The sequence below is a fragment of the Tamandua tetradactyla genome, chromosome 4 (genome assembly GCF_023851605.1).
Source record: "Tamandua tetradactyla isolate mTamTet1 chromosome 4, mTamTet1.pri, whole genome shotgun sequence".
Lineage (NCBI taxonomy): Eukaryota > Metazoa > Chordata > Mammalia > Pilosa > Myrmecophagidae > Tamandua > Tamandua tetradactyla.
This window is the reverse complement of record NC_135330.1, coordinates 55886461-56030639: the sequence shown is the minus strand read 5'-3', so window position 1 is coordinate 56030639 and position 144179 is coordinate 55886461. Positions and strand designations below refer to the sequence as shown.

The following is a 144179-nucleotide window of genomic DNA, read 5'->3' as shown; positions in this document are numbered from 1 at the left end:
TGGCCTATCTTTGCTGATTAATTCCATTTTCCCAGGCCAGAATAAGTCTAAGCCCACTGTTTCTGCCTAACTGAAGGGTAGTCTCTCCAACTAGTCCCACTGAGCCTGTGGAATCGGCTAAATTATCTTGGGTTAAAAGGTTAAAGCATAGGAAAGAAATAAAAGTACATGTGTGTGCGGATATTGTGAATACAAATTTTGATTGGACTACACTATGCTTGGTGTATCTTTATTTCATTCATTTAGGTATTCCAAGGGCTTATCAGACTGCCTGCTTAATGGCAATTTAATAAATATTTGTTGAAGAAATGAATTGGTCAAGGTAAAGTATGCCCACTGAATCTAATTTTCCAGGAATGGAAACTTAGTAAGGTATTTAAATAAGTCTGTTCTGAAGCCAGTAACAGCCAATAAGTCTGTTAGAGAGCCAAGGGCTCTCTTTCTCTTTGGCTGCTTCCTTACTGCCTGGACTCTCTTATGTGCCTGGAATAATTAGAAGGGCCACATCAGTGCTTTCTCCTCAGAGCTGCCTGAATTTAGAAGGCCTGAGACAAACAGCTGTAAGCACTGGCTCACCACTTCTCTCTGATGGTTTTACTCTCTCCTATTTCTTTTCTCTGCAGATGTATTCTGCAGTGTTTTTTTTCTTTGTTTTGTCAGTAGAAGACCCAAGTCTTGGACATAATCTTATTGGGGATAGTACTTTTCATACTTTGACTTTAGATTTGAGGCTGCCTCTAGTCTAGGAGAAGTTGTTCTTATCTAGGTCAGTCTCGATCACTAAGGTATTGCATTAGTGTTTGAAGCCTCTTAAAAATAAATATCATTGTTTGGTTGGTCATTGCCTCCATGTGTGCATTTTTTTTTTCTGGTGACCTTATGGGAATTGGAAGTGTGCTCCTGGGTTATGTGATTAAATGGTATACTAACCTCACCCATTTTATTTCCCAAGTAAACACTTGGAAAATATACTTGTACTCCGACTGTTCCATTTTGAATATCTTTCCTTGATTGCTCTTAAAAATAACCTTTCCATCCCTTCTAGTTTTCAGCCAAATGTCCTTGGAGCTCTCCTTCTTCTACTTCTACTAGAAGTGTTTTCTCCTTTCGTTGAGTCCTTTGGTCCTTCCCTTTCAATACATGCCCTATGACTTGAGGGATACTTACTGCTGTACATGTGTTTTTTTTGTTTTTTTTTTTAATTCCAAGTACTTTGTTAGCTTAATTAACTTTGCATCCCCCACAGTGCATTATACAAAGCCTGGTAGATCATAGATTTTTAAAGATGCTTATTGAATGTGTGAATTAAGGTTGGAAAATAATAGAATTTATAACATATTTCTATTAGAGACTCTGCAGCTTTCTATGACAACTATTATGTCACTGAAAAGTTATTCCAGCCTAGATTCTTTTCTCTGTGCTCCATTTATCATTGATATCTTTTGGGCTAACACTTAATGGTGTATGCTTTACTGCAGTTCATAAGGAACTTCATGTTTGTAGATACTGTTTCTCCATTCCATTATAAATTCATAGAGCAGGGCCTTTTAGATATTTCTTTTATAGTCCTCATAGCACTTAGCACAATACTGGACCCATTAAAATTGTTATTGAATACAGGTAGGTTAGTTGATTGAACATTTCGTGTAAGATTCCCAGTAAGTTGATGTTATTTTCTTAGATTTTTTTTAAGAAAAAAAATTTTCTTAAATTTTTTTTTAAATTTTAAATTTAAAAGTCTTAAATTTAATTTAGACTATATAGAGAACTAAAACTGTAAGTAGTATATGAAATTTATTTATCTAATCATACATGTTTATGTTAAGCTTGGTCTCCATGGAACTTATGCATCTGAATGAAAATTGGACTACTTTACTTTTTCAAGATAAAATCATCCATTTAAAAAGTATTAGGTGTTACTTCAGCTGTCCTTCCACTACTCAAAGAATGTGTATTTAAGATCATGAGATACTCATTTTCAAATCTTTGAATTGTTGGCTTTTATTTAAGCAGTCTGAAGTTAGAGACCTTAAAATAAGTACAAAGGAATATTTTTAGTTCAGATTTTTTATGCCAAGAATAATAATGCACTAACGAAAACCAGGGAAATCTCTTGTTTTTACTATAAACAATTCGTATGTTTTTAGCGAGGAAAATGTAAATGATGGTGTAAACTAACAAATCACAATGGATCCATGGCGAAAAAACATGCTTTGTGTTTCCTAAATTACTAGCTAAAGAAAAAGCATTCATGGATTTCACAATAATCCATTATGTATTTAAATTAACTTTTAGCTTGAAAGAAATTTGAAATAACTTACCTAATACCTCTTTGCATATAAATTCCCTGATCCATTATTTGTTTTTTCAAGAATGGTTAGATCAGTTGGTTGTATAAGTAGTCTAGTATTTATTTTATTCCAATAAAACTAACAAGTAAAACTTACATTTGTAACCTGAAGCCTTTAATCCCACTCAGGAATTTCTGGGTGTTATTATGTGAATGACTGAAAATTTGTCACCCATTTAAAAATGTAGAAATTTTGAAAACAGGAGAGTTAAAAGAACTAAAGAAAACTTGTGAGATAAAAAGGAATACATATTCTATGTCCATTAGTATTTATATAGTATCACTGAGAATTCATACTCCAGAGAAAAATGACTGCATAGATTTAAATATTGGCCTTGACCTTGCTTAAAATTGTGCTCTTCGATGAGTTAATGCACTTCTGTATTCCTCAGTTTCCTCAGTGTTAATGAAAATCATGTCATATCTGTGACGGTTTAAAGCTTTATTTACCCCCAAAAGACATGTTCTTGAATTTAATCCATTCCTGTGGGTGTGGACTCATTGTAAGTAGAATCTTTTGTGGAGGCTACTTCAGTTCAGGTATGATTCATCCTCATTCGGGATGGGCCTTAATCCTATTACTGGAGTCCTACATAAATGGAATGAAGAGAGAGAGAGAGAGAGAGAGAGAGAGAGAAAGAGAGAGAGAAGCCATGGAAGCAAAAAGCTGAAAGCAGTGGAGTCTGGGACAGAAGGAAGAGCTGATAAAATGGTGCCATGTGCTTCGCCATGTGACAGAGGAGCCAAGGATCTCTGGTTGCTGGGCTTCAGGAGGGAAACATCACCTCAAAGAATCCTTGATTTGAACATTTTCTGGCCTCAATCATGAGTGAATAAATTCCCATTTTTTTAACCTTCGACCCATTTCCTGGTATTTGCTTTAAAAAGCCTAGAAAATTAAAACAGTACCGACCTCATAGGATTATCCTAAATATTACTAAATTCATAGATGTAAAGTGTTAAACTTTACTGCACACTTAACTTTTATTCCTGTAAATGATATGTACACATTTTAAATTCTATCAGTTTTAAGTGCTATAAGTAAACTTAGATTTACCATCTATTATCTTTCACATACATTATCACACACAACTCGTTCACATGCAATTGTTTCACATACTTTATCACACTAGCAACTCATGTAAACCCCATGAGGTTTTCAGGAAAGTTGTCACCAAATTTATCGGCTTGTTTGTTTATTTATTTTCAAATGGAGATTTACTAAATTGCCTTAATCTATGAAGCTACAAATTGGAAGATCTAAGACTAAATTCTTGGTGTTTTTGATCCATCATTCCTTATTCTTTCTGCTATATTATGTATGTACTACTTTTGATGACAGATACTCTAAATCATTGAAGTTAAATTATTATATTTATTCTAGAGTATTTAGTGAAAATTAATATGATAGCTAAACATCCTTATTTAAATACTGAAAACACAATTGGATTTGTTTGAATACCTTATTCACAGAATAATATTTGAGTGTTCAAACAAAGAAAGAAAATAAAGTATATCTTAGCTATCATGTAACTGATTTGTATTTTGATTTTAAGCAAATCATTTCAACTTTCACCTGGGCTAGACAAAATTTGAAAACAGTCTTATTTCACCTGATAATTTCTCCACTGGCTTATGGTAATATCCAATACATTTGCATTTTAGATTTTCAAATAGGGAAAACTTTTTAGAAATGGGTGTTTTATCAAGATTTTCCTACATAACTAGTATATTAATTAATTTACAAGAAATGTAACTTTCTACTTCTTTCCATTTTCAGATGGATATTTTGGCAGGAGTTATCAAACTAAAATAACACAGAAAGCATTGACAGAAGTTATTGCAGTAGTTAAATGTGGTCATGTTTGCAATATCTGATAAAGATTTCCATAGCATCCACATCTACATCCCATTTATTCTTCTCTTCAAAACATCTCTCATATTTTACTCTTTTGATATCTGCTGTTTAGCCTGTTGAAATTGGCAGACAAGTGGAGTGAGAAGAGAGAGGGAAGAAGAAGAAAAATGTTGAATAAGGGGTTTATTTAATATTAGCATTTAAGCATCCAGTACCGTGTTTCTACTAGGAAGCTAGTATATAGGACTAGAGTCAGAGCTTCTAGGAAATTCTTAAAATAGGAATTGTGCAAAAGAAATACATGCAAAGGATAGATCTGCTCCAGAAAACCATAGCTCCATAGGGGATTTATTGATGTCTTCAAACACTAATAGTTTTAGGTGAATTTCCTGGAAACACAAGTATATGTTGTCAAAGGGTTTTAACTTCATTTTGGGAAAACGAAAAATCTTCACAAATAAGAACTGCTTCTGTTCTCATGCAATCTTTTTTAAAAATTACAAGATTTGCTTTCATTTAGTAGGTGTTCAGAGTGTCAGCAAAGGAGAAAAAAATATAGTAAGTGACAGTTGATTCAGTTTACTGACCTTCATCTAAAGAAGCCATATTTAATTTTGTGGTCAACCTTAAGAGATCACAGAAATTTTTAAGTATTCATCAATCTTTTGTTGCTTCATCATGATTCATCTGACTTTGTCAAGGGTGCATGGGAAGGGACCATTTTTCCTATGCTTTTAATCTTAGAACATAGAGTAGGGAAAAGACCTAAATCAAAGGAGTGACATCCCTTTCTTGCGGAGGGGGCTCGACGTCCCCTGACAAAGACAAAGCATTCAGAGTTAAGAAGTTGTGAGGTGGGCTTATTTTGCTAACCGACATGGTAGGTGGTCAGCAAATGTAGCTGGGAGGATATTCTGCCCAGAACATCACTCCCCACCTGGTTGAATAAGGTTGAAATTTCTGTAATAGGGGAAGAAAATGTTTAATTACACAAACTCAGATAAGGCTAAAATGGTTTCTATGAGAGAGAATGCAAGGTTTGAATTTAACAAGGTTTAAATACCTTGGACTAGACTATACCATTAATCACTATCAGATATTTACTGACCACCTACTATGTGCTACATGCTTGATGAGCTATGGTAAAATTGAAGCTCAAGGGTCATATGAATGATCTCTGATGTCGTACTTGAATTTTCCAAGTTGAATTGTTTGTTCTTTTCTTTGAGGTATTGTGTGGTATCCCACACTTCTGTAACTCATAAAAATGTTGCTTTGGTCCCTAATGGATTGTATGTTCCATTAGGTTTTACTCATCTAGGTTTTAGGGCTTACTAGGTTTTACTCATCTGGGTTACACCAGAGTCTATGAGATCCTTGGCACATAACTGACATTCAATTCATATTTATCGAATGAATTAAGAGTGAATGAGATATTGGTGCTACCCTTATTGTGGCTTACAGCTAGAACGAGAAATAAGACATGAACACAGAGCAGATGTATTAGGAGCTTAATTGCTCTAACTGGGAAATGTTTTATCATGTACAGTGGTAAGTTAGAGAAAAGACTCAGAAAAAAATGATATAAAGAAGTCTCCCCACCTAAATTTTTCTTTTTCACCCAACTTTGCTGTGCCTGTCCTATGTTCAAACTTGAAAACAGCTTGAAGTCCATTACTGTGTTTTCAGATGTTTTTTAGCAATTATTATATACGACTCATTAATTTATTAGAAGTTGATGAGTTTATCTGACTTATTTGAGGCCCCCAATGCAGAGATATGCATCAAAAATTTCTGCTTATTTTTCTATAGGCTTATCTTGCACATAACTTTGAAAATAGAAAAAAACAAGTTGCACTGAAAATTTCTGTTTCCTCTGGAAAATATAATTATTGACTCAAATTTCAAAAGTCAGTGTGGATCAAAGATTAAGAAATCAGTTGAATATGGGCCCTGCAATTTAATAAGCTTGAGGTGTTGGACCATGGAGTTAATCTCTCTGAGTCTCTATTATACCATCTATAAAGTGGAGATGGTAATCCATACCTTGCCTATCTCTTACAGTTGTTATGTATAAGAAAATACCTAGAAAGCTATAAGGTGTTACATAAATGCAAGAGACTTTCACTATTATTATGACTGTGATTTTCCAGGTAATCATGATAGCACAACTAAACACAAATCTGAAGGGCACATCCACATAATTAAAGTGTCTTGCCTCAGGAATGGCTTTAGACATTCCCATCTGTGACCCACCTATCTGATAAATCCTTAAACTCATGAGACAAAGTATACATTGATGGTCCCTGAAGAATTACTGGCACATTAATTTGCTTGCCTGGAAACATCTGGATTCTCTAAAATTAGATTCCTGATGAAAGAGCCCTGAAATGTTGCCAGATTTCCATGTTGATATTTTATTCGGTTCAACAGACATGCATTGAATGCTTATTTTGGCCAGACACTCTTCAAGGCAATGGAGACTCAAAAATAGGTAAACATGGTTCCTGTCTTCAGAGAAGTCACACTTTATGGACAGAGTCAGATACGTAATTAGCTGTTCACAGAGTTTATTATGTGATTATGTACAATTATTACATAAATCAGAGTCATACTAAAAGAGGTGGGCTAAAAGTAGGATCAGAGATTTACTGATGAAAGGAATGACTGAGTTGAATGAAAAAATAAGTAGAAATTATATAGGCAAAGTGGGTGGATGGGTTGGGGCTGTGAAGAATTTCAAGCAGAGGCATAAGCAAAGAAGCTGAAACTAGGAAATAAACATGACCATACTTCCATCCCGTTGGAGCAGAAACTTTAATGAAAGATGTAGAAGGAAGTAAGACTGGATAAGGCTGGAGAAGAATTGAGGAACCAGTCCTTGGGAGTTCTTGAGTCATGTCCTTGATTGTGCAGTAAATAGAAACTACTGAAGGACTTGACTAGGGAAGTGACGTGGTGAGATATGGATTTTATATAGAATGCTCTGGGTATTGTATTCATTGAAGAACAATAAGACTGGAAGTAAGAAGGTTGTATCAGGAAGTTCGCACAGCAATTCAGAAAGATGAACTAAGGACATAGTACTTACGTTTGAGAGGCAATGGCTGTTGTGAGAAATATTCAGATAAATACACAGGATTTGACAACTGCTTTAATGTGGCATTGAAATATGTAAAGGCAGACTATCCAGGTATAATAATGGAGTAATAGAAAAGAATCTCAGTCTAAGAAATTAAGTGCACAAATACATAATTTTATTTTTATAAACCAATTTCTGACTACATTTTAAGTTAACTAGACTGTAGGAAAGAAAAACAACCACAAGGACAAATACCACAACTCCAATCCTTGTGTAGGTCCTCCAGCTCAGGGTTGTGCTGTAGTGCTGAGGTCTTACTTGGTGCTAAGGAGTTGGGATCACCCATTTGACTCTTAGTCATCAGCCCATACAGGTAACTGCTGAGACTTCTGTCATCCTAGCCTATCTGACTCCTACAGGTCCTTCAGTTCTCCCTTTTATTTGAGCCCCAGCTGCAGTTCATGGCAAAACCTTTGTAAGATGGGCAATGTTTTCCCTTGCCTGGAAGCAAGAAGAAGCTGTTTTCTCTCCCCAGGAAGTGGAGAACAGGAGTCTTCCGCCATTGAACAGAACTCAGATCTCTTATCATTTCCTTCTCTTAATCTGAGGGGAGATAATTCTCCTCTGAGGAAAATTCTTTTCTTTTCAAAGTCTCTCTGTCTTTGAGTGTTTGTTTGTTAACGTCCTTGCTTTTATTTCCCTCATAGAGGGTTAGGATTTTGTACAAAAAATAATCAAGGAAATGTGCTACCTGATATTTAAATTTTATTATGTATTTATTTAGTTTTCAAAAAAATGTCTGCCTTCCCCTTTCCCACTTCCAATGAAGTGTGACTTTGTCTCTTTATAATTTTATGTTTAGCACTCAGTACCTTGAAGTCCTGGCAAATAGTGAGACTGTTAAAATAATTTATTGATTGGTTAAATGGATATATGGGATAAGGTTAGCTATACTAAGTGACACAACTCTTCTAGCATATTTGGGTGGGAGGTGTGCTGTCATTTTATAATTCTCTCAATACTTACAGATATGGAAATGAGTACATGAGTGAACTAATTAAAAAATGTATGAAGCTATGGCTGGCTATTTTTACTTTCTGTTCTCTGCCACATTTATTCCCTAGGTCTTGAGTACAGAGCTAACAACATGCTGAAATGGGAAAAAAAGGAAAGGAAAGAAAAAATTCAGGGAGAAAAAACACTTAAAAATTCAGCAAGACCACTTATAGTCATTTAATGCAAATCAAAATGCTACTCACTAACTATTGAATTAGAGTATTTCTAATACTGTATGATGACTTTAAAGGCATATGAAGGATGGAATTGGGGAACTGGGAAAGGCAGGGAGAATTTTTTAAAGAGTGGCAAATACATCAATCATAAACAGACTATGCAGAGAAAATATATAATTTATTTTATCTCTGACCATTCAGATCTTCCTGTTGCTGGGTTTTGGGGACAAGGGAGGGACCACCAACCTGGGGCAGATGAAATGCAAAAACCAAACAAACAAAATAAATTACCAGCATTACCTTTTCAGGTCTTAGAGATAGTAGGAGAATCAAGAGCGTATGGGTGTTACCGGACAAAGATGGTGAATTCTTTTGCCCAGTGTGCTCAAATGACCAATTCCCAACAAACTGGGATTTCAAAGAGAGAAAAGTTTATTACTAGGCACATAGCAGGAGATCAGATGGCTTAGTGGCTCAAAATCTGTCTCCCCAAGCTACAGTAGTTCTGATAGTTTTGTTAGAGAAAAAGATGGGTAGGATTTAAGATAATGAGCACAGTGGCCCCAGATGATGTGATTAGAGATGAAGTAATTATTGTGCATGTGCAAACTGATTACATGCTTAATCACAGGTAAGAAAATGGTGGTCTTAATACGATGATGGGCACGATTTTTAGTATTTTAATGAAGTAGAGGTGACTTATAAGTTAGAGTCTAAGCTACTACGCGTGTCAGGCAGGCCCACTTTAGTTAGATCCATCTTATCCAAATAATGCCATGTACTAGCTTGTTGGCAAGCTGTGTTGGACAAACTTTTCTTGTTTCTAGCTCTCCAGTTTCTCATTTGACCAAGAGGAGATAACACAATAAATTAGGGTGTCTATGAAGTATAATAACACACTGTAAACAGCCTAGCAGAAACCATGACAGAAGACAAGTACTTAATAAGTGTAATTACCTTGTCCATCTCATCAGATTTTAACAATTTACAAAGTGTGCTTTATGTTCTCTATGGACTACTAGGTTATTTGATAAACGTATGGGTTTTGGTACCAATGTTCTGATATAAATGAAGTTAAAGTAGAAGAAATAAATTAATATGTGAGTTTTCTTTCTTTCTCTCATTTCCCTAAGAAGTTGGCTGAACATTTCTAGACTATGGAAATAAAACAAAAATTTTTCATATTGAAATCACCACTTGAATACACACCTGGTCTAGGATTCCATACCTTTGTTTTATTAGCAGTAATCCATATATCTTTTCTCAAGTAGCTGAGAGCTCTGAGATGATGGTACAGAGTTCAATCAGAAGCCACCCTCTGAGTTAAGTAACTGACCTCACAGCCCAGGGCAGTGAGCCAGGAACCCTGGGCCAAGAATGTCACTTTCCATCTGCTGTACTAACCAAAGATAAATGACCCTCAGGCCCCAAGGGAGTCATTGAGATTCAGGAAGGAGTCCTCACCTTTCACAAGAACAGACACACTTGAGAGATGCTTTGCATAAGACTGAAGAAGAAAAAAAATCTGAGATCTAGTTAACGAAATGCATTGAGGTCATTTCCACCATACATTGATGGAGTTCAGAAACAGAATGTGTCAGGAGGGCTATAATTAGGAGATAGAGTTAAAAATTTAACAGCCCTCCAGATTTCAACTACACCTATCGTTTTTTTTTAACCAGCCATAAATTTCTTCCCCTTTGCACTTTATGGGGTCTATAGTCATCCCTTCTTCTTTCAATTACTTGAGAAAGATAGGTGAAGCAAAACAAAGAAAAGGAAAAGTGATATTTTGAGGAGATGTTTGGAAGAAGCCAGATAGTTCCAGGGGAAGCAGGGATAGTTCTGTTGCCATCTATCTTTCTTTTACTGTAAATCATTCTAGACCTTTCTGAGAAATATGAGACTTTCTGGTTCTTATGTGTTTGGTCCTTAGGGCATGCACTGATAGTTGCCACCTATTTCTTGTGTGAGCCTATAAATGGCAGGCAGACTTGGTGTAACCTTTGCCCAGAAAGTTTAATTCATAGTGATGCACGATAATTTCCCTGAAGAGTTCATGAATAAAATTACACCCCACCCCTATGTTTTTGCCTGTGACAAACTGAAAAAAAAAAAATTCCATGCTCACCTTCATGTTTAAGACAACTGTCCAAAAGCCATGGGAACTAACTTATTTGAAATACTGCCTTTTTCAATTACATGAGTTCAATGAAAAGTGTTTGGAATAGTGCCTGCCTCCTAATGAATGGTATATTAATCATTATTACTAATATATTAATTTTTACTAATTATGAAAACATACTTAGAGGTAGTATTATTTTTACAAAAGAGTGAGGGTACTTTTTTGTTGATATTTTGGTGTATATATATATGAATTTCATGATAATAAGTAACTCTGGCAAGGTCTTGGGGATTAAATCAATGGTTTGGTTCTCAGCCAGGGTTGATTTTGCCCACCACGGATGCTGGAACATTTGGCAATGTCGAGACATTGTTGATGGTCATGACTGCGGGACAGGGATGTGGGGGGAGGGGCGTGGAGGGGTTGTTTCTACTGATACTAGTGGGTATAGGCCGAGATGCCCATGCACATGACAGCCCCCTAGGACAAAGAATGAGTAGATGCCAAATGTCAATATTTCCAAGACTGCAAAATCCTGAATAAAGTAAAATCAAACAGATTTTCTTAATATAGCTCTTTTCAAAGCCACTAATATGCTATTGGCTTTTGGGAAGGTCAAGAGCAGATTTTACTGTGAAATATTTTCCACATATATCTGTATGACAGTATTTGAGTTCTAAGTGTTCCTTTCTGTCTACGCTGCTCTGGAAGTACCAGACCTAATATATCTAACCATAATTTATTTTGTCAAACATTTTTCTTCTAATCATTGAAAATTTAGACTAATATGTATTATATTTTAATTTTCCCTGGTATTAATTATTTGCAAAGCATCTAAACTATTTTCCATGGGGACAAAAAAACAACAATTTGCTTTGAAAGAGAAACATTTGCTTAGCAAAGATGGATTATCTAAAAACAACAGTGCTAAAAACAGGATTATGCTTTAAATGACACAATTAGACAAGACATAATTAGGGATAACTATTTCCTTCCTTTAGCACTTTGGCACAGAGGTGAAAAGGGATGATTTCATCACTTTTATGTGGATTTTTTTTCCTCAATGTGTCCATTAAGTTGTACTTACATAAAATGGTATCGTGAATAGACAAACCAAACCTCCTTATAGTATGTAAATCCAGTTTGCCCAGTAGTTGTTTCATGACCAAAGATGTTAGCAAGTATTAAATTATTGTTGTGGAAGTCCCTATTTCTTCTTGGAAAATAGTGTTTGATTTTAGGTCCATAAAGAATGGAAAGAAAGTATTTTTAAATGGATTTCAGACAAGATTCAAGAGTAGTAAATTTCCCCATGCCCGATTGAATAGTTAATAATGTTATATTTTAGATTCTGTTTAGTAATTTATGAGCATTGCACTGCACTATGCTAGGTGCTATAAAGAATACAGAACACTAGTATCTGGCTTCTTCCTTCAGGAATCTAACAAATTAATGCAAGGGGCATACACAATTAGTTGTTAGAGTATTTGCATAAACAAAGGGCTAAGTATGAGGAGAAGAATGAGTGATTCCTTTGTAATGTGGGAAAGGATCTCAGAGAAAGCACCATCTGAATTGGCCCTTGATTGTGAGTGGAACTTGGGAGAGACCTGAGAGCAAGGGACAGGTGAGAACATACCATGAGCAAAGGCCTGTGGCTGTGAAACTCTTTGGAATGTCTCCATACTGGGAGTGCCTGTGAAGAGCAGGGCTCACCCTGAAAACAAAACAAAGGTTGAGACCCAACATGGTAGGCCCTTAGTGTCATGCCGAGATAGAGAATGTGTTTTATCTCAAGGATCTTGGTTACATTATAGATACAATTCCTTTCTTGATTCCTTGATTTGGGTAGCTAGCATCATGATCATTGCTACTATTATGACAAAAGAAGGTGACCTTGGGAGAAGTTGATGGCTCAGTCACATAGCTAATTATAAAGCAGTTTGACTCCCTGACTTGGTTTCATCTTTCCTCTTCACCTGTCTTGTTCTGTTTCTTCAATGATTTAGTGATAACTGGAATCAACATTTATACTCCGCTTTTGTAATTGATTTCTGACTTGATTGGTTTACAAGATTTGTAATTATACAAACATAAATTGCTCTTGTTAAAAAAAAGTAATAACTGCAAATCAGGTAGCCCTTAATGTCAGGGAAATGTTTCCATTTTCCTAATGAACTCAATGAATAGCTTTAAATAACTTCGAGTAATCTCTGAAACATAGATGTTTGGGCATAATGACCAGCTTTGTTTTTATAATTCTCTAATAGGAAACATAATGTGATATCTAGTATTGAAAATGGATTGTATGGCCAAATGGAGAGAAATTACAAATTGAAAATAGCATATTAAAAAAGGAATCTTGTTTCACAATTTATTATTAATAATAAATAGTTTTGTTTTGATTAATAGCAAGGAAAAATTGGGTTCACTATGTTGACCTGTTTCTGTCACAGTAACATCCTGCATTGTCTGGGTCTAAGCAGCAGTCTGTGCATCAGAGCATCTTAAACTTTCTAATCAGAGGATATAATGCTTTCTCAGTTACTGTGTTTTGTTTTGTTTTTTGGCATGGGCAGACACCAGGAATTGAACCCAGGTCTCCAGCATGGTAGGTGAAAACTCTGCCTGCTGAGCCACTGTGGTCCACCCTTGTTTTTTTTTTTTTTTCAGTATGAACCATTTATGCAACTATCCACCTGCTTTCTTTTTCTGATTCATTTTAATTTAGTAGGAAGAAAGATGGAGGAGGCACATACCACCAAGTCTATAATTCATTCTTAGTAATTTAATAAACCACAAGTGTTTTATTATTTTAAAAATGAATTCCTTTAAATCAATTAATAATGTATATTTTACAAATCAATTTGCAAGTCATATTAATTTAATAATTTGAAGAATGTATTTATGAATAGGTCTGAATACTTACGTTACACTGTTTTAAAAAATGTCAATGTTCTTTTTCTGAACAAGCAGTTGGAACATACATCGTGTGTTGTGCGGAAATAGACATCGATTTAGTAACTGGCTCTGGGCTCATAAATTATATGTACACATCTCATAACTTTACCATATGTATTAATTGTAACCACCACAAGGAGAAGAGATAAGAGCCAAGAGAGATACTTCTTTGCTCTTGAATTGGCTGTAAACACTGCTTTTGGACAAAGAAAAGCAGGCATTAAATTTCTAAAACCATCAAATAAATGCTCATTATAAATTGCTCACTTATTATGTCTGAAAAATGGTTTGGAATTTTCTTTTATATTTAAAAATGAGAAATATACAATCAGGTCACAAACAACTGTGTGAAGGTTCACAATAGAGAAATACTTTGAACTAATTCCCAAAACAATAAGCAATAGTTAACAGAATTAATGTACAAAAGTCATGATTTCTTTTTTCTCTAATAACGGTTTTAAAATTACAAAAGTGCACAAATTTTCAAAGTCTAATCCCATCATCCTCAGGGTTGTCTTCTGCTAACATTTAACTCCCAAGTTTGCCATATTTTCTTCATATTTTAACATGACGAGAAATTACAAAAGTTTGTAACATTTTGAATGGAGAATAATATTGAGAACTACTTTAACTTTTATATGAGGATATTTCCAGAAAATGATTTTAACTGAATTTTAAAATTATTCATTCCAAATTGACAGAAGAATCATTGTGATATATTGTGCAAGGAAAAAGAACACTTTCATTTACTCTAAATAGTTCATTTTTAAAGTTAATATGATTTCTAATATTCTCAAATGTTAGTCATAGTTTAAATAATTGACCAAAGGAAAGAATCCTTGGTCTTTGAAAATATGATGGCAGAAAATCTCACACCACATCAACTTCAGAATGTTATCATATAAAATATTTCATAATATATATAAATTATTTTCTTCAAAGGCTTTTTATTGGCTAGTTAAAAGCCTTAAATTACATTTGCTGTATTATTAATGTACAATGCAGACTTCTGAGGTTAGGAAAATAGTCTATGGAAAAAAAGTTTCACCTTCTTTGACCTGCTTGAGTGAGAGCATTGAGCATGAACAGGCTTTGGGAAAGGGAGGAAAACTATTACTTTTTTTCTCTTCAGCTTTTCCAGGGGCAAAGAAAGAGACAGGCAAAATACAGAGGGTCATGCATGACAGGCAACTGCAACCCACTGTGAAAGGGAGTCTTTGGTATCTGAGATGATGGAATTAGATAAAGACAAACGGATGCGGGGGTGTGGGGCTCAGAGGACGGAAGGCTTCTTTCAGTGAGACAGTCCCTCCCTTTCATGTCTGAAGTAAATGTTCCTGTGAGAATGAGGGGAAAATCAATATTTTTATGTTCAATATTCAGTTCAGGGTCAGAAAAAGCCTCTTATTGCTGGACTATTAGTCACAGATGTTAGAATTATTTTTGTTACTCCCACAAAGCCTTCCAGAGAAATTTTGTGCATGTATCATTTATAATTTTGTGGCTACAACATTTTACTAACGGGTCTTGTAAGGTCTTGGAGGTTGTGCTAGTGTACAATTGTTCTTATTCTACCTTACCTTATTTCAATAATTTGTCATCCTTTTCCTCTAAAGCAATGATCAAATATGAGCTCTACAATTTCATACTGGAGAAACAGATACACTTTGAACAACTGTTAGCATTAAGTAAATGAAAATGACTACAGTTGGCATGAATACCTCTGTGATGTATTTCTCACAATCTCTTTAAGATATTTCATGAAGAAAAAGCCTCTTCGGGAAGTGATCCATCTCAGAAGCAGGTGACCGGTAGAAAAATGTAGCTGGACAACTAAACATGTGGCTAGGACATTTTGAAAATTTCAACTGAAAATTCAACATTATCAGGACTTCAAGGATTCATAAAAGAAAAGGAATGCAGCCGGGTGGCAAAAGGGCAAATACATAATTCATGAAGAAGCCCTTTCTGACATACCCTGCTGCTTTTGGCTCCTAAAAATAGATCGGTTAAGAGCAACATGTAATGATTTCCTTCAGAATGCAGGTAAAGACATATTTTATTTGAAAATGCTCTAAATTCTTGAAGTATAAGCAATAGAGGAAACTTCAGCCTATTTTGGAGAAAGACAGGGGTATTAGGTAGGCTATATTTGAAATAATTTTCCCCCTTTCCCTTATTAGCATCTTGCAGAAAGGCGTTGCATTCTTCGCTTCACTGAGTTCTATGCAAATTATCGGGGATGAAAGTGCTTTTACTAATAGATTTAAAATACACTGTAGAGTGATGCATTTCCTTGAAGACAGCATATTAGACATGGAATCTTCAATTGGGGGCAAAGACATTTACCATGAATTTGAAATTCAGAGATTGTTTAATCTATTGACACATCAAGTAGTTTAAGAAGTCAGTTCAGAATAATAAAAGACTTAAAAACTTGGCCTGCATAAGTACATCCGTTGTCACTCTAAAATTCTAGACTTCTTTACATTTTCAAATGTGTTGAATTTTTAAAGAACAATGACACAGAAGTATTAAATCTACATAAACTTATTTAAAAAACCAAAACATTATGTTTATATTTGCTTAACACTTTTTTGCATTATTTAGATAGTGCTTTTATTGCATGAATTTTTTAAATATAATGTAGCATTTGAAATGTCATCATCATTTTGGGACTGAGAGTTAAAAAATATTTCATCACAATTATATTTCCATCCGCAAATAATTCCATTTATGTAACTGAATTTGTAAGTTTTCTGATTTTGAAAAATATGAAATGCGTATACAATTAGAATGGTTAAATATTATATGACTTTTTAAACTTACCGAATAAATGTTCTTCAATGGTGTTACTTATTCAATTAAAAGTTTTAATTTGTGCTGTAAGTTTGCATGATTCATTTAATTTTCATCTCTCTACCAAGAAATGCCATCTTTACAAAAATATTCAAACCAAATATCTATAGCCTAAAGACTTCTAGTAGTCTACCTGTCAGTTCTGATTATTTTCAGTAACCCAGTTATTTCACTGACCTACTTTTTCAATGACTAGTAACCTTTCTAGGCAAAAATCAAAGCTTTTTTTTCTTGAGGTTAGTCTTTCCTTTGCCTATGGTTATTAATAATTTAATACAAAATTTATAAAGCTAACTTTTATTTCTGGAATTATTTTTGTATGTTCATAATAAAATAATTGTCCATATAGCTGTATCATCAAGAAACTTTCTCAATTAATTGCACAAGGTATCCTATCTAATATACATTTGATAAGTTATTTCCATCCAACATATATACCTGAAAAGAATAAAAATAAGAGCAAGTATATAAACCTAAATATCTCCAATGTATAAAGAAAACTTGAGCTAATTTAAGGTATTATTGGGATTTTCTAAGGAATGATAATTAAAATAAAATTGGCTCCCAAGGATATAATTTTAAATTCCAAGAATTATAAGATTTTACTTCTAATCTTTTTTTTCCTTTTTTTTTTTAAGGGGGTTGTACATGGGCTGGGAAAGGAATGTTTCCAATCCTTTTTGATATCTGCTGTCTTCATTGGACTTATTCATACAAAATGCATTTAATATATTTTTCCTTGTATATCACACAAACACACACACACACACACACACACACACACACGCAACTATTTGTACCTAATTGAAATGTCAAAGATATGACACTTTGGATTGATGTGGTTTCCTTACCATTAATGCTCCTAAACTGGAACCTGCCAGTGGTAAGTAAATTCAAATTACTTTGAAATATTTATAATATTTTTGGAACCTTATTCAGTTAACCCTTGAGGAAAAAAAATAAAAAGTAGAGCCTCCTTCATCTTGTAAGAACTTAGCTATTTAATATTAATTACACTATTAATGGATTTTGAACACCTGCTGAATTGCTGACTAGTCCTTCAATTATACCATAGCACCATTGAAATGATTATGGATTAATTCAGACCTTTAATCTCTTTTGTTGTACCTGTGTTCTTAATTCTCATGTTTTGGTAAGTTCTGTTGGAAACACCCAATCTACTGTCTATTTCATATTAATATGGACTTTACTGTCATGAGGGTTATCTGCTATCCTTTATGGATGCCCACAATGCACACTGTTAAAATGAGATCGCTATAATTGGTAAATAGGTCAATAAGAGCACAGTTCAGAAGACAGCTGTATCGTGCTGCCTTTTCTTCTCATCCTTCCTATAATGAGGATGTTTGCATTCCAGGTTAAAAGCTGCTTTTGTGAAAGGCAACATCTGAATCATACACAAAGCTGTTGGACCAGGATGACAGGGTTCTTAACAAGAAAGGATAGAGCAAGGACTGTCCAACCCCAATGTGTCTATTATAATAAAATTCAAAGGAAAGTACTAATCTGAGCCATGGATATAAAATAGAAAGCATATACATCTGTGAGGGAAATTTGCGAGGAATGATCACAACATGATTCCCAAGATAGAGGGAAATTAACTTTCAGTTTCCCAGGGAACATCAAAGAATTAACTCTTAATATTTGCTTTTTCGGATCCTCCTCATTTACAAAGTTCCATCTGCAAGTCTTCTGCAAATAGTAGATGTAATATATAGAGAAAAATACTTATACATTAATAGTTTTTCTTTCTTTCTTTCTTTTTTTTTTGTACGGGCAGGCACCAAGAATTGAACTCAGGTCTCCAGTATGGAAGGCAAGAATTCTGCCACTGAGCCACCGTTGCACCACCCTACATTAATTGTTTTTTAGAGGGAATGTATGAAAAAAGAAATTGCTAGGTACTGCAAAACTGATTTACTATTATTTAGTGTGTCCTTAGGTAATATTTAGTTAGATTAATTAAATACAACTAGACTCAGCTCACCTGACCTAGACTTAAAGCAAACTTCTGCAACCAAATTTGTATAGGAAAAAATAAAGTCTGATACAAGTCAAGAAGGAACCTAACCACAATAATAACATTCAATTTGGGGACTTAAAGGGTTATTATCACCTCTTCCCCTCCTAATCATGGATATTTGTTATGTTGATTTAGAAGGTAGGATTTTCCTTTAACGAGAAAACTGCCAAAAGTAAAACAAGCAAACAAAAATAGACTTGCATTTACTTGTGTTACAAAGCAAACTTTGTTCATATTGCTGCTGAATATTCTAGGGCAGAGCTTTTTCACTCTGGAAAAGAGTCTAAGCATTATCTTCCATCCTAAAGAAGACCCTTCATGATGTCAGGAAAGATCTATCATTTCCTCTATTACCTTTTTATTTTTCAAATGTCTTCCCCTCTATGGCTATGAACTACTATGATTTCATAGAATTAAAAATTTATGCCACCTCCAGTCTGGCAAATAAGATGTGTAAATGCAAAACAAGCTCATTTTAAAATTAACATTTTCAATTTTGAATTATTCTCCAGTCTCTTGAATTAAAATGATTTCCTGTGCATCTAAGAAAATTTTTGTTTAATAATAATTCATGGATATTAATTTTTTAAAAATCTAATGAAGCAGAATGTTCTCTAGGTTATTTAGCTTCATATGTAACAGTTTTAACCTAAGTCCAAAGTTTATCTGTCCAGAAAGATCACCATAGCTGTATAATAAAATCCTAGTAGAGTATTCGATATGTAAAAATTCATACTTACTTTTTAAAGTAAATAAAAACTCTATTTTTAAATCACTTATCATCCACAAAATGAAATATATACAATATTGATCTGAAATTAAACATTACTTTTAAATTTGTTAATAAAGTTAAAGGTTGCTTTCCTCTAAATTGTGAGAAAATTCTGCATCCAGGACTAGCTATGGATTCTGATAACAAATGTCTCTGGCTTAAGTAAGCCTGTAAAAAAGCTGTGTAATAGAAAGATAGAGAGTAAAATAAATGCACTATATCTGAGGTTTTAACACCTCCATTGCATGATAATATATAGAGTTCTGAGAAATGTTTCTATGTCACTAGTTTAACTTCATTCTAGCTGCCAAATTAAATCTACATAATCTTTAAATTGTTTTAGTTTAATCAAAGTAAGTCATGCATTTAATTTAAAAGAGGCAAACCATGTTTAACATCTCATAATAAAAGTAATTGCCCCTAATCATCTGAACCCCAATTATTCCAATCCCCAGACACTAACACACATTCTTTTAGCTCTTTTTTCCTATTATCACCTCCATAGATAGAAATAATAAGATTTATTACTTTAAATATGTTAATTTCTGTCATTATCTCAGCTTCTGAAACAAATACCACACAATGGGTTGAATTAACAAAAGGAATTTGTTGGCTCCGGGTTTCAGAAGCTAGAAAACTTGATCCCTTTCAGGTGGGTATCTTCTGACTGCCTGACATACTTTGAAGTTCCTTGCATTTTCTGTGCATTGCAATTCACATGTCAGCATCCTCTCCCTTCTCTTTCTAGTTCCATTGGCTTTCAGCTCCTTGCAGCACTCTGTGACTTCTCTTTTTATATCCAATTTCCTTTGCTTATAAGCTTTAGCCATATTGGTTTAAGGTCTCCTCTCATTCACCTTGGGCATACGGTAACATAACATCTGCACAGATCCTGTTTACAAATGAATTCCTACCCACAGGATCAAAGGTTGGGAATGAACGTGCCTTTTATGGGGGACCTGATTCAATTCCCAATAGGCTGCCATCTGGAACCCCGTCTGAGTTTGCTAAGGTTGCTGGAAGGCAGTATACTAGAGAGAGACTTTTATAAAGGGGATTTAATTAGTTTACGAGTTTACAGTCCTAAGGCCTTAAGTGTGTCCAAACTAAGGCAACCAGACAAAGATACCTTGACTCTAAAGAAAGGCCGAATAGTGTCCAGGATTTGTCAGCTGGGAAGGCATGTGGCTGGTGCATCTGAAGTCCTTGCTCTTGGTACATAGAAAGGCCGATGTCTCTCACATGGGAAAGTACTGGTTGTCTGCTGATCCTCATTCTTGGTTCCATTGCTTCCAGCTTCTGATTCCATTAACTTTCTCTCCAAACATCTATGGGCCCTCACTTAGCTTTTCTGTAGTGTATCTCTCCAAGTTCTGGTTTGCTTATCATCTCATACAAAAACACATGGTGACATCTGCTGGACTCTTGTTTCTAACTGCTCTCCAAGTGTCTTTGTCAGTACTCCAAGCATCTCCCCAAACGTTTCCATCTGACCTTCTTCCAAAATATTTCCCATTTTAAAGGACTCCAGTAAATCATTTAAGAGCCATCTGGAATGGGCAGAACCACACTTCCATGGGAATAATCTAAACCACAGCCTATACCCACGTTTGGGTGTGTCACATCTCCATGGAAATAACCTGATCAAAAGTTTCCACCTTAAACAATAAATAGATATGTCCCCCACAACGTTGGATTAGGATTAAAAGACATGGCTTTTCTTGGATACATAACAACCTCAAACCAGTGCAACCCCCAAAAGAGATGTTCTTCCCATGTGCAAAATGCATTCGTTCCATCACAACAGCCTAAAAGCCTTACCTTTTTCATTAGCAGTATTAGGTACAAAGTCTCATCAAAATCAGGTATAGCTGTGATCCTTCTTGGGGCAAAACTCCTCTGCCTGTGATCTGTGAAACCTAGAAAAAAGTTATCTACTTTCAATATACAATTGTGGGACAGGCATAGAATAAACATTCCAATTTCAGAAAGAAGAAATTGGAAGGGAAATAGAGGTGGTATTTTCCAAGCACATACAAAAACTAGCAGAGCAAACGCCATTAAGTTTCAATGGAGTTTGAGAGTCATCTGTGCAATGATGTTGTGTTCTCTGGGCCTGATGGAGCAACGTTCCCACCCTTTCTAAGTGCATGCTCTGCGGCCATGCTCTCCCCCAAACACCGGGATATGGGTCACTCCTTCTCTGAGCATCAGGATGGAGGTCAGGTGATCCACCCATGGTGGGGCACAGGTCTGAACATTTCTGAGCACTGGGGTGGCAGTGTTCACCCTTTCTCTGTTCCATCTGTTAACTTCCCAGAATAATTTTTTTTTTGGGCAAACTCTTGCCTCAGCCTTGACTTGTTTTGGTGGAACCAAGTTAAAACATTTAGAAAAGGATTATTTTAGGTATTTTCTCACTTCAGAGACTCTGAAACAAACTGCTTTCTGCATTTATGCAAGATACTTTTGTCTTATTTTAGATAGACCATGTTGTTTATGTTACCTGGTCACCAAACACAGACAATATGAGTATATGTGTGTTTGAATATATGTGTATATACTCACATGTCAGAAAAGATAATGCATTTGTTATCCTGGCATTGAAGACCCTTTATATTCCAGTCCCACTTATTTAGCCAACTCTATCACCCACTTGGCAACTCACAGATGTCAAGATCTGTAGGCACCTTTTCTGGGCTATTCATTCGCAGCAGGGATTTCTCCACCCTTCTTCTTTGGGACTATAAGTCTGGCTACTGAAATTCATGAAGCTGGTCTGGGAAAGTCAGCTCATGGTCTAACTGTTGTTGAATGGCTTGAGTTTTAAATTGCTGCTTTCCCTTATTGTTTTCCCAATTGTTAGGGACCATCTTTTTCCATTCTGTCCACTTTTTATCTTCCTGCATCATTGGCTTTGGGCTTAAGATACCATTTATTTTTCCCCTGTTCTATTTTGGGACTAAGTCTACTATAAACATAACATTTCACTTCTAATTCTCAATGGTGACATGATGCCAAAACTTAATATACTGGTCATTTTTTATAGCTTTTCCTCCCAAGTTCAAAATTCGACAATTACTTTCCAGCCAACTGATGATTGTTATTTGTACGCTATCCAAGAGTTCCTTTGTTTGTTCATTTGTTTATTTAGTTCATAATTTTTTTTAATATTATTGATTGTAATTATTAATGTAAACACAGTTACCCAGGGTCAAGTTGTCAATGAAATCATGAGTCAGAAAAATGCTGTAAGGAACAAGATGGGCAAAAAAAAAAAAAATGACAAGAAGATCTGCTCATTGTTAGAGCTTCTCTAATGGATTATTTATGGATGCTTTTATTGACTCATTGTTGATCAAGTATGTTCTTGAATTATTTTTCCAGGAATGACTACATTCACATCCTACTCAGTAAATTTCAGATCAAGTAATGCCACAATCACAAAGATTTTCTAGAATTTACTAGCTCATACTCATCTCTTTCTCTGATTCCTACAGAAGTTATGGAGTGGATAACATAATAAAGTATGTTGTTAAGTACTGCTTGTACTTTAATTGCATGTGTTTTGGTTGTTCAATTAATTTTTAAAATCTTTAAACCCAACTTCACCATTTTCCTTGGGAACAAATGGAATGTAATGTTAAACAGTATTAATTTCCTGATGCCCATTCTTGAATTGTGGTTTGCATGGGACAAAATGGAGACTTCATATACAAAATCCAAACTGAGTTTGGAGGCTGAAGAAAGTAGGATATAAAGGAAAGCTGTGAAATATTATACCTTGAAACACTCTTAAGAGGCGGAAAATATGCATTTCCAATTAATACTGAATGAAGAAAATAGACTTTTGAGGATAAATTTTCAAGACATTCAGTCAAATACATATTTTTTCTGCTGTATCTATTAAAATATAAATTTATATTTGTGGACTTCCGGAGAAGATGGCGGCTTAGTAAGACGCGCGGATCTTAGTTCCTCCTCCAGAACAGCTACTAGGGGAGTAGAAAAGATACAGAACAGCTCCCAGAGCCACGACAGAGATAAAAAAGACAGCGTACCCCATCCTGGAACAGCTGACTGGCTGAGAGAACCTGCTCCGGTGAGATCGCCAAGGGGCGCGGGCTTCACCGGGCGGGGCGGCAAGCGGCCGGAGTCCCTTCCTTCCCGCTTCCCGGGACGGCTGGGAGAATTGGACAGGTGGTCCCCTCAAGCCGTGGCAGTTGGTGCCCACACTGCGCGCGGCCCCCCGGACCAACTGAGAGAATTGGATCGGAAATCCCCAGGCTGCGGAGAATGGTGACGGGGGGGTGCCCTTCCAAACACGTGACTCCCCGGGAACGGTGCACTCTCCCGGGCGGGCCGTGGTGACTGGCGCCCTCCCGCCACGCTTGGTGCTCCGGGCCAACTAGGAAATTCGGACGGGCACTCCCCCGGGCTGCGGTGGCCGGCAACCCTCCCCGCGTTCGGACCCCGGGCCAGCTGGCACTCTTCCAAGCCACTTCGGCTGGAGAACGTCTCCGACGGCGACAGTTTTCTAAAGTTAAAGGACCCACAGCACCTTTTACTGGTGGGACCCGCAGACAAACGTGTGCCACGAGCGCCACTTACTGGGCAGGATAAGAAAAACAGAACCCAGAGATTCCACAGAAAAATCCTCCAAACTGTTGGGTCCAACACCCAGGGAAATCTGACTAAATGCCCAGACACCAGCAGAAGATAACGGATCACGCTCAAAAAATTGAAAATATGGCCCAGTCAAAGGAACAAACCAATAGTTCAAATGAGATACAGGAGCTAAGACAACTAATGTTGAATATATGAACAGAAATGGAAAACCTCTTCAAAAACAAAATCAATAAATTGAGGGAGGACATGAAGAAGACATGGGCTGAACAAAAAGAAGAAATAGAAAAACTGAAAAAACAAATCACAGAACTTATGGAAGTGAAGGATAAAGTAGAAAAGATGGAAAAAACAATGGATACCTACAATGATATATTTAAAGAGACAGAAGATAGAATTAGTGATTTGGAGGATGGAACATCTGAATTCCAAAAAGAAACAGAAACTATCGGGAAAAGAATGGAAAAATTTGAACAGGGTATCAGGGATCTCAAGGACAATATGAACTGCACAAATATACGTGTTGTGGGTGTCCCAGAAGGAGAAGAGAAGGGAAAAGGAGGAGAAAAACTAATGGAAGAAATTATCACTGAAAATTTCCCAACTCTTATGAAAGACCTAAAATTACAGATCCAAGAAGTGCAGCGCACCCCAAAGAGATTAGACCCAAATAGGCATTCTCCAAGACACTTACTAGTTAGAATGTCAGAGGTCAAGGAGAAAGAGAGGATCTTGAAAGCAGCAAGAGAAAAACAATCCATCACATACAAGGGAAACCCAATAAGACTATGTGTAGATTTCTCAGCAGAAACCATGGGGGCACGAAGACAGTGGGATGATATATATAAATTGCTAAAAGAGAAAAACTGCCAACCAAGACTCCTATATTCAGCAAAATTGTCCTTCAAAAATGAGGGAGAAATTAAAACATTCTCAGACAAAAAGTCACTGAGAGAATTTGTGACCAAGAGACCAGCTCTGCAAGAAATACTAAAGGGAGCACTAGAGTCAGATACGAAAAGACAGAAGAGAGAGGTATGGAGAAGAGTGTAGAAAGAAGGAAAGTCAGATATGATATATATAATACAAAAGGCAAAATGGTAGAGGAAAATATTATACAAACAGTAATAACACTAAATGTTAATGGACTGAATTCCCCAATCAAAAGACATAGACTGGCAGAATGGATTAAAAAACAGGATCCTTCTATATGCTGTCTACAGGAAACACATCTTAGACCCAAAGATAAACATAGGTTGAAAGTGAAAGGTTGGGAAAAGATATTTCATGCAAATAACAACCAGAAAATAGCAGGAGTGGCTATACTAATATCCAACAAGTTAGACTTCAAATGTAAAACAGTTAAAAGAGACAAAGAAGGACACTATATACTAATAAAAGGAACAATTAAACAAGAAGACATAACAATCATAAATATTTACGCACCTGAATCAGAATGCCCCAAAATACTGAGGAATACACTGCAAACACTGAAAAGGGAAATAGACACATATACCATAATAGTTGGAGACTTCAATTCACCACTCTCATCAATGGACAGAATATCTAGACAGAGGATCAATAAAGAAATAGAGAATCTGAATATTACTATAAATGAGCTAGACTTAACAGACATTTATAGGACATTACATCCCACAACAGCAGGATACACCTTTTTCTCAAGTGCTCATGGATCATTCTCAAAGATAGACCATATGCTGGGTCACAAAGCAAGTTTTAACAAATTTAAAAAGATTGAAATCATACACAACACTTTCTCGGATCATAAAGGTGAAGTTGGAAATCAATAATGGGCAGAGTGCCAGAAAATTCACAAATACGTGGAGGCTCAACAACACACTCTTAAACAACGAGTGGGTCAAAGAAGAAATTGCAAGAGAAATTAGTAAATACCTCGAGGCAAATGAAAATGAAAACACAACATACCAAAACTTATGGGACTCAGCAAAGGCAGTGCTAAGAGGGAAATTTATTGCCCTAAATGCCTATATCAGAAAAGAAGAAAAGGCAAAAATGCAGAAATTAACTGTCCACTTGGAAGAACTGGAGAAAGAACTGCAAACTAATACCAAAGCAAGCAAAAGAAAAGAAATAACAAAGATCAGAGCAGAAATAAATGAAATTGAAAACAATAGAGAAAATCAATAAGACCAGAAGTTGGTTCTATGAGAAAATCAATAAGACTGATGGGCCCTTATCAAGATTGACAAAAAGAAGAAGAGAGAGGATACAAATAAATAAGATCAGAAATGGAAGAGGAGACATAACTACTGACCTCACAGAAATAAAGGAGGTAATAACAGGATACTATGAACAACTTTACGCTAATAAATACAACGGATTCCTGGAAAGACATGAACAACCAACTTTGACTCAAGAAGAAATAGATGACCTCAACAAACCAATCACAAGTAAAGAAATTGAATTAGTCATTCAAAGCTTCCTAAAAAGAAAAGTCCAGGACCAGACGGCTTCACATGTGAATTCTACCAAACATTCCAGAAAGAATTAGTACCAACTCTCCTCAAACTCTTCAAAAAAATCGAAGTGGAGGGAAAACTACCTAATTCATTCTATGAAGCCAACATCACCCTCATACCAAAACCAGGCAAAGATATTACAAAAAAAGAAAACTACAGACCAATCTCTCTAATGAATATAGATGCAAAAATCCTCAATAAAATTTTAGCAAATCGTATCCAACAACACATTAAAAGAATTATACATCATGACCAAGTAGGATTCATCCCAGGTATGCAAGAATGATTCAACATAAGAAAATCAATTAATGTAATACACCATATCAACAAATCAAAGCAGAAAAATCACATGATCATCTCAATTGATGCAGAGAAGGCATTTGACAAGATTTAACATCCTTTCCTATTGAAAACACTTCAAAAGATAGGAATACAAGGGAACTTCCTTAAAATGATAGAGGGAATATATGAAAAACCCACAGCTAATATCATCCTCAATGGGGAAAAATTGAAAACTTTCCCCCTAAGATCAGGAACAAGACAAGGATGTCCATTATCACCACTGTTATTCAACATCATGTTGGAGGTTCTAGCCAGAGCAATTAGACAAGAAAAAGAAATACAAGGCATCAAAATTGGAAAGGAAGAAGTAAAACTATCACTGTTTGCAGACGATATGATACTATACGTCGAAAACCTGGAAAAATCCACAACAAAACTACTAGAGCTAATAAATGAGTACAGCAAAGTAGCAGGTTACAAGATCAACATTCAAAAATCTGTAGCATTTCTATACACTAGTAATGAACAAGCTGAGGGGGAAATCAAGACATGAATTCCATTTACAATTGCAACTAAAAGAATAAAATACCTAGGAATAAATTTAACTAAAGAGACAAAAAACCTACATAAAGGAAGCTACAAAAAACTGTTAAAAGAAATCACAGAAGACCTAAATAGATGGAAGGGCATACCGTGTTCATGGATTGGAAGACTAAATATAGTTAAGATGTCAATCCTACCTAAATTGATTTACAGATTCAATGCAATACCAATCAAAATCCCAACAACTTATTTTTCAGAAATAGAAAAACCAATAAGCAAATTTATCTGGAAGGGCAGGGTGCCCCGAATTGCTAAAAACATCTTGAGGAAAAAAAACGAAGCTGGAGGTCTCGCGCTGCCTGACTTTAAGGCATATTATGAAGCCACAGTGGTCAAAACAGCATGGTATTGGCATAAAGATAGATATATCGACCAATGGAATCGAACAGAGTGCTCAGATATAGACCCTCTCATCTATGAACATTTGATCTTTGATAAGGCAGTCAAGCCAACTCACCTGGGACAGAACAGTCTCTTCAATAAATGGTGCCTAGAGAACTGGATATCCATATGCAAAAGAATGAAAGAAGACCCATATCTCACACCCTATACAAAAGTTAACTCAAAATGGATCAAAGATCTAAACATTAGGTCTAAGACCATAAAACAGAGGAAAATGTTGGGAGATATCTTATGAAACTTACAATTGGAGGTGGTTTTATGGACCGTAAACCTAAAGCAAGAGCACTGAAGAAGGAAAGAAATAAATGGGAGCTCCTCAAAATTAAACACTTTTGTGCATCAAAGAACTTCATCAAGAAAGTAGAAAGACAGCCTACACAATGGGAGACAATATTTGGAAATGACATATCAGATAAAGGTCTAGTATCCAGAATTTATAAAGAGATTGTTCAACTCAACAACAAAAAGACAGCCAACCCAATTACAAAATGGGAAAAAGACTTGAACAAACACCTATCAGAAGAGGAAATCAAATGGCCAAAAAGCACATGAAGAGATGTTCAATGTCCCTGGCCATTAGAGAAATGCAAATCAAAGCCACAATGAGATATCATCTCACACCCACCAGAATGGCCATTATCAACAAAACAGAAAATGACAAGTGATGGAGAGGATGTGGAGAAAGAGGCACACTTATCCACTGTTGGTGGGAATGTCAAATGGTGCAACCACTGTGGAAGGCAGTTTGGCGGTTCCTCAAAAAGCTGAATATAGAATTGCCATACGACCCAGCAATACCATTGCTGGGAATCTACTCAAAGGACTTAAGGGCAAAGACACAAACGGACATTTGCACACCAATGTTTATAGCAGCGTTATTTACAATTGCAAAGAGATGGAAACAGCCAAAATGTCCATCAACAGACGAGTGGCTAAACAAACTGTGGTATATACTTATGATGGAATATTATGCAGCTTTAAGACAGGATAAACTTATGAAGCATGTAATAACATGGATGAACCTAGAGAACATTATGCTGAGTGAGACTAGCCAAAAACTAAAGGACAAATACTGTATGGTTCCACTGATGTGAACCGACATTCGAGAATAACTTGTAATATGTCATTGGTAACAGAGTTCAGCAGGAGTTAGAAACAGCGTAAGATAATGGGTAATTGGAGCTGATGGGATACAGACTGTGTATAACAGGACTAGATACAAAAACTCAAAAATGGACAGCACAATAATGCCTAATTGTAAAGTAATCATGTTAAAACACTGAATGAAGCTGCATCTGAGCTATAGGTTTTTTTTGTTTGTTTGTTTGTTCATTTTTTTTTTTTGGTCTGGTTATTTGTTTGCCTTTTTTTTCCTCTATATTAACATTCTATATCTTTTTCTGTTGTGTTGCTAGTTCTTCTAAACCGATGCAAATGTACTAAGAAACGATGATCATGCATCTATGTGATGATGTTAAGAATTACTGATTGCATATGTAGAATGGTATGATTTCTAAATGTTGGGTTAATTTCTTTTTTTCTTTTTTTTTTCGTTAATTAATAAAAATAAATTTTAAAAAATTTATATTTGTATAAAACATTCTACTTTGTCTAGACTGAGGTAAACAAATAATCTTTTCCTTAAGTGATCTGCTTAATTACCTAGATAGGGTCAGGATTAAGGGAAAGAAGGCGTCCTTACAGTGGACGCCTGTACGGGTAGTCTTTCTAACAGATACGTGCAGTCATGTCAGCTAAGTGCTCATACTTGTGCAAAGGCTTCCATATTGCTCAGATGAAAATATCTACAATCATTCTTGTGGAATGAATGTAAGGGCCTTCAAGTGCATCTTTGTCTTCCTCTATGCCAGTGCTTTTAACCCTCAGTGGGTGACATCAATAAAATGGATCACGAAAGCATTTTTGAATCTATGAAATAGAAGTGAAGAGAAAGCATCAGTGTTCATCTCTCTATATAAATCTGAGTCCTTTTGTGTGCACACTGGTTAAGGTAGACATGCATTTGGTTTGCCCAGGAGAAGCCTTATTTATACCTGTTTTCCCAGTCTAATTATCTCTGGTGGCCCTTTACACATTCAACAAAGTCCCAAGTTGGATGATAAAATACATCTACGCTATGAGTGGGTTGAAACATATAATATGCTTCTTAGTGTGGGTCACAGTAAAGAATGTTGAGTGACTGCCCAACCCTCTCTTGAATTTTTATTCTTTAAACATATTAAAACAATAGAAATTCTCTGGAACATGGCTTCCTGCTTCTTTCCTTCCATGACCTTGTACAAGCATTTTCTTCTGCCTAAAATGAGTTTGCCTCCTCTTTACCTCTTTTTGCCTTTCAGGCAAATTCTTACTTATTTGTGAAGGCTTTTTCTTATTTGAGAAATATTAATATGCAATACACAATAAGTATTAAACATTTGTATACAGTTAGGTGTTAGAAAACCAGGTAAGACAGGATATAGTGAAGATATGGGGATGGAAATATTGAGAATCATAAAATATTTTGGATTTTGGGAGGAGAGTAAGGAAAAAAGTTTGAATTTAATTTACTAGCTGTATTAAAGGAAAATGGGCAATAGAATTAGCTAGATAAATGAGACTGGAATATAAAGGGTCATTAATGCCAGGATAGCTAATGCATTATTTTTTTTCTGACATAAATACATACACATACCTTCAGACACACATATACTCATTGTCTGTGTTTGGTGGGCAAGAAATATAAACAAGATAGTTGACCTAAAATAAAACAAAAGTATCTAGTATAAAGGCAGAGAGTAGTTTGTTTCAGTGTCTCTGAAATATGAAAAAGCTTTGAAAAATCCTTTTCTAAATGTTTTAGTTTGGTTCTGCCAAACAAGTAGAGGCTGAGGCAAGAGTTTTCATGCAGATAATTTATTTTGGGAAATGAGCAGACGGAACAGGGAAGGGCTGAGATCAATACAAGAGTGTGCACACCACTGGACAATAGGAGTCTAAACCCACTGGAGAAACTCTGAGCAGCTAAGAAGATGCTTATGAATTCCCCATGCAACAGAATGGAACAGGGGAGTGTTTTCAGACCTTTGGTAAAGTGTTGTTCCTGGGATATTTATCCCCTCTCATTTCCAGATTTACTCTGCAGTCAGAACGACTGAGGTGCTGTCAGGTAACCCGTGTGTGCAGCTGGTTGCCTCAGCATCTGTTGAAGTAAAAAATCTGTGCCAAGGGCAGTGCAATGGTGGCTCAGTGGCAGAATTCTCACCTGCCATGCTGGAGACCTAGGTTTGATTCCTGGTGCCTTCCCATGAATAAAAAAACTATGCCAAGAGGATGTGAGTGGGGACAGAGAGCTGCCTGATACACTATGTTTACAGATCAAATGATTAAAAAAAAAATTCCTAAAGCATTTTTCCATTTATCATGATTGTTTTGCCTATTTAAAATGCTGGTCTCCAAGCTCAGGTCAGGTTTTGATGACTTTTGTAAAGTTTTCATTGATCATTGACGTAGTAGCTAATTTCTGAGCATGGACTCCATTGAAAAAAGGAAAAGACAAGGAATTTATGGTATACTCAATGTACACCACAATAGGGGTAGCATTTAAATAAATTTAGATGGATCTGCTTGGGCAAGGTAAAAAGAACAAGGTAAAAAGAACAGTTCAAGGTAAAATGAACATTAAAAGTCATTTTAAAGGGACTGTTTGTAAAGGGGCTATCTTCTTCTATCTCTTACATGCAAAGATTGTGTCTTATTTAACCTAGTATATATATTGTTATTAGCATAGTTCCACATATATGGTAGATAACGAAATTCCTGAAAACAAATTGGCAACTGCAAGTTGAAAATTCTATTTTTGTGTGTTTTAACATCTGCACCATGATCATTTCTAAAATCATGGTTGCAAAGTAAGTGTATTCGAATGCTTAGCAAAATGCACTCCTCAGAAAAATGCTGGGTAATGCTGCTCTTGATATTTTGATGTTGTCACTCGAGGAATGAATTGTCATTTTGGAAACAGAATTAAAAGGAGTGGCACGTTTATAAAACTGGAATCAGCCTATCTCCTATATCTTGTGCTTATGAAATGGCTAATTGTCAAAATATATACAATGGTGAATGGATCAAGATAGGGAATGCTTTCTATAATAGACAGACTGCCTAAAAAACATAGTTGCGATATCCACATTCTTTAAGATTTTTGGACCTATTGATAAACGTGAGAAAAAACAATTCCTATGATTAAAAGTTTCAAGAGAGGGAGAACATTATGCTGAGTGAGTCTAGCCAAAAACTAAAAGACAAATACTGTATGGTCCCAATGATGTGAATCGACATTCAAGGATAAACTTGGAATATGTCATTGGTAACAGAGTTCAACAGGAGTTAGAAACAGGGTAAGATAATGGGTAATTGGAGCTGATGGGATACAGACTGTGCAACAGGACTAGATACAAAAACTCAAAAATGGACAGCACAATAAAACCTAATTGTAAAGTAATCATGTTAAAACACTGAATGAAGCTGCATCCGAGCTATAGGTTTTTGTTTTGTTTTTACTATTATTACTTTTATTTTTTTCTCTATATTAACATTCTATATCTTTTTCTGTTGTGTTGCTAGTTCTTCTAAACCGATGCAAATGTACTAAGAAACGATGATCATGCATCTATGTGATGATGTTAAGAATTACTGATTGCATATGTAGAATGGTATGATTTCTAAATGTTGGGTTAATTTCTTCTTTTCCGTTAATTAATAAAAAAAAAAGTTTCAAGAGAGGTTAAAGGAATTCTACAGGATATCTATTGAATTGGTAACAACTACTTTGAAATGTCATACAGAATTTTTTTATAGGCACGCACCGCGAAACGAACCTGGGTCTCCCACATAGCAGGTGAGAACTCTGCCTGCTGAGCCACCGTGGCCTGCCCCATGCAGATTTTTTAATCCCAAGAAAATGTGGAATAATTTTCATTAAGTAACTGAAAAAAATTTACCAGCTCATAAATTGCATCTCCTTTCTAATTTTAAAAATAAAGTAAAAACTCTTATAAACACATTGTGAGACAAATATGGACTGTGAGTGGTCAGTAATTGGACATTATAAAGAGCATAATAATTTATTCATTGGCATTTATAGTCAGAAGACCATACCACTACTACCAGAATTAAGATTTTCAGAATGCAGCAAGTAATCTAAAAACAGAATCAAACAAACAAAGCACATCTATTTACATTCTTGGTTTTGACTCATTATTTTGTTAATACAAATAATTAACAGCTTAAAGAATAATTTTTAATTTCAAATTTAGAAAATATCTCATTTATTAATTAACATTTTCACTTAACAACAAAAATATTACAACTTGCAATTTACAATGTTTCACTGATTAAAAATTTTAATTGCAAATAAAACTCTGGTATTACACACAATTACAGGATTGAATTCCTTTAAGTTGTGTCTTTGGTCTTACCATCATTTCAAATCTACTACTTAGACAGAGGGATATGTGGTGCCAAAGGGGCTGGAGGCATGATCTCAGCCTGGTGCAAACTTGAACTAATTCTGAAATCAAATGAATTTACTCCTGAAATGGACACACGCAGCTGACTCTGCATGTTGAGGGCTGATTGTATAATTAGGGGTTTTATAAACTAATTTCCCTGTAGAATACAATGTCTACTAAAGGCTATGTAACTAAAATTGCTAATCTTAAGTGTCCATACATGTTATTAAAACTCAACGTAGCCATGCAGGACACAGGGCCTTGATTCCTGACCCATGCACCAAAACAAAACAAAACAAAAAACTCAAGGCAATCATAGTGATGGTTGAGAATTTAGAAAGATAAAAAGGTGTTTTTGGTTTGGTTTTGTTATCTGTGGGGAGAAGAGTATTTTATCACAAGCATTAATTAGAATTGAGAGGACGTGGGGTTAACAAAAAGCAGAACAAATTTAGCCCACTGGTAAATTGTTTTTGAGTTCTCTACAGATAATGCACACCCTTATCTCCTGCAGTCAAGGTAGATCATGCCATTCTGATTTTTGAAAGCCACTGGAGCTGGTGCTTTTTAAAATTTTAAAATTGGGGAGGATGTCTAAGAAACTTTTGTCTCTTCCCAAATCAAAATCTTCTCCTATGATTGCTTCCAGAGCTTTATAGTTTTTACTTTTTAGAGTTAGATCTAATATCCATTTTTAAACTAATTTTTCATATGGTAAAAGTAAGTGTCAATGCTCTGTTTTTTTACACTTGGATAGTCAATGTTCCAACACCATTTGTTGAAAAAAAAAACTCATATTTTTAGGATTGAATACATTGGAACTCTGTTGAAAATTAATTGATGATACATGTGTAGGTCTATTGATCAATACTTTTCTTATTTACTTATGTGATTTATTCTATATTTTGTGACTGTGGTGAATTACATTGGCTTCAAGTATGGAACCAATCTGCTATTACTGGATAAATTCACTTGGTTATTATGTACTATCATTTTTTATATGGCTGGATTTATTTTGCTAATTTATTTTGTCAAGAATTTTGGCAATTTTTATGGATACTAGTCTCCAATTTTCTTTACTCATAATGCCTTTCTCCTATTTTGTTGTCAGGATTATGCCGCCTTCTTACATTCATTGGGGAACTTTTCTTCTCTCTCTATTTTCTGAAAGAATTTGTGTACGTCTGGTATTCTTTCTTTCGTAAATGTTGATAGAAATACATTTAGGCCTGGAGTTACTCTTGTGGGAAACTTTTAATACTGAGCTCTCTTTCTTTTTAGATATAGAACTAGTCACATTTTTTTTTTTACTTACTGCTGGTAAATTGTGTTTTCTCAAGGAACTTCCAAACAGACTTTTTGGGTCCTTCCTCTGTACATCTCCCTCACCTTTGAGGCCTGCTTCAAGATTCCCTCCACTTCAGCATCCTTAATCTCTGAATTGGCTGAACCACTGTACTGTGCTTAAACTACAACTTGCGCTGCTATAGTTAAAAAAAATATCCCCTGGTAGAAAGGCATGCAATCCTGAGACATGAGTTTCTCTTCTCACAGAGATCTCTGTCTCACTCTGCGGGCTCTCTACTGCATGAAACACGCTGCTTCCTTTATTACTTTTCCAGTTCTATCGTTAACAATTATGAGAGGGCTAGTCTTGTCTGAATCCTCCATCATAGCCTAAAGAAGTGTCCTGTCTTTTTATTTCCATTGTCACCCTCCTAGTTCAGGCCCTGATTTCCCAATATTATAAATATTTCCATCACTTTCTTACTGTTAGTCTAGACATCAATCTTCCTTAAATGTTGCCTTCATCATTTCACATCCATTTCAAAAGTTCTTTATTGTGCATAGGTTAAACTGCAGATTCCCTATGCCGTCTTGAAGGATCTCTGGAGTCTGTTCTCAACTTACCTCTCCATGCATATGAATCTCTAATATTTTCCACACATTATGAGCTCAGGTGACCTGAGCTATTTCTGGCCTTCTGAAACTACACCCTTTCACATTAGGTGCCTTGCTCAGCACCTTAAAATGCCACTCCTTTAGTCCTTTCTCAATATGTAAACCCCACCAATTTTTTAAGACCCAATTAATATCCTATCTCCTAAAGAAACTGCCAACCATACAGTATTATTTCTCCAAACAGCATGTAGCCGGGTCATTACATAAATATAATTTCATGTCCCTTAGTTAGTTAGGTTGTCATATAATCATGTTTATCTTCCCAGAATATATTAAAAGCTCATTGAGAACAGATGTTACATAATTAGCTTTCCTCACCCTAGAACACATTACCTTTTCTGTTAGTTAAGGAAATTGGGTCTTATATAAAAGCTATATCCTCGAATCTCAGACATTTCACATATTACAAGTTTATTTCTCACTTACAAATATCGAAACAACTATTCTTCAAATGGCAATCCAGGGGTCTATTCAACTTTCATTTGTGACTCTTCCATCTTCAACATCTACCTTCCAAGATCACTGGGTCAGAAAAAACAAAAAGCATCAAGCTGGATGGGGTTTTACTCTAAATCGTTGTTCACCTTCTGTTGGCTAGACTTACTCACACGGGCACACCTCACTGCAAGGGAAGCCACGACCTGGAATCTAGCTCTGTGCTGTGTCAAAGGGAAGCACATCCACTCGCTATTCCGGGCACATTTCACATAGTATGACTGTTCCTCTTGTCTTCAGTCTCATCTTCTTTTGAAAGTTTAATTTGTTGCTTCAAATCTCAGAGCTGAGGAAAGAGCTGTGGCTTTTCTATATGCATAGATTTATTACAATCTGTCCTCTCAGGGTAGGTCAACAGAGGGATTGAGGAACCCAGCTAACAGAGTCTTAACTTCTGGGCACATCATGACAACAAAAGGCTAGGAAGAGTAATGTCCCAGAGTTCTCCTCTAAAGGTTAGACTCCATGTATGAGAGACACAACCCCAATCTTCAGGTTAAATATAGTTTTTAGAAAAGAATGGCAGGAAACAAGCAATGCCCTTGGAAATCTTATGAATCGGTCCCCTGCCTACTTAATTGAAGGAACTGCAACTTTGAGAACTACCACCACAGTCCTACTGATTCTCTGAAGCGTAGGGAACCAAACCTAACAATGTAGAGGGTATCCGATCCTCCTTCCTAATAATTTAGAGTTTTGCATTGTCTTACATCTGTCTGCTCTAGTCTATTCTCCTCTTTCTCGTTTTCTCCCAACCAGTGCTCACATGTCCAATAAGTTCTCTTTCAGTTCCATTAATCTTTATTAAAAGCCAGGACTTGGCACTGGGGCCATGAATATGAACACAGCAATATTTGTGAAGTTTACACAAACTCACCCAAATACATATACACTTCTACCCCACATACCACCCAATTTATCTAGTTTTTGCTAATAAATATCCCTCCTAGCTCACTTTTTGTCATGACCTTAATAGACAGCATTGTCTATTAAGCCAGCCTGCCTCTTTGGTTCCCAACCCTGCCCAAACTTACCTGTTTGGTAAGACTCACCTTCCTGTTTCTCAGTCTAAATTAAGTGACAATACATGTATAATGTCCAATGTAGTACTTACTTCAGAGAACAACTCAATAAGCATTAATTGTCTTTCCTCTTATGCTATCCACTGGCAATTTGTTTTGAGGGTCCAGCATGCCTTACCGATAGGATATCTCAGTAAAAAATGTTTGTGAAAACGGGATTCAATAGAAATAAAAGCAAAAGTCCATGTATTGTACGTAAATATATCTCAATAAAACTGCTTAAAACTATCAGAAGAAAAGTCTATGTATAGGAAATGAGATGCAATATGAGGGTTAGGCACTCAGGCTCAACAATTTATAATCCAGGAGCAAAACAGGGAGGAGGGTTAGATGCTAAGAAAACAGAATTTAAGTACCTTCTGCCATTAGTCAAACCCGATCTGTGAACAGATATAGGGGGAGCCTGCTGGTGGAAGGAACAGTAAGCCAGCGAGCAATGAGAGGTTGGTAAGGAGACATCCCTTCCACCTATTAAGCCAGCCTGCCTGAACATTTCTCATGTTACTTCTCAAAGGCAATCTATGTGCAGCCAACACTGTACAGTTTTGGATCTGCACATGGACCATGATTTCCAATTTTGTGTACTGTAATTCTGCTCTCTCCCTCTTAAATGATCTTTTCTTTCTTCTGCAATGTATCCACGCATTGTTTTTAAAAATGTCTCCAAATTCTTTGGCATTTCTGCCATAAGAGGTGGAGTCTAATCCCCTTCCCTGTGAATAGGGGCCATCCTCTGTGTAGGACATCATGGACACCTGTTAAGCATCCAGTGTCCAGATTTTACCTACCCTGCCTCCTTTTCTGGGGAAGACACACACAAAATGGCCATTCTCTCTTGGCCTTCTGCTATCTCTATTTCCTTTTCTATTGTGTGCCATTCCACAACCTGGAGGAGATGTGAAGTCTAATGAAAATGCCCAGACAGATCTTCTTCTTTTTTAAGATGGGCAGGCACCGGGAATCGAACCCAGGTCTCCTGCATGGCAGGCAAGGACTCTGCCTGCTGAACCACTGTGGCCCGCCCCAGACAGATCTTAAACTCAGACACCTTAAAGAGATGTCTGGGCTGTTTGTGCTACATAAGCAACAAAGAGATTATTTGCTCTTCTGGACTCCTTATGCTGTGTTTTTAGGTTTGCTACAACTTCCAGAATGCAAAATATACCAGAAATGGGTTAACTTTTATAATGTGGATTTATTACTTTACAAATTTATAGTTTGAAGGCCATGTAAATGTCTCAATTGAGGCATCAACAGGATGCACCTTCTCTGAAGAAAGGCCAATGGCATCTGGGGTTCTTTTGTCAGATAGCAGGGCACATGGTGGCATCTGCTGGTCCTTCACTCCCAGAGCTCATTGCTTGCAGCTTCTGATTCTGGTGGCTTCCTCTCTGAGCTGTGAATCCTCTCTTAGCACCTCCAGGGCCTTTCTTCAAGCTCCCTGGGTGTTTCTCTCTTTTATCTTCAAAAAGGACTCCAGTAAAGGATTAAAACCTGCCTTGAATTGGGTGGGTCACATCTCAATGAAAACAACTTAATCAAAAGGTCCTACCCACAATAGGTCTTCCCCCACGAGAGTAGGTTAAAAGAGCATGGCTTTTTCTCTGGTCCATAACAACTTCAAACCAACACCCTCCACAAGAAATAAATAATATGCTGAAGATTTTCTGTCTTGCCCTGAACCTGTGTTTCCATGATGCACTGCTGTAGCAACTCAATCCACACTCCATGACTCACTTACTCACCTCTAATAAATAGAATGTGGTAGAAATGATGCTGTGTGAACCCCAAATTTAGGTTAGAAAACAGGATACAGACTTTTCTCTCTCCTCTATCTCTCTCTCTCTGTCTCTGTCTCTGCCTCTCTCTGTATAACTGTTTTGCAAACCCTAAGCCAATAAGTAAAAAAATCCTGCTACTCTGAAATGCTGTATTTTGGTACTTATTTGAGAGTCCACATAGACAGAAAGGGAGATGCCTGAGACACCCAGTTACTGTAGCAGTTTGAGTCTTCCCAGGTCACCTGGCAGATATGGGAACAAGCCTTCAGGTGATCCCACATCTGGTCTTTGACAGCCCCAACTGAAGCTTGGTGGAGCATAACTGAGCCTTTCTCACTGGGCCTTCCCTGACATACTTACCCACAGAAACCAGGAACGTAATATAGGGTTGTTTTATGCTACTAAGGTTTGTGGCAATTTGTTCTACAGTCATAATAACTGGCATAGCTTTTTGTACAAAGTGGACGAGCGATGCTGCCATGATAAGATATGAAACGTGACTTCAGGACCAAGAGGTGTGTGAAACCCTCTGCTAGCACTTCCTTGAGGGCCACCAAACTTTTACCAGTGATCTCCTCATTAAACTTTCTTTAATACTTTCTTCAAAGTCCTTTTAGCTTCCACTTGCCTCCCGTGAGTGTGTTTGTATGTGTGTTTAAACTCTGCAGTGTCCAGTACAGTGTAGCAGAAATGAGAAGTGCTGAAATAAATTGTTCCTTTTCAAACAGCATTACCTACCATGCCATTCATTAATCAAATCATATAGACCACTGATATTTATATTACAACTATTAAGGAATTAAGGAGCGGGGGCAGAGAGGAAGGCATAAATCAATGAATGGCCACAGTAAGCTACTGTTTTTCTTCGATTATCATCCAAGTGCAAACTAATGTGAAGACCCTAGAAAAATGGTCAAATGCCCATTTAATAGGCTCTTGCACTGGCTTCTGAGAGTTGATTCAATGTTTAAGAAAATACAGAATTCTCTCCTACACATAAATACTGTCCTGGATCAACCTCTCACCATAATATTTGCCTAAAATATTATGAGATCCCCAAACTCATCTTTGTATCAGTATATATTAGCCTCAGCAAGGTAAATCCCTCCTGATTTGAAGAAGTCCTCTTTTTTCCTTTTTTGTCTCTTTACTCTCTATGCTCCCTTTATGTTACTGTATAGGCGGAACCCAGGATTCTAAATCTGATATCCTGACCACTTATCTGGGCAGTTGGTTTCTGTGTGTGTGTGTATGTGTGTGCAGGGGCAGGGGTCTTCCTAAGAGAAACAGAGTGCAGAGTCAATTATAAGGATTATGCAAATTAAAAACCAGAAACCCTTTAGGTACTTGAAACCTGAAGGGTTCTCACCATTGGCGTGAGCTCCCACAATACATGATTTCAGCATAAAAAGTTTGGCAGAACCCCAGTTGCATGTCATTTTAGTCAGGCAGCAAGAATATTTAAAACTGTGTGAACCAACTAATAAATATTTTTGGTTCACAAGCTAACAAAGTAAATGTTTGATAATATGAAACTTGTTGAAAGAAGTATAGAAGTATACATTGCCACCTGCTATTTTTTATGTACAGTGAAATACACTGGTGTCTAATGAAGAAGTTTAGATATGAAACATGCCTTAACATGAAGTGGTCATTTCCTTATTTTTCTTAACTTTTGAATAGCAGGGAAAAGTGTCTTAACTCAATATTTTCTCGGACTGCTCTAATAAATATGACAAAGTCTAAGTGATATGATAATTGGTGAAAGCTTTTGTTCACCAGTGAATCTCACAATGTTGCTGGATAATTTACCTGTTTTCAATTTGTATTATCTTCAAGAATGTCTTTTGATGTAAGATGTGTACAAGTTTTACAGAAGATTTATAATTTGCTGTCTAGTTACCATGATTATTTTTCCACGACAACCATATTACAGAAGATAAATCACGAGGATAAAACACACAGGGGGATCTCCTGTATATTTATACTGCCTTATGCAGGAGAAGAGTTAAAAAGAGCTTATAAGAAGCAAAGACTGAGAAACTTGCCATATGTAACAGCTAAAAGGATTTAATTAGGGAAGAATATTAATCAGAACATTTTGTTCCATTGTGCAGGGAGGGGCACCTCTAAATGTCTAAACTTTATAATTACTATAACTTAGATCTAAATTCTAAACTACTGCATGCCAGTGTTGTACAGAATTAAATAAAAATATGGCATCTGTTGAAAAGAAACAAATCTCAGTTAATATATAACGCAATTAATATTATGCTTTTAAATCAGTTACCTCTTGATTAAGTCTGATGCACATTTATCATGACGTGCTACAATATTTTGGAAACCAGATTTGGCTGAAACCACCTCTTGCTCTGTCATGACTGAGGCCATGGCATTCTATACAAAAATATGGTAGAAAGCTTATATGGTTTATTTCTCTGAAGGTTCAAACTTGAATGAGTCCAAAGGGTTAGCTTCAAAGTTAGAGCTGTGAAATCAGTAAACCTCTTTCTGGCGCTCCTCCCCTTTAACTCTGTCTTGGTCAGCACTTCCTCTTCTGAAGCTCACTGCCCAGTGCTTCCTGTCTCCTTATTAAATCATGCCCTTGAAAGTGTCACTCTGACAGAGTAAACTTTCCAAGACTAAAGTTGGAGCATTCTTTCTTCTCCCTGATCATGATGTTAATATGAACAAAACATTCACAGTAACTAGAGTAAATTTAACTCCAGTGGTAGCATTTTACACATCACTTGGCTCAGTCATAATTGATTATTTGTATGTATAGTTTTTCCCGTGGCCGTGAATACGCATTTTAAAGGAATTCAGGCATGCTTTTGCAGATGAGGCATCTTAACATTCTTGTCACAATCAGGAGAGAGTTATTTGTAATCTTTTTCCCCCTTTTTGTAATCTGCCTTTTTCTGGCATATATTCTTACCAGTAGATTGCAGAGGCTTAGCAATACCTCACTCTGACCACTCAGGAGTGATTAACTATTTGATACAATCATCAAGACTCAAGATTTCTAGTGGCAGATTACTACTGGTAAAAACTAAGTTCTTAATTGGCTATCACAATGAATCAGAGTGAGGCTCTTTTTTTCTCTTTAATTGGCCAGAAGTGGGTGGGCATGGGACATTAGGTTGGGGTTGGGAGAAAATGAATGCTTTTCATGTAGAATAGGCATTTGACAATTTTAAATCCTAAAGTCTTGTGTATTTATTCACTGAAAAATTTTACAATGACAGGTGCCAGGGATAAAACAGAAATCAAAACAGGCAAGTTCTGGGCCCTCATGGTACAGAAAGGATCAGATACAATGCTTGTCCCCGAACAAGGGCATTTTTATTTTTTTTTAATTCTTCCTTATGTTGTTCTGAAATCGTTAAAGCTCCCATTTCTTAATACAGACTCTGCAACCACATAGAAAAATCTTCAGCATGGGGTGAACTTGCAAATTTAAAAAGATAGCTATCATATATCTCCTGACTTCTCTTCATCTGGTTACACACCCTCTGGGTTCATTAACTCCTCGCAGTACAGGGTATCGGGTTTCTTCCCCTTTTGCAGTATTCTTCTTAGGGATACAGGGCAATTTGTCAATGTCATCCTTCAACTGTGGTGTCAGATCATTCACTAAAACTCCAGACATGGCCCAACTAGCACAAAATAAAAAGGCAAAAAAGTGTAGCTTCCTTTTTTTGGTTAAATCTACCAAAACCTGTGGTTACACAAAATCGTATAATTTTATTTTTGGCAGTTTTGTTTTTTGTATTTTTGAGAGGAAGATAGTGGCTCATATTTACTAAATATTATCTTTCCTACATGGCTTCAGGATAAACCCTATCTTCTCTCTTCTTCTCATTTGTGGATAATTGGGGGGGGGGTGCTTATTACAGTATTCAAAATCTATCCCTCTTATATTTCCTAGTGCTTGTTTGGCTCATTGTTCCCTTTTGTCAAGACCACTTTGATTTCGTAGCTGTTGCCCCACATCTCTCCCAGCTAAATTCTAGCAATTGGTTGGATGACAGGCGTCTACATTTCTGTCCAACTATTGATAAAATGACCATACTGACTCAAACAGGAAATTCATAGTAGTTATCATTAAGAATAAAATATACATCAATAGAAGTAAAAGAAACGTTTGAAGAAAACCTAATCATCCCCTGATAGATGCATTTGCATTAAAAGGAGGTGGTGTACCATGACTGAGTTTATTCCAATGTATCAGTGATGCGGAAGCATCAAAGGGGTGATTATTTCAACTGCAATGTTCTGGGACCTATCTCTAGAAACTAATTCAGGGAATTTGAGCTTCTGCCTAAGAATATGAAATTTAACAAAACCTCCAGCAATTGTTCAAGTTGGATGTGTCTCTTTCGTTGGGAAACATGGATATATTGAGAAAGGCACCAGCTTCAAAGATAAATGAACTGGTTTCATATCCTAGCCCCACCATTTTAAAATAAGATATTGGGCAAGTTAATTAGCAACCCCAAGCAAGAGTTTCGTCGTTTGAAAAATTAGCATTTTAATACCTACCTAAAAGTTTTAAATTAAGATTCAGTTGAGATAGAGTAAAGCACGGGATACGTAATAGGCACTAATGAAAGATTTTTCTTATCTTCCCTTGAGGGTCATAAACTAAACCTGCAGGTCTGTGATTAGGTTGGTAGTCCAGTCACTTGAAGAAAACATTTCGGTTGCAAATTACAAACCATGTGGATGTATCGATAAAGCTGACTATAGGAGTTAAAAATGTCATTCAGCTCAGAGTGAAAGATAGCTTATCATTATCATTATTTACCTCAAGAGATTTGGAGTCTTGTAGATAGTAAATTTAAGAACCACTGAAGTCTGTAATCCTGACATTACACTGCCAAATTAGTATGGTGTTAAATTTCAGCTCCAATAACATCTGCAATGCAGGACTTACTAGGTCCTACTATCTTTGTTTTGTCTCGATAAAATAAAAGTAACAATTTATTGAAAAAGTATTGATCACTTATCTACCACTCTTACTTCTAAGCAGAGTTGTAAGTTGCGCTTGTCTCCGTAATTCTCAAATTCTTAGAGGTAATAGATACTATATTTCAGTGAATTATCTGGCTTTAATACTGCCACCCTCTGAGAAGAAAATATATCAAACCACATCCTCCAAATGATTCAATTGAGCAGATTTGTGTGCCTGGAATTTAATGAATTCTCATAAAACTTTCTATTTTGTTTTCAATAGCTTAAATTTCTATAAATCACTAAAAGGAGAAAAGGAAAAAAAACACATTGTGTTAAAAAAAGAGATGATATCACTGAAGAAATACAACTCAGATAATGTGTCAGTTATAGCAATTCTCATATCAATATTTGGGGAAAGACAGATGGTGAAAACTTCAGTTCTACCCTTAGTCTGCTCCCAAGTCAATATAATACTTTGAGTAAATCATGAATACGCCTGTGTCTAGACCAAGTAAATGAGATTAATCATCCTTCCTCTATTTATGTCACAGGGAAATTGCAAAGAAAAATATCAAACAATTTAGAACAAGTATTCGTATTATTTTTAAGAAGATGTGAACTTTCTTTCAAATGTAAAACCAACACAATTCTTGCTTTTACTTTAACAGTTTATCTTTTTGATTATAGATCAATATATGCTCAATGCAAAGAATTCAGAAAATACAAAATCATAGATGATATATAGAGATAGCTATCATAACCTTACCCTCTCCCAGAAATTGACTTTAATACTTGAGAGCATATCTATCCAGAATGCTTTCCATCTTCTATTGTTTCAAGAAGAAAGCATTGTTTTTTTTTTAAAATACTGCCTAGAGTTTTAACTAGTTAATATAGGAGGATGGATGAATATTGTTAAGGAAAGAAGTTGGTTTATCTGCCATAGCAAATTATCACAAATTTGGTGGCTTAAAATGAAAGAAATCTGTTCTCTCCACAGCACTAAAGTTCAGAAATCTAAGTCAAGGTGTTGGCATGGCTGTTTCCTTCTCCTAGTCTCTGAGAGAGCATCTGTGCCAAGCCACTCTCTTTGCTCCTTGAGGTGCTGGCATTCCTTGCTTACAGCTGCATCTTTCCAATCTCTGCTCCATCGTCACATGAACTTCTTCCTTGCATGTGTTTCTGTGTGTCCTCTTCTCTTCTTACAAGGACACTCACCAGTCATGGTTTTTAGGACCTATCCCAATCAGTATGACATCATCTTAACTGTTTACATCTGCAAAGATCCTATTTCCAAACAGTCATGTTTTGAGGTTCTGAGTAGAAATGAATTTGGGGGGGACACAACTCAACCCACTATACTCCTTGATGGACTTTTTGATTGTCATTATATGTTTGAAATCCCCCATATCTCTAAAATAATATTTGGTATATAATAATTTCTTGCTTATATAAACATAGCATGGGAACCTAGAATTTCCTTTTCCTCATTTCTTGATCGTTTATAGTCAAATGTACTCAGCCATTAACTGAAAAAGTCAGAATGGTTTATAATTAAACCTTAAATTCCGCTACAAATTAAAGATGGGAATGGACATGTGCAATTTATCAGTTTTGAAAGTAACTCTGAGTTTCCAAGCCAAACCAGAACAATGTGAGTTTCTGGCCCTGGAGTGGCAATTCAAATTCTTAAATATAAAAAAAGAAAGTAAGAAAAGTTAAAAAAAAAAAAAAGTCTAAATTGTACTTTCAACCTTGACAGTCAAACTAAAAGACTGAAACTTTTATTTTCCTAGAGTTTTCCATGTGACCCAAGGCTGCACTGGCATATTGTGACTCAGAACATAGCTGATTAAAAGTATTTGTTATATGCTAAATAATCTGAGTTTGAACTTGTATGATTTCTGGAAATGTCATTTACAGATCAATAACTAGAAGAATTGATTGCCTTATAAATTGTCAATTTGAATTTGTTAAATAGGCATTTTAGTAATCAAGACAAAACAGTCAGATGAGCTATTCAAACCGATATTGATGACTAAGTACTTAGCAGTGATGTTCAAAATTATTGCTTTAACTACAAATTGATCAAATCCATGTAACAAATGGACAATACGATACTATTTGTAAGCACAGTTTGACGAAATCCAGTCTAGCCACTGCAGTTATCTGCTTGAAAATCAGGATAAGAAGAAATACGAATGAGTGTTTAACAAATACCTTTGATAATAACTGAAAAAAGACCTCTCAATCAATGACCGGATTTTACATGGTTTCTGCTTAATTTGTACTCTCCAAATGTGTGACTGAGTCCACATTCCTAGAGTATAAAAGGTTTGGAAAGTTATTGATTTAATCTACCCTGATGTAACCAGTAATGGAGTAGGTGCCATAAGTAGTCAAAAATTTGAAAAATGAATAACAAACCATGAATGAACAAAAATATTTCACGGAATGCAAATGCAATTCTCATCATTTAGCTATTTAAGGAGGAAAGCAAAGTCCCAGTTTTTACTTCAGATTTCTCTTTAGTATTAGAATAATGACTGCAGTTCTCTTCTTCATGGAGCATATTAGGGTATCCATCTGTGCCAACTCAGAAAGAATGGAATTATTTACTATAGAAGGCAGAGCAACGGTTTAATGATTGCAGTATCAATACAGTTTTAGTGCAGTTACCACTGATTCCAATCTGAAAGTCAGAGCAGGGCCCATTGACTTCAGGTCTTCAGCAATGCAGTGCAGATGGTCCCACCTAGGATGGGGTGGGTGAGTCTGCACCCAGCCTTACGGGATGGCCTTCAGAATGGTGCATGTATGGAATAATGATCTAAGTCGGGATCAGCAGGGTTCAGCAGGGTCTGACAGGAAGTGGGTCATTGAGAATAGTGCTAACCGAGTGTATTATGTTACTGGACTGCAATTCTTCAGTCTACCTACGCATAAGCTTAGCTACGTGTGTAGGGCTTTTCTTTCTCCATGTCCAGGAAGGTGGGAAGTTAGAAATTCTAACATATCAAATAGGAATTTGGGCTCATTATCATTATTACACAAGGTATTTTTTTGCTTTAATTACCAAATTATAAACAATTTAAAACTTGAATATATATTTCATTTAGTTTTTTTTTAGTCAAAACAATAAAATACCTGACTCCTAGTTACTTCCCAGTGATCCCATTGAAAAACATAGAAATTAAATGGCACACTCTTGGGGATTGTATAACCCTCGCAGCACTAATGATTTCCAAAGCTCTAACTTCAACCCAAATCTTTCCTGAGTCTTAAGCTCATCTACCTAACTGCATATTGGACATTTTCACTTCGATGGTGCACAAGTATTCCAAACACCACTTAATGAAGTCGAGTTTATATCTTTCCTCAAATTCCTTTATCTTCCTTTTTGTGTCTTATATCTGCACTATCATCCACCCAATGGCTTGGTTTGTAAATATAGGAATTGTCCTAAGTGTCAGAATTTACACTTCTCTTGTTTCTAATTTTATCAATTTTTCCTCTGCAATCCTCCTCACTAGTGTATCACCTGACCCTTTCTCTGCTTTCCTATCTTAAATTCAGGCCAGGTCATTGTATTTCCTTATCCTTGCACTGGACATGGGAACTTAAACCTACGTGTATCACAATACATTATTCTCTCTTTCTCTTTCTTTTTAAAAATTCCCTCCATTTGCTCCAGATATTTTGCTTAACTCATTCACATTCCTCCATCAAAAAAAACAGCAATAGCTATTATGCTGTGATGTAGGCTTTTTTTTTTTCTTTACTTTTTTAAAGAACTACCTTTGGTCTACTTGGAGTATTTTAAGTGAAATCACCTCATTTTGAACTATACAGATGATTATTTTAATACCTACTATCATATTTTTAAAAAAAAATTTAAAAACAAGCATATCATTTACCATTTAAATGGAAAATTTAAATAGAAAACAACAGAAATATTCTCACAGTTTTCATTTGGCTTAACAGTATGTTATGTCAGATTCCCTTGTTTCTTACCAAGTTACTATGGGATGCTCGAATAACCATCATTTTGGCACATTTGTTTGTATCTTAACGGAATCACTAAATCAAGGAAAAGTTTGGGTATGCATTTGATAGAAACTTTCCAAACTGAATTTCACCTTTCTTGGGAGCACTACTTTCTTTTATGGAAAATTTTATGGTTGAAAAGAGGCTAGATGATTTTTTAGGGACAGGACTACAGGGATATTCAAGCATCAAGAGAGGGCTGGATCATATAGAGACTAGAATCACTTCCAAACCAAAGGACCTGTGAGTATATTATTTATGTTTTTTTCTTCCTTTCAATTTTCCAAAAATGGTTGCTTTAATGTCATTTAAAGTTATTTATTTATTTATTTATTATATTTGTAGTATATTTCATTATAAATTATTTAAACAATACAGTAGTATATAAAGTAAAAAGAGGTAAAATTTTTCATTGTTAAAGTTTTATTATTGTTCTTTCATATTATTAAATAAATCTAAACATAATTGTTTAATATTTAGATGCTTGATATTATACATAGATTATCTATGCATATAAACATTATATAATCATTTTTGTGCAAAGTGCATGGTATTAATAGGAACTTTTTGTTTGTTTGATTTCTCTTTACTCTAATAGTATCTTTCCATGTCAGAATAAACAATATATACACACTGCTTTATTCTTTACACTGTTATAAAGTATTTCTTTATACAAATGTACCATAATTTACATAGCCAGTCCCTTGTCTATAGACATTCATTATTTAAAATTTCTAAATCACTTATTTGTACTATGTAGTTGACATTCAATCCTACTTGATAAATATTATTGTTATTCTTATATATGTAAGCTTTGGTCTAAAATTTTTAAATAACATTCTGAAAGTTGTGAAGCTAGTGAGCAAAAGAGCTAAGAATATAAATACAAGTTTATATAACACCAGGGTCCATAATTTAAACCTCTTTATTTAGATTTTCCCCCAGTTTTGCTACAATAAACAATTCTGCAATGAATATTCTAATGTATAATCAAATATTTTGAATTTTAGTATATCTTATAAAAGATAAATCCCTTGAAATAGAATTTCCAGGTAGATATCGATGCACAGTTTAGTTACAGATAGGTATTGCCAAATTGTTCCTATCTTCATGACCAACAACAGCATATGAGTGTCAGTTTCCTTGCATATATAGCATAATATGCTATTAGTCTTTTTATATTCACCAGTCTCATGGGTAGGATAATATTTTCTTTCACTTTTTGTCTTTTTATTCATAAATTTAAGCATATTATCATATATTCATTTTTATTTCTTCTTTAAATAATTCTTCCATTTGCTTTGTTCATTGCCCTTTGGTTTGTATGCCACATCTTATTGGTTAACAGGATAATTTATATGCTGTTGACATTAACTCTTTGGTATATATATATATACATATTGGATCTTCTCATTTTTTTCCTTTAAATTTATTATGGTGTCTAAAACCCTAATGTTTTAAAACATGTAGTTTAAGAATACAAGTTTTCTATTCATGGTATTTGACTTCTAACATACTTAGTAAAACCTTATGTAACACATTATTAAACATCGTTTTATGTATGTTATAATTGTATTATATATGTAAGTGTTCAATGTATTTGTAATTGCTTTACAACTCTATAAAGATTAGAACTTTACATAGTATTTATTTGTGTATGCCATAATGTATGGATTCAACTTTATTTTGTTTTCAAATCAGTAGTTAATTTGCCCTTTACTAGTGTTCTCCAGAAAAATGGAAGCAACAGGGTGTCTATGTGTATAAATATTCTGAGATTTATTAAGGAATTGGCTTACATAAGGGTGGGAATTGACAAAACTGAATTCTCTAGGACAGATTAAAAGTTGGGGACTCCAATGGAGGTGTTAATGAATGTCCCAGGAGAAGCAGATTGGCTGAAGTAGAGGTACACATTCGTTCTGAGCTGAAGTCCAGAGTTCTCCATTTGAGACATTTAACTGATTGAATGAGAATTCTCTCATTTATTCATTATAGATGTAATCAGCCATAGATGTAGTCAATTGATTAGTGATTTGAACCATGAAAAACTCTCACAGTAACATTCAGGCCAGTACTTGCTAGACCAAACAGCGGAACACTATAACCTACAAATGTGTTGCATAAACTTAACCAGGCCTCAACACGTCACTGAACGGGATAAATTGTTTAATAAATAACATTGAGTTTATCCAAAATTATCTCGAATGTGATTTTTTTCTATTTTCAAAGTTGCAGTTATTTGACAGCATAGAGACTTTCTAGATTATTTATAAGTAAATTATCCAAATACAATTATTTATGCAGTTTTTCTCATTTCATATTTACATAATTTGTGATACAATATTATGCATCATATCTTTGTAATTATTATTTTGTGGATTAAATTATCTCTTCAAGTGCAAAACACGCATTAGAAGGGAGAAAAACCAGTAAAGCAAATCACAAAACCTCTTTTTAAAAAATGTTATGATGGTTCTTTGAATTCATCCAATTAGGGAGGTTTCATTTTCCAGAAAGAATTGAGTGAAAAGGGAACAAACGGGGGCCAGAACAAACCTCAAAACTCAAGAACTCTTTGTATCTTCAGGAAGTGCCCTCTATTTTCCATCTTATATTTTTATGTGCAGAGTTTATAATTTCCAAAGTCAAGCCATAACTTAATGAAACAGGTTTACCAAGAAATTTTTTAAGATATATAAATAATTTGCAGTCTGGCTTGATATTTAAGTTAAATTTTATATTAACTATAAGTGTTATACTTTTAAGAACTCTTAGAAATGTTCAGTTATGAAAGCACACCTTTTATTCTGTCCTTCCATAAGATTAATTTTGTGACAACTCCTCTGAAATTTCAGTTCCATGAAGTAGCGATGTTTGTCAACACTTAATCCATTCTGAAGTAAATAGCAATTAAGAAGCTGCTGAAGTTTAGAAGTATTTTGCGACTTTTTTTTTAATCCTTGACTTTGATTTATTGTTTCAGGCATGGCATCAAATATGTTCTAAGACTCTAAGACTATTAGTTCTATATACTAAGAAATAATGTCAAATTCATAGCACCACTCACCACTAGCTTGGGAAATGATGATGTGAGACATTTATTGCACTTACGTTTCACTGACTCAAGACTAAAACCAGAAAATCTCCTTTACAAGTATTACAACTTGACTGAGTTGCATTAAGGATATGCCTGCATTCACAGGCTCAAGTAAAAGACCAACCTGGTACTTTCATCCTATAGGAGATTAAAAAAAATAATAATAACGGCAAAGGAGTTAATACCTTTGTAAGTATTTTGGTTTGGAAGTCAGTGACACATATAGATTCTAAAGTAAGAATTGGGTGTGTGGTTCATTTGATGATGGTGATTTTAGAGCCACTTCTGGGGTGAAAGGCACTTCAGGGGATGCCATTTTGACAATGAGCCTTTGGAAAGTTTGGAACAGTTTTAATTTTATGGAATCAATAAGGGAATATTTAACAGCAGAATTATTCCAGGAAATTTAAGATATGTAGAGTTTCATAACAAAAATTTTCCAAAATGACGAAGAATCAACATACTTTGTCTTGGAAAAATAAACAAATTATATTACGAATACATATTTCCAAGAGATAATTGAAGAGTTTTTAACTTATAAAAAAATTACAAAGCATACACTATTTATTTAAATAGAAAATCCCCTCAATAATTCTATATATATGTCTTGATTGGCTATATATAATGGGCACAGGCTCATAAACCCTGAATCTTCAATATTTGAGAGTACATGCATGGCTCTTTGCAAATTTTCCCTGAGGATACTAAGGACATCTATTTTCATTTGTTACTAGGCATGTTTGCAAGTAATGATGTCCTGAAGTCATATTTTCTGAAACCCCCATTTGACTATTTAATTGTGGAGAACCTCTGTGTTCATATCAATGAAATGTAGCTAGGATACCAGTGAGCTGTGCTTAACTGAATACTTTCTTTAAATTCAATTGAATAGAGTGAATAAGACAAAATATTGTACTTATATTCATCGATACTGAACACCTACAGCCTTTAAGATCTTTCAAAACAAGACATTTTAAAAAATCACAGTTCTTTCTTTTATCACTGGTTATGGCACGAGTGTAAAACTCATTTGTAGAAAATAAACCATACAATTCCAGGGTTTGAAGAGAGATCGTGAGATCAAACAGTCAAAGTTCCCATTATTTGATTCTACAAAGTAGTCATCGATATTGATTTAGTGCATTTTTTAAAAATACGATTTTATTGAGGTGTATTAACAAACCATCTGAATTCTACCATCACTGGCTCACAGTATCATCACATAGTTGCGCATGCATCCCTATGAGAGTGCATTTTTAAAATTCATATGAAGAAAGAAACTCAATATTTCCCCTATCTGTCCATTTTATAATTGTGCTGTTCTGCCTATAAGAAAAATTTTCCATATATTAAACTGAAACCAATCTCATTGAAAGCTTTCAGTGGATGCTGTGATGTCATCTTCTCTGCAGGGCTGAGGAAATCTTTCTTCAGTTGCACAGATTGTTGTCGGCTTATAGCTCACCATGAGTCTCTCCCCATAAATTAACCACAGCTAAAGGTTTTAACTTGCTCAAGATTATCCTCTTACCAGGGGCTGCCATATCCAATGACTGGTAAATTATGGTGGGGAGGAATAACCCCCCAGCCCTTCACCTTATTTCTATATAGTTCTGAAAGGTCATTTCAACTCTGAGATCCCTAGGCTTCTATTGCAACCTCTTTGTGGTTCAACTTCTTTTTCTGTCCATTCCTGCTTTCCTCAATTCCTTACAGGTGAATTCCCTATATATACTCCTCAGCAAATTTCCTGCATACAAATATCCATCTCAGAGTCTGTTTTCAGGGACTCCTACCCAATGAAATCTCTAGTATTTCCCTTAGATGTACACCTTGGATTCTTACTGAACAGCTCCAATCCCTTAACCATATAAATGCCCTTCATTTGCCCCTGGACATTAATCCAGGGCAAATTTTTCAGCCTCACTTGTATTTCCTAAACATTTAGGGCAATCAAAGCTTATTTCTTCATTTCCATACACATATTTATTTAAAATATAGCTCAATATTTACAGTTATCTTAAGCAGTATCCCATTGACTCAATAAACTAAGGACTCTGTAGTGGATTATACAAATAGCCACCGATGCTTCCCATCTCTGTACGTATGCCGCCATGCCACTTTGCAATGTACCTCTGCAGCTTCTTCCCTCAGGTAGTAGGTTTGACCATGTTACTTGATTACTAATTGGGATATTAACAGATATGATGAAATCAGAGATTTGGAAAATGCTTGCACTTTGGTGTCTGCCCTTTCTTGCAGCTCTTTTGAAAGCTGAAACACATATGAGAATCTCAGGCTACCTTACTTGGATAAAAAGGAACACATGTGGCAGAGACAAGCCATCCGTACCAACCAGCCCAAAAAACACCAGATAAGAATTTGCGGCCTATAAAGACCATCCAGTCCCAGCTGATTTGGGACAGTCTAGAAGAACTGCCTAGATAACCCACAAATCAGAGCAAATATTTGTGGTTTTAACCACTAAATTTTGTTTAAATTTGCAAAAAATAAATGATGGAGACTCCCTGTATATTATACAGATATTAGAACTTCTGACTCTGCTTGCCATTAGATGTTTTAATAATTATTCAAGCATGTATCTTTGAAGAGTTAAATGAGTTGTAATAGCTATGTTATATTTTAATACTAATCAATATGTCAGATTTATTTGTGTCAGAGTCAGTTAATGATTTAGGAAATATGAAACGAGGGAATATATGCATTCTTATATATTTGGTTAGGTTCCAAAAGTCAGAAGCTGGGCCTTCAGAAGCATTTCCCAAAATATATTCTATAGAATACTAGTTCAAAAGGGTATTAATTATTGTTGTTTAAGTAATTTGTTCCATGGCCAAATTAAATGGGAAATATGAGTTGAAACGATTTCGCTATTGCAGAACTCCTTGGAGGTTAATATACTTATATGTACTGATAACTTCTGAAAAAAATGTATTATAAAATATTCATAAAATATGCTCAACTACATGTCTTGGACCCCTATTGATATCACCATTAATCAATTTTAGTAATAACGCTCTGATCTTTATCTGGGAAAACACTTCATTCTTCATTCACGTGGTTTTGGTGATGGTCATTCTACCAAGAATTTCAGGGTGAAGCATGTGATACAGGCTTAGAGTCATTTAGCTATAGAAATTTCCCCAGTCAAAGTGTTTAATTCAGAGATGGACATATGCAACAATCAGAGATAATAAGATACAAATATATTTTTATTGGGACTTATGGAAAAGAAGTTGTCTCTTCTTTGTTGGAAGTAGGGCTGAGAGGATGGGAAGACTTTCTACTGCCTGGAGCCCAAGAAGCCACCAAAGATGAAACTATCATCATAATGATACTGTTTGAGCTCTGAATCAAGATCCCCAAAACCAAACTGACTGCCAGCCAAACCCAAAATTTTTCATCTTCTTGAAAACAATTAAATTTCCCTTTGTTTAAAAATGATTGGATAAATTTTTCCCTGTCACTTAAAACTTAAAAAATCATGAGTAATAAGCCATAAACTATTCTCTTCATAATAATTTTGGAAATATTCTCTTCACAATAATTTTGGAAAATAAATCTTTCCTGAAACACTTTGGAGGAATCTAAACATAGTATACTGGAGTAATTAAATGCACAAACTGGGGTGCCTAGGTCCAGATTCCATCTTTACCACAAATTACCGTGGTGACCTCTGGCTTGATATTCAATTTATCTGTGCCTCATTGTCATTGTACAATGTAAATTTTTGTATAAAAGTTCCAATAGAACTTGCCTAATCAGGACATTGTGAGGCTATAGTGACTTAATGCACAGAAAACATTCAGAAAAGTGTTTGGCCCATAATGAACTCTCAAAAAGTTTTGTTAGAACAAACAGAGTAGCAATTTTTGAAAGCATGGATTTTTAGGATTTGAAAGAGAAAAAAGTACTTGACAATTTTCTAATTCAATATTCCTCATGTTACAGAAGAAATTGAGAACCACAAAGGTGATTGCTCAAGGTCAAGAAGAAGCAATTGGATTAAGAAACACTTGTTGCTATTCGTAGTGATTTAACAGGGTCCTGGGATTTTTCAAAATAAGGCATGGCTTTTGCTGAGAATCTTTGAGGATTCTGTTTTGCCAGTGGCTTAGTTTTCAATTTCCACCTGAATAAGATCATCTACCTTGAGGTAAATGGCCACCTCTTCCAGGAGTCAAAAACCAAGGAATCAGGTCAAAGAACCAGGGATTATACCCACAATATCTGTGACCTTAATAGCTCAGCTATTTTAGTTAACATTTTAATATTAATTATATAATGGGCCCTTAAGTGTTTGTAATGTCCCCAACAAATGTGTAATCTTGAAAAACAAACTTTTTTTTTTAATCAACGGTTTTCTTTGGTTATTTGTTTTCAGTGACTTTTTTTAGTTTAGTGATTGATTTTTTACATATAAAGAACGCTGTAGATTTTTTTCTACTTTTCCAATTAATTACAGAAGCACACAGAATGTACTACATTCAAGATATCTGAAAGATGGTTTCAAGTGACTAACCCAATTGCTACACTGAAACATTTTCATCCATTAGAAAGTATTGATTATAAGAAAACTGCCAGTGAATTAAAGGAAAGGTAAGCAGGTGTCTATATCTCTAGTGAAGAGAGAGGAAAGTAAATAACTTTTTTTTTGTATGCTGTATGGTAGGGCCACATGTCATTATTTTCCATGTAAGTATCCCATTATCGCAGCATCATTTGTTGAATTTTTGTTTGTTTTTGCTTATTTGTTTGTTTTTTAGGGGAAGTGCATGGACTGGGAATCGAACTCCCGCATGGTAGGCAAGAATTCTACCAATGAGCTACCATTGCAACGCCCAGTAAATAACTTTTTATATCCTATAATAGAATGTGAAAAACTGTCTTTCTCGCCTTTCTTGCTTTGTCCACAGCAGTTTTGGTTAAATGATTTCCATGGCCAAAGAGTCTAAATTACCTACTGTCATTGGAGAGTGCTTGCAAGGTATTAGCTGAGAGTGAGTCTCCTCTGGCCATTTAGGAGTATTGTGTCTAAAGGGGTTTTGTTCATTTCCAAACAAGATTTGAGCCACTTTCCCAAAGCCACTTTGGGCATGACATGAAAAATAAGTCTAATTCTGACTAGTAAAAGTAAAAGGAACTTAGAAAAAAGCAGAGCCAGACAAAAAATGTAGTTTTTTTTTTAATTTACTTGAAAAAATTATAGAAGCTTCTGACCTGACTGTTAACATTTTAATGGACAAAAATAATCTCCTTATGGCAGATCTTAAGTACTAATATATATTGAACTAAATCAATCATAAAATTATGCTCCAGTTGGTCTGGTATTTAATTGTACTGTTAAAAAAGAAAAGGAAAAAGAACTAGTTAGAGGTGTTTGGAGTTGACAGTGGGTTTCATTTTGCAGGATTGAGGAGGAAGACAAGGGACAATGTTCCGGTTCAAGCTGGCCACACTTGTTCTGGCTCTTTCTTATGGAAACTTTGGCCATGATTTGCCATGATTAATCTGATTAATAGTATTTTTTTTTTTTCTTTTTTTTTTTTTTTTTTAAAGAGAGAGGGAGGAAAGGAAGGAAAGACAGAGAAGGAAGGAAGGATGGAAGGAAGGAAGGGAGGAAGAAAGGGAAACATCTTTAAACATTTTCTTGTTTTATTATATTTTGTTTGTTTGTTTGTTTTTTACATGGGCTGGGGCCGGGAATCGAACCGGGGTCCTCCGGCATAGCAGGCAAGCACTCTTGCCCGCTGAGCCACCGCGGCCCGCCAGATTAATAGTATTTTTAACCTGAAATCAATATGGAGGTTTGAAAATATCTTTTAAAAACACTCCAAAAGGAGAATTAACAGCACAAATATTTTCTCTGTGGATGTCAATTTTCAGCCACCACTGTATACCTTTCCACGTGTTAGTTTCACATAAGAATCTGGACTTCTGTTAATTGTTAAAAAGAAATTACTTAATGGATTAAAATTGTAGCAGCTCAAGCTATTATATGGGCACTGCAGAGCGATGGTACTCTTCAACTAATTCTCAAGAGTTACACTTTCTAATTATATTTTCCAATTTGAATTTATGTACAAATTGAAAACATTGACATGCTGCTATATCAATTTTGATTAAAATAGCTGTCGAGTAGTTCCAGATTTCCCCCCAAAAGGCTGGTGGAAGTATCCCACTAGGATGCCCTTAGATTTTATTAGCTTCTGTATTGAGAGACAGAGCAGGCAACTCGGAGAAAAAAATAACATAGCTCCATTCTAGTATCTTAAGATTGAAACCATCACACAAAATTTTAGCAGTGTTGCCATTAAAAACACAGCTCTACAAAATCTAGCCACCAATTAGCCTGCAGATCCATGCCTCTCCCTTTAATCTCCTCCACTTAACCCATAATTTAATCCCTTTTCATTAGTATTAGCAACATTTTTTGTTCCTCTTCTGTATGAAAAACAGATGGTTTATTTAAACAAAGTAAAAACCTATATATATATATATATATATATATATATATACATGCATATGTAATAAATCTGTGTGAAAATTCCATATCTATTATTTAAAGAGAACCTTGAGAATTTTTAGTGAATTAGGAAGAGTGCATTTCTGTTTTCTTGAGAACACATTTGTGAAAGTTTATGCAATATTATTTAGACTTGAAAGACCGGTTCTTATGAATGTCAGCTTGAATTAGTGACAGACAGTAAAGATTTGTTGCTTGATGAGAAGCATCTGAACATTACTGCTAGGAACAGGACAAAGACCAAATCCTTTAGAATAAGCTGTGAAGTTCATGCTTCTTTACATGCAATGTAAAGGAATATGACATCTATTTTGGTCTTAGTATATGCAAGAAACTACCAGATACCTTATTCAAGGATTTTATATATATATATTATATATATATATATATATATATATATATATATATATAATATATATATATTATATATAATAATAATATAAATTTATATAATAATAATATATATTTATAGTTAGGCACACTTGCATTTGAATTCTATTTCTGCCCTTGAGCTACTTGGACTGATTATTTCACCTCTTTCTATTTCTGTACGTGCATTTGAATATATGACAAATGTAGTTAATGGATGGGTCAAATGAAACTTGATTACAGTCTTTAGGGAAGAAAAGGAAAATAATGAACAGTATTTTCAAATTAGTAGTTTTACAATAAGTCGTTAATATTTATTTACTATAGCAGTTAAATAGCATGCACCCTAGAGAGTAATAGAATTCAAACTTGGTCTTCTGTCATTTCATTTTATAATTTGTGAAATGATCATTTTTGTGAAATAGATAAGGTCACTTAAGAAGGATAATGAACTCAATCTGGCTAACCTCTCTTACTCAGAGGAAGTTTTGCTGATCTGGGCTCCAGAAAGGATTGTCCTGGTATAACTCTGGTGTGTCCTGTGGTTCCAAAGGTGTCAGCTGCTGAAAGGACATAAGCAGTACCTGTCAGGCAGTGCTATAGGCATTTTCAGGACTCTTAAAGGGCAGGATGTACTGGCCTCCATAATACATACTCTCTCTGTGATATTTGCGGTGGGAGGAAATATCCTGCTACTCTGGGGATAATCACCTCTTTGAAAAACTTCACTACTAGTTGCTCAGTTAATTCCTTATATTACAGTAAAGCTGCCACAATGGTAGCAACGGTTGTGGAGATGACAGTTTCACTCTACAGAAACAGCTGGAGGACACCTTGACCTGGTAACTATGGAACGATGGGGTCAGGTCACTGGGTTTATCACTGAGCAATAAAAACAAAACAATAACAACCACCTATGGGTGGCACTCTTGTTGGTAAAACAGAAACTTTGAGACCCCATCCATTTTGAAAGTTTCAAAACTTCATGCAAGAATAATGCAAGAATAATGCAATACTGCTTAAAATACATTCAAAATCTTTGTTGAGAAGATAAGTACCTAAGACCATCGCATAAGGAAAGCGATAGAATTATCAAGAGACTAAGTAATTTACCCACAAATATTGCTCAGTAATTCTATTTAAAAACATCTAGGAGTAGAAATGAAAAATTCTAACTTCTCTGGAATCTGACAGGGTCAGATCCATATCCTGGTGCTGCCACTTTTCAAGTCATCTGAACTCAGAAAAGTTCTTTAACATCTTCAACCTTAAGTTTCCTTGCGTGCAAAATGAGGTCAATAGTAATTCTGACCTCGCATGGTTGTGGTGGTGGCAGAATAAGTGAGTGCATGCTTTTCACACATAGTAATTGTACAATACATGGTGAACTATTATTTCTATTTTCCTTTTCTTCTTCTTCCCAAAATTATTCACATATTTGCCATACTTTCAAGTAATGGAGACACAGCAATCAATTTGATCAATCCATTTATGCAAAGTGAAGGAGTGTTTTTCATCCCCAATATGCCATTTGGAGCATCTAAATACATGTAAGATCTGTAATAGCTCAGATAGTCCGTGGTTTTCTGGACTTTGTGATCTTTCTTCATGTGGGGAAAGAAAGACTAAAAATCAAACTCGAACTCTTCTTGTATTTCTTAATCATGACATTTTTTCAATAAATTATCTTTTCATATATTGCTCAACTGACAGAAATATCACTGAAATTTTTAGGCATCAGAAATGTTGCTATACTGAAAGTCCTCATTCAACCAAGAAGTGGAAGTGAAAGGCTTATGCTTTCCACTTCATTCCTTTCACTGATAATTACCTCAAAATCCCAAGATATGCCAAATTTCACAGTCTTAACATTATTTGCCATACAACTAACAAATTCTTTAAAGGCATTTTATTCAATTTTACCTCAAATTTATTTATTTAGACCCTATTTACTTTCAAAAGAATGTGAAGCAGGTGATGGAAATATATAAAGGTATCAATAAAACAAAATGAAATTAGAGCAAATAAGATGCCAGAGTCACTGATGCTGTAATAGAAGATTGCCATATCTTATGTGGTTATTCCATTTTTCATTTTTAAATCTGGAAGAAACAATAAATATTATACCCAGCATCAATTGGATATTTAACTCTATGTGTGAAGAGCACTTGGCTAAGAACTTGATATGCCTTGTCATATATATTCCTTGTAATTGTTTATTTATATATACTATTATCTCCATTTTTCTAATACAAATACTGAGAGAGAATATATAGTTACTCTATGATCCAGAATCTGTAAGTGGCATAATTTAAGTCCAGATCTATCTGATACCAAAACTTATGATTTTATTCTTGCTGTATATTGCTCCTCCTCAAAAGTTAGCACTTACAGATGATAATCTGTTTGTTGGACACTTCCATGTGCTTACCACTGCATTAAGCACACAACAGGAATGGAGAAGTCTAACACAGAGTACGTGGACTGAAGGATTTACCATCTAACTAGAAAGAGAGAGCAGGCATATATGACAAAGTGAAGGAACATTTGTGCTAGTGTGTGTAGTAATTACTATAAAAAATAATGCAGAGAAGGACAGTCAATGTTGCAGATCTCTCATCAACTGATTTAATACTTAGTAAAACAGTTTGTAAGAGCATGATGAGGTCCCGGGCAGATTTCACATTTCATTGGTGGATCTATGACAAGTCTTTTACTTTATTCATTTGCAGTTACATTTTTCTCCTCTCATTTGGGGAATGGCACAACATTCTTCAGAAAAATATGGAATCCCCAATTTAACAGCAACATCATCGTCCATTAATATATATATATACGTCCATATATATAGAAAATATAGAGTATCTCATTCATACTCAATTTAAAAAATTAAAGCTCAGAAAATAGAAGCTACTTTGTCAAAATCATCTAAGAAGTGGGAGAAGCTAGGCAATAAACGGCATCTTCTGATCCCATTCCTGCTAACTTTATTCCACACTATGTTGTCTTTTGATGAATCGAATCAACCTCCTCTGTTCAGATCAGTAATTGATTGCTTTTTTTAAGGCTGTCTTTTCATCTGAAGAGTAGCCCTACCTTGCAAGGTTACATGAGAATGGTAGATTAAATTATGTAACTCAGTTTAGACATGTACTTAATTTAAATCAGAATTTCTGTAAGTGTGAACCCATTGTAAATAGAATCTCTTGAAGCCACTGTTTTTAGTTAAAGTGTGGCTCAACTGAATGAAGGTGGGCTTTACTCAGAATTACTGGAGTAATTTATAAACAGAAAAAATTCAGACACGATCAGCAAAAACCACAGGGAGGAGCCCAAAGATGGAAGTCAATGGAACCAGGATGAGAAAGGAGAGGACAATGTCATGAAACATAAGACAGGGATAAAAACCAAAGAGTCCCAAAGCCACTGATAGCCAGCATCAGAATGTTCCAAATTTGTGGGAGAAAGTACTGCCTTGCCAATGGGTTGATTTTGGGCTTTTCCTAGCCTCACAACTGTGAAGCAATAAATTCCCATTGCTGAAGGCAAACCACCAGGTGGTATCTGTATCAGAAAAACTAAGACAATGATATTTAAATGAGATAATGTATACACTGCACTTAGTACCTTGCCTGACACCAGAGCTTATAAAAGCACAAAATAGTTTTTATTTTTCTTCATTTCTGTGTGACTTTAAGTTATTTAACTTTACTGACTCTGCAACTTTTTAAACCCAATGAGGTAATTATTGCACAAGCAATAATTTATTAATACATTAAACTCCGTCACATATAATCATAAGCCTTATTCTTTTTCACTATTTCCCCCTTTAAACAAGCTATCAAAGTTTTGTTCCCTTCCCCATAGGAAATCCTGGACAAATTGCATGGGCAATCTCTCAACAGGTCTAAAGGCTTTTTTTTTTCCCTCTACGAATTACTGCCAGCCTCAAATTGGTGAGGTATGGAGAAGCTGTGATCAACTTCTTTACCTTCCTGCTATCAAAGTCTTCTCCTCCTTCACTTGCAGTTAGGGTAGAGAGAAGTCACTTGGTGGGTGTAGCAATAATCTGCTTTTTTGTGTATTTTCTGTATGTTGTATGCCAAATTGCTGGCCCCTTCTCTTGTTGAGTTTTTTTTTTTTTGATAACCTGGGAAACATAGTATCTAAAGTTTCTTGGTAAGGGTGAAGGTGTTGTCTTTTGCTGGTTGACCACTTATGATTCCCTTCAGCCTCTGGCTTGTTAATGTTCAACATACACGGTTGAGTTACCCAGGTGGCCCCTTTCAACATTACCTGTGCTTAGTTCTCCTAAATACATTCACGGCAGGGCAAAAGGAAATATGAACCTTTGTCACACAATAGTCATAAAGCACAGGCATTTTCTATTTGCTAGCCTAGGAACCTCCATACAGCCAGTATCTTGCCTAGAGAGTTTCTCAAGCATGGCTCACATTCTAACCTTTTTTGCTACCCAAATTCCAGGAAGATCCATGTCAACCTCTCTGAGTGAGGCAGGGAAAATATACAACTCTTTTTACCTTATCCACTCTAAGGAAATCCTTGCTCCCCAGGCTCTCTCTATTCTTCAGCCTCTTCCCAAAGACACCTGAGGTAGGTTATGTTCTAATGGTACAAAACTTTTGACCACCATCAACTTTGCAAGGCCCATTCATATAGATTAATATGTTGTTTAGGAATATATGGGAGGGTGATATTAGAGGATAGTAGAGGTCTTGACTGCTATTATTCTCAGCTTTGTAATCCCAGCCGAAATTGCATGGCAGGAAATTTCCCTTTTAAAATCCAGTTACTCATATAAGATATCTGTAACATGGTGGAAATGTTTGGAGGAGCAATTAGAACTCTAGCTTGATTTCCCTATTACCTCTATTCATTAAAGTTCTCAACAGTGGTTAGTGGCTGTGATGATTAATTTCAGATGTCCTCTTGGCTGGGTAATGATGTCCAGTTGTTTGGTCAAGCACCGGTCTGTGAGGGTATTTCTTACATGGATTTGCATCTAGAAGCTATTGATTGTTTCTACAATGAGGAAAAGGAGATTGACCTCAGCAATGCAGGTAGTCAGCTCATCCAGTCAGTCGGAGGTCTGAGAAGCCAGAACTGAGGATTTCAGACATCAGAAGAATTTCTGAATCAGCTTCATGATTGGATCTTGCAGATATTGCCAGCCAGCCAGCTTCCCTTGGGGCATTTGAACAAAGGCCTTCAACATCACCTTTTTCAGGGTTTCCAGCTTCCAACCTGCGATATGGAGTTTGGACTAGCCAGTCCCCATGGTTGTGGGAGCCAGTTTCTTTATAATAAATCATATGTATGTAGGGGTGTGTGTGTGTGTGTCCATTTTGTTGGCTCTGTTTCTCTGGAGAACTCCTACTAATATAATGGTCTTATGTGACCCTAGTTCTATATTTGGGAAGAGCAATGCAATGTTAACTACTATATCTGGTAGGCACACACACTAACTGACCCTTTTCAACCTTGACGTGAGCTACGCAGAGCCTCTTTTGCCCCTGAGCACTTCAAAAATATTCAACCTTGAATTATCCAGTTTTAATTATTCAGATTCGCCCAAAAATTCCAATCAGAAATTCTGACTGGCTGGGTAGGTCATAACAATTGTTTCAAATTAAGATAGGTGCTATGGAGTGCTTTAAACTAAACAATAGATTAAAGATGACAAAATGTAATAAAATGTAGTTATAGGGATGCAGAGAGAAAAAGAATAGAACTAAAAGACACATTGAAATTTCCAATGAAGTAACACCATATAAGTGAAAAAAATTAAATATACTGAAAATTTTATGATACCCAGTTCTTATACTTTAAAATTTTGCTGTGACGAATCTTCACTTTAAAACACTGTTTAGGTATTTCATGTGATTTTGCAAATAATTGTTTATATTAATGTGAAAAATAGGTATATTGGCACTAATATGTGGAAATAAGTGTTTAAAAGAGACCTGATGATTTGAAATAGATACAGATCCACTTCTCTTTAGTAGTGTACATAATTAGACCAAAATAAGATATGTTGTAAATTTCTGAAGTAATTAGCAGCCCGTATTGGATTTATGACTCATGGTATAAAGAGAGTCCAGGTGTTGAAGTCAAAATGTCCCAGAATTGGAAACTTGCTTCTCCTACTAGCTACATTTTCTTTGACACTAAATTCAATTCACATTAATTTTCTTAATTACTCTGGTTTCAAACTTTTTTCCTCCTGAATAAATAAGCATAGCTCTTTGACAAAATGAGAAACTCCAAAACAGCGCTGAATAGACAAGGTGAAAGCAAAGATTCTTTCCTTGTTTTCAATATCCGGAGGAAGCATTCGGTTTTTCAGCATTGTTTGATGCTAGTTGCAGATGTTTTGTAGATACTCTTTATTAGATTGAGATATTTTTGTTCTATGTATAGCTTGCAAAAGAGTTTTTATCATGGGTCAATTTGAATTTTGTCAAATGCTTTTACTGAGTTTACTAAGACAATTGTATGATTATTACTTATTATTTTAAAGAGATGAATTAAATTGTTTCATTTTTCAAATGTTAAGCCAATATTACATGCCTGTGTTGAGCATCAGATGCTGTGTTGCATTTTCTCCTTTATATTTCACTAGATCAATAGTAATATTCATCTATTATTGCATCTGTGTTCAAAAGGGAGATTAGTGTATAGTTTTCTTATAATATCCTTTTCTGATTTCAGAATCAAGCTAAATGTGATGAGAAAGATTTCTGTGTCCTTATTTTCTGAAAAAAATTGTGTTTGTTATTATTATTCCTTAAATATTTGATGAAATTTATCATTGACATCATTTAGCCCTCAAATTCTCTTTACAGAAAAGTTTTTAGTAAGGAACTCAATTTCTTTAGAAGGTATGGGGCCATTCAAATGTTCTCATATCAGTTTAGTAAAATTGGGGTTTTCAAGGCATTTGTCTATTTTATCTATGTTATTGAGTTTATGGACATAAAGTTATTTTCTTATACTTACTGTCTATATGATCGGTAGTGCTTTTCAAATTATCTTTCAGCTATGTATATTTTGATTTTTCGGTCTTTTGTCATCTTGTTCAGCCATTAGAAAAAACGTTGGGCTTTATTATATTTCCATAATATTTTATCTATCTTTCATTGTTTCTGCTTTATCTTATATTAGTACCTTCATTCTACTTATGTTGCACTTACTTTACTCTGATTTTGCTAGCTTTTTAAAGTGGAAAATTTGGTCATTATTTTTAGTCTTTTTTTCCTTTTTAATAACAAACATAATCATTTGAAAATGTCCCTGTAAGCACAGTTTTCCTCCAGTCCACAAACGTTGATAGGTGGTTTACTATGATTACCGCTTAATTCAAAATGTATTCTAATTTCTCTTGTGATTTCTTCTTTGGCCCACAGGTTATTTAGAAGTGTATTTCAGTGTCTTCTCTGGATATACTATTGTTATAAGTTCTGATTTATTTCATTGTGCTCCGGCAATATACTCTTCAAGATTTTAGTATTTTATAATAATTGAGAGATTTTCTTACTTCAGCATATGGATATCTTTATGAACATTCCATGTGCCTTTGAAAAAAAAACAGATTTACTCTTTTACATTTCTAGAGGCCACAAGTCCAAAATTAACTTCACTGGGCTGAAACCAAGGTGTAAGCCAGACCTTTCTTCTTACAGAGGTTCTAGAGTAGAATCTATTGCTTGCCTCCTCCAGTTTTTGTGTTGGCGACTGACATTCCTTGGCTTGTGGCCACAGCACTCCAATCTCTACCTCTGTGGTCACTTTGCTTTCTGCTTTTTCTGTTTTCGAAATCTCCCCTTGACTCTCTCTTATTATACTTGAGGCCATCCATATTTCCAGAATAATCTCCTAATTTCAAAATCCTTTACTTAATCAAGTCTATAAAGACCCTTTTTCCCCTATAAGGTAATAGTCAGAGGTTCCAGGGACGAGGCTGGCTACCTTTGGGGAATAATATTCAGCCTACCACAAACCTAAAAATAAGGTGATTATGGTTTATATCTGATTTTATAATTCCTATTTCTTTGAGCTCTTCTCCAGAGCTAAATATCACCTATACTTCAGGATCAAATTCAGAATCAAGAGTTATAAAAATACCCTTGGTCATTTTGGCCAACACTGATCATTCCCTCCACCTTGACTCAGTCCAAGACCATTTACTATATTTTTGAAATTGGTCAAAGTACTGAATGTCTTCAGCTGTAAAATAAGACATTATTAATCTCACTACACAGTTGTGAAGTTTAAAAGACAACACATGTATGGAACCAAAAATTAAATCTAGGATATCATTTAATCTAAAATATACTTAAGTTTTTCCTTCCATTGATCAAATAGTGCCCCCCATGCCACAGTTTATAAGAAACCCAATCTTCTTCTATGTAGAAATTATTTCTAATACTTCACTTATTAATTTGTACTTTGTTCTCTCACAGTGATGCCACACTGCTGATATTAAAAATGTCATTGAGAACCAATTAATAGATATAAAAGCATTGGCTCCTCCAAAGAAGTAATTAATAACTTATAAATAATGAATTTATTGGAATTGTCACTTCAATTGCAACATTTTTCTCTGCTTTAACTTTAACAGGGAGCTGTTAAAAAATATTCTAAGTGTTAATGTTTCAAAGTAAGTAGGTTGTTACATAGTTTAATCAAATTACATCTTTGCAAATCTTGATTTATTCATTCATTTTGAAATATTGCTTTAAAAGCATGAAATACTACAATAATTTCATTCCAATTTTTAAAAAATTTTTATCACATCTGATATCTGTCATCAACCTGTGTCAATACTTGATTTTTTTTCCTCCTAAGTTAGTCTTTCTATTTTTAACACATTTATTCCATCATCATATCACATTACCAGAAACATCAAAGAAAATATTGTTGAGTTCTCACTGACCAAGTACTTCTTAGGATATTTAATTACTTATAGCAGGTTTTAACCTAGAGTTAGTAATATTTTTAACACATTATTTATTGAGGTATTACTTTTTTATCTAAAAGTGCAAAAATCTTAGATGTATTACTGGATGAATTGGTAGGACTGAAAACGTACATATATGTGTGGCCATCACATAAACAAACAGACAGGGCATTACCAGACTCAGAAGCTTCCCATTTGTCTTGTTCCACTCACTTCCCCACCTCCAAGGATGATGTCTATTGATGTCTTAAACCATAGATTAGTATTGCCTGTCTTTGAACAGGTAAATGAAATGATTGTTTTTTCCATTGTTTTTCATTTTTGTGTGTGGCTTTCTCATTTGCTCAACATTATGCTTGGTGGATGAATAACTATTTTCGCTTGTAGTTATAATTAGTTTATTCATATTCAGGATTTCACTAGACTTATGAACATTCTTGTATAGAAATCCTAGTACGTGTATACATTTCTATTGGGCATACACCTGGGATCTGAATTGGTGGATCACAAGGTATGCCTCGATTTAGCATTAAAGGACACTGCCAAACAGATTTCCTAAGAAATTGTACTGCTCTCTATTCCATGTCAGCAATATATTAAGCAAACAGTTGCTATATATCCTCACAAACACTTGGTATTGGCTATCTTTTCATTACAGCAATTTTGCTGAGGGATTCAAGAAAATTCATGTTGTGATTATAGTTTGCATTTTATTGTTAACAAATACTAGCACATTTTTGCTTATTTTTTGGCTAATTGGATACACTTTTATGTGAATTTCTTGGTCTTATTTTCACGTTTTTATATTAGAGAAGTTATGAATTTACAGAACAATAATGAGTAAAACACAGGCTTCCATACACCACCTCATCATCAATACCTTATTTCAATTTATGACAACACATTTTTATAATTTTGCTGTTAATTAAAGTCCATGGTTTAACTTAAAGTTCATTCTTTGGACAGAGTAGTTCCATAGATTCATTGTAAAAATTTTTCTGTCACCATATAAACAATCTAACAGTTCCACTTTTAATAATATTCAGTACATATTTCAGTTTCTGTTAGTTGGGTTCACAATGTTGTGCTACCATCACCACCATCATAACCAAAACATTTCTTCATTCCAAGTACCAACCCTGTATATTTAGGCCTTAACTTCCCATAATTTATCCTTACTCCATCCCCAGGTAATTTATACTCTAGATTGAGATCATGCAACATTTGTCCTTTTGTGTCTGACTTATTTCAGTCAACATGAGGTCTTCAAGGTTCATATATGTTACTGCATGTGTCAGGACTGCATTCCTTTTTGTAGCTGAATAATATTCCATTGTATTCTACATTTTGTTTATCTGTTCGTTGGTTGATGGGCACTTGGGTTGCTTCCATTTCTTGGCAATTGCAACTAATGTTGCTATGAACACTGTTGTGAAAACATTTGTTTGAGTTCCTGTTTTCAATTCTTTTGGGTATACACCTAGTAATGGGATTGTGGGGTGATACGGTAGTTCTATAATTAACTTCCTAAAGAGCTGCCAAACTGTACCATTTTACATTGCCACCAGCAATAAAGGAGTGATCCTATTTCTCCACATCCTCTCCAACACTTGATATTTTCCTTTCTTAAAAAATTGAAGCAATTCTAATGGACATGAAATGATATCTTATTGTGCTTTTAATTTGCATTTTTCTGATGGCTGATGATGTTGAGCATCTTTTCATATGCTTGCTGGCAATTAGTATAGCTTCTTAGGAGAGATGTCTATTCAAATCTTTTGCCATTTTTTAATTGGATTGTGTGTCTTTTTGTTCAGGATTTCTTTAAACATTCTGGATATTAATCCTTTTTATCTATTTTTTCTTTTGTTGCTTGCACTTTAGGTATTCAGTCTAAGAAACCATTGTATAATGCAAGGTCATGGAGATGCTTCCCTTGGATTTCTTTTAAGACTTTGATCATTCTAGCTCTTATTTTAAGGTCTTTGACCCATTTTTAGTTGATTTTTATATATGATATGAGATAGGGGTAACTTCTTCATTTTTTTCCATATGGATGTCCATTTTTTCCAGCACCATTTGTTGAAAAGACTGCTCTTCCCCCTTTTTATGGACTTGGCATACTTCTCAAAAAAATGTAAGGATCTATTTCTGAACTCTCAGTTTGATTTCATTGGTCTGGATGTCTGTCTTTATGCAAGTACCATGCCTTTTTGACCACTTTAGCTTTAAGTTTCAAAATGTTCAAGATGTTTTTGAGTATCTGGAACTCCTTAACCTTCTGTATAAATTTGATGATTAGCTTTTGCATTTCTGCAAAGAAAGCTGTTAGAAATTTTATTGGGGTTGCATTGAATCTGTAAATTGCCTTAGGTAGAGTTGACATCTTAACAGTATTTAGTCTTTAAATCCATGAAAATAGAATGGTGTTCCACTTATTTAGGCTTTCTTTGATTTCTTTTAGGAATGTTTTGTAGTTTTCTGTATACAGATCCTTTACATCCTTCATTAGATTTATGCCTAGATATTTGATTTTTTTGGTTGCTATTGTGAATGGAATTTATACTTCAATTTCTTCTTATGATTTTTCTTTGCTTGTGTGCGGCTGGAAAAACACTACTGGTTTTCCTGTGTTGATCTTGTACACCACCACTTTGCTGAATTCACTCATTTACAGCAGAACTGTGTTGTGGATATTTTGGGGACTTCTGTATTTAGGATCATATCATCTTCAACTATGGTTAGTTTTATTTCTTCCTTTCCATTTTGGATGCCTTTTTTTTTTCTTGCTTAATTGCCCTAGCATGAACTTTCAATCAAATTTGGATAACAATGGTGCCAGTAGGCATCCTTTCCTTGTTGCTGATCTCAGAGGGAATGCTTTCAGCTAAGTTGAATGTTAAATGTGGGCTTTTCATATATGACATTAATTATGTTGAGGAATATTCCTATGTTTTAAGTGTATTTTACCAAGTAAGAGCACATGCTGTATTTTGTCAAATGCCATTTCTGCACCAACTGTGATGACCATGTGTGTTTTTTTTCTTCATTCTGTTAATATAATGTATTACATTAACTGATTTTCTCACATTGAAACAACCTTGCCTACAGGGATAAATCCAAGTTAATATAATACTTGATTTGGGTTACTAGTATTTTCTGGAGGAATTTGCATCTATATTCATAAGTGATATTGGGCTTTTCTTTCCTTTTGGCGTCTTTAGCTGGCTTTAGCATAAAGGTGATGTTGGCCTCATAGAATGAGTTAGGCAGTGTTCCCTCTTCGATTTTTTGGAAGAATTTAGGAAGAATTTGTGTTGTCTCCTGAGAATGATTTGTAGAATTCCTCTGTAAAGCCATCTGGTTTTGAGCTTTTGTTTTTGGTGGGAGGTTTTTGATTACTGATTCAATCTATTAACTGATAATTGGTTGTTGCAATATTTTATTTCTTCTTGAGTCAATGTAGGTAGTTTGTGTGTTTCTAAGAATTTGCCCATTTCACTAAATAAACACAATTTATTGTTGTACAGTTGTTCATAGTATCCTCTTATAGTCCTTTTTGTTTCAGCTGAGTTGATAGTAACGTCCCCATTTTCATTTCTGATTTTATTATTTGTATCTTCTCTCTTTTTTTTTTTTCATTTTCAGTTTAACTAAATGTAAAGTCTATTGATCTTTTCAAAGAATCAAACATTTAATATTGTGGATTCTCTCATTTTATTTTTGCTTGTTTGTTTCATTTTGTTTCTATTTCATTTATCTAGGTTCCTTCTTCTGACTTTGGGTTTACTTTGCTTTTCTTTAACAGCTCTTTTAGTTTTGAGGTTAGGTCTCTGATATGAAGTTTTTCTTCACTTTATGTAAACTTTTAGAGCTATACATTTCCCTCTCAGCACTGCCTTCCCTGCTTCCCATAAGCTTTGGTACATCGTATCTTCTTTTTCATTCTTTTAAGACATTTCCTGATTTTTTCCATAAACCTTGGTTACTTAAGAGTATGTTGTTTAATTTCTACTTATTTGAGAATTTTCCACCGTCAACCTCTGTTACTGATTTCTAGCTTCATCTCATTTTGGTAGGAGAATATACATTGTATGATTGCAATGTTTTTGAATTTATTGAGACACGTCTTGTGACCCAACATCATGTCTATTCTGGAGAATGATCCATGTGCACTTCAAAAGAATGTGTACTCTGTTTTTATTGGATGAAGTGCTCTTATATGTCTGCTAAGTCTGTTTGATTTAGAGTATCGTTCAAATCTTGCACTTATTGACCTTCTAACTAGATGTTTTGTGCATTATTGAGAATGGTGTGTTAAACTATCCTACTATTGATGTAGAACCATCAATTTCTCCCCTCAAATCTGTCAGGATCTGCCGTTAGATGCATAATATTTAAAATAGCTATACCCTCGTGTTGAACTGTTTCCTTTATCAATGCATGATTACCATCTTTGTGCCTCATAACTGTTTTCCTTAACATCTATTTTATTAGTGCATATTAGTGCAGCCACTCCAGCTCTTTATTGATTACTATTTGCATAGTATTTGTTTTATTATCCTTTCAATCTCAATCTACTTGTGTCTTTGACTTTAAGGTGAGTCTCTTGCAGACAATATATAATTGGGTAATGCTCTTTTATCAATATGACCAATCTCTGCCTTTTTTCTGGAGAAGGTACTCCATTTACATTTAAAATCACTACTGATAGTATAGGACTTTCTTTTACCATTTTGGTATTTAGCCATTGTAAATCTCACATCTTTTTTTTGTCCCTCATTTCCATTAAAGCCTACTTTTATATATATTTACTTTTATGTGCTGTAGCATATTGAGGGACTCCTCACTTCTATCTGGATATATTTATTTGCTTTCATTGTGGATACCGTAGGGTTAAAATTTAACATCCTAAATATATAGCAAATATATTTTGTATGTTACCAACTTAACTTCAATAACATCCACATATACATTTCCCATGCTCTTATGTCCCCTTGCCTTTTTTATTCTTATTATCACTTACATATTTTTACATTGTATGCCTGAAAACTTAGATTTACCATTACTTTTTATGCATCTGAACTTCAACATCTGTAGGAATTAGGAGGTGGAATTACATACGAAACAATACGAATATAATACTACTGGCATTTATAATTACCCAAATGGTTACTTTTAGCACCGCTACTCCCTTTCCCCCCTTATCCCTGGCAGCTAATAAGCTACTTTCTGCACCTACAGATTTGTCTATTCTGGACATTTCATGTAAATCTAATCACACAATATGTAACCTTTGTTGCTTGCTTGACTTCTTTCATTTAACATAGTGGATTCAAGGTCAATCTATGTGGTTTCATGTATCAGTACTTGAATTCCGTTTTTATGGCTGAATAAATCCTTATGCATGGATATACCACATTTTGTTTATCCGTTCATCAGTCATTGGCATTTTAGTTGTTTCTACTTTTTTGAATATTTTTAAATGCATTTTTAATTTTATTTCTTTATGTTTTTGAACCACTGCCTAGTGTCCTTTCTTTTCAATCTGAAGAACTCACTTTAGCATTGCTTGTGGGACGAGTCTAGTGGTGAGGAATTTCCTCAGCTTTTGTTTATTGAAGAATATCTTAATCTCTTCCTCATTTTTGAAAGAGTATCAATAGATAAAAAATTTTTCGCTAGCAAATGTTTTCCTTTAGCACTTTAACTATTTCACCCCACTGCCTTCTTGCCTACAAGGTTTCTGATGTGAAATTGGCACTCAATCAAAATGAGACTCCCTTTTATATAGCATAATGCTTTTCTTCCCCCTACAAAACAGCAATACATTTCAAAGCACACTGCCAACAACTAGTCATAAAATAGATTTCAGAGATTAGTATGGGTTACAGTTCCACAACTTTAGGTTTTTCTTTCCAACTACTTCAAGACACTGGAGACTAAAAGAAATATCAATATAATGATTCTGCAGTCATATTTACTTGTTAAATCCTACCTTCTCTCTTATAACTCCAACTTGTCCTTGGTTCTTTCTCTCAATCTTTAGACATATATGGGTCATGCCCATTTTAACTTTTTCATGTTGAAAAGTGTTGTTGATAATATGGCATAAGGGAATGGAACTAGTTGATGTTCTGGAGAGGCTGACCCTTCTGGGTTTCAGGACTTATCTGGTCTAGGAACCTATCTGGAAGTTGTAGTTTTCTGGAAAGTAATCATAGTGCATGGAACATTTGTAAAATCTCAGAAAAAGTCCTAGGTATTCTTTAGGGTTGGCAAGAATGGTTTTGGTTGGGGTTTGGCAAACCATGATAAATAGCAACATCTAGCTGAAGCTCGTATGAGAGAAGCCTCCAGAGTTGCCTCTTGACTCTATTTGAACTCTCTCAGCCACTGATACCTTATTTGTTGCAATTTTCTCCCTTTTGGTCAGGAAGATGTTATTGATTCCACAGTGCCAGGGCCAGGCTCATCCCTGGGAGTCATATCCCATATTGCCGGGGAGATTTTCACCCCTGGATGTCATGTCCCATGTAGAGGGTAGGGTAAAGATTTCACTTGCAGAGTTGGGCTTAGAGAGAGAAACAGGGCACATCTGAGCAACAAAAGAGGTTCTCTGAAAGTAACTCTTAAGCACAACTATAGGTAGGCTTAGTTTTCTGCTACATAAATAAGCTTTATAAGAGCAAGTCTCAAGATCAAGGGCTTTGCCTATTGACTTGGAAGTTCCTAATGTTTGAGAAAGTATCAGGGATTTCCCACATAGGAAAGTTTAATAGTTCCATATTTTTTCTCCCATCCCTCGAGGGACTTTGCCAATATTTAAAAAAATATTTTGTTGATTAATCTTATCATACAAACATTCTATACATGGTGTACAATCAATGACTCACAATATCATAGTTGAGTAGTCATCACCTGATCATTTTCTAGAACATTTGCATCACTCCATAAAAAGAAATACAAAGAAAAAAGAAAAAACTCATACATACCATACCCCTTAACCCTCCCTCTCATTGACCACTAGTATTTCCATCTACTCAATTTATTTTAGCCTTTGTCCCCCCATTATTTGTTATTTTTTATCCATCTATTTTACTCTCTCTCCATACCCTAGAAAAGAGGAACCTCAGATACAAGGCTTTTACAATCACACAGTCACATTGTAAAAGCTGTATCATTATATAATTGTTCTCAAGAATCAAGGCTACTGGAACACAGCTCAAGAGTTTCAGGTACTTCCTTGTAACCACTCCAATACACCATAAACTGAAAAGGGACATCTATATAATGTGTTAGAATAACCTTTGGATAACTTCTCAGCTCTGTTTGAAATCTCTCAGCCATTGAAACTTTATTTTGTCTCATTTCTTTCTTTACCCTTTTGGTAAAGAAAGCTTTCTCAATTCTTTGATGCCAGGTCCCAGCTTATCCTGCGATTTCTGTACCATGTTGCCAGGAAGATTTACATTCCTGGGAGTCATGTTCCACATAGGAGGAGAGGGCAGTGAATTCACTTACCACATCAGCTTAGAAGAGAGGTCACATCTGAACAACAAAAGAGGTTCTCTGGGGGTGATTCTTAGGCCTAATTTTAAGTAGGCTTAGCCTATCCTTTGCAGGGATAAGTTTTATAGGAGCAACCCCCAAGATCGAGGGCTCAGCCTATTGATTTGATTGTCTCCACTGCTCGTGAGAATATCAAAAATTCTCCATACGGAGAAGTAGAATATCTTCTCCTTTCTCCCTAGTGCCCCAAGGGGACCTTGCAAATACTTTTCTTATTCACTGCCCAAATAACCTGGGGATAGATCAAAACATTGTACTAACCTGGACAAACAAAGTCTTACACCTTATTCAGGACTCCATGTACTTATGGTGTTCAACTAAACTGATCTACAAGTTAAATTAGGAAGTGAACTACCCAAAATATGACTTTTGCACCGAACATCTTTCCCCTTGGTCTCACACAGAAGTTGAAGTTTTAAAGTATGAACCAGACCATCCTTTACCCTGTATTCTGATTTATCTTAGTCCTACCCAGATCATCTTCATTCATATCTCTACTCAAAGTTAGATCTCTTTTTCAATTTTTTAAACTATTCCTGTATAGGATACTGCTGACTTTCATAGATTCAGAGCTCTAATTCTGCCTCAGGTATCACAGAAATACCCAAAGTTTCTGGGGATGGCCAAGTTATAAACAAACAATTCAGTATCTCAGATTTTAGAAATAAAAGTTACAACTCCTGAATAGATGTGACTGCTGTAAAAGCTTACAATCTAGGACCCTTTAGAACAGGTCCCAAGCTTTATAACTGATGCTCTCAACTTTAGTTCACTGAGTTTTTATATTATAATTACTCCATAACACATTGCTTTTTCTTGAAGCTTTAAGAACTTTCTCCTTGTTCTTTGCATTTGAAAGTGCAATTAATATATGATGGGGTGTATTTTTCTCTGTGTTTTTCCTGTTTGGTTGTTCTCTGAGTTTCTTTGATATGCATATTCACGTATTTTGTAAAATTTGGCAAGTTTTCTGTAATTATTTCTTTGAATATTCCTTCTGCCCCTTTCTTTCTTTTCCTTCTGGAACTCCTATAATGTGTGTATTGGCATGCCTGATGGTGTTTCATAGCTGTCTAAGGTTATTTTTACTTTTCATATTTCTTTTTACTGTTTCCTCTTTGGTCTGACTAATTTCAAGTGTCTTGTCTTCAGACTCACTGATTCTTTCTTCTGCCAGCTCCAATATACTCTTGAAACCCTTCTGGGCATTTTTCACTTCAGTTATCGTGGTCTTCAAGTCCAAGAGTTGTATCTGATTCCTTTTCAATTTTCTTTCTCTGAACTTAGACTCTCAATTGCTCATTCATTGTTTTCCTGATATTCTTTAGTTCTTTTGCTGTACTTTTGAACAGTTCCTTGATCACTTTTAAGATAATTCTTTAAAGGCTTTTTACAATATGTTCACATTTTCTTCTTCCGTATTTTTATCTTTTCTTTGTATGAATCATCCTTTCCTGTTTCTTTGTTTATCTTATACAATTTTGTTGTACACTGTACATTTGAATATTTTGAAATGTAAACTCTGGGGCTTACTTCCTGGGATGCCTATTTCTTGATTTTGTAACCAACTGGGGATAAGACAGAGATATTCTTAAGCTTTTGTACTTCTGTCAGGAAGATCTGCCCAAGGCAAGGGCAGTGTTCAGGTTTTCCCTCACTGGGTCTCTATCTTGTCCTGGGCTGCTGCCTGTTAATTGCTTTGGAATGCCCCTGTTACAGGAATTTTTTGTCCCCTCTGTTTCCAAGGCATAGACCTCCCTCTCCTGGGTATTTGACACCAGCAGGCTTTTGTCCCAGACTGTCTGCTTCTACAGATTTTTGCACTCTTGTAATTGTCTCATTCTTGTTTTACCTGGAGTGCAAATTCTGGGAGAAGGGTCACCCCAGGTAGTAGTTTCCTAAGTAAATCTTTCTCAGTCAAAGTGCCCTGGGAGGGGGTCAGGAAGCACTCCCACAGTTGTCCCATGGCTCCCCTAAGATGGACTTTCTTGGCCTGCCCAGCAGATGCAGCCCTTCAGCTCACTGTTTCCTACTGCCCGGAGGAAGCTCTGCCTCCTTAATCTCTACCACCTCTTCCCCTGTCAAAGGTGAAACAATGGCTGCTGCCACCTTTTTTATGGCATAGTTGAAACAATGGCTCTCCTTAGAGCCAGAAACCGATGATCTGAATTCACTAGTCCAATGCGATGATCAGACATCCGCTCTGCCCACCCCTGGTCTTGGGGAAGAAGATTTTTATGTCCCTTTCTGTCATCAGCAGATAACCAGGGACTGAATTCTATGTCTGCCTGTTGTGAGAATAGAGGACAGTACTGGTAAAAGCTGCAAAGAGAGAGGAATTTTATAGCTGTTTGCTGTAATTTATTTGTCTCTTCCTCTTGCTCTTTCCTGGAGGCTGTACAGTATTCTTCTGGCCTCTGGAATTTCAAAGATAGTTGTTTTCAGGCTGTTCCTGCTGATATAATAGTTAATTTGGTGGAAGGACTGAGTCCTGGAACTCTCTAATTTGAAAGTCCTCTTTAATCTTTTCTAATATATAGATTTTCCCTCTCTCTATTGTCACTGTGACTGAATTGTCTTTGTAATATATTTGCTGAAGAAGCTGGACCACTAGTCTTGTAAAGTATTCCACTTTCTGGATTTTGTTTATTTTGAGCGATGGCTATTTCCTATTGGAACCAAGACATTTTTAATTTACTGATTTCTAGGTAACAAAATAAAGCAATAGTTACTTCCGTATCACCAAAGTAAAGCATATCTTTTGAAATTTGTGCTAATAATGCTTAGTGCTTACATATCATACACACACACATATATATATTTATAAACATTTGCCTAAGTACAAATATCATTAATAGATTTCTGTACATCAGAGTTTTTGAACTGAGGCATTTTTTTACCTTTTAGGCTTGAAGATTCTTTCTTGTGGAAGGACAAACAATGTAAGAAAATTTTGTCCTCTTTGCACTAGATGCCAGTAGCAACTTCCCAATTGTGAATATACAAAACACGTATTCATTTGCTGTCATCCCTTTCTATTATTTTTTAATTCCTACTTTTCTTATTTTCTCAACTTAGTTTGTTTAAAATTACTTGAGAAAAATAGAGTTAATGTCTTTATTTACAAATTAAGGTCAATGATAGTTGCTCTGTCTTAGAGGACCCAATGAGATAATTCACAAAATCATCCCCTTGATCACTTTGTAAAATCCGAGTAAAAATGAAATAATGAGTAAAATGAGTAAAAATATCCTCCATTTATTGATGTTGTCCCACCGTATCCAGTAGTATCTTGCTGAGTACATTGTTGTTGAGTGCATTTCAAGCAATGTATTTTTTAATAGATTTCAATGTTTTTCATTAATTCTTCTTCTCTTCTCCCTCAAACTCATCAGTTTTTCCTCTTGACTTAATTCCCACAGTTTCAAGTTACTACTTTCCCAACATTATCTCTCAGCTTTACACACAATACTTTTGCTGTCTTTATCACATTTGGCCAGCCAATTTCTATTATGTTTATACGCACTGCAGTCCCCCTCCCCAAATACTCCCACTACATCTTTCCTAATTTATCTTTCCTTCTCTTTTTTATCTTGATAAAATTTTCTTTGATAAGCCTTAAAAATCTCCTGATATTTCATTCACAGTGTCCCCTAAACATCTATAATCATTTCCCACCAAGTTTTTTGAGAAATGCACTGGTGGCACGTCTACAGTTCCGAAAGTTGTGCACAGTCAGACATTCCTCTTCTCACTTGTCTCTACGAAGAGCAAAGCAGAATCTGCTTCTGCTGCCCCTAAATATCCAACATGATGTCTTGGGAAATTTAATGTAATTTAATAAAAAGAGGCTAAGCAGAATTCTCTTTCATACCGGGCTGTTTTCAATGGAAAGGGCTTGGTTTAATGAAAGATTTGGAATGATTTAGTCATTTTTTTTCCTGGTTGTGGTCAGTAGAAGAGAAAAGAAATCAACTTTCTTTTTGCATTTCTTGTTACTCCTCTTTCTCTTTCCATTCTGATTTTCATCCTTTCTGTGTTTTTCTTCTTTCTTTTCTCCTACTTTTTCTTCATCTGAATGAGGGATCCCATCTAAATGTCAACCAAAATGCTCCTGGTTGGATTTTTTTTTTTGGGGTGCCAATCATGATGTAAGAGGAGGAAATCCTGATAAAACATATTTGAGCTTGTTTGATGGGTCTGAATATGCCTTGAAGGCTTCTAATTTCTTCCAGTAATTTCATAATAAACAGTAGACAGCCATTTAGATGTAAATTCATGTGCAGTAAAGTCACTTCCATGCAAGGTGCCTATTCCCCGTGCTGAGATACTTGCCCCGTGGAGCCTGAGCAGCTTCACTACTTCTCAGGGCTTCCCATGGCACCCTTACACTTGACACGGACAGTTTTATATTGTTAGCTCATCTGAGAAATAGGTATTACTGGATTTATTGTTTATATGTTTAAAGGCAGAATAAAACTTCTACTCTTATCTAGTTACCAGAGCAGAACATCCATCTTAGCTGTACTTCTTTTCAGGAATCCAATGTAAGGCAAATTTATTCTCCTTCCATCAGTTGTGATTAGTAAATGATGCAATGAAATGTCACCAGGTAAGTCCTTTCTATGACATATGTATTTTTTCCTTGACCTCTATCTTCTATCATCGTGCCTTGTTCTCCCTCCTCATCTCGGTATTAAGATTTATTAGCCATCTCTCTCTAATTTAGTGATGATATCAGTCGCTGTCCTTCAGGTCACAGTCCCCACTCCCAGATTTTTTATTTATTATTTCTTACTTATTACCATGTGACTTGAAAATACAACCACTGACTAGACCCACCCACACATAATTATTCCCTCAAGATACTTACAATATAGTAAACATTTGGCATTTTGGTAAAATACCAAAAGATCATTTGTATCCTTTCATTAGCTTACTGAGAGTCAAAAGTTATTGAAAGCTGAAATTCTTAGTCTTGCTGAAGTTTTACCTGTAGGTAGCAATATTTTCTAAGTCAGATGACTACATCCTGTTATCCATGACAAATTCTGACTAAGCTGAAATTTCAAGTTAATTTTGTGTGTCATTGGACTTCCCTTGTTAATGATGTGACAGGCATCTATTATATTTAAAATAGGTAGCTTTAAAAATTCCGGTTCAATATCAAGGAGTCACATGCAAGCAGTGGCGAAGATGGATTTTTTTGTAAGGACTTGAAGGATATGCCTTCACCAAATAACCCTCCTTTCCTCTGCCCAGAAGGTCTAATCTTACAGTCTAAATAAATGACCACAAAGTCTAAACACATGACCTGATAGAAGCAGCTCAGTATGTAGTCTGTGGTCACAGGGACAAATGGCAGAGCTTCCAGTTGCCTCAGCTGCCTGTTTGCTTCCCAGGAAGAGCTTTGCATTTCTTCTAAAACAACATACCATCCTCCTTTTGGGGCACAATCTGTAGGACTCACTGCTGGAAATCACTTTTCTTAGTTGTCATAGAATCCAAAGGGTGGCAAAGGTAGACTTTTCACCCTTCTGTGCATATAATTAGCACACCGCAAGAATGAAAGTTTGAAAATTTGTCAGGAACTGAAAAGTCTTAAGTTTTTTCCTGCTATACTTCTTTTTCTAGGTACAAAATGGGAATAACATATTGAATTGATTTACCACAAAATAATGTCTTAAGCCTTAATAAATTAATAGATTCTACTCAGCCTATTTCTAAAACGAAATGATTGTTAGTTAAAATATATGCTGAGTAATATTAAAGTTCTGTTCTTTTCTATTTGTTTCCTAAAGCTACAAATCCAAAAGAATTTAATATGAATTCATTTAGTCAATATTCAGAGATAGTTCTTGAAACAGTGTTAAGGTCAGAAGACATAGTCCAGATGCATGCCATCACTTACCAAACCAAAGTCAAAATTATCTTGAAAATTACAAATTTGGTGGGTTATTTTTAGTGCCAGCCAAGAGGAAAACCCAGGGTTTGTACCATAACAGCAGTGCTTACTTTTCATGAGTTTGGAACGTAGTCATCAATCCAGCTGAAAATAGGCAGCGGCATCAATGTATGTCAGAACAGAGACGGTATTGCTGTCGGTGTGTGGGGACAAAGGGCTAATTCTTAGTATTGTTGGAAAGGATGACTGCCACATCACAAACTGCTACTGTTCAAACTTCTCAGAAGCTGCATGCAAAAGAAAATAAATAAAACAACCCTCCAGCAGAAAGCTTACCCTGTACCACTTCAATTTCAGTGGCATCCCATCATTTGACCAGGATAAATAGGTTTCATGCTTTGCAAGAGTCCATATTTTTAGGTTCAATATTTAAAACCAAACATTAACTAATGGGATAAGATGGTGTCTCTTTAGAGGAAAAAAACACTTGCACTTCTATTCCTACCCAAAAGAGAGCTTTGGAAATTCTGTGACTAAACACACGAATATAGGACATGGGTTTGTTTCTTTTCTATGTAAGCAAAAGCCGAGGCAACTGCACAGACACAGCCTTGATGATGAAAACCTTTAATCTATTATGGAATTAAGAAGTGGTTACACTTTCTTCTCAAGTGGCTAAATCCAGTAACTTGGTAGCTGAGGAATCATTGCTGAGGTGGGAGGAGATGATTTTTAGGAGGTGAATTGACAATGAGCAGATTAGCAGGACTCATAGGCCAAGTATAAACAGTAGAGACCATGAAAATACCTTTGACCATGGTGGCACATGTATGCCGGGCACTCCCTCATCCCTCCCTTGCCCTGGGAAACAGGAAGGTCTGCCCTACCCAGTTCTAACATAGGTCTTTTGAAGTAGACAGAGCTGAGCCTGTAGCCACGCCACTGAGTCTATTTTAAGTACTCCTGATCCTTGGAAGTCCTACTTATTGGACATAAAGCATTAAGGTCACTGACATATAGGGAAATATGAGCAATATAAAACAGGATCCCTGAGTGCAACCTAATTGATTTGATTTTGTTCTGAACTGATAAGAAATTGAAATTCAAACTATGCATAGCCAAAAAAAAAAAAAAAAAAAAAGAATATTGTAATCAAGGAAAAATAAAAGAAAGGGAGAAAAGAATAAAGTAAGAAAAATATCCCTTGGCTTGTTAGAGCCATATTTAGGCTTTCCAGTACATTATCTCATTTAGTTCTTAATCTTCATCAAATCTTAGAAAACAGTCATTACTAAGCTAATTTTCTTTGAACAAACAAACAAGCAAAGCCTCAGAGGGTTCAATAAGTGGTCTCAAGTCACAGACATATAGAGACATTTGAGAAATATAAAGCAGAAGAATAAGAAATGAAAGGGAAATTTGGGTTATATTGTAGAAGAAAAGTGATCTTAGAACTGTTATGAAGGATGTGAAAGATACTGCCAAAATGTGGAGTGAGGGAAAGGCTGGTGAAATGGATTTACAAAGAGCATTTTACTTGACATTTGAAAACAGAGGCAGAATGCTGAGAAGAAATGAACTTTTCATGTATGGTACCCTGGAAGACATACTTAGTATCTGGTGTAATCTTAAGAGTTTCCATCCTTGGGTGACATAGGTGATATTCTTTAAAATATAATATCAACAATCAGATATCGATACAATTTTGTGCAGATTTTGTTTTGAGTAAGTCATTTTATTCAATCCATTTATCAATTTTAATCTCATCATACGATGCTTGTCTCAATTGGCTTCCTATCGTTAGTGAAAGTCTCATTCTAGTGAAAACCTTCAGCCTGGAGAATGCAGGTAAAACATAAGGCATTAGGAAGGATCAATGTGATGTGCTTGGTACCTGGCCTATTTTATAAACATGAATGCATTATAAAATATTTATATGATGCATGTAGTCCTGGCCTACTGTAGCGCTCTCTCACATTCTAGTTATTTATTTAGTCACACTTATTATTCCAATAGTCTGCTACATGGAATAACTTGGTGTTTGGGAATCCTTTTCTTGTTTTCTGGTCTTGGGTTTTTCTTGGTCACTAACTGCAAGGTCCCTCTTAAACCTGGTCTCCTCTGAGGATTTGCTTTACCCTGAAAGTTCTGCCAGCCCAGCTCGTCTCCCCTGACTCAGACCTGTAGCTCTTCATGTTTTATTGATTTCAGAACCAAAGCCTAGGTTTATAATCTCAAGCACGAGTACAGTCTTGTGGGTGATCCAGAGGCAGAAAACTCAGAATTCCGTAATAAGTATAATCCAGGGTCAGGACTGGGAAGTCTCTCAAAAGCAGCTTCAATATTGACTCAGAACGAGGCTAAAGGGAACTGCCTGAAAATGTAGAGCTGTGTTCCAGTAGCCATGTTTCTTGATGATGATTGAACAATGATACAGCTTTCACAATGTGACTGTGTGATTGTGAAAGCCTTGTATCTGATGCTCCTTTTATCTACCTTATCAACAAACGAGTAAAACATATGGAATAAAAATAAATAATAGAGGGAAAAATGTTAAAGTACATTTAGTAGATTGAAATGCTAGAGATCAATGAAAGGAAGGGGTAAGGGATATGGTACGTATGAATTTTTTTCTGTTGCCTTTTTATTTCTTTTTCTCAATTGATGCAAATGTTCTAAGAAATGATCATGATGACGAATATGCAACTATGTGATAATATTGTGAATTATTGGTTATATATGTAGAACAGAATGATCATATGTTAAGAATGTTTTTGTTTGTTGTTATATTTTTTTAAAAAAAGGAATAAGTAAAAAAAAATATATATATATATATATATATATATATATATATATAGGCTCAGAACAGTGAAGTTAACTCCGTTGGTCTTGAGTTACTGGGCCTTGTCCATTAAGCCAAGCAAGACACTCAAACGCTACTGTCTTTCTCGTTATCAGAAACTGTCATTCCCTTCCTCACAAATGGAAAGTATGCAGAAATAAATTGGGAATTTGGGGCTTATTACTGCAGGAAAAATAATGGCTATCTCATGATATAAGTGCAACAAACTTTAAATATGGTAGTTACAGTAAAGTTCTCCAGTGCTTTAAATGAAGAGCTTGCCTGGAATCTTGCATTTAGCAAATTGCTTCATTATCATCTGTTAAGACTTGTTTGTAGTGAAAATTGAACAATTTAGTCTTCAGTTTTGTTGAGTAAAGTCTGGTGAGACAAGAAGCCTAATTACTTGGAAACATTTTAAAAATAGTTTGGGAATGCATGTGAAATTGTTAGGTATGTCTTGCTGACTCCTTTCTGGTTATTCTTCCTACTAATTTGAAGCCTCTAATGGGCATGAGCTTCTGTTACAGAAATGTGGCCAGTGAAGAGGGCTATGGGTTATGTCTGCTTTTACCTCTGAGATGGTCGGCACTGTGAATCTCAGTAGATTATAAAGCAAAGTTTCATTAATGTGGCTGTTCCTTTGCCATAATAAAGTTATTTCCCACAATTTGCAAACAAAATATGAAAGAAGCTTAAAAAAATAGGAAGAACTAGAGGTCTGAAACAGTATTTCATTTTCATGAGATTTAGTAAACCTGGAGAAATGACAATGAAAATTAGGCAGCCAAAATATTCATATTGTCCATGTATTCATTTTGCCATCATCAAGTTCATCTCTTACTTCCTGATTATTTTATTTCGTTTCTACATATTTTATGTTCAGATACTCTGGGACTTTTTGAAATTCTTTGAAGGCTGTAGAGTACTTTGTACATATGTAGTTTCTTAAATTCTTAATATTAAAAGAAATCTGACCATTAATTGCAGATGGATAATTATTTATTCCATTTTAAACATTTATCTAATTAAAGGGGAATATTATGATTTATTTCAATGTGATATATAAAATATAAACTAAAATAGTAGCTTACATTAAAAGTCAAATTTCCAAAAGGCTATGTCAAAAATCAGATTATAAAATTTGAAGACTATGAAAGAAAATATTAAATTGGTAAATTTTTAGAATTCATGGAAAATTTCTAGCTTCACTGTTAAAAAGTGCTATGAATTTTTAATCTACAGAAGTCTAACTGATGAAAAAACACCTTATTAGAGGAGAAACCCTGGGAAAGAATCTGCTGTGGAAAAGCACAAAGTGACTGCATTTAAAAAGAAAAAGAAACACAATGTACTAGTTAGAGGAAAACAAAGCCCACCTACATTTTCAGATGACTTGCGTTCATTTCCTTTTAACTGTTTATTTCAACATCAATCTAAGTACATGAAAGTAAACAGTGCAAAGAGTTGATTTGGTGAGCGACAGACAATCTTCAGGGTGACTTCAGAGACCAAACCACTGAATATTTATTGATGGAGATGATACAGGGATAGGAGTGAAAATTTGGCCACATTCAAAATGAACAAGCCACAGAGTTGATGCAAGGTCATGAGATTTCTAAGTTCTAAGTCAGAGAAGGAAGATACCACCCACATTGATTGTACTGGTATGTTCAGAATCATTTAACATTTGTTCTTCATACACCTTTACATTCAGAGGAAGAGTTCAAAGCTAAAAACTTTGAAGGAGAGAAAATAATATAATTGAGGGGCAGGAGGAGAATGGGATTTTTGCCAAAATGTGATAAATGGCTAAGTTAATGGAACAAATCATCTTCAAATAAGCATCTCTTTCCTTTACCAGAGACCCCAGTTTTGCTATATCTTCATGATGTAATGACTTAGGTTAATGTTAGTCGCTAACACTGCGTAGGTCAAGGTTGCATATGCTACACAGCTCAATTTATTTAGATATAATTAAAGAAAAGTGATGAGAGAGGCAGTGTCATGGTCAGGTTCATGTGTCAACTTGGCCAAGTGCTGTGCCTGGTTGTCTTGGTTTAGCAAGTGCTGGCCAGTCTATCGCTATGAGGACATTTCATGGACTTAAATCATGACCCGTTGGTGACATCCACTAAGGGGAGTGTCTTTTGCAATGAGTGAAGCATAATCTAATCACTTTTAAGGAGGACTCAGAAGAGACAATCACTCTTCCTGCTTCCAGCCTGAGAGTTCATTGAGGGCCTTCATTGGAAACGCCAGCTTGTGGCCTGCCCTACAGATCTTGGACTCTTACATCCCCATGGTTGCCCAGCCAGCCTCTCCTGACAGTTCGTTGAGGAACTTCAGTGGAGCTGCCAGCTCATGGCCTGCCCTACAGACCTTGGATTCTACATCCTCAAGGCACTTTTATAATTTTTATGTTTATAAAACGTAACACTTTCATAAGTTTTATATTTGCAGATATCTCCTGCTAATTCTGTTTCTCTAGAGAACTCTAGCTAATACAGTTTGGTTCCGAGAGTGGGGTGGTTCTTAAGAAACAGAATCTTAAAAATGGGTTTCTATGATTGGTTTTCTGCTCTGACTAGACTCAAAGGCACTAAAGACTCTTGTTTCCCCTAATCAGAATGACTCTACCAATCCATGGGGTGAGCTGGCAAGAGAGATAGTTAAAATATCACCCTTGGATTCTGCTAATGCTTTGCTTATATGAAGCCAGGCTCTGGGGGATAATGTTTTTGACACCTTTATGGAGGTTTGTGAAATTAGGAGGTATAGAGATGTTGGCTGGTTGTCGTTGAATATGCTATATATATTGATGAGGGAAAGGGATGAATTGGAGCCTTCAAATGAGAAACTTACACTCAATATGACAGATGTAAAAGATTCTATGAGTGCCCTGAAGGAAAATCTTATTTCCTGTAGCTGCAGACTTGAGATCTCCGAAAATCAAACTCAAAGTCTCATTGTTAGGATAGCAACTTTACAATATAAACTGAAATCTCAACCATGCATGGTATCTGCCATTAAAGTGAGGGCATTGATTAGAAAGGAGTGGGACCCTGAAAAATGGTATAGTGACATATGGATTGATAATGATGGCTGCAAAGAGAAAGAAATCCTAGATCATGCTGAGTCTTTTCTAGATGACCCTGCCTGAGGACATAGCCACCCCACCTCCAGCCTGCCCTGAGGAGTTGGTCACCCAACCTTCACCTGAAGGGATTAATCCTGGTGTGATTAATCCTATTTAACCAGATGAAACTGCAAATGAATGCCCTGAAGCCATTGGCTTGGAAGATACTTTTAGTTATTTTCATGACCCACTCCCACTTCCCCTCATTTCTTCCAGACCTATAACTAAGCTAAAGTCCCAAGATGCCCCAAAAGGTGAGGTACAAAGTGTCACTCATGAGGAGGTACATTACTTTCCAAAAGAACTGCATGAGTTTTCCAATTTATATAGACAGAAATCAGGGGACTATGTGTGGCAATGGATTTTAAGGATGTGAGATAATGGTGGGAGGAATATAAAGCTGGATCATGCTGAATTTTTTGATATGGGCCCACTAAGCAGAGATTCTACCTTCAATGTTATAGCTTGAGGAATTGGAAAATGTATTAACAATTTGGATGGTTGGCTGAAACATGGATCAAAAAGTCGTCAACATTACCTGAGGTTGAAATGCCAGAACTGCCCTGGTATAATGTAGATGAGGGGATTCAGCAGCTTAGAGAGTTTGGAATGTTAGAGTGAATTTATCAAGGAAAGGCTGCTTATACACCCCATGAATGTCCTGAAGATGCACCATTTATCAGAAGTATGGGAAATAAATTTGTGAGACTAGGTCCAGTCATCCCTGAAGAGCTCTGTAGTTGACTTTCTCTGTAGGTCAGCTATTACTGTGTGAACTGCTGACACTGAGCTGGCATCTTTAAAACAATGGGAATGATCAGATCCCAAGTTGGCAAAAGCCAGGTGGCAGTACTTAATCACCAAAGACAAGGTAGATGTGGCTATTATAATGGGCAGCAGTCTCAAAGCAGGAGTCAAAATAATCTGACCCCCAGAGACTTGTGGCATTGGCTAGTAGATCATGGAGTACCTAGACATACAATAGATAGGCAGTCTACTAAATTCTTGTTTGAGCTGTATAAGCAAAAGAGTTCCAGGTCCAGTGATCAGAAGTCTAACTTGAATTACAAAAGGAGAGAATCACAGCCCCTTAATCAATTTCCAGACTTGAGACAATTAACAGACTCAGAGCCCTTTGAATAAGAGGTAGCTTTGGGGGAGGACCCTCTTATAATGTCACAAATTTATACTGTTAATCTTCCTCCAAACCTTCCCCAAGGAGACCTACAGACTGTTACTTGGATAACTGTGTATTGGAGAAAAGAAAATGATCAGATATTTGGGGGATTATTAGTCACTGGTTCAGAAGTGACATTAATTCCAGGGAACCTAACCTATCACTTTGGTGAAACAGTCAGAGTGAGGGCTTACGGAGGTCAGGTGAACGTTGGAGTTTTAGCTCAGGTCTGTCTCACAGTGGGTCCAGTGGGCCCTGGAGACCAATTCTGTAGTTATTTCCCCAGTTTCAGAATACATAATTGGAGTAGACATACTGAGCAACTGGCAGAATCCCCATATTGGCTCTCTAACTCATGGAATGATGGCTATTATGGTAGGAAAGGCTAAGTGGAAGCCACTAGAACTGCCCCTACTTTGCAAAATAGTAAATCAGAAGCATTACTGTTCCTGGAGGGATTGCAGAGATTAGTGCCACTCTTAAGGATTTGAAGGATGCAGAGGTGGTAATTTCCACTGCATCCCCATTCGACTCTCCTATTTGAACTGTGCAGAAAACAGATGGGTCTTGGAGGCTGACATTGGATTATTGTAAACTCAACCAGGTGGTGACTCCAACTGCAGCTGCTATTCCAGATGTGGTATCATTGCTTGAGCAAATACATCCCCTGGCATCTGGTATGCATTTATTTATCTGGGAAATGCTTTTTTCTCAATAGCTGTTAGTAAGGGCCACCAGAAACAGTTTGCTTTCAGTTGGTAAGGTCAGCAATATACTTTCTCCCTCCCACAAGACACCACACTGGTCTATTATACTGATGATATCATTTTGATTGGACCTAGTGAACAAGAAGTAGCAACTACTTTAGACTTATTGGTAAGGCATTTGTGTGTCAGAGGATGGGAAATAAATCCAACAAAAATATAGGGATCTTCCACATCAGTGAAATTTCTAGATATCCAGTGGCATGGAGTATGTTGAACTATCCCTTCTAAGGTAAAGAATAAGTCTCTGCATCTGGCCCCTCCTATGACTTAGTTACAGCCACTGCTGAGTGCCCAATCTGCCAGCAGCAGAGACCCACACTCAGCCCTGAATATGGCACCATTCCTTGAGGTGATCAGCCGGCTACATGGTGTCAGGTTGATTACACTGGACCACTTCCATCATAGAAGGGGAAGTGATTTGTTCTAACTGGAATAGATACATACCCTAGATATGGATTTGCTTTCCCTGCATGTAATGCTTCTGTCAAAACTACCAACCATGGACTTATAGAATGCCTCATCCATCGTCATGATATTACACACAGCTTTACTTCTAACCAAGGAACACACTTCATAACAAATGAAGTGCAGGAATGGGCGCACACTCATGGAATTCTCTGGTCTTACCATGTTCCCTATCATCCAGAGGCAGCTGGATTGATAGAATGGTGGAATGGCTTTTTGAAAACTCAATTACAGTGCCAACTAGGTGGCAATTCCTTGCAGGGCTGGGATGATGTTCTCTAGGAGGCTATATATATTCTGAATCAGCATCCACTCTATGGTGCGGTTTTTCCCATAGGCAGGATCCATAGGTCCAGGAACCAAGGGGTAGAAATGGAAGTGACACCACTTGCTATGACCCCTAGTGATCAACTAGAAAAATTTTTGCTTCCTGTCCCTGCGACCCTGAGCTCTGCTGGTCTACAGGTTTTTGTTCCAGAAGGGGGAGTGCTTCCACCACGAAAAACAACAATGATTCCGTTGAACTGGAATCTAAGGCTGCCACTTGGTCTCTTTGGACTACTCATGCCCCTGGACCAACAAGCAAAGAAAGGGATTGCTTTACTGGCTGGAGTGATTGACCCTGACTATCGGGGGAAATAGGTCTGCAACTACACACTGAAGGTACAGAAGAGTTTTCCTGGAATATAGGAGATCCCCTAGGGTATCTCTTAGTGTTAACATGTCCTGTGATTCAAATCAATGGAAAATTGCAACAACCGAATCCAGACAGGGCTACCAATGGCTCTGAAACTTTAGGAATGAAGGTTTGGGTCACCCCACCAGGCAAAGAACCATGGCCAGCTGAAGTACTTGCTGAAGGTAAAGGGAACATGGAATGGGTAGCAAAATGAGGTAATGATAAATATGAACTACAACCACACAATCAGTTACAGAAATGGGAACTGTAATGGTATGAATATTTCTTCCTTGCTTTGTAATTAGTATCTATCTATTTATATATAAATAAAATATCTTTGTTTTCCTTTTTATTTTATCTCCTTTATCATATGACATAAACTGTTTTGTTCATGTTATAGTATTTAAGTTGTAAAATATCAAGTTCAAGAGTGAATATTACCCAAAGGACTTGAATCCTATTCTGGAGAGATTTAATGCATTTTCGGTTGTACACGGGACAGTTGAATATTGCTAGGTGATGAAAAAATGTGTCTGTTATTGTTCTCTATTTAGAGATCAAGTATGGCTTAAGGTGATGTGTATAGATACCAAGTTGACAAGGGGTAGACTGTCATGGTCAGGTTCATGTGTCAACTTGGTCAGGTGTTGGTGCCTGGTTGTCTGGTTGAGCAAGTACTGGCCTATCTATAGCTATGAGGACATTTCATGGACTTAAATCATCACCACCTTGGTTGCATCCACAGCTGATATTGGAAATCAGCTAATGGCAGTGTCTTATGTAATGAATGATGCTTAGTCTAATCACTGGAAGGCTTTTAAGGAGGACTCAGAGGAGACAATTATTCTTCCTGCTTCACCCAGCCGGTCCCTTCTGAGAGTTTGTTTAGGTTCTTCATTGGAGCTGCCAGCTTGTGGCCTGCCATACAGATCTTAGACTCTTACATCCCCACAGTTGCCCAGCCAGCCTCTCTTGAGAATTTGTTGAGGACCTTCACTGGAGCTGCAAGCTCACAGACTGCCCTACAAACTTTGGACTCTACATCCCCATGGTTACATGAGACACTTTTATAAATTTTATATTTACAGATATCCTCTGCTGATTCTGTTTCTCTAGAGCACCCTAGCTAATACAGGCAGTTACTTTAAATTTTCTAAATTTGATTTTAAAATTTTGATAAAATGCCTTATCTGATCATTTGCATGACATGGGATGTGGTAACATGCAACGTTTTAATTACAAACTGAGTATTCAAATCAACAAAGCAATTGCTCCGAAAACTCAGGAACATGAAGTAATCATTTGCTTTCAGATTTCTGCATAGTATTAAAGAAAATGTATGACCCTTAAAACATGTGATAAGGAGGCCTTTAAATGTACAAAAGATTGAAACAAAGACAAAATAGTCTCATATTGATAAAATGAATGTAAATTTAACAGGTAAATGCTAATGAAAATCTTGTTTACATGGAAACAAAGTGTTTGAATTTTGCTGGTTCAGCAAGTGAGGAAGGCAAATGGGAACATGTTCATTTCCAGGCTATCTAATTCATATAATGATACTTTGAAAAAGCACAATGGTCAACATTTCTCATATTCAAAATACAGGTCTAGATCACTGGGAATACATATTTAATAAATAAAATTAGTTACACTCAATATTAGCACCCAAAAAGAAAATTAAAGAAAGCTAAAATTAGTTTTTTGATTTAAAATAAGCATAAATTATAGTGAAATTGGGATGAATGTGAATAAGGAATAACTTTAAAGTACTATGAAATTGGATGAATTGGGGAACAATTCTGAAACAGGAAGATTTAAGTTGAAATTTAAATGAATGAACCGTTAGCTCATTTTATTAAATGTTGTTCTTTTTGCACACACAAGAAAATGAATGCTACCTACTGCTCAGTGTCCTTAGGTATAAATTTAAGTAAGAATTTAATCTTTCAAAAACACTAGATGCTTCTCATTTGTGACTGTACAAAAGCATAGAGCTAAAATATTGATCTGTTTTTGTTTATTTTCAAAAAGATGTATGATACCTTTATCTGTGTTTTTCTAGGGTTCATCCCACAAATTTTGATATGTTCATGTTTAACCAACTCAAAGTATTTTCTGAATTCTCTTGTGATTTCTTTTTTGACCCCGGAGATATTTAGAAATATGCTATTTAATAATCTAAAGTTTGTGGCCAAAGACCACATTTTGTGTTTTTCCAAGCCATTTACATTTATATTTGTTTTTTCACTCAAAAAAGTCTGTCTTGGTATTTGTATCACATGTGCTTATAAGAATGCATATTTTGCTTTTATTAAGTGGATTCTTCAGTAAAGGCCACTCATGTCTGGTGGGTGATAGTGTTACCTGTCTTCACTATCCTTATGACATTTTTTCCTGCTTAATACTTCAATTATTCAGAAAAGCATGCTGAAGTCTCCAATTGTATTTGTGGACTTGTCTATTTCTCCTTTCAGCTTAATTATTTTTTGTTTAAATGTTTTTAAGTAATTAAATGCATAAGCCTTTAAGGTTATTTCTGCTTGATGAATTGACATTTTTATCGTTATGCAATATACCTATTTTGTCATTTTGCTCTGAAACCTGCTTTGTAAAATATTAAAATAACTTCAGATTTCTTTTTACTACTGTTAGCACTGCATGTCTTTTCCCACCCTTTTCCTTTTAACCTATCTATATCTTTATATTTAAAATGGATTTCTTTTAGATTGGGTATATTTGCTTTTCTTTAGTCCAATCTTACAAATGCGCCTTTTAATAGGAGTATTTCGACCATTTACATCTAATGTAATTATTGACATATTTGGTTTTAAGTCTCTTTGCTTGCTATTTAATTTCTACTCATCTTTTTACCTTTTTCTTTCTCACTTCACCTTTTCTTCTCACTCCATGCCTTCTTTTAAATTAATTGTCTGTTTATTTTTTAAGATTCAATTTTATCTCCCCCTACTGGTATGCTAGTTTTACATGTCTGTTTTATTTTTGGTGGCTGCTCTAGTATTTACACTGTACATATTTAATTTATCACAGTCTATTTTCAAATAATGTTAGCACACTTCTCTTACAAGAATCTTACAATAGCTTGCTTCTATTTTTTCTGTCCTGTTTTTGTTCTAGTTTTGTCACATATTTTACTTCAATTTTATAACTTTCTCAATATATTGTTATTGATTTTGCTTTGAACAGTAAATTATCTTTTAAAAATATGGGGAAAAAACACTTTTATAGCTACCTATATTTTTATCATTTCTAGTGTTCTTAATTCCTTTGTGGAAATCATTTTTCCAAAAGTCATCTTCTGAAGAACTTCATTTAACATGTATTGAAGTTCTAGTCTGCTTTTAATGAATTCTCTCCAACTGTTTTTGTCATTGTTATTTTATTTTTTGTTTTCATTTTTGCATGAAAATGTCCTTATTTGGCCATAATATCTGAAAGATATTTTTGCTTGGTATAAACTTCCATGTTGACATGGTGGAGAGAATCATATGCAAGGAAATGGTAATCCAGTGATTAATCCTGCAAGGGAACATGAAGGGTGAAAAAAGAAAATAAATTGTGTAAATAAAAATATCACTCATAGTTCTCCAAATACTAGTTCTACATTCCTCGAATTTAAGGAAGAAATGTAGATTGTAGCCATAGCTTATTTTTACAAGATACTGGGTAGTAAAATTAGGAAACCAAATGATATACTAGTATGATGAGATGCCAAAACAATTGTGTTGGCTTCATTAGTTCACTTTTCATTATATCAAATTTTAAATGCATAGGAATAAAAGGAAGGAGTAATGGAGAGAGAAATGCAAATATACAAAACCAAATTAGGAGGGTTGTTGTTGGAACACGTTTCAGGATGAAGTAGAGGGAATGAAATTTTATATTATGTAATAGTTTTCTATTGCTGTAGAACAAATTATAACACATTTAGCAGCTTAGAACAATGCCTATTTTTAGCTCATGGTTCTGTAGGTGAGAAGTCTGGCATGATATGGTTGTGTTCTCTGCTCATTGTATCACAAAGCTGAAATCAAGATTTCAGTGAGTTGAGTTCTTGTCTTAGAGATCTGAGGAAAAAATCCTCTTCCAAGACTATTCTTGTATTGACTAAATTCAGTTCCTTTCAGGGATAGGAATGATGCACCCATTTCATTATTGGCTCTTAGTCTGGGGCTGCTCCAAGTTCTTAGAAGCCACCTGAAGTCCTTGCCATGTGCCTGCCTCCCGGCATGAATGCTTCTCAGGCTTTGAAGCTCTGGCTCCCTCTTCTGCAACCAGCTACAGGAATCTCTCTGCTATTAGGTTGGACTCCCTGGATAATTTCCTTATCTCAAAGTCAATTTATTTGGGACCTTAATTTCATCTGCAAAATCCCTTTACAGCAGTACCTAGACTAGTGTTTGATTGAATACTTAACTGGAAGAGGTTATGGGTATACCAGGGATCAGCAATCTTGGACAGTTGGCATATTAGAATTCTGCCTACCAGACAGCACAAAAGGAACTGACCTGGGCAAAAAATGGAGAAAGAGAAACCAGGTATACTTTATTGCATATAAAATGGATGAAACTTTGGGGACGGTTTCATAGGGAAAGGAGGAAATTTGAGATGATGAAACCATACGGAAAAGTGATCAGCTGAGTGTGAGAAAGGGAGGGCATCATTGATGCTTTGAGAACTACAGATTAAAGTAGTTAATCAACATAATTTGATAAAAGAGTCCATACTTCATGAAGATTCTTTGAAATTTGGCAAGGATATAACCGTGGGGAAGTTAGAAATTTACAAAATAGAAAATTCAAGCATGTAAGGGAAACATGTCTATTGGAGAAGCAATAATGAAATCACTGAACAATATGAACATACAGTTTATGGTGGTAAGGGCATCAAGAGAAGACACAAAATCTCTAAAGGCCAGGTAATAGGAAAGTTCTTTAAGTATGGTTAATTTCATGTGTCAGCTTGGCTACGTTATGATGGTCAGTTTTAGCCAAACAAGCACTGGCCTGTTTGTTTCTACGAGGGTATTTCATAAGAGGATTTGTACTATAATTTGTTTATCACATCCATGGCTGATTGTGTCTTTATTCCAAAAGGAAGATTGCCCTTAGCAATGTGTAGGGTCTCCTCATCCAATCAGTTGGGCCTTAAAAGCATGAACTGAGGATTTCAGAAACCAGAAAGAATTTCTGACTCAACTTCAGTCAGCCAATTTCCTCTGGGTAATTCAGACTCACCTTCAGCCTCACCTTTCTTGGAGTTTCCAGCTTGCAACCTGCCCTGAGGAATTCGTATTTGCTGGCCCCCATGGTCATTCCTGTCAATTACTTAAATCTAATATATAGAAAGTTGATTCTGCTTCTCTCAGGAACCCTGACTAATACAAGGATGAAATAGAAACTTCAGATATTTAAAGGTAATCTGATTAAACATTAGAAGGCTGATCTTGAAGATCTAGAATCAGAACATTGAAAATAAATTTCTTTCCATCTAATGACCAAATGCAAGGTGTCATTATATGATAAAATGTGACTAGAGTCTCTACCATCACCCTTGAATTGTGGTTTGGTCAGGTAAAAACCCTAGGTTTGAAATAATTTTCTGTTAGAATTTTGTGGTGCATTGTTACCTAACTTTTAGTATGTTCTTAAGCAGCCTGAAGCCAATCTAATTTCTCATTTTTTTCATGTGATACATTTATTTTTTTCCCTGCCCAGAAGCTTGTAGAATTTTAACTTTGTCCCAAGTGTTCTAAAATTTCATGTTGGTGTGACTTGGTATGGGTCAATTTTTAGTTTGTTTTGCTGAGCACACAAAAGATTCTCTCATGCTGGTGGCCTGTGTTCTTCAGTTGTGAGAAATAGCTTTGAATTTTTAATTGATGTTTTTCTCCCCTGGATTTTCCCTGTACACACTTTCTGGCACTTCTATTATTTGAATGTTGTGTCTCCTATACTGTTTCTCTCATTTTCCTATGTTTTTTTATTCACTTAAATTTTTTTCTTATTTTATATTGCACTGCCTTATGGTCAACTGCCTCAGATTAATCTTTCAAAACTTCCATAGAATATTTCAAATTTGATGACTCTTTTTTATAGTACTGTCCTTTTTCATGAAGGAGCTACTTATCTGAGAATATTAATAAAATATTTGTTGGTGTTTCTTTTTCCATGTATAGGTTCTGTTTCCCCATTTTTCTGCCTTTTCCTGTTTAGCTTGGAGAGTTTTACACAGATTATTTGTGGACCTTGGCTATCTGATAATATTTAAAGTGGGACATTTAAAAAACTGATTGGGAGCACTGAGCTACCGGGTGGGGCTTGTGTTGCTGCACTGCTCTTCATTGTGAGTTAGGGCATTTCCTTGGTAAATATCTGCTGTAAGTGTATTCATGTTGTTTCCCTTAACTGGGCACATTCTTGAGATAAATCTTCCAGTAGTCTGCCTACAGGGTATACTCCTGGCTGCCACCACTGGGAGCCAAACTGGGAGAGTGCTAAGGTATCAGTATTCAGCATTAAATTAAATGTTTATTTAATCCCCCTATGTTCAAATGAGCACCCTACCCTCATATGTACCTGGTGTCCCCCCTCTATTTTATCCACTTCCAGCCTTTTGTCTGGGGTAAAATAAAATGAGTCCTTTGGCGAGATGCATTGATGAAGAAGATCTGAGTTTCTGTTTCTTCATTCTTTTTGAAATTATTTTTATTTCATTTAGTGATTTTTTTTTTTTGTATGCTGTATGGTGGAGGTCACATTTCATTCTTTTTCCATTTGAGTATCCTGGTATTGCAGCACCATTTGTTGAATTTTTTGCAGGGGGAGAGAGGAAGCTCACGGACTGGGACTCAAACCCGGTTCTCCCACCTAGCAGGCAAGAATTCTACCACTGAACCACCCTTGCACCCTTACTTAGTGATTTTATTGAGGAGCACCTACATAACATAAAATGCCTCTATTTAATATTTACATTTCAAAGAGTTTAGATAATCGTAGGTGCCTGTGATCACACTACCACAATCAAGATACCATATATTTGTATCACACATAAGAGATTACTCCTGCCCCTTTGTAGTCAATCCCTTCTTCAGTCCTTACCCCAGGTAGTTACCGCAAATTACTTTGCCAGTTATATAAATGAGATAGAGTTGCTTCCATTTGCTTTGTTTTGCTTCTTTCTCTCAGCATAGTAATTTCAGATTCATTCATGCTGCTGCATTCATAGTAGTTTGTTTCTTTTCATTACTGAGTAGTATTCCCTTATGTAAATGTTCCTTTGGTCTGTCCATTCTCCTACTGTTGAACACTGGAGCTGTTTTCAGCTTTTGCCTCTTGTGAATAAAGCTTTAAGATCAATTGCACAGGTGTTTGTGAGGGCATATGCTTTCATTTTTCCAGCATGAACAGAAGACCTAGATGTATGTTTACATTTCTAAGAAACTTCCAAATGGTCTCCAAATTGCCTGCACCATTTAAAGACGCACCACACCTTCTCAACACTTCGTATTATCCATGCTTATAATTTTAGCTAGCTCATTGGGTGTGTGTTTTTAAATCTTTCTTAAACAATTTTCACTAATGATTTTCTTTTGGTCCATTTTGCCCTTTCTTCCACAGGTTGCTGGTGCTCTAAAACCTTAGTTGGAGGAGGTGATCTGCAGTATTCATTAAGTTTTTCCTTGGCTTGTCAAAGATTTAAGATTCAGTTTTCCTCAACTGCTAAGTCAGTTACTATCTGTCCATCTGCTTTCCATCATCCAAAATATAGCTGCTGTTTTCTCTACTTCCATTGTATTAATTTTGTGTTTGTATTTTAAAGTTTCCTTTATTTTTACTTTATGGGAAGTTTTGGGGTGAAAGTAAGGAAAGATTTGTTTTTACTTCACCACCATTACCTTCAGATAGGTATTTAACTTGTGTGTTTAACATATAAAGTTAATAACAGAAGATAGAAAGGGTAGAAGTTATAACAATTAATTAGGTGCTAAAGTAATTGAAATATAGAAGCATATTATGTAAACCATGAGCTATTAATGATGGTATAAGAAATGGAAATGTAGATTAAGGTAAAGCATGCATTTAAAAAAGGGTGGGGGAAAAAGGTGGGGGTCCCTGTTGGCTAATATATTGGAACTGTAGCTTCAAAGGGCCCCTAAAAAGCAATAAGGGCTTAATATATCCTTTTTTGGGGGGGGGGGAGACCAGGAGAGATAGTAGTAGAAGATAAATTTTTTATGGTATACAAAAGTTATAAAGAAACTACCTCACTAAAATAGAAGTGAGATCATGCATACATGGAGTTTAAGGACATTTTGATTTTGTTTTAAACATCAAGTTCATTGTTGTAATAACAGCTTCTCAGAGTGTCATCTTTGATAGTAAACATGCTTTCAGATATTTATCGGAGTCTCATTCCAAATTTTAATGGAAAAGAGAGCAAAACTTAAGATAATTTGGATGCTCCTGTTCGCCAGTCCATGCTTTCTCTGAATTCTCCAGAGTGAGTGACAAGGGATAGTAAGGTTTGCTGTTATATCAAATAATGTGAGCATGTCACCCTCCTGGGGTTCCAGTGTTTTAGTTCAACCTAGAATAAATATTTTTGAGGGATGTAACATCTATTGTTGATCATTCCAAAAGTTCTTGTGTGAAAGCTGAAATGAATACCTTCAATCTAAGTCCAAAAGAAACAATCATTTTTTAGGGCATGGAGCATTCTGAATTGGGAAGGAGGCTGATTATGGGAGTCCCCTCTATCTCTCCAGGTATTAGTTAGGTAAGCTTAGTAACATCATAGTCACATTTAGAACAGATGATCTAGTCTGTCAGCTTAGTAATGCTTAGTGATACAACATAAGTTACCTACATTTGAGGACTTCAATTTGAAGGGAAATATCAATAACTCAAGGAGGCAGATATATGAAAGATGTTTTCATTTTTAAATAATTAAAAATATGCTTAATCCTCTACATATTTTCAAATATCTGTGATTAGAAATTTACCTAGGCAAATGTAAGTTACTTATTACATTTCACAATAAGCATATTACATTTCACCTATGTGGGAAAGCCTAATGAAACGTTGAATACAAATTACATAGAGAGGGTTAAATTTTTAAATTATTTATACACTAAGCTAATTCTCACCAGATATTAGAGATGTGAAGATAGGATGATAAAATGACTTAATCTCACATTCAGCTAACCCATATCACAAAATAGAAAGATTAAAGTGCATTTAGGTAGTCAATTTTAGTAATGTTCTCCAAGAAAATACACTACAGCTAAACCATATCAAGATTAGAAAACATGCACATTTGATGAACAACCTAGCATTCATTTTTATCTGCTTTATCTTTGTTGCTGTTCAAACAAGTAAAAGATCAGTTTCTGCTTTTAATAAATGTCTAAATGCAATTGAAGAAATTGGCAGGAAACTGGAAAGTTTATTTTTAGATTTTTACAAGTAGATTAGAGTGGCAAAATATATTCTATATACCCAACAAGTGATTGTTAACTACACTTAAATAATGCAGCCTTTGCTTGTGTGTTCTGAGTGGTCTTACATGTATTTTCTAGTTTCTATGCATTTAGTTTTAGATGACATTTAGTTTTAGATACAGTAAGCAAAAATTATCAAGCATTGTGGGAAATAAAATCAGTCAAGCCAGAAAATTGATGTGGCACAATGTGGAAAAGCTGGCTGGGACAAAGCAATGCCTTCTTTGAATGAAACTGGGAATGAGGCTAAGAGGTATGATTACCTAGAAGACAGGTGAAACAAACTGACTACAACCTTTCCTATTTGTTAAAGAAAAAAAAAAGACCACACACCAGCAGTAGACTGATATTAGAATTTCCTGTTTTTCTTCCAAATGTTTTGACTGTTGATAAGCACAGCTGTAACATAGCTTGCTATCACTCCACTCATTGTCCATTGAATTGAATGCATTAAAGTTTCCTAGTCATGAATAGAGCTGAAATATTCTAACATTCTATTTCAAAAAGTGATTTGGTGCTTGATACATATATTTCACCGCTGCCTCTGCCCTTAGTCCATCCAGCCATCAGATTTATGTTCCTTCCATAATGGAGACCACTCTATATTCCAGAGATCATTTGTTTAATAAAATTCACATAGCTACTCACTGAATACTAAAAATATGTAAGCATTCACCAAGCCACCCAGCAGCCAGATGAATTCAATTTATGTTATACCATTACTAAGGATTAAATCACAGCTTTTTTAGTGGTCTATGAAATTCTGCATTTAAGAGCATTTCTGAAACATCCTAGCAGGACTTGAAATATCTACATACTCTAGCATCTATCTCAACCATAGAATAAAAATGATTTACATGTTACATGAAACTAAAGAGGTAGATTTGGGTGCAAACAGTGCCTGGAATTTTTTCCTATTAAACCAAATTAAGGTGTGAGCACCTTAAAAATATTCCTCTTAAGTCACAATAAAAACAAAATATGTTTGGTTTATTTTAAGACCATTTCTTCAAAACCAGCAGCAAAATCATTTAAGTTCTATTCTGAGTTCATCTAAACCCATCACCAATATCTTCTAACGTGGCAATTCAGAATAAGCTTATCTTCCAGGCGCAGTGTGAGTACCCACGGATCATCAGCTCCTCACAATTGGAGTCGGGATGATTATATAATGCTTCTGCTGCAGAAAATTAAGAACACAACTAGCCAACTGCTCCTATAAAGTTTTAGAAGAAAAAGAGATCGAATCTATCACTTTAAATGATAAGCTTTGAGAATATATGTTTATAGGTATATAAACAAATAGGTATATAGGTATATTATATATATATATACATATATATATATAATAACCTTAATTGTCTCTCTCTAAATAGCCTATGCATCTGCAATGAAATGACTTTCAATTTGTGTTAAATGTCTTTGTTTTCAGTAAAGAAATTACCAAGTTTTTTTTCAGGTGAAGTAACATACCCTTTTTGGAAATTAATTTTGAGAGAGTAATTTTCTGTTAACCAGTTTTGTGACCTTGAAGAAGTCTTTTAAACTCTAAGAATATGAACTTCCTCATTAATCAAATGAGGAGTTGAACAGGTGTATTCTAAGTTTTCTCCAATTATTACACAGATCAAAGTGCAAAAAATGTTTGTAATATTTTGTAAAGAAAGTAGAAGTTGCTACAAAAAACTGCAAATGTAATGGTACTTAAATGTTAGTTTAACGAGAGATACCAAATGGAGACAGAAACATCAGAAAGAGTGGGATGAAGAAGCTGCTGATAAAAAAAAAAAAAAAAATCACTGATTTGCTGAAACAGCAAGCCAAAATCTAGCACCTAAAAGGACTGAACTAGAAAATCTAGATAAACTGCAAACAGTAGCATTAAGGAAGAGAAGGTAGTATGTTTTCTATCTCAAAACAATTAATTATTAACATAAAACTCAATGCAATATCTGGAATAGACTTATAAATAATTTGTCTATCTAAATCGAATGGCTTATATTTGCTATTATTCATAAATACTGAGAAACTCACTCTAAACAAAATTAAACTGCAGCAAAATTAAACTAAACTTTAAAATTGCTAAAGAAGGGGAGCAATTTGTTTTAAATTCTGTGAGGAATTAAAATTAACAACTTTTCAAAATGAAGTATAGTATGACCTAAGGCATAGTATTCCTTAGTGAAATATCCAAGCCAAATTCATGATTGAGTAGTGTCCATAATAGCGGAGAGAGAAAAGAAAAGAAAGAGAGACAGGCAGAGAGGAAGAGAAAGGGAGAGAGAGCATCTGAAGATCAAGGAGTGTCTAAGGATGGACGGCATGTCTGTGATCTTAGGGATAAGAAAAGAGGTACGAAATACCAATATTTGAAGAAATAATGCATGTTTTAAATGAGGCAAACTTAGCAAAAAATACAAGTTAATCAGCATTATAGGATCTACACATAGTAGGACCACAATTACTATTATGATGTCATAAAGTGTTTAACATTTTTTCTGTTACAGTTTTTGAGATTAGTCATCGAGGAGATTTTTTTTCTGCATGTGAATAGCTCCTTGAGTTTATAATTTTCTCCATAAGAATAATTATAACTTTAACAGGTTCATAATAGTCTAAGTCAAATTTCTCTTAGAAATATATTGTCTATTTCCATATGGAGAATTCTCGAAACTGTGGGGAAAATAATAAACTGAATATATAATTTTGATTGAAAGACTTTTAGTGAAAAACATACCAAAGATCTCCTCATGAATGTAATATATACAATTTCATCAGAGCCATGAATCTAGTTCAATTTTTCCCCAATCCTCACAAACCCCCATCTGATGATAAATATGATGAGTCCAAGCTATGTGACAGAAACTTTTGAAATCAGGCACAAGTGTTTTAGTGCAACCTAATTAAAGACTTTTTTTTTTTATAAACTATTTTGTTTTGGGGAAAAGTAAATTGTGAAATATGTATACCAATAATTATCCTTTCAGAGCATAACCTTTTGTTAACATACATTCACCTATTTAACTGTTTACATAGTTCATTACTGTGTTAGCTTTTGAATTATTGTTTCTGAAATATGACAAAAGTGTTTAGAGAAACCCCCACCCCAAATCAATTTTCAGTTCCACCTCCATTTTCCAGGCTGACCTGACTTTACATATTAAAGTAACTTGAAGCACATGTATGCCTGAAAAAGCCACTCTCCCTTAGGCTGCTATGATGAGCAACAGAAACTAGTTTACCAGGAAAGGCAGTATATCCTTGCATTTTCAGTTATTCTGCTTAAAGAGAAAATTACATTGGACAACAATTTTGTTGGGATTATATATTTCAAATTGTTATGACAAGAACTCGATTCGTTGTCCACAAAATGTTAGTGAAATGTTTCGAAACAAAAGGAATATCACAGGTTATTTTCTCACTTCCAGTTTTAAATAGATGATTTTCTATGTAATGTTTAATATTTAAGCTACAATATTTATATAAGACATTTCATCAAATATGCGCCAAGTACCTACTTGGATTTGGAATAAAAAAAAGGACTTTATGTTTTTTCTTTTAAAGAGTTAAGTTAAATACAGCACCAACAGAAAGTCTAATAAACATCTAAAATAGCCTAGTGTTTTTATTTACATTCCTTTCCAAAGGACAGTAATACATCAGACATTTACAAAAATCTATTCATTTGAGTAAATATATATGCTGAGTGCGTTCTAATTTCCAACCTTTCCATAAATCATTTAAATATTTACAAAAATTTTACCAGAATTTAAAATTTTGTCTTAAAAAAATTTAGCTATGTATATATTTATAGCAAACCTATTCTTCTTTATAAATTAAATGTACAATCAAAGAGATCAGGAGGAACAGCTGCTAAAATTTAATCACTGATTTTCTTTTCACCATGCTCTAATATCCCTTATCCTTAAGATTCCTCCCCTGTTCTGAATTCCTCATGAGATACAATTTCTATTTTCATTGTAAGAAAAAAGTTTTTCTCTGCTACTCTCTCCAATTAACTGTTTAAATTACTCCAAATAACTTCCCCACATTTCCATTGAAACTGCTCTTATTAAGGTCACCAACAGCCAACATTTTATTAAATCCTAAGAAAATTTCTCTCTTTATCTTGGAATTCCCAGAAGCTTTCAACAAAGCAGACACAGTCTCTTTTTTGAGATGCTTCTTTCTCTTGGCTTTCGTGACACCAGCATGGTGTGTTTTCCCCTTATCTCTCAGGCTACCCCTCCCCATCACTTTTGCAGTCTCCTTTCTTCTACCCAATCTCTGTGCTAGAATGCCTCAAGGCTGTATTTCAGGCTCTCACTTCTTTTCTTGCTACACCATTTCCTGAATGTTCTCATCTAAAAATACAGCTAAAGTCACACTTAGAACAGTGAATCTCATTCCTATTGAACCTAATGCCTTCTATTATATGAAATACTTTGTAGCACTACCTTCTCTACTGTGCCTAAAAAAAATATATAGATAATGTAAATGACCCACAGACCTGGTTAGGAAAAAACAAATCAACAAAAAAACTCAACATAGTGACCTAACTCTAAGATAAAGGAAAAATAAAACAAAATTAATTTTTAATAAAAGAATATTTTAATATGTTTCAACATGTACAGGCTTGGGAATGTCTTTATTAGAAGACAACATAGACAATACTTGTGTCTATTTATATTTTATATATTTGGATTCAGGAGGTGTGATAAACACGGAAGACATTTCACATAAGAAGCAAAAAAAATAAAAATAAAAGGGCTAAGAGGTAGAGATTGGCATGAAAATAAAAACTAGTTTAGAAGAAGTTGTAATAAATAAGATTTATTTGTAAGTGGTAAGTAAAAGAGGCAAATAATCATAATGGAATTAAGAAAACCTGGCCAGGGTAAATTTTAGACTATTGAAGTGGAAGCAATGAGGACATTTGATATTCCTATAAAGGAGCTGCCCCTTTTTTATAAGGAGATTATTAAAATATTTCTTATCTTAAAAGGACACATGACTCTGCTTCAATAGGCAGTAGAGACTAGAGGATACACTGGAAGAAGGAATTAGTATTAATAACATGCTATAGAGAAGTTGCACGGCAGACCTCTAGGAACAGAATCAGAGCAAAGCACAGAAACAATAAGCAACCCAAAAACAAAGATAAAATTGCCATATGCAATTTTATCTCTCTCTATTTCTTATCTTGGCAGTTATATGAAATACCTTTAAAAAAACAACTTTTATTAATTAAAATTCAATGACACAACTGCACTATGTGGAATAATCTTCAGTCCAGTGTCCGTTGCAAAGAGAATCTTTGGTTATATCTATGCAATTGGTCTCATCAATTTTGAATAGCTGCAGTACAGCACTGAAACCTTTTATATAAATATATGATTGAAGCCTTTCACATAAATATATGATTGAAAATACTATAATACCTTCAGTAAACAAACAGAGTGAATAAATTATTTCATGATTTTCAAGCAATGTATTTATTCCATTTAAGTTTTTCTCTGCATAACAAACATAACTGTTCTGGTTTCAAGCTGTCATGCACCCCAGAAAAGCCATGTTCTTTTAATCCAATCGTGTGAGGGCAGACCTGTTTTGATTAAGTTGTTTCCATGGAAATGTGACCCCAGGTATTCAAGATAGGCCTTAATCTGTTTACTGGAGTCTTTTCAGAAAGGGACACCGACCTCTGGAGATGCAGAAGTAACTGAGAGAGTCATTTAAACGCAGAAATTGGGAGAAAAGGACCGCAGACATTGCCACGTGCCTTCCCATGTGACAGAGAAACCCTGGACGTGATCAGCCTTTCTTGAGAGAAAGTCTTCTCTTTTTGGTGCCTTAATTTGCACATTTTCACAGCCTTAGAAGTGTAGCTGGTAACTTAATAAATCCCCTTTATAAAATCCAATCCATTTCTGGTATATTGCTTTCTGGAAGTAAAAATTTTCAGTATTTTCACCTACTTAATTACCACCTATTTATCCTTATTGGTGTTTTTTTCTAGGAGGGCATCAGAAAGTTGTACAGGACTATTTTTTTTTGCCAAACTTTCACACACAAAGCAAGATGTCTATTCTGAGTACCGCCAACAAAATGGCAGTAGCTCTCCCCCAATCCTTGTGACAATGGGGACATACTCCATGAGACTTCCATATACTCTAGGGTAGCAATGCAATGCTTGCTGCAATCCACAGATCTCTATGTTGAGGAGCTTGGGCTTGAACCAGACTCATGTCCAACTGCCTACTTAACAAATACCTAGGCATGCTCTTTGATATTCCCTCCCCTTGGCCCCAGAATCTAATCTGCAACAAGTCCTGATCACTCTACCTCCAAGAGATACTATAAATACATAAAATTCTATTTCCACTGCTTATCTTCTTTTGTCCAATTCTTAATTATTTCACCTTTGGACCAATGCAGTAGGCCCCAAATTGTTTCTCTGATTTCATTATTGTCTTCATCTTACATATTTTTGAGACATAAATCTTATTATGCCTCTTCCCCTAAACCCCTTCTGTGATTGACCAATGCTCTATGTGAAATCTGCTATTCTTCCCATGATTTGCAAAGCTGTCCATGATCGGACTCCAGCTTATCTCCCCAACCCTATCAGATGCGTTCTCCCCTTGCTCATTAGGTTTCATACGTACTGGTGAACTTTCTGTTTATGAGTACATATCTTCCCTGCGCCAGGATCTCGTTATTCTCTTTTCTAAGAATCCTCATTACCACAGCTTTCTGTATAGTTTGTTCATTTTTATTTCACAAGTCTCAGGGCAAATGTCATGTCTTTTGAAGGGTCTTCCCTAATGATGTTATCTAATTGGATTCCCGCCATTATTTTTCAACTTTCTTTCAAAGGGCTTATCCTAGTCAACTATTATTTTGGGTAATTTTGTGTTTTCACACTTTTTGCACTTCTGTCCTACTAGATTGCATATTCCATAAAAGCAAGAAGTTTATCTACCTTGCTCTCTATCATATCCCAATTTGGGGGCATATATTAGGGGTTCTATAAATGTTTGTTGAATAAATAAATTAATAAAATATTTAAAAGCTCCATACATTGAGAAGTACTCCAAATCCTTAAATATGCATTGCTTCTTCAATTTGTAAAAGTAAAACATTAAAAGATTAAATCATTTTTCATTGCTCCAAATTAAGAAGATGATTAAAGGTGATCTTGTGTTTTCTTTTCTAATATTGATGATGAGAGGAAAACTAAGTATAAATAAATTCTATTTGTATTTCAAGACTCTCCTTCAGAACTATGTGCTCTGGGAAGTCTTTCACACTTATCTGGATTAAGTGGTCCTCCATCTTTCTAGAGCCTACATTGAGATTCAATGTACTTGTCAGTCCCATTAATAAGTTGTGGATTCCTCGTTAAGTAGGCACTACAACTTGAACTTTACTGAATACCCAGAATCTTGTTCTGTGCTTAGAATATTTTAAGCTCTCAAAACTTGAAAAAGTTAAATGGATGAATTAGAAATGAGGGTTAAGATGTAGAATTTGAGTCCTTTGAATTTTGATTCCTTACCTCACTTAACCCTCAAGTGGTTAAGGAACACACACATAAACTCAAATATTTATTTTGAATATGTTAAAATATTCAACTATTCAATATGCAAGGCCCAGTATTGAAGGAATAGAGGCCAGCAACTGGTCATTTCAGTGATTAGGTCCTATGACAACTTGGATAAGGGTTATCTCAGTTTAAAGGATGATTTAGATCTGGTTTTCCCAGACTGTGTGAACTTCAAGGACCAGATACTTGAGCCTCATTTTCCTCATCTATAAAATAAAGATTAAAGCACAATTTTATAATTCAATATTCTTATGATGGCCAATTGGGATCATGTATACAAAAGCAATTTGCATCACATAGTATACAGTATCTATATTCATAGACTTTTTAACAGAATATATTTTCATGGCTTTCCATATTCTTCAAAATCTCCAACATTTTTTGCTGAAGAGAATTGTTTTATCTACCTAATAACGAGAGGAGTTTCAGATTTAAAATCTATGAAATATGCTCTTTGTTAAAGTATTTCATCAACTTTTATCCAAGCCTTTGATAAATAATAATATATTCCATTTGATGAATGAATTGTCAAGGTTGATAAAAACCATGACTGGTTTTATTTATTCTTTTATTCCTGTTTCAATAGAATAAATGTCATATTGCTAATTTTTATTGGATAATACAGGTCTATAATAATATGGACCTGTATAAATGCAAAGAATTTAAAATAAAATATCAGAAAGGACCTATACTGGCTGGATTGAATAGTGTCTTCCAAACTTCAGGTTCACCTGGAACCTCAGAATGGGACCTTATTTGGATGTAGGGTCACTGCAGATGTACTTTGTTAAGATGAGGTCATACTGGATTAGTTCAGGCCCTAAATCTAATGATTGGTATCCATGTAAGAAGACCATATAGAGACACAGAGTTACTGAGGGTGGAGAACTCAGGGTGAGGACAGAGGCTGAAACTGGAGTTTTTACAAGCCATGGAGCACAAAGGATTACTAGAAGTCACCAGAGCTGGGAGAGTAAAATGAAATAGATTCTTCCTCAGAGTCTCCGGAAGAAACCAACCCTTCTAACACCTTGGTTTTGAATTTCTAGCATCCAGAGCTACGAGATAAAATTTCTGTTGTTTTAAGTTGTCTAACTTGTGGTAATACACTATGATACGCTTAGAAAATGTATTACGGGACCTTATTTCACTTACTCTTAATGATGTGAAAACCCTTATTATATTCTGAAGGTTTTACCCTTAATTTAAAGTTTTTTTTTATCGTGTCCTAATCAAAGATTGAAAAAATGTCTTTGGCATATAACTTCCAAAACATTTAGGGATATAAGTGAATTTCCAAACCATCTGAAGATGGGGCTGATAATGTTTCTCATCTATTTTACAAAAGTTTGTAATTGTATCTGGCTTTTACAAAGAGGAGAATGTTAATTGTGAACATCTTTATTTTTAGAAGCATTCTCTATGTGTATGCTTAACACATCCAGGACTTATTTTCTTCTGACTATTGCTCTTCCAGCCCCTTAGGAGAGGACTACCTCCTTTCCAAGACTATGCTCTTCAGTCTTCACTTAGTGGACCAGGTTTCAGAGCGTGAATCAAACCATTTCATTCTATAAGCAGGTGAATTGGGTCATTCTGATTCTTTGTCATGAATTCGCCTCAGATTCCTAGAGACTAAAGTCAGACCAATAGTGTAACCTGAACCTATAAATAGTCATCGAGATATATCAAGACTATGTCACATATGTCAAGACTAGGCCAAAGTTATAAAAGAGTAACTCTATGAAAAACTTCAGGAAGCTGATCTTTAGAGAATGAAACAGGGATGTAGAGAGGAGCAGAGGTACAAGTCTCTGCAGAGAGAGAGAGAAAAGGGAGTGGGGTGGGAAGAGAAATAGCTAATGACTTTCAGGTCCCCAAGAGATATGGACTGCATTTTTCTTGGGCCTGTTAAAAAATACATTTTGCTTTAGATCATTAAAAAGGATTTATATTCCTTGAAATCCATTGGCATAACTAGAAAAATATATAATGCCAGAGCTCCCATATAGCCTTTCCTTGAAAATAATAAATAGGCTGTATAGAAACAAAAATATGTAACTAAGGGAAATCCAAAGCAATTGCTGTTACCATAAATAAAATCAATGCTTGACCTACTTTAAGGGATAATTATATTCCTTAAGGCCCTTTTTGATAATAGCTTTTGGCACCAAGATCCTTCTAAGGAATAAGTTTGTGCCATTATTTGTGAATCTTAACGTTCCTTTAGGCATTATTAGAGTGACTTAAACCAAAATATTTATCTAAAATTGTAACCTTAATTTTCTCAGTATTTAAGTGTTCAATAGCCATGGATCAGTCAAATAAATCTCTAATATATTAATGTATAAAATGTATGATAATGTGGTAGAAATTCACTAAAATAATAATATCTTGTGTATGTATCATCCTTTAAACTTTATGAAATACATTTCCATATATTATTTGATACACATGCACATAAAATCATTATATTTTATTAAATGGGATGCACTTTAAGCATGGAAACTAATGACTTCACAGAGTAACCTCTCAATTTAACTATCATCCCCATCACCTTCACGATGATTAACAGCAACATTTTCACAGAGAAGAAAACTCTGATTAAGTAACTTGCCCAATATGATGGCTGGCAAATATAAGAGGACTCAAATCCAGACTGCCTGGTTTCATGCTTAATACTCTTCACTATTGCATGCTATGGATTTTAAAGCAGTAAACAGATTCTGAAGCTATTTTCCTATCCTTTTTCACCTTATGAAACTTTTATTGCATCAGGTAGAATACTGTAGGAAACAGATTATGCAATTAACTGAAACCTAGCTCCTAGGGGTGATATCATTTAGCCCTCACTTTTCTCAATTCTATAAAATTTCCTGTTGAAGGTGAAAGGTGAAAGACATATGAACAACATATGGTTCAAATAATATTGTCTCATTTGGGAGTTATTTATATGAAATTATCTAGATATTTTTGGTTTTTCAATAGACAGTCAGCATGACATGGTAAAGGAAAGAATCGTGGATTTTGTTTGTTTATTTGTTTGCATGGGCAGGCATCAGGAATCGAACCCGGGTTTCCAGCATGGCAGGCAAGAATTCTGCCACTGAGCCACCATCGCACCATCCAGAGTCATGGACTTTGGTTTGAGATTTTTTTGTTCAGGCAATTCATTTGGTTGTTCTGAGACTCAAATGAGATATTACATATGAAATTTCTCTGATCATTATAAATTACAGCCATGCTACATTATAGTTATTCAACATATTTTTCAAATTATAACTGTATTTTCTTAGAAAATAATAGTTCAATAATAAATATCTGATGGATGAATGCAAAAATTCATAATAGCTCCTTTAATAGTTATTATGTTTAATGATATGTGAATAGATGTGCTATTCATACTATATAAATTAAAATGCAATGAAGTGAGTTCTATAAGAAATTTAATAACTGATACAATTATTCTATATTAAAGTATAAATGTATTTTTCATTAGATTATATGCTAGGGGGCTATTTTCATTTCATTGAATGTATTTGTCACCTGTGTTATTTTTAAGCATTTATATACATATATCATTAGTTTGTATATACATATATCGTTAACTTTATATAGATTTATCATTAATTTTATAGTAAGATATTTTCATAAAAGAAATATAATACACAACACAACAGCTTTGATCTAAGAAAGATGTTTGAGTTTTAACTGGTTTCTAGTCTTGATAGCCTTTCTTGACGTCAACTGTATGAAAGAGCATCAACAAATAATTGCTTATTAGCTTAGCTATTTTATTCCATATTGAATCATGTTTGAGTTAAACCTTGAATTTGGTATAGATGAAAGAAGAAAAAAATGAAGCAAATACATTTCAATCTATTTAAAAGGGTTATTTAAATCATTTTTGATATTAAGATATCTCACTATTTTTGCAAGTCAAAGCATAATAAATGTAGGATCTGGAGTTCTATTGGGAAAATAATAAATAGTAAAAGGAGTACATAAGGTGAAATTTCTGCCAACGAATATACCATTTTGGAATAAAACAAACTTAGATGGTAAACTTTAAAGAGAGATGCCATATATCAGGCAAATGCTGAATTGATTGATTTGCAGATGACATTCTACCTAATTCTCTCCTAGCTGTCCAGATGCCTAGGGAATTTTCAATAAACCTGCATTTCTTAAACTCCTACTCTCATACTCTCACCATGGCTTGCCCAAAGCAAGGATGTAATCGCTGAACCATAAGCAACAAAACCTCATACTGACTTTGCGTGCCTTTGAGATTTCAGGGGCCTGAGAAGGCAATGGTGAGAAATTCCGGTGGTTACTCTAAGCCTGTGAGAATGCCTGCAGGGGACACATTTTTCTTTCCTTAGAAAAAAAAAATTTCAAAGAGAAATGTTCCCACTTTGGGAGGAGGGTTTACAACAGAATGGAAGGAAAGAGAAAACTGTTTGTGAGAGGGAGTTGAAGATCTAAGAGCAACTACTGATTTCTAATCTGTGAAATATCCATTTATCCCTTTATTCCCAAGGAAGCCAAAAAGTACACAACTCCAGGGAGGAAGTATGTACGCGTATACACATATGTACTCATGTATATGATTAATCATAAATAATTATATATATAAATTACTTTAATTCATTTTTTCCCTAGTTATAAATCAATGTAGAACTTTCTGCAACTTATATAGTTTAATTTCCATGCTAAAGATTTGGAACCAATATTTATTTTGTTGAATCGCTATCATTTGCAAATAGACAGTAGGCAATTTTTTCCCCTCACTTTTTCCTTTCTTTTTCTTTCTAAGACATACAAATAAAAATTCACAAGATAGACATTTGTACATATTAAGATTTGACAGTTATGCAAATGCACAATTCTACTTTGTGATGTTGCCTACCATGGCAGAGAATGTTAGTGCTCACCAGCAGCATAAACAAGCAATTACTTGCTCTTCTTTTTCCTGGTTATAGTGCAAGACTCATTTCTCCCAGAGCCTTTGCAGGGAGATGGGCTCCACTGACAAAATGGGGTATATGGGTGGAACAGACATACACCATTTGCAGACCTGGTCTCTACTCTCATGCAGTTCTTTATGTTTTCTCTCTATACTAGGTGCGAAGGGACTCAGCTGAGAACGTAAAGGTTTTAGGACAGTTATGCTACCATATGGAGTGCATGTATGTCCCTGATATCAGTTTAAAGACAGCACTCCACCTCCAGTGACCAGCAAGAAATAGATATTGTATTAAACCAAGATCTTGACTAGCACAGGAATTCAGAAACAAATGTTTGCCATGGTCCATGCAGGTTGGGTTTCTGCCCCATCTTAGAGAAGGATAATTCTGATAAATAAAGAGCTGGGACTGGCTTACCAAGCACAGTCTTTCTCCCCATGACATCAGATACAGACTATGAGAGGTATATGCAGATAAAGGCAAGCTCTCCTAAAGCACAAAAGTTATTTATTACTCTTGATTGAGCAACAATTGTATTTTCCATATATAGAAATCAAAACCCAGAATTAGATAACTCCGAATTTAAAGAACACATCTGATTCTTCAGTTTAATTTGTTTTTCATCACTTATTTCTTCATAGTATTTTTCAATAGATTGTTTTTGATCCTGCTATGTTTTTGGCACTGTCCTAGGTGCTAGGTCGGACAATGGGAGATATAGGCTCCAGCATGAAGCATAGCATTTGGCAAACAATGGGCATAAAATAAATAATTCAATGCGGTAAAAGAGCCAAATTTAGAGGAAATTTTGCATGATTTAGGAAGCACAGGGTGATGCTCCCCACCCTGTTCTACATAGAAAAGGCATCTAGGAATTGAAAATGCAGAAAAGCCTTCTATAAACGGGTTGATATTGGTCAGATTTGAAGTATACTGACCCATTGTGGATGCCTGCCATGACATGAGACATTTCCTGAAACAAAGTTAAACCAGAAGTAAGCAAATAGCCAATAAATTACTGACCTGACTCTTGCATCTCTGATTAACCACTGGAGATATAGATAAACATACATATGACTAAGTGTACATTAATTTATCTGAGCTCTCAGAGGTGTTTTCTACCCTGATATTAACAACATGGTCAATTTGTCCATCTTACTCATTCTTAGTTTGAAAGTAAAATTTTTAAAAAGCATAAAAATATGAATTTATTAGATTTTAATTTTTTTTGTACAGGACTAGAATTTCTTGATGGTGTTTCTGTCTTTTGATGATGAAGCATCTAAACAGTGTTTCATCAGGATTAGTTGCTAGGAGGCAGCAATTTCCAAGCTCTTAACAAGGAGGAAGAAGGCATTCTGAATAGTTCTCAACAATAAGAGCTACTGCCATTTTTAATAGGGCAATTTCAATTCTTAATTTCTTTGATCTAAAAAAATGGAAATTATTCTTTGCACAATATAATTTCACAATATAATTTCAGAATATTTACAATGTCTTTGGAGGAAATTGTAGCTAAAGAGATAAACATTGTGGGCATTTTTTCCTTGACATATGTATACATATGCATATATATTTCACAAATATTGTAGAAAAACCATAACATGAAATTTGAATGTGAACTAATATTTAATCTAGAATATATAATTTAACTAATTTACTTGTATGCATTTCTTCCTGGTCTCCTAAATAATTTAAAATGCTTTATACTATCCATTAAATATAATAAGTACTGAAGTAGTATATAGTAGGTTTGGATACATGGATAGCAGATAATTTTGGCATATATTAATTTACATGTATATATACATAAAAAGAGAAAGAGAGGGAGGCCTTTCTAAATTTCTCACATTATCTCATCACTCCACCAATATACAAATGTTCAACAGTATTTGTAGTTACTTCCATGAAACATTTCTGCATCTTCAAGAGTGCCTTTAGGTATTTATCTGTAAGAAGATTTTGATTGCCAGAAGTAGTTTCATGAATAGTGGAAATTAGAAGTAACCTATGAGAACCTTTTAGATATGGCTAGGCTTTCTGGGGGCAACTCTGTAGGAATATTGACTGAAAAAAATGGACTGTTCATCAGACACTGAGCTGAATAATTTAAATGTGGTGAGTTCAATCTCCTTTTATGCTTTTTTTCTCATTGCACATTGATTAAAATGTCATTAAAAATAATGAAAGGTTAAATATATGAGTGTTACCAAACTATTTCAGTCTCTATTATCCTAGAAGATCAAATGACTTTCATAATGGAGGCCATTGTGAGAGACTCAGTTTCTTTTGTTGCCTTTTCATGCTACTCCTGTTGTGTTAACTGACGACACACTCATCAGACTCGATGTGAACTGGCTGGAGTGACAGTTGGTGCATCAGCAGTTGGCCAAATAATGAACTCAAGCATAATCTGCCATCCACATATTTCTCTAGTGAGTCCCAATCTTCCCCGAGAAATGATGTAAACTTTTCTGATGTTATTATCAAGCATTGAATTAAGCACTCAGGAAATGTTCCACATGCTGTAATTTGGTATTCTGAAAATTAGGTTCCAATCTTTGTGTAATTCATCTTCAAATATTTTGGCAACAAACAAAAAGTTGTTCATGAATCCATTTCTTTTTCTATCCACTCTCTCACTCTGGCCAGAAACCATTTATCAGACTATCTAAACCAAGAAATGTTGGCATGGTTTGCCTTAGATATAGTGTTCCAATGCTTCCTTCTATGGTGGCATGTTGCAATGATCTCAACAGATTTACAGGCCTTTCCATTAGTGTCCACTTTAGCCATGTGGGGGATCCATCAATTTCATTTTTTAATTATATATATATACAATGGCACCCTTTTTTGTAGTCAGTGTTTCTAGATGCAGAATTACACCTAGTTCAGTGCCTTCCCTCATCCTTTGTTTTCAACAATTTTAATTGCTTTGGCTAAAAAATGAAATTTCCATTCAGCATGGCCATGTCTTTACAGAAAACATCATGTATGTCTTCTTGCTTTTGTAGTTTAACAACTTGGAATATTTCACATAACATCATCATCACCATCATCAAAAATAGTAACAATAGCATAACCATGGCTTACATGAAAAAACATAATTAGATTCAGTTATGTTATATTGGATCTCAAGTCAGCTACAAGCATATCTGTTGACTTCTTGATAGGGATCTACATGCAGTGTATTCAAGGATGTAATAGACTCAAAATCAGTTACTACAATCTCAGACCACACGGCATATTTCCTCTCAAATGCACATGCACATTTCCTATTTCTACCAGTAGATTAAGATTTATTCATATCTCAATGAATAGTAGATGGTTATTCATAACAAATGGAAACTTTATAAGAATAGCAGTTCAACCTTTGAATAAAAAAGATCTTCCTTTCATCAAAATGGTATTTTCTATTAAAAAATGTCCCGTTTTGCAAATATTATTATGCCCTGTTTTGCAAGTATTATTATCAATTTGCACAAGCCCCTTTGAACACTTGATAGCATTTTAAATGTATCCCCATCCACAGAGTAGCATGAGAACCCGATCTAAATGTAAGGCAGGACAGATTGGGACTTTAAGAATGTAACATTTTAAAACAAACAGCTTTTAACAAATTTTAGTAGAGTCAAGATAAGTGGACTGAAAGAAGCATGTTTTTAATTATAATTGTTATTATTTATTGATCTTTTAGAATTACCAGATGACTAGCATATATTATCTTATTTAATTGGCCAAAATATTGTGAATTAGATATCATATTCTTCCTTTCACAACTGAAAAGACAGATGCTCAGTGATGTTCATAAACTCTCCTAAAGTCTGAGAAAGCTTGAATGCCAACTACAGTCCTCTTGTGGATAAGCGTTGTGTTTTTTTTTTATTATTAATAATACCTTGCTACATAATTTAAAATGAACTGAATCAAATAATAAGCATTAAATCTAATGGTTTTTATAAATTTTCACTTTCAAGTTAAACGCTTAAAAAATATCCACATGGAAAAATACATATCAAGATTTTCTTTAAATGTGGGCGACTCTTCTTGAGCTGTTTGCAGGTAGGATAGTTTATCTGCAAATTAATTTCTAAAATCAGACCACAGCAAATACAAAGTTGGAAATTAAAATCTAGTCATGCACACTTGTATCATTTCAGAGCAGTTCATGAGTTTAAAGTTTTTTTAGTCCAGCCTCAGATTTTAGAAATGAAGTCCATTACGACTTAACGTAACTGCTTTGTAAAATACCCCCTCCCCACTTCATCCTTGTTATTGGCATTTAGATGATGGGAAAGTAGCCAGTCAAAGAAATGGATTGTAAAAATCAATTTACATAGTATAAATCCTCCTAATATTGAATGATAAACTTAAACAAAAATGCTTTCCCATTCACAGAGAAGGTGTTGGTGAAGTGAGCTGAAAAAAAAGCAAACAAACAAACAAGCAAAAACTTGATATCTCTCTTCATAAGTATTCTTGTATTTTTTTAAAAGTGATCTTTGCTAAATTCCAACAGATATTACGTAGTAATCCAAAGTTCTGCAGTTTAGAAAAGTGTCTTAAATGTTAATATGATTGGGAATAATAAACAATATTAGGCAGTTAGTTGACTGAAGAATAGTTCAACAGAATGATTTTGTAAGAGAAAGTAAGAATGAAGAAGACATGTGGAATAGCAACAGATATGGTGCTTTTTTACTGACTTATTAGTGCACTTATATTACAGATTTATGGTTTGTTTTTTCTCCCTTTTATTATCGATATGGGTATTAGATAGATATCTTATTTTGTACTGTCAAAATAGTCAGTCTGCTTAATTTACCATTTAAAAAAATTCCTATATTTTGCCTTATAGACTCGTACTTGTTTAAATCTTCATTTCCTTTTTGCTCTTATTTATTTTTCCCAAACTTTGCCTCTCTCTACTTTCTGAAAAATTTTGATTTTTTCTTAATATCTAAAACCTTATTTAATAAAAAAAGAAACCTCAGTACAATTCCTTCTTTTCACATTCTGCCCTATTCTGTTGTCAAGATTTTCTTATTCACACTCATTCCCAATCTAATTCGGCTTCTCTACTCTCTTTTCCCCGGCCTATGATAGTGCTGTCTATGAAACAGTGAAGAATAGCAAATTCAGGTATCCTCCCTGAACAAGTATAGACCCCAATCAAGAATGTATATCTGAAAACATAAAGTACAAAAATTACTATTTGTGCACGGGGGGAAAACGAGTATTGAAAACAATCAGTAATCACAAGATGTTTTTCTTTTTGTTCTGTGTATATGTGTGCCTTGTTTAATATAACAAGGAATTAATCAAATATAGGGGCTAGTTATTCGTTCAGACTGAATCAAGATAAAGACAAATAATATATATGGTGAAAAACAAAGCATTTACTTGTGGAGTGGGGATGAAGAGAAAGAAAATGCATATATAAATAGCAAAATGAGCTTCCTTTAGAAATACAGGCCAAATCATCCTGCTTTTGAGCTTTGAGTTTCATCATGGGCCTAAGTAAGGCACAGAAAACCTGCAGGGGTTAGAAAGCAGACCATATTGAGGACTGAAAGACTGCAAATTCTTACCCATACAAACAAAATAGAGATTTGATTGAAGGAATTTAACCCACAGGGGAGAAGAATAAATATGATTAAAGAATTGAAATACATGACCAAAAGCTCTTTGCCATCTCTTCTCCAGGCTGTTCTAGACTGGACAAAGAACTGCATTTAAAGTGCAGCATGAGAAATGTTTATGATGAAAGGAATTTTGAAATGCTAGTACAGAAGTCAAGTGCCAGGTCCTCAAAGTCATTAATCATAGAATTTATATTTACTCATTCAGGGCTGTGCATGATTAGTCCTTCCTGGTCACTTGGAGCAATTCCATTTTAGTGATTTCCTGTGGCTCACTCTAGAAGAAATTGCCATAAGGATGCAATTGGACTGAAAGAGTATGATCAACTCCAAATGCCATTGCCACCTTCACCTTCAATTCAGGAAGTATGTAAATCACTATTCATGAGGACATCCAAGTGTTTCATCTCTTGCTTGAGTGAATCCCCTGATGTCATCATATTCTCCCTCTAAAATTTGGGCATTTAAAAGGCATCTAAATTATTTTGGCCATTAATTTTTAATCTGACCTGGGCCCCTGCACTCAAAACCTTATTTTCTGAAATCAGTTAAGAGTGATTATACATGAACATTGGAAATTAGAAAATAACTGCATTCTTGATCCAACGTTCAATGAACTTGTAGGACTGAGTCTTACTTTCTTCAGCTGTAAAATGAGAACAGCTGTAAAATGGATTTGATTATCACTTCACAATTCAAATGCTTTAATTTTGGGTAGCTGTGGCTTTTCAAAATCCAAAAGAGCTATTTTGAAGGAATTGATGACAATGTGACTTTGTACCCTGTAGAGAGTTTTGGATGAGTATTAAGTGCTTTAAAGTACAGCCATCCTCAAATGTGTGAAGTTGTCACTTAGAGGGTTATTTGTAAGCCATTCTTTGTCCTGCCTTGGCTTTCAGGATAGACCAGACAATCCCAGCTAGCCATCACAAATAAATTGTGTACACTTATAAATGCACAGATATATAGTTTTGACTCAAAATGGGAAAGCAATAAAATATCATTTTATAGTTTCTTATAGGCTGATAGAAATTTAATTAGCATACAAGACAGAAATATATGTAAACAATGGAAAAAGTATTAAAGGGTCTACCTACTTTGAAAAGGAGAGAGAGAGATTGACTTTTCATATGTTGAAGAAATAATGGAAAGAGTGAGAAGCAGCAGCGAAATGGGATGAAATAATCTACATGCAAATGAAAAATGGAATGATAGACATAGCAGGTGTGCAAGTCAAATAACACTTTCCTGAAGTACTTACACCAGGGAAAAAAGGAGATGAAAGGGTTTAGCGTGCAAGACTTTGCCTCAGACTTTAGGTCCAGATAGAATTTCAACTGGGATAGCTTTCTTGACAGTGCCTAGCATAGGGAAAACTACGAAATAGGCAGAAATATATAAAGAATATGCACACCAGCTATTTGAGTGTGCAGCTGGTCTCAAGTTAGAGGTTCATATATTTGAGATTTCCCATCCTGACAGCACTACCTTAATGGCTATAGAAATTGCCAACATACTTAAAATCTTATAAATTTACTGGATTAATAGAATATATGAATATATAAAAGGCAATTGCATCAAGCTTTTAAAAGAAGAATTTAATTACAACTTTCTAGAATATTTTCTGCTTTATGCCTCTTCTCCATGTGTATTTCTTGGCAAAAACACACAATTATTACCTGTGAGTGAGAATTTGCGCCATAGCCACAATATAATTATTGAAGCATGTTTAAAGTGTTTAAAATGAAACGACTCTGGTCATGTGTTAAAGTAGTGCGAAAGCAGAATATTAATAATAATTTAAAAAACAATGATGAACAAAAACAGCAGGTACAAAAATACCTTCCAAGAGAACATTTTCAGAGTTTGCTCTAAGGATGGAAAAAAAAAAAAAAGGTACATATGAAGTGCCTAGAAGAAGAAAACAATAAGTAATAACAGAAAAGAGAACTAAAAAATATAGAATGAGATTATTTTGATGATGGCCCAAAATATTATGGTGGAAGTAGCCGTGCATGTTAACAAGTACAAGTTTCAGAATTTTATGCACCTGGGTTCCAAATCTGATCCCTGTGAGTCTCTGTTTACTCATCTATATAATGTTGACAGTTGTTTCTAGCTCACAGAACTTCCAGAAATCATAAAAGTAAAGCAGTTCCCAATAAATGAGTAAAATATGGCAGTCTGTATCAGTTTAATATTTATTATAAATATGTTATTATTTTCAATATTTATAAATAGACAATGTAAATATTCCCATCTCACGATTTTCCATAATAGCTGCATTAAGTTTTGCAATGCTGCCTTGAGTTTCGTTTGCTTTTGTAAATATTATTTTAGCTCCCTCGAATTTGTCTAGTTTTTCAACATTGTTTTTCCAATGATGAATTGGGAAGATACGGAACTATGTGATTTGCAAAATGTATAGCTTTTGTAATTTTAAAGCATTCTCCCTCCACCCTCCCCCTGCAGCCCTTCACCTCCCCCTTTTTTGGTCACAAGTTGAGTACAAATTTTCTGGCTTTCAAATGTTATCTATGTAAATTTTTCTGCCACAGCTGGACAAGATGCTTTCAAGAGTTTTTCTGTTTCCTGTGTGGTGAAGCAGCTTTCCCCTAACGACTATTTCCCATCAGTACCCACAAAGACCTACCTTTTTAACCACTGTTTCAACGGTTTCTTACCACTTCCACCTTTCTGTAGAACATTTCATTTGGAAGGAGGTTCACAAATATTTGTTAGCCAGGCTGTTCAGACTGATAACATCTCTTGGGACGTGAACTTTGATGCACAATTCTCATTTGAAAGAAAATGCAACTGTCAAACCCTGGCAGATAATACCAAAGTGAAAATAAACTCTTTTTTTTTATCTCAAACATGAAATAGTTGTGTTGCTGTTTTGGAAAATATAATTCTTTACTTTTTTCTAAAAATCAGGTTAAACATTTCCTTGCTATTTTTCTATTATTTGATTATTTATAACTATTGCAAAATTTTAATATAGTTTGATTCTAAATGATGTTTTTTATTAATAAATGTGTTTTTTTAATTTTTAGTATACCAACTGTAGCTGTAAAGATAGAAAATCAAATAATATTGGCAAAGATGAAAACGTGTTTAAATTTTTATGATAGCTTTGGAGAATTCTGACACATTTTTTCTAGTGAAGTAAGTAACATCAAGTTACTTTTTACAAGTTTGAAATCCTTTATCTAAAATAGAATTGTTTTATATTAATCAACTGCAAAATGTGTTGCTAATATTATGTCTACATTCTTTTTGAAGAAGGAGTATTTTAATATAGTCCTCAGAAATTGTAATGATTTTAGCTGTTCTTTTTAAAAACCCTAAATTCATTTAAATTATTTTCATGGAATATAGAATTATAGACTCACAACAGTAATTTACATATACATATACAACCATACAAAATTATTTGACTGTTTATAGATTTTTCTCAACGTTTGTACTCTATATGAATTTCAAGGATATTCTCAAATAAGTGATTTTCAGCTGAATGATTTTAGATTAGAGAATTGCCTGGTTTTGAAATATTTGTGGATTCATAAAACTGTTGCGACCCAAAATAACCACCCCCACCACCATGCACAAACACAGACACACACAGAAAGAAACAACGATATCTACAGAACAAAAAGCAAAATGCACATTTGGCTAAGTCACAACAAATGGTGGAAATATTAACAAACACATATTGCTGTAAGCTTCAGAAAGCAGGTACTTAAGAATGCTAGCTTTTAAGAATTTTAATAGATGCTTCACACATGCTTACACATATACCAAAGTTTCTGCTATCGGATTAGTTTGGGGAATTCTTGCTGAAACAAAGTTAAGCAGGTTTCTTTCCCACACGGCTTCTCACAGGTTTTGATTAGTTAACACTGAACAAACTGAGCAGCATACAGGGCAGATTTATTTTCTTGAATCTTCTGCTTAAACTATGAAGCATCTTTGGGGCTCTATTGATATGAAAAGCAACTATTAGCTAATTGTCAATTCAGTATTAATTTATGTTTCTATTTCTGCACATTTAAAAATTAACAAATTGTTCTTTCACAATTCAGCACATCTACCTCCTCCTTTCTTTTCTCAGTGTCATTGCCCTAATCTGGACTTTTATTCCTCTTCTTTGCCCATCTCCAGTTTCTTATTCCATCCTGTGAATTTTACCATATTAATCACCCCACTGCAGTTCAAATGGTCACTCACTCCTTTGACTATTTGCCGTGACTCTCTTTACCAACAGTATAATTTTTCTAATGCAATCTGAACACTAAGACACCATGATGCAAATCCAACCAATTTTTCAACATTTTTTTTCAAATGACTTCACTTCACAACCAATGTGTCTGAAAAACTGAGCTGATCACCAAACTAGCCAGGCTTTTTTCCTCTGATCCTTTGCTCACTTCAGTGCTTCTGTGTAGAATGTGCTCTAACAGCCTCCTCCTTCTGAGGTAGTTTTGGTTTTAATTTAGATGAAATCTCCAGCATGAAACTCAGATTCTTCCAACATAACACAACTTTTTTCTCTTCTAAAGAGTTATTTACAAACCTTTTGAGGCACATATCATATTTGTGTGTGACTGACTAAACTCCTGTTCAAAACTGTAAAATATTTTAGGATGCAATGTAACATTGGAAAGGGTGTTGTCTTAGGAAGTTCATAGATTGGCGTTAGGCAGTGGCCAATGATATGAGAAGTGGGTGCAGTAGCATTTGTCTGCGGGAAAGAATTCATTCTTCGGATTAAATCCTCAAAGTGACCACAACCTAAAATATTAAGAATCATAACAATACGCACATGTTATTTTCAGCAGAGCATGTTTTATTACTTTATCCTCCTATTTTATTGCAATATCTCAAATGTTAGAGTACGTGATTGTAAATCTTTACATAAGATTCTAAAGATTTTTTTTTCTTTGAATTGAAAATAATCTTATACTTTTCCCTTTCTTTTTAGTGCAATAATGGTTCTTCAAGATTCTGAATCATTCAAACCTCAGATAGCCCCCTTACTCCCAAATATAACTCCTGGGAGAATTCTGTTTTTTTTTTTTTTTTTTTTTTTTGCATGGGCAGGCACCGGGAATCAAACCCGGGTCTCTGGCATGGCAGGCAAGAACTCTGCCTGCCAAGCCACTGTGGCCCGCCCTCCTGGGAGAATTCTTGATGTATCAGATCTAAAAATCTCACTTTCTGACCACTACATAGTATTGTGATCTAAAATATCCTTATGAGTGATAACTCCAGACAGACTTTGGTACTACCAGAATGGAGAGACCTTCTTAACCTTTAAGATCATTTAGTCATTAGAGATGGGGAGGGGAATTTGCAAACACAAATCAATGCTTCCAACCAAAAAGCATCCCCGTGTTATTCTTAAGGAAATTTCATAAAATGCGTTACACTTGGTCCCCAATAACTAAAACTCTTTCAGAATGGATAATGGAAATCAAATACCTTACTTTTTAACTTTACTCTCTCACTTTAACATAGGTTCATAATAGACATGATTTTAATGGAATTGATATTTCCATGTCTAAGCTTTTATTCCTAGTCTTGACTCAAAGCAATTTTGAGCTAAGTAAAGGTGATTTCAGCTTAAAACAGAAGATTGGCTCCAGAACTGCCTATTATATTTGGTAGGATTTTATTATACCAGATCCTGCTATATCTGAAGCCCGAAAAAATTGACAGGTGCTTGGTTAATGTATATACAGCACACATACATAATTACTGTCTCTTCTGCTAATGTGCATGCAGATTATTTAGAAATCTGGAACCAATTTAACAACCTAATGAACTTTACATAAATAACCATTATCTGACTTAATGATTTTAGTAGTTTCGTATGCCAGGATTGTCAGTGGTCCTGGCATAGGAAATTTAGATAAAGAAGATTATTTCTTATGGGTTGTTTCACTGGGGAAAGCAGTTTGAGTAAAAGAGAAAAAAAATACCTGGTCAAACTCATCATCAAAAATGGACAATGGCAAATGGCAGCCTTTGGAAAATTGTAAGGAGAATTTAATTTATTCCTGTAACAAGGGGAGAAGTGTTATTATTTAAAATCAGTCCTCTATGCTTATATCTACTGGAGGCAAATCTTTTAGAATGAATTATAAGCCATTTTCTTTTTCTTTTTTTAAACTGTCATTCTTACTACTCTGGGTAGCAATTAAAAAGTAAAAGCTTGGGAATGATGTGGTTAAGGAAACTTTCCAAATTAATAATAATAATCCTTTGTGATCTAAAAACAATTTTTTAGCACTCTGCCCAAGCATTGGGTGGGCAAATATTACCTCTCTCACTATTATAGCCTTAGCAGAATACAGGAAAGTGGAAAGAATCACTTTCCTTTTCCTTTACAAATTATCTCCTTAATTAAATATTTAGATACTATTCTCTCAGAATGAACTTCTAGTATTACCAATTCCATCTTCAAAAATGAAAACCCAAATTATAGCTTTCATTTGATATCCTTCACATATAGCCTTCCAGCTTTCATAACAAATTGCTGCCCAGTTTTCTCAATCTAGCACATTTATAAGAGAAATGGACAATTTGATGCAGAAGTAGTCTATTGAAATCTGATAAAAGGAATAAGTGATGAGCATAAATCTTTCCACAATCTGTATTAATCTCACACCAACATGGAATTGCACATTTAGAACTGCCTTTGGTCCAAGCTACTTGTCATTTTACACCCTAGGTCATATTTCCTGAAGGCTTATATACTGCCCAAATCAGAGTGGAGAAGAACAGGGCAGACTGAAAAAAATTCCAGTTATAAATGGTATAAAATAAAACTCTATCCTAGGACTTACTTTTCTAATTTATAACCCATTTGTTACAGCTATTATATTAGAAGAAATGTCCTAAAAGAATCTGAAGTCAATTCCTTACCTATACTTATAGCAAAGCTTTATTTTCAGGTTCTAGAATACATCTTTAAAAGCTGATAAGTTTGTTGCCTAATTAATATTTTTAAATGGGGAGGCATTATTTGCTGCTTAAGTGGATATGATATGCAGTGGTTACCTAGCATAGCAGCAATATACACAGCCTTGCCTAAAGTCAGCCTTTTTGTATATGAGATGACAACAACTAGTATTGAATGATATCTATGTGGCAGTGAATATAGATGCTGTATTTCTTACTTGGCAATTCCATATGCTTTATTCATTTTTGACATACTAAAAAATTTAACATTTTACGAAAAACTTAAGCTCAAAGACATCAGCGAACTTAAATACAATTCAGTGTTTCCACAATAGACACAACCCCTTCTTTCATTTGTCTTTTGGTGACAAATCGGGTGAAAGGAAGAGCCTGCCATCAGATAGATATCATTATCAAGAGGTGCCTGTCATCCACAGCTCCAAAGGAATCAATATATCTGGACCCATTCACTATGAACCAGAATGCTAGGGAACACGGTCCACAGAAATCGTATCTCTATTATTTAATACTGTGGTGACAGTTTCAATATTGTCAAAGAGTACAACCATAAAGTGACCAATTTGAGATAAATAATATTTCAAAGATGCAATCTAAAAATAGACCTCTTCTTACTTTGAAAAAGCCAATGCCTTAATCTCTCTTTAAGATGGAACTTTCATTAATCTGCTTATTTTTCAAATCCACTATGAAGCACCTAAGGAATCTGTCAATCTAGATACAATACGGACTTTCTTCCAATCATTCAATGCTTATTTATTGAACCCATGCTGTATGTCAGGCACTGCTAATGGCTCTAGTGTTACATGAGTTAAAAAATACCAAGTCCTGCTTCTCTCTACACCTGGGCACCTGGTTTTCTTTAATAATCCAATAAGCACTAAATATTAAATATAAAACAAAATAATGATACTATGAAGTATTAACCAGGCATTGTTACCCACACATTTCCTTCAGTTTAGTTTGATGTTTCCATTGCCCCAAGGGAAAGGTGCTTTGCCAGACCAGAAAGTAATTGTAACAGGAAACTATTGCCTTTATGAACTAAATTAACAGTCTAAGTTTAGGAGAGAAATAACTGACCATTTGTTTTGCTCCAAATGGAGAAGAGCTTGCAAAAATATCTCCATGGACTTGGGGAGTTCAAAATCACTGTTAGTCATCCCGTTTTTTTATTTCAATTTTAACAATGCAGAGATTTTTGGCTTTCTGCATGATTTATAATCATATTTCCAATTTCCACCTTAGGTAAAGAAGGGTCAGTGCTGTCTATAGGATCAACTCAGATAGTCTTTCAATGTTTCGATTGATAAAATATTTTCAACTCATATTTTCTTAAAAGATCCAAAATGACTGTCGCTGTAAAAAAAGAGCATTTTGAGAGAAAAAACGTAAAATTCCCGCTTTATTTTAAACATCACTGCATATCATTGCAGTCATGGCCTTGCTTTAAATCTGTGAAAGGATTTTGCTTTAAAACATGAATTATTTTATTAATAAGTAATATTTTATTCCTACATGATTTTAGTAGGTAGCCTTAAAAAAAGACATTTTCTCAAAGGAAATTTGGACATGAAAGAACAAACCACAGAGGGAGACAGAAAGAAATAGTTAACCACGTGATGGAAGCAGAAATTGCCAGAAATCCGCCATTAGAACGCTGCAGGTAGTGGATAAGCCATGGTCTGCTGATGGCTTGATTTTGAATTTCTAGCCTTCAGACTGTGAACCCCTAAGTCAAGCAGTTTAGAGAAGGTGTTATAGCAGTCCTGGCAAATTAAGACACTGAGCATTGGTTCCCTTCACCTGCCTGCAGGGCGTCAGCCAGCATCACTATTTAAGGGCTTGTGGATTCTTTGACCCTCCAACAAGGGAGCCCACATAACATTACCTTATAATGAATGAGGTATGAGAGTGGGTGCCTGCCCATGAGATGGTGTCCTACACTACACGGCAGCACCCTGTCTGCCTGATGGCAAGACGGAACCGCCACCTACGGCTACACCACCACCTATCTGATTGGCGCTCCTACTGTTGCAGTTATTTTATGGAGTATTTCTTCAGAGTTCATCTACAGATTTCAAGTCTTTGAGGACAGAGATTTTGTCTTACTCCAACCTTTATCTCCCAAGTCCCTTCGTACAGGAACCTGTCCATAGCTACCCATAATTTTCTGAATTGAATGGGAATTGTTTCCTTTATTTTCTATTGAAAATGTCCCTTAAACACCTCCTAGGAATTGTTCATATACATATATATATATATATACATATACATATATATATATATATGTATATGAACAATATATATAGCATTTAAATATGGCACATGTTATCCAGTAGTCAATGTTTTCTGTGCCATATTTACCTTAAGCAGATGATCCATTATATAATATACATGAATGAGATCTATTCCAAATTTATGAGCCATGACCAGAAATTCTTCCCTAAAACATACTAAATGATTCTTTTCATCTCCTTGGAGCAGGAGCTGGATTTGAATTCTATGATCCTTAGAACTATTTGTAGTGTACAGACACCACCGAATATCAGATCCCTACCGAAAGCTTCTTGACTTGTGGCCCTCAGATAGCATTGTGACTTGACTATAGCATACCACTTTGATTGCTCTATTACTTGCTGTGGTAGTTAGATTCAGTTGTCAGCTTGGCCAGGTGAAGGCACCTAGTTTTGCTGCTGAGGACATGAGCCAATGGTACATGAACCTCATCTGTTGTTAATTGCATCTGCAGTTCGCTAGGAGGCGTGCCTGCTGCAATGAATGACATTTGACTTAATTGGCTGGTGCTTAAATGAGAGAGGCAATGTGGCACAGCCCAAGCAGTGCAATATACCTCATCTCAGCACTCGCGGCTCAGCCCAGGTCTTTGGAGATGCAAAAAGGAATCACCCCGGGGGAAAGTTGTTGGAACCCAGAGGCCTGGGGAGAAGGCCAGCAGAGATTACTCTGAGCCTTCCCACGTAAGAAAGACCCTCAGATGAAAGTTAGCTGCCTTTCCTCTGAAGAACTAACAAAATAAATCCCCTTTTATTAAAAGCCAAACTGTCTCTGGTGTGTTGCATTATGGCAGCTAGCAAACTAGAACACTTCCCTTCTGACTAGGCTTTTTGCGGATTAAAAATTTCAATATTATCGCTTTTCTGATCACATTTGCCAAGGGATGCTGCATTCTGGTTCAAGATGGTGATTTCCATACAGAATTATTCTTTTTCTTTCAAAGTTTCTTTAGGGGGTGCACAGGTGGTTCAGTGGAAGAATGCATGCCTTCTATTCGGGAGACCCAGGTTTAATTCCAGGACCATGCACCCCCCAAAAAAATTTCTTTAGGGAATTTGTGAAGCTAAATAAATAAAGAGAAGAAAGAACATTGACCCACAGAATATTAGTTCTACATTTTAGGTCTTTCTCTTTTTAAATATTATTTGGGATCATTTCACTGTGAAATGTGAGCTTCATATCATGATGCAGGATGTTAATGGAGTAAGGAAGAAGCAGGGAGGATCAGGCAAGAATGAGGAAAGAATGGAGAAAAGGAAAGAGCCCCATGTTCTCTTCTTTACAGGAGAGGGAAGAATTCATTGCTGTTAGAAAAATGGTAGAATCTTGGGTAAATATAATATCAACAAGAAAATTAGTTATGTAAGTTCTTGTCCTGTTTGTTCTGAAGTGATATTAGGGTAAAACAAGTGAAATTATCATTTTTGTAGATGAGAATAGTGAAATAGCAACAATTTGTAAGATTTAATCTACTCGAAATTATAAATATTTGACAAAGATTGAAAATATTTAAAAGTACGTACTGAGAGAATTATAACATTTTCAGATTGGAAGGAAAATTAAATTACTTGGACTCCAGAACACTTTTTGTATTTAAGTCCTTCTTCATCAAACCCTCAAACCACACTGGGATGATATTTCTCATCAATCCATAGCCAATAGAGCACTTTGAGTGGCAAGAAACTCAGTTCCTTTCTGTGGAAAACCCATTCAATTTTGGCATTTATTTTACTGTTTTTTATTTTTTTCTAATGTTTTATTAAAGAGAACTGAAATCTGTCCCCCACACCTTTTTTGTTAAGCTTACTGATGCTGATTTTGCCTTCTGAAGTCATTCAGCAAACATGACCTCACTTCTGTCTTATAGATCCCCTCCTAAGTGTTTGAGTTAATTGGCGAAACCACGCCTGTTCTTTCAAGCAGTTCTCATTTGACTTGAATTTGAGTGTTCCTGCCATTTAGGCTGAAAAACCTACGGATATGCATCTTTAAATATGAGGCCTGCCATCATCTCCCGACAAATATTTTGTCTCTATCCTTGCAGCCTAACATTGAATTAAGGTACTTTGTCACCTCATTTATCTGACAGCCAGAGACAATATTGATTTCCTTTGAGTTTTCTGTGTCTTAAAACTCATTTCCACCAACACCTCCTCACTTCACAAAGATTCTGCTTCAAAGTTACATTTTAAATTACAAATCAAAACAACAGGGATGGGTACAAAACTGCACAAGTATTATATTTGAAATCTCATCAGTGCTATTAAGATGTTTTCCAATGCTATAATAATTTGAATGCATGATGTATTTAGGTGCTCTAATTTTAGAGGGATAGAGATTGTAGATTTGGTCACAATATCTCTGCATTCACTAATGACAGAGCAAGTTACTAACAAGATTAAGTAAATTATTAGGGCATATATCACTGATTCTTCATCCAGTTGATGGGTAGAAGAAAGGAATAGAAATCGAAAAATATATTCTTACATTCTATGTTAAAATTTTAAATATTTTGGACAAGTACAGCTCAACAAAAGCTCAAGAAAAAAATGTGTGGACAAATTCTAATGGTTGATATGTTGAAATGTTTTGGGCAGATAAGTATAGAATTTCTTTATCATTTTTTTTTTGTGAAATATAACAAATATATAGAAAAAAACCAATAAATTTCCAAGTACATTTTAACAAGCAGCTATAGAACAGATTTTAAAGTTTGGTATGGGTTACAATTCTACAAGTTTTCGTTTTTTTAATTCTAGCTGCTCCAAGACACTGGAGACCAACAGAAATATCAATATAATGATTCAGCAGTCATACCCATTTGTTAAATCCTGTCTTCTCTGTTATACTTGCTTTTTTTTTTTTTTACTTTTCTATGATCACAATCGACTTTTTTCCTTCTCTTTTTGTGAACAATAACATATATACAGAAAAGCTATAAATTTCCAAGCATAGCACCACAAGTAGTTGTAGAACATATTTCAGACTTTGACATGGGTTGCAATTTCACAATTTTAGATTTTTACTTCTATCTGCTCTAAAATACTGGAGACTAAAAGAGATAATGATTCAGTTTTCATATTCATTTGTTAAATCCTGTCTTCTATATACAATTCCACCATCACCATCTTTCCATACCTCTCATTGGAGTTGTTTGGACTATGGCAATTCTAAATTTTTATATTTTGGAAGGGTCTGTCACTAATATGGGGTAGGGAGAAGGAACTATCTGATGTTCTGGAGAGGCAGGGCTAGTTTTCAAGATTTATCTGGACCAGGGGCCCATCTGGAGATTGTAGGTTTCTGGCAAATTACTCTAGTGCCTGGAACCCTTGTGGCATCTTATACATTTCCCTAGGTGTTTTTTAGGATTGGCTGGAATGGTCCTGGTTGGGGGTTGGCAGGTTATGATAGGTAGCAAAGTTTGTCTGAAGCTTGCGAAAGAACAACCTCCGGGGGTAGCCTCTCGACTCTATTTGAACTTTCTTTGCCACTGATATTTATTAATTACACTTCTTTTCCCCATTTGGTCAGGATGTAATTGTTGATCCCATGGTACCAGGTCTGGATTCATCCCCAGGAGTCCTCTCTCGCATCACCAGGGAGACCTTCACCTCTGGAAGTCATGTACCACATGGGAGGAGGGCAATGATTTCACTTGCAGAGTTGGGTTAGAGAAACTGAGGCCACATCTGAGCAACAACAGAGGTCCTCCAGAAGTAACTCTTAGGTATGCTTATAGTAGGTCTAGGCTTTTATGCTACCTACATAAGCTTCACAAGAGTAAAGCTCATGATTGAGGGCATGGCCCATTGATTTGGGTGTCCCTAAAGTTTGACACAGTATCAGGGGATTCCCTGATGGTAAGGTTTAATAGTTCCATAGTCTTTCTCCCCTACCTCAGGGGACTTTACCAGTACTTTTTGATTATCTGGTTAATATACTCTAGGTTTTTCTGAGGCATTACAATAATCTATACAGGATTAAAGGACCTCTTTCTCATTCTGTGCGTCCTGTGTTTCAGTTATTCAAATGAGCTATACAGATAGGCTGAATTAGATTATGCACTACAGAAAAGTTCAGTTCCATATCAAATGAACCTTTCTTCCATTGTTCTCAAAGAGTATGTGTGGTATAAAATATAGACACTGTCTTCCTTATACCTATCTTCTGAATTACTTTAACTCCAACCTGTTCATCTTTGTTCTTATCTCTAAATATCAGATTATATATATAAAACAGGCCGTCAAAATCCAGAAATAATAATCACTGTTCCAGACTTAATGTGTCTGCTCTAAAAGCTTACAATGTAGGCCCATGTTTTCTTATAAGCATTTTCTAAAGGTGACCATACCATTGTTCTTTTTTTGTTTCTGGCTTATTTTTGTCTCACCGAATGTCGCACATATTCATTCACATCATTGCATGCCTTATGACTTTGTTCCTTTTTGTAACAGCGCAACCTTTGTTCATAAGTACACACCCTCGTTCGCCCATCTCTTTCTCCATCAGTGCATCCTTCAGCCATCTGCATTCATCGGGCATCATGTAGAAGCCCTGAAGTCCACAGACCATCAACATTCTCAATTTTAGGTAATTCCATTGTTTCCAAGAGACAGAAAACCAAGAAACACACTCTTGCCAAATATGAAATCTTAACCTTCTCTTAAGTCTTGTCCCTCACCCCATTACCTCTGCTGTTGCTGTGGTAGTGCTGATGATTTCTTTTTGAACATAACTCATAGCATGCAATAGCAGTTTTCCCCCTGTAACCCTGGACTTAAACACTCTTTATGCAAGAATCATATCTTTGAAGTAATTCTTATGAGAATTCATTCATATTTCTAGTGTGAATCAGTGAGACATGTAGGTCTATACAACCCATTTCAATCTTGTTCCTCTTCAATATACTAATATTACTTCTAGACCCACTAGAGAATCACCTTCACGCCTATCTATTACCTTACATTGGAGTTCAACCTCATTAGCTAACGGTTCACCCATCTCTAGTGTCTATGTATTTCTAAGTCCCCTATATTCTGTATTATAAATCTCTGGTTATACATTTATGCTGGTCATAAAAGTGGAATCATACAGTATCTGTCCTCTTGTGTCTGGCTAATTTTGCTCAGCATTATATCCTCAAGGCTTATCCATCTTGTCATGTGCTTCAGGACATCATTTTGTCTTAGTGCTGCATAATATTCTATTGTATGTATATACCACATTTTGTTGATCCACTGGTCTGTTGATGGGCATTTGGTTTGTTTCCATCTTTTGGTGGTTGTGAATAATGCTGCTATGAACATCGGTGTGCAAATGTCTGTTTGTGTCATTGCTTTCAGCTCTTCTGGGTATATACCAAGCAGTGCTATTGCTGGGTGATAGGGCAAGTCGATATTTATTTTCTTAAGGAACCGCCAAACAGTCTGCCATTGTGGCTGCACTATTGCACATTCCCACCAACAATGCATAAGTGTCCCAGTTTCTCCACATCCTCTCCAACATTTATAGTTTCCTGATTGTTTAATAGCAGCCATTCTTATAGGTGTGAGGTGGTATCTCATTGTAGTCTTGATCTGCATTTCCCTTATAGCCAGTGAAAATGAGAATCTCTTCATGTGCTTTTGAGCCATTTGTATTTGCTCTTCAGAAAAATGCCAATTCATATCCTTAGCTCATTTTATAATTGGATTTTTGTTCTTTTGCTATTGAGTTGTATGACTTCTTTGTATATACAGGAAATTAAACCTTTGTCTGATACGTGCTCTCCAAATACTTTCTCCCATTGAGTTGGCTGCCTCTTCACCCCTCTGACAAAGCCTTTTGAGGTGCAGTCTGCAAATCTATGTCTTTTAATTGGTACATTTAATGTGTTAGCATTCAAAATTATTACTGAAAAGCCATTTCTTTATTCCACCATCTTATCTTTTTCATTTGTCAGATCTATATATCTTTTATTTCTTATTCTTTGTATTATTTAAACTACCCTTAGTGGTACTCTTCAATTCTGTGCTCTCCTCCAGACATCCCTCTCCTATCTTTTTTTTTTTTTATTAATTAACGGAAAAAAAGAAATTAACCCAACATTTAGAACTCATACCATTCTACATATGCAATCAGTAATTCTTAACATCATCACATAGATGCATGATCATCGTTTCTTAGTACATTTGCATCAGTTTAGAAGAACTAGCAACACAACCGAAAAAAATATAGAATGTTAATATAGAGAAAAAAATAAAAGTAATAGTAGTAAAAACAAAACAAAACAAAACAAAAACCTATAGCTCGGATGCAGCTTCATTCAGTGTTTTAAGATGATTACTTTACAATTAGGTATTATTGTGCTGTCCATTTTTGAGTTTTTGTATCTAGTCCTGTTGCACAGTCTGTATCCCTTCAGCTCCAATTACCCATTATCTTACCCTGTTTCTAACTCCTGCTGGACTCTGTTACCAATGACATATTCCAAGTTTATTCTCGAATGTCGATTCACATCATTGGGACCATACAGTATTTGTCTTTTAGTTTTTGGCTAGACTCACTCAGCATAATGTTCTCTAGGTCTCTTTTTTAATTTTCAGCTGGCAGAGCTCCTTTTAGTATTTCTTGTAGGGCTGGTCTCTTGTTAACAAATTCTTTCAGGACTTCTTTGTTCATGAAAACTTTAATCTCTCCCTCAATTTTAAAGGACAATTTGGCTGGGTACAGAATTCTTGGCTGGAAGTCTTTCTCTTTCAGGATTTTGGATATATCATACCACTGCCTTCTTGCCTCCAGGGTGCTAGTTGAGTACTCTGAACTCAGTCTTATTTGATTTCCCGTGTATGTATGTAGTAGGTTGTTTTTCTCTTGCTGCTTTCAGGATATTCTGCTTCTCTTTAGCATTTGACAGACTGATTAGTATGTGCCTTGGGGAGGGCCTATTTGGATTTTATTCTGTTTGGAGTTCTTTGGCCTTCTTTGACTTGTATATTTATGTCATTTTTGAGGGTTGGGAAGTTTTCCTCCATTATATCCTCAACTACTCTTCCTAGCTCTTTACTCCTCTCTTCTCCTTCTGCAACACCAATGATTCTTATATTTGTGTGCTTTGTTTTGACTATTGTTTCTCTGAGTTCCCATTGTATTTTTTCCATCTTTTTTGCCCTTTGCTGTTTTGAGTCTTTGAAGTCAATTATCCTGTACTCTATATCACTTATTCTTTCTTCTGTCTCTTCAAATCTGGTGCTGTGTGCTCTAGTATTTTTTTATTTGGTCAACAGAGTCTTTAATCTCTGCAATTTCCTCCATTTTTCTATATATTCTTTTAAATTTCTCTTTGTGCTTTTCTATTGTCTTCTTGATCTCCTTTACGTCTTTTGCTGTCCTGCTTATTTTATTAAGCAGAGTTGTATGAACATCTTTGATTAGTTGTTTCAATGTCTGTGTCTCCTCAGGTGTTTTAATTTGATCATTAGGCAGGGCTATATCTGTCTGCATTGTGATATGCTTAGTGATCTTCTGCTGTCTTCATCGCATGCAGATATCTTGATTGATTTACCTTGGGAGTTGATTTTTTTCAGTAGTCTAAGGCCTTGTGTTTGTGAGATCATTGTACAGTAGGGAGCAGGACATGGGGTGGAGCACTCAGTACCATGATTTGCTTCAGGGCCAGGGAGGATGAAGTTGTGTGGGTGCACTCATCTGGGGAGTTTAACCCTGGTGTGCACTGGTGTAAGGTGCAGGGCCACATGCGTAGAGCTGTGGCAGCAGGTCAGTGTTACACCTTCATCGATTGGGAGCAGATATAACCCAACCGTGCTGTTTGGCACTTTTCTCAGAGGCTGAGGGCTGTGTGAATGCATGGTTCTAAGACTACTGTAATATGCAGTTCCCAGAGCTGAATGATGTGATTGGGGGCCACGTGCATGCATGGGTCTGGGAATGCTGTAAATGGACGTGCTGATCTCAGGGGAGGGCAAGGTGGGGCTGTGTGACACTATAGGTGGGGTGGGGGGGCAGGAGGGTGGGGAGTTGGGAGTCGCTTGGGTATGGAGGTCAGTTCCTGCAACCTTTATGCCCTGGTAACAGCTTGCAGAGAGTAGGGAGGGGGAGGTAGTGCTCGGGAGGGGTGCAGGAGAGGTGGGTTGGGCTGCACTTAGGGTGGGGTATTGTGGGACAGGTACGTGCACTTGGAGGCTGGTGGGGTGGGGGTGCCTGGAGCGTGGGGAATGGGGGTGGGTGACGTTGTTCATGTACATGGGGTATGGGTGAGTCACTGGTCACGGGACTGTGCCAGCGAGGGTAGCATGCCCAAGGAACGTGGCCTGGCTTACTTCCTAGTCTCATGTACCCATCTGTGCACTCCCACAGGCTCTGCCGATCAGCGCCTCCATGCCAGGCTCTAGCTTTCTGCTTCTCATTTCCTTGACCTCTGAACCAGGGCTGCCACATGTGATGCGGAAGGCTTTCTCAGGTCATCCGTACTCCAGAATTGCTGCCTCAGTTGCCCTCTTGTCCCTTTTCTAACTTTTCCATGAAGCAGGGTTAATCTCAAGCTGCTCTAGTCGGCCATCTTCCCAGAAGCCAAGTATGAATTTTTTAATTTATTTGAGGAAACAATAGATTATGAATGTTCAGAAACTCTGGTATAATCTAACTTCTCTTTGTCCAGGGGTCATTACACTATATTATCATATTCTTATTGTTCTGCATTATGTTCCAAATGCTTTCACTTCAGTTAGCATAGAAGTCAGGCATCTCCAGTTCAGTAGTGTCAATATAAATCTCTACATACAAGATAAATGCCTTTAAAGCAGTGCCATCACCTGTTGCCTCATGAACTATTGTTTACTAAATTCCATGTATAGTTAAAGAAATATATGCTTTAGTCCTCTGCTTTCCCTGAACATACATGTTGGTTGCAGGGAAAAAAATCAGTGGCATAGTTTTCTGGTACCATAGAATATAGACAAATGTTGGTGAGTTAGTGAATGTCGTAAGTGTTCAGCTTACTATAGGAGTGTTATAGAAAAGAAATACCTTGAGTAGAATTCTGGTGTCTTGGCTACATTCGTTTTTTCTGTCCACTCCCATTTGCAATCTATTGGACTCTAAAGAGCCTTTAGAAACATGGAAATGGGGTATACATGGGATCAGATCATCTGCATCTGTTAGGATCCCTGCAGAAAGAACAGTGGCAGAGTAAGCTACTGAAGAAAAAGGAATATTGCCAGGGGGCAGAGAGCATAAATAAAGTGGTCCTAGAAAAAGTTGGCTTTCAGAGATTTGTGGTCCAGTAGGAAGAAAGTTGACATCATTCTCAGTGACTATAAAAGGTGCCCTTGAACCCCAGAAGACAGAAAAGGAGATAAATGAGTCCTTTTGATGTATAGGAAGCAGGAAGAGCTCAGGAAAACTAGAGCATGAAGAGAATTCCTCCAGGTGTTTTGACAAGAAACAAGCAACCTATGCTTCTGGGCTGTGATTTTTCTACTTTAGAGTTAATCTGACTTAGTTTAAGATTTCCTTGCAGCTCAAGAGAGGATAATCAGGCAAAGTAGTCAGAACATACTTGCTGTGCATTAGGACTACTTGTCAAAACAGATGAAAATCTGAAATCATGAAATAATATTAAGTGTACTTAGACTCAAAGGCTTTCTTGTGCTAAAAAATAACAAATGCAAAATAAAACAAAACTTGCTATTTCACAGTTGGCAATTTATCAGCTGAATTGAGAAAGAGCCCAGCCACTGTAGAAATGACAATAAGTGGCTGATGACATCAAGATACAAGTAGCATTTCAGATAACAGAGCTAAAATATAAAGAAATGGTGATCATGAAGGAAAACATAAAAGAATTGAAGGATAGATCCAGAAGATATAATTTATAACTGATAGATTTTCCAGAAGGAGAAAAAGAACAGAAAGAGAGGTGATATTTAAATAAATCATATAAGACAATTTCTCTGATATGAAGAAAGAATAAAGTCTGTAGAATGAAAGAGCTTACAGAGTTCTAAACCAAATTGATGAAAAGAGAAACACTTAAGTATATCTTGGTAAAATTCCTGAAGTCAAAGGCTTAAAGAATATATGAACCTCCGAGCAAAAATAAAAGTAACTTTCTGCATTAGTCAGGGTTCTCCAGAGAAATACAACAAATAGGACGGAGGTATAAGCACACACACACACACACACACACACACACACACACACACACGTTCTAAGGAGTGCCTCATACAAATGTGAAGATTAGCAAGTCCAAATTGTGTAGGGCAAGCCACAATCTGGAAACTCCGAGAAAGGTGACATATTTCCCAGAAGAAGTTGGCTGGCTGAAGAAAAGGCAGAGCCTCTGCTTTCTGACTTCTAAAATTTTTAGTTTTCACATCGTGATTTCCAACTGACTTCATGAGGAGATCCCACATTACTGAGGGCAATTTTACTTGTTGTTTGTAGATACAATCATATGTAGATGTAATGTTGTAAGTCCATGTATAAAACATCCTCACAGTAACAATTAGGACATTTTTTGGTAGACCAAACAACTGGACACCATAACTTAGCCAAACTGACACTGTGATTAACCAACACAGCTACAAAAGAAAAATATGCTTGGATTTGGATTATTGTTAGTAATAGTTGAAATTAGCAACAGGGAAAATGGGCCTTAATTCAAGTATCCGATAGTTAGACAAGATGTCATTTATATGTCAAGGTGAAAATTTAAAAATATATACAAACACATACACTTACTTAAAGATATGCAATTATTTAGAAAACATGGGCACCCTGCATGGGTTAAACACTTGAGAAAAAAACTCTATTCAATCAAAATAGAAGATAAGAGAAAGGTACATGAGGAGGAAGGAGGCAATCTATGAACCTATCCCATCTATTCGTTCACCCATCTATCCATCTATCTGCTTTAGCTTGCTAGTCTGCTGAAAGCAATATACCATGAAATTGTTCAGCTTGAGGAATAGGAATTTATTCCCTTACAGTTAGAGTCAAATAAAATGTCCAAATCAAGGCATCATCAAGGCAAAGCTTTCTTCCTGAAGATCAACTGCAGTGATCCTGGGTTCTTCTGCCAGGTGGCAAGGCACATGGCAGCACTACTGGTTTCTCCCTTCTCTTCTGGGTTTTTTTTATTTTAGCTTCATGCTTCTATGGCTTTCTCTCTCTTTGTCTGAATTTCACTTTCTTATTAAGGACTCTACTAATAGTTTTATGCCCCAAACTGAACAAGACGGATCACACCTGAACAGAAGTAGCCTCATCAGAAGAACCTGCTTACAGTGGGTCCACCCTCACAGGAATAGATTTACTAAAAAGCATCCTTTTAAAAGCATGCTTTCTAGAGTATAAACAGTTTCAAGCCACTACCTACCTAGTCATCTATCTTTTATCAATCTCTACCCTTCTATTTTACTGAAGATAGACAATCTAATAATGAGTGATTCAATGTTAAATAGGAAAACTTGAACTAGAAATGACATATTGCAAGAAATAAAAAGAGACAGTTTTACCCTTCTAAAAAGTTTTCGTTATTTTTTTTGTTTGATTGATTGCAAAGGATGTGGGAAAATCTGAGATATTGAAGTGTTATACTGGGTGAAATAGTGCAAGTCTTTCAGGAAAATAGCTGGTGCTCTTATCAGATTAGAGCTGTATATATCTAATCAGAAGGGTGGACAAAAGCCGAAACGTTGTTAACAGTATGGAAAAGTCTGACTGAAACACAAATTAACAAAAGGAAAAGTAAAATAAATAGCAATTTGACCTAATAAAAAAATCAAGAAAATTCCTCTTTTAGAAAGGCCATTCCGTTCCTGGTATATCGCATTCCAGCAGCTAGCAAACTAGGACAGTCCTAATCTACAGTAATAATTTCTCTTAATTCTCACAAGTAATTGCTTAATATGATTGTAATTATTTTTTACCTGCACAGAAAGCTAACATAAAGCAGTGTGGAGGATCATAACAGAGAGGCACTATCAAATCACTCTTTCCACTTAAATCTGGCTGAATGGAAATCATCTCCCCCCATTCAGTTAATTGCTTTTATGTACGACATGTTAAAACTATTGACCTTTGTTTCTGACTGGAGAGGGCACTTGAAATATAAGAAATGTGGAAGAAACAAAAGCAATTAATATAAAACATTCAACTGACTTAGTTGTAAAGATGGATGATAAATAGATAAATATAGAAAAAATGAGAGTGAAAGTGAAGGAGGGAAAGAAAACAGAGGTGGTGTCGAGATTGATTCGTGTATCTGAGTTTGGACATGTTATTGGTCTTGGTCCTCGTTTTTGTTGGTGTGGACCCATTATAAGTTGGATTTCTTCAAGATGTCACTTGAGTTAAGGTGTGGCCCAACTAAATCAGGTTGGATTTTAATACAGATTGCAGGTTTTTAAAAAATATGCAGAGTGAAAGTCAGATGGCGAGAGAAGCCACTGGAAAAGTCAGAGGCTAGAAGTTAACAGAACCCAGAAGACATAGGAAGAGACACCACCATGGACATTGTCATGAGACAGAGAAGCCAAGGATCAAGGATCACCAGCAGCCAGCCCCAGTATGATAGAGACTCCTGGAAGAAAGCATCACCTTGCTGATGACTTGATTTTGGATTCAATCTTGACACCACCTCTGTTTTCTATCCCTCCTTCACTTTCACTCTCATTCTTTCTATATCTATCTATATATCATCCATCTTTACAACTAAGTCAACTGAATGTTTTATATTAATTGTTCTTGTTTCTTCCACATTTCCAGCTTCAAAACCATGAGGCAATAAACCCCCTTCTTAATCTAATCTGTTTTTGTGTGTTTACTTTAGCATATAGCTGACTAAAACAGCTAGAAAGATAAAACAAATTGTATTAAAGATATTCCAGGAGATAGTGTACTTATATAAAGAAAATATATTTACATTAATTATTTGTAGTAATATTTAAAGTAGACCCAATTGTCAAGTGTCTGAGGGGAGTAAAGAGAAGAAATGCTTGTTATGTGGTTCAGATAATTTTAATTACTAGTCTTACTTTTAAAAAAGCCTGAAGTAATGTAAAAACCACACATGAAACAGTGCTTATGTCAGTATATTTATGTCTGGGATATTTATTTGTTTTCTGCTTTAACTTTTAAGTGAAAGAGAAAAATGTGATGGGTTTTCAGGGGTGAGGGGAGAAGGAAGATTATTTCTAGCAGGATGTACATGAAGTTGAATATCAATATTAATCCAGATTACCACCATCTTCACCTTCATTATAATTCTTCAAAGCTATTGTATTTAGAGAAAACAAACTCAAATGCAATTACTATAAAATACTCTAAAGGTATGGTGCTTCTGGGGAAACTTACAGGTGGTAGGAAGGGCTGTTGGGAGAGGCTGAGGCACCGATTCTAGCCCTCTTCTGCTGCCGACTCACTGAGTACCTTTGGTTCTCACTGAATCTGTTTCTTCAACTGTGAAATGATAGGGTGGGTCTAGAGAAAAACTATAGTTGTTTTCAATCCTAAAATAATTATATTTATGGTCCCATAGCTAAGTAGAGACATTACTGCAGCCTATAATCATTCGTGGTGGAAGTAGTACATAAAGAATACAGAATTTTTCAACAATACCCATAATAGAATAATAACCTCTCATTTAAAAGGGGGAATATAAAACTCTCCAAGATATTTCTCATACCACACTATTCAAATTTCTTTCCAAAATGGACCAAAAGCCAATTTCCATCATTTGATTACTAGAAAGCAATACATTTCTATCTTTGAGGAATGATACAAGAGTACGCTGAGAAAGAGTTCCTTAAAGGGAAGGCTTTTTCAAAATCTTACCTGAAAGGTAGGATACATGAAACTCCATTTGCAGTTTGTGCCTCTCTTAGTTTCCCAGCTCCCAAAACAAATATCATACAGTGGGTTTACATAACAATGGGGATTTATTGATTCACATTATTGAGGCTAGGAGAAGCAAAATTGAGGTGTCAGCAGGGCAATGCTTTCTCCTTGAAGACTGTGGCATTTTGGGGCTGGCTACTGGTGATCCTTGGATCTTTGGCTTTTCTGTCATATGGCAGTGCACATGGCGATGACTTCCCCTGTTTCTCAGGTTCTATTGTCTTCCAGCTAATACTCCTCCATGGTGGCTTTCTCCCTGCAGCTTCTCTATAAGGCCTCTAATAATAGAATTAAGATGGATCTTGATTTCATTGGCCACACTTTGACTTAAAAAGGTATCTTCAAAAGGTCCTATTTTACAATGAATTCACACCCACAGGAATGGATCAAGACCAAGAACACGTGTTCAGGGGATACATAATTTAACCTACCACAGCCTCCTTTTAAAGCTGGATTCAAATAAAATGTCTCATTTTAATTTGGTGAAAAATTATTGTGTAGACTAAATGAGACATACTGTCCTTCTTTGACCAAATTACTCTGGGATGTGAAAAATAAAGTAAAATTCCCTTCATTTATTTACTAATTTTTAAGATGATAATCTAAACACGTAACTTTTTAAAGGGCCCTGGTGTCATGACATACCTATCAAAATCTAGTACCGGTTAGTGCTCTCTAGACCTAAATCATAATAATAATTAATATTTACTGAGTGTTTATGATGGCACAATCTGTCCTAAGTACCATATAAATGCTACTTAACTTATTCCTCATAACAACCTACAAGGAAGATACCACTATATATATCATAACCAAATTTATAGATGAGTAAACTGAGGCCCAGAGAGGGCCTCGGTTTGCAAGTATAGAAAGCAACGTGGCCTCATGGTCTGGCTTCAGAACCTGAGAGCTTAGCCACCACGAACTACGTCCTCCCCATTCCACAACATGTGTAGAATCAAAGGGGAACAGCACTTCTAACTGAAGTTCAATTGAATTAGATGAATACATTTATTGGTAATCTATAAATGAAATTGTGATGGGGCAAGCTCAGAGTTTCAATGCAAAGTCCAGAGGTTTTGTATTATATATAGGATTTATGACAGCTGCCTGGCATGGCTTTCTTTTACCCATCTATGTCCACAGCAAGCGTAAGAATGCCTGACATATGGGAAGTATTCAACATATACTCACTTTATAGATTAATATTTAACATTGCATCAATGGCACTTGAAGCTTAATCTGAAGAATTCTGTACTTGAGAACTCAGTTGTGCTGCACACTTTAACTTGATACTTTTGAAATCTCTCAGTGTCACCCAAACGCTTTGAGCTGAATTAAAAATGTTCTTTAGACTTTGTGAGAAGAAACAGAATGATAAGAGATTATTAACAAAAATTATAACAAATTCAATTTGCATATTATTGTGATCATCTTTATAATAAAACATTTCATGTTGCATTGTAACATGGGGTGGGAATGAATGCAAAACCCATGGGAGTTTCCCTTTAATCTAACATATATTCTTTTAAAATAACAAATGCAAATAAGGTTTGCCTGGGAGGTATGAAAGAATCAGGTAATTTGTAGTTAGCCTTTCTTTTAACAGATTTTGCTCTACATTTTTACTAAACAAAGTCATACATGCTATATTAAAAGTATGAGTATATTAAAATGACCTCACTTTTTAAAGCAGTCATAAACCCCACCTATCTCCTCCTAAATATTTAGACTGCCATGTGACTTATTAGTGTATTAAACTATTGCTTTCTTACTGTATTTCTCTCCTCACTCAACATTTGCACACTGACCCAACCAGAACAGCATGGCTTGTATCTTGGTGAAGGTGACCTGTCATTTCCTGTCTCAGAATATTGTAAATTGATTCATTTTTTAAAAATTTCTTCTCTTGACAATGCCAAAGTTCTTTTTAAAAGCTCATTTTTTAAAGATATTGCAATAAAAACAAACTGTTCAATAAAAAAAGAGAATGTACTTATTCCCAATAATACTGCAAAACAGAACTTTTGTGGAAGCACAGGAAATTATAAATTTTAAAAAATTAAATTTTCTGAAGAAATGAAAGGCCAAGATCTTTTCTAAAAGATAACTTTTCACATACTAGACATATTTTAAAATGTTTTAAAAGTAATATTTTTCTTTCAACAAGTAACATTTATTTTCTGTCCACTGGTCACTTAATCTTTACGATCATGTTACTTAATTTATAATACTCTGTGGAAAAAGAAAAGCAATAGAGCATTTAAATCAACACGCTTTCATAAAATCATAGACAAAATAAGATAAAGCCAAGAGTAAGAGCATAATTCAGGTATTGTAGTGTTTTAAAACTGTACTTCGTAGATTTCTTTATTATTTGGATTTTATCGAAATCTCTCACTGTAACCCAAGTGCTTTGAACTGAATTAAAAATGTTCTTTAGACTTTGTGAGAAGAAACAGAATGATAAGAGATTATTAACAAAAATTATAGCAAATTCAATTTGCATATTATTGTATTTTATACAATATATATTGTATAAATATATATATTTATACAATATATAAATGTGTTACACACTTCTGTAAACAGGCAATTTCAAGGAAAAAAATATTGAAAATAAGTTGCCAAAAGTGATTTGTAAATCCATATGTAGACTTTAATAATTCTTTTGTCAATGAAAATTTTATCTTTTCTCATAACTGTTATAAGTTAAAATACTCATAAGTGAAAAAAAAAACTCCAGAAAAGATGTCATAATGTATTCTCTGGGAATAGGACTCTCTCTCTTTTTATAATACTAAAGAATTAAATAGGTACCAATTTTGGACTTCTTTTTATGTGCTAAGCCATGGGTCAAGTATTGTATATGTATTATCTCATTTATTATTCAAAAACCTTATGAAATAGATAATATTATTTCATTTCTGCTGATGAGAATCAAGCTTAGAGAGTTTAAATAATTGCTTAAGGTTATATAGCAGATGAATGAGAAAGTCAAAAAATAAAACAATTATTCTATAGCAAGCCCTTTTTATCCTATTGCTCCAGTCATCTCTTCAGAACACCTACCTGCCAGGCACAGCTCTATGCTGCTTATTTCTGGTTGGATGTGACCAACAATAAATACTCACCCACATACACAACTAGGCAACAACTATGATGAAAATTAAGCGGGGTGATGTCAGCAGCCATGTCTGGGAGAGTACAGCCATTTTAAGGTTGGTAAACCACGAAGAATTTCTGAGGAGATGACATTTAAGCTAAGACACTAAATTAAGAAGGAAGTAAGCAAACGATGATAAAAGAGGGGCAGCTGTGACAAGAATGCAGCAGTAAAACCTGTGAGGTTCAAGGATCCAAACGTTGACCAGTGTAGCTGTGGCACCTGTGCTGGGGAAGAACGCTAGGAAATGAGATTAGAGAAGTGGAGACAGGGACAAAATCATGTACAGTGTTGTTAATCAGCCAAGGAATATGTATTTATAGTTAAGTGTTGTGGAGAGATAAGAGTGTTTTAAGTAGGAGAATGGCATAAACTGGGTTTCATTTTAAATAGATTACACCAGCTGTTCTGCATGGGAATGGATTTTAGGAGGGATAAAGTCTATATTCACAAGAATTACCTGTGGATACATATTCACAAACAATGATAAGCATATTGAATTTAATACATTTACATTTTAAAGACTGTATTCATTATAATGATAATCCTGAAATTATCACCCTGTGGAAAAGCACAAAATTAGAGTATATACTTTAAAATCTTCCCTTTGGTGGAAACTGTTAGAAAATAAATTGGCAGATCTGCTTTTTTAGTATTTTAGCATTATGAAAGGCTCACTGAAAACGATGTAGGGTTCAATGTGTTCTTCCAAATAACTTATGTTATGACTTTTTTGACAATAGCATTTCATATACTATATGACTCATGCTTAAAAGTAATTTTCCTACATGACAACACAAACAACTAGCTATTGAACACGCTTTCGATGCATTGACTTGATAGTGGTTTCTGAATACTAATGGTATGTTTCAAGCTAGAAGGTAGCATATTAGAATGTAAAGCATCAATTTTGTGAGGCTTTTATTCTTTTTATTTATTTTCAAGATTTTGAGGTAGTGCCACTTTTAAATCTCTTATGTCGAAAGATCATTTCCATCCTATTGTTA

At 35.3% G+C, this 144179-nt stretch overlaps 1 long non-coding RNA gene across 1 annotated transcript; it reads right to left on the bottom strand.

Annotated features, from left to right (window-relative positions):
* Positions 1 to 79538: 79538 nt before the first annotated feature.
* Positions 79539 to 139998, bottom strand: LOC143678972 (uncharacterized). The gene is made up of 3 exons (XR_013173506.1): positions 139944 to 139998; positions 80120 to 80296; positions 79539 to 79641 (listed from the first exon to the last, which is right to left on the bottom strand). It is a non-coding gene; the product is annotated as an uncharacterized LOC143678972 (long non-coding RNA).
* Positions 139999 to 144179: the final 4181 nt, after the last annotated feature.